Source organism: Haliotis rufescens, unplaced genomic scaffold, assembly GCF_023055435.1.
Source record: "Haliotis rufescens isolate VD_foot unplaced genomic scaffold, xgHalRufe1.0.p SCAF_23, whole genome shotgun sequence".
In the NCBI taxonomy this organism is placed as follows: Eukaryota; Metazoa; Mollusca; class Gastropoda; order Lepetellida; family Haliotidae; genus Haliotis; species Haliotis rufescens.
In genome coordinates this window covers 1,668,621-1,794,121 of record NW_025963924.1, presented here as the reverse complement: position 1 = coordinate 1,794,121, position 125,501 = coordinate 1,668,621, and the positions used below count along the sequence as shown (strand labels likewise).

At 41.3% G+C, this 125,501-nt stretch overlaps 2 protein-coding genes across 3 annotated transcripts; one reads left to right on the top strand and one right to left on the bottom strand.

Annotated features, from left to right (window-relative positions):
- The first annotated feature begins 19,688 nt into the window (after positions 1–19,688).
- On the top strand, positions 19,689–45,194 carry LOC124140154 (glycine receptor subunit alpha-4-like). The gene is made up of 9 exons (XM_046507565.2): positions 19,689–19,876; positions 22,003–22,070; positions 22,967–23,187; positions 24,516–24,598; positions 25,342–25,479; positions 27,216–27,571; positions 40,376–40,610; positions 41,295–41,405; positions 44,151–45,194. The coding sequence occupies exons 1-9, from the start codon at positions 19,726–19,728 to the stop codon at positions 44,582–44,584; spliced, it is 1,797 nt and encodes a 598-aa protein (XP_046363521.2). The 5' UTR covers positions 19,689–19,725; the 3' UTR covers positions 44,585–45,194.
- A 2,733-nt stretch (positions 45,195–47,927) lies between these two features.
- Positions 47,928–116,402, bottom strand: LOC124140152. Of its 2 annotated transcripts, XM_046507563.2 has the most exons (5): positions 116,041–116,402; positions 55,386–55,397; positions 54,333–54,512; positions 53,225–53,332; positions 47,928–51,865 (listed from the first exon to the last, which is right to left on the bottom strand). In XM_046507563.2, exons 1-5 carry the CDS (start codon positions 116,315–116,317, stop codon positions 51,723–51,725), a joined length of 720 nt encoding a protein of 239 aa, XP_046363519.1. In that variant the 5' UTR covers positions 116,318–116,402; the 3' UTR covers positions 47,928–51,722. The 2 variants fall into 2 exon arrangements, with proteins under 2 accessions (XP_046363519.1, XP_046363520.1); XM_046507564.2 differs by lacking the exon at positions 55,386–55,397.
- Positions 116,403–125,501: the final 9,099 nt, after the last annotated feature.

Sequence of the window (125,501 nt, the reverse complement as noted above, 5' to 3'; positions counted from 1 at the left end):
GGGTGTTCATTAAAGATTTCCCCTAAACCACTTAGGGTTATCATAGTTGGTTGAAATTTCACATGTGTAATGATACATGTATCTAAGGGTTATGTCTGAATTTGCAGCACCGAACTATTAATCTTACCACTTTTACAGGTGTTATGATCGAGTAGGGTGTGACAATGGAGCCAGTAGAATACCGAGCAGTGATTAGGTTTTTATATTTGAAAGGTCGCACACCAAAAGAAACTTTCGATGAAATTAAAGCAACTTATGGGGAAGATGCCCCATCATATGACGTTGTTAAACACTGGAATCGCCAGTTCAAGTGTGGTCGGACATCTGTGTAAACAGCTGCCATTCCTGGTCGCCCCCATTCAGCCATTGATGAGGACACTATCCATCAAGTGGAGACCGCCATTTTGTCAGACCGACGTATAACTGTTCGCCAAGATCAGTGTAGGGTCTGTGGAAAAATCCATGACAATTTAAAGATGCATAAGGTGTCTGCACGATGGATTCCCAGGTTGCTCACACCTTTCCAAAAGCAGGAACGAGTAAATTGCTCAAAGGATCTTTTGGATATGTGCCAAAAAAACCAGGCAAACTTTTTTGACAGACTTATCACACAGGATAAAACATGGGTCCATCACTATGATCCTGAGACTAAAGTTCAGTCGATGCAATGGAAGCATGTGGAGTCACCACCCCCAAAGAAGGCACGTGTCCAACCCTCTGCAGGCAAGGTCATGCTCACGGTGTTTTGGGACCAGCACGGAGTAGTGATGATGGATTTCTTGGCAAAGGGTACCACAATTAAAAGGAGCTTATTATCCTTCACTGATGCGGAAATTGCGGGACGCTATCAAGCTTAAGAGGCGTGGCATGCTGACCAAGGTTGTCCGTCTCCTGCAAGACAATGCTCCAGTACACAACTCTCATTTGCCCAGACAGAAGCGCGGTCCTGTGGCTATGAAATCCTTCCACATCCTCCTTACTCTCCTGACCTTGCACCATCTGACTTCCACCTCTTTCCAACCATGAAGTCATTTTTGAAGGGAAAACGTTTCACAGATGATGAAAGTCCTGGTTTGAGACGCAAAATGAGGGCTTTTACAAGCGAGGTCTCCATAGTTGCATAAAACGATGGGAGAAGTGTGTAACTCTTGGTGGTTCCTATGTGGAGAAAGACTATAACCTATGCCAAGTTTCATTCCACTAGGTCCATCGGAAGTGGGTCAGGGGAAATCTTTAATGAACACCCCTCGTAGCTTTCATTGGGGTATTTAAAACATGTCTTGTAGATGAATTTCGTCAAAACTGGATGTCAACACTCAACAATAGTACCCGATATGTGATGTATAAAGATTATAAAACACTGTTTGAACCTGAAAGATATTTGAGTATTTACAATAGCAAACATGTACGCAGTGTTTTTATTAAATTAAGATGTACTGTTTTACCTTTACGACAGAACGTATGTGTCCTGTTTGCAATATGTCTGTTCAAGATGAATATCATTTCGTATTGATCTGTAAACATTACACTGAACTGCGTAAAGTTTATTTGCCAGAATTGTATTGGAAATTTCCAACTATATATAAATCCAAACGTTTATTGTGTACAACTCAGGATGAGTTATTAAAACGTCTGCAATATTATGTATATTATGCATACACAAAAAGACACGAAGTCGTAAAATCCATGTAATGTGCTTTACATTGTATTATTGGCATTGCATTTCTTGCATATGGGCCAAAAGCCTACACACAAATAAACTAATTTTGACTCTGACAATAACCATCAAATAGCCAATTCCCTTCAACTGATTTACCCACCTGAACTAGAAATAAAGGAGACCAGTGAGACCGCTTCATCTGTTTCATATTTAGATCTATGCATAAAGATTAAGAGTAACAAAACACTCTCCTCAAGACTGTATGACAAGAGGGATGACTTCAACTTTCCAAAAGTCATCTTTCACTTTATGTCGAGAAATATTCCAGCAGCTCCAGCCCTTGGTGTCTACATTTCACAACTTTTGAGGTAGAGTCGAGCATGCTCTTTCTACAAAGATTTCAAAGCGCGTCATACAGCTCTTGCTCTTGCTCTTGCTCTTGCTCTTGCTCAGTTTTACGGTAGACACGTTGAGGACATTCCAAATTTGACGCATAAGTGACGCTTTGATGTCCATTGCAAATCTCTGACTTGTACCATGTACTCTCGTGTTTTTTCTGGTGACTTGCCTTTGCATGTGTTTGTGACGGGTGCTACTGGTGGGGCAGGATAACACCTGTTATTATCACTATTTGATAGTGATCCATAAATGCTCATGATATAGTTGGAATCGTAAAATCGACTGGCAGAGTATGTAAGGCTCTGGTCGTTTTTTATGAGAAATTGAAGATGAGCTTGGACAGAAAGTGACAGGAGCAATGCTTGTTCTAATCATGCAACCTCTAAAAGGTTAACGCTCAGTATTCCGAACGACTGATTCTGTCAAAATCATCGTCTATGCTCTCAATGGGATAAACATTTGAAACGGAAGAAATTTTCCATAGCCCATGATATGCACTGCCACACAAGCTCAGCCATCCATCAGACATTCAGAAATGTTCTTTTGTTCAGTTCAGAATCGAGAACTTTGTTAAAATATTTTTCAAAAGCGTAGTCTGAAATTGAGGTTGTCAGTTTGAATTTAGTCCTGTATTGCCCGAGATTGGCTAATGATGACTTCTTCTTAGGACCCATGAAGATCCGGGGTAGAATAAGTCTTCAGCAACCCATGCTTGCCGCAAAAGGCGACTATGCAATATTCCAGCTATATCAATCTCTGGATAGTCAGGTCCAGACTCGATTATTTACAGACCGCCGTCATATAGCTGGAATAGTGCTATCCAACAACAACAACAGTGCTAACAAACAACAACAACACAGTAGAGAAACAGCGGTAACAGTAACACATTTTCAGGCCAACTTGACACTATGACATTCCCTTTCAAGGTAATTTAAATATAACACGCAGCTAGAGTTACCTTCTCGTACACGCATATTTCGAATCCCCCCTAATCCAACCAACAAGTGTTTAAAATGTGTCAAAAAGCAAGAAATGTTCAGCGTGAAAATGGTTAAAGAATATATCTCTTTGGAAATATTAACATATGCCTGATCACATTTTATACATGTTTGAGATACCACACTACCCGTGAAGATCCGGGGTAGAATAGGTCTTCAGCAACCCATGCTTGCCGTAAAAGGCGACTATGTTTGGCGTTAGGGGCGACTAACTGGTTTGGGTGGTCAGGCTCGCTGACTTTTTGATGCACGTCATCGTATCCCAATTGCGATTATTTACAGACCGCCGTCATATAGCTGGAATATTGTTGAGGGCGGCGTTAAACAACAAACAAACAAACAAAGATACCACAGATATAAACTGAAACGTTGGTACAAGAACACTGAATAAGTCCAACCATGTGATGCAGACCCGTGGAGATACCGGATTAGAAAATGTCACCAGCAACCAACGATGTTCGGCGACATCATGAATTGGGTGATCAGACTTGATTGAATGTGTTCATTATATCAGTCACTGGTTTGTATATATGTACAATCAATGTTTAAAATGTGATTCACTTTGGCAATTTACAAAATGCCTAAATACTTCAGTTAATTTGTCGATTTATTTGCCATATTTCCTAAAATTAATAAAACGTTCAAGAGGGCTTAAAAAACCCATAACAATGGGCTGATTATGCTCGGATAAGAAGCCCACAAAATAAATCCTATCATTTTAGTCACTGGGTGATGAAACTTTTCATCAAAATGTTTGGAATTCGTTAAATGTTTCAGTAAATTTGTAAAATGACTTAAATATTGAGGCGTTTTGTGAGTTACCTTAGTGAACAATTCTCTCATCTTTACACATTAACTTTAGATTCTGGTAAATGTCTTGTTTATTGATGAGTGGCGTTAAACAACAAACAAACGATGCAAAGAAGCAAATGGAACGGTAATCAAATAACCATTGCCACGGAACAGTCAACATACACGCCAATAGATGATCGATTTCAGTTTCTGTATTTTAATGTTTCACTTGTCAAATACAAACAAACGTGACGCCAGAAAAAGAAAGTTGAGCATTGTTTCGAATTTCAGTGGAGGATCGATGTCACTTAGCCAGCTTTAAGCTATGCTAGGCAAATGAGTTAATCTGTTTGGCAAACACTTTACCACGGGACCACAGGCGCTATCGCAAGTAATTAGTGCTCCGCACCCGACTATTTACCTTTCTGAGCATGCATTGTAGCCATGTTTTCCGCAAAGACTGGGTAAGAATTGACGCGTGGCCCACTGGTATGAATAAGTGAATATATAAGCAAAAAGATGACCCCTCTGAACCAAACAATTACAATCCTATCACAATAATGAGTTGCCTTGGTAAGCTCCTTACTGGTATGCTAAACTTAGAAACCAATTACTTCGATATTACTAATATACTATCTCCTGCTCAAGCCGATTTCTGCAATTGGTTTTCAACAACCGATGATGTTTTTGTAATAAACATGCTTCTGAATATATTAAAATATTATAAACAAAAACTTTACTGTGTTTTCATTGATTTTGCCAAGGCGTTTGACAGTGTCTGGAGGGTTGGGCTTTGGTCAAAAGTTCTACAATATGGAATCACTGGTACATTTCTCACGCTGGTACAAAATATGTACACTAATATTCAATCTTTTATCCCCATAGGTAACTCTATCTCCAGCTTCTTCCCAAGCCATTCAGGTGTCCGGCAAGGCGAACGTTTATCCCCCCTTTTATTTTCAATTTTTCTTAACGATTTGGAGACCTGACCAAAAAAACCATGGTGTTGAATGTGTGAACTTGTTTTATTCTGGTGAAACATGTTCATTATGTATATTATTGTATTACTTGTATACGCGGACGACATTGTTCTACTCAGCAAGAATCCAAGATCCCTACAAAAGTCTTTAAACTCGTATAGTTACTGCGAAAAGTGGAAGCTTAGTGTTAACATTTCTAAAACTAAAATTATTATCTTTGGCAGCAGAAAGCCGAAAACAAACAAAATACAATTTTACCTCGGTAATAGTCAGCTTGAAATTGTTGATTACTATAATTACTTAGGCATAAAATTCCATTTAAGAAAATGTATTTGGCATAGAGCCCGTGATAGAGAATGTCACTAAGTGCATGTATAATCTTCTGAGAAAAGCACGACATATTAATCTTCCACTTGACTTCACTTTAAAAACATTTGATGTTAAGATTTTACCTATCCTGTTGTATGGCTCTTAAGTATGGGCAATCGAAAACATAAATCAGGTCGAAAAGGTACACCTAAAATGTTTTAAATTAGCTGCCTGATTAAAAACGTCTACACCAAATTACGTGGTTTACGGCGAACTAGGAAGAGCACCCCTCAGTATAAAAGTAGCCAAAAGAGATATAGGCTGCTGGCATAGAAGTGTAACGAATACTGAAAAGTTAAATAAACAAAACCAGTTAGTGATTTTATTAAAATGGACGCCAATATTAGAACTTATCAGTGTAACTGGTTTAACTCTGTAGAATGTTTACTTAACTCATGCGAAGTGTTAAGCATACCTGGGGACTTTAATACAAAGTGGCTAGTTTCAACAGTAGATAGAGTACTGGCAGATCAATTCTTCCAGACACTGATAAGCTTTATAACTATAAGCTCGAGAGGATTCTACAGTAAATATCTCAAAGAAAAGCCGTAGTTTGAAAACTATCTTCTCTTACCCAAATCTATAGCATATCCGCTTTTAAAATTTCAGACAACAAATCACAGCCTATCCGTTGAGACTGGCCGATGGAATACTATCCCTAGAGATCAATGTTTAAGTACACTTGGTAATTTTCCAACAGTTGCTGACGAGTTCCATTACATGTTCCGTTGTGAAACCTTTGATGACAAAATATTGTCACTTATACCTGAGAAAAATCTTGTATGGTCTTAGGAACATTCATTTAAAGATTTGATAACTACTAAGTTAAAAGAATTGAAATGTATGTCTGAATTTGTATCGACTGTTTTTAATGCCTTGAAATCAAAACACAAATCTACCCAGCCATCTTGTACATATATTATTTATTTGCACTTTGTTGTGCTCTGGTATCACCGTTGGTGGTTTATGGAGAAATAAATTAATCTGAATCTGAATCTACATCTGGAAAGATACGTAAGATCTCTAAAGCGAGGGCACACACCAGAGTCAATGAGCGCTTTTTAAGCTCCGAGGTCTACTATACGGAAACTTATAGTATTAAAGAGTGTTTCACCAAATGTAAGTATACTCGGCCTGTTTCACTCTCTGCCTTCCTGTCCCATTTAGCTGCCGCGCTTTAACATAACTGAAGTATTAACAAAAGCTGCTTTTAACACAACTCACTCAATCGGGGAAATAATGTGGTATTATTAAGTCGATGGTGATTGCACGTTGTCTAGCGTGCGCTGTTGGTAATCCCTTCGTGAAAAGTTCATGTAGGATTCTACAAATAAGCAATGTTAAATATGATATTGTTCTGAATGTGTTATAGAAACACAATGACAGCTTGACATATTGACATATTTGGACATACGGTGTACATAGAGACTAATTGCGAAGCCATTGATTGTAAACCAAGGCCCTGGGATAAATATATTGATTAATGCTACATGTATGACATATGCAGGGCAGGACGTCTCATTATTGTCACAAACACCTGGTGTCATCATTGTAATGTTACTATCAGTATACTCTCAGAATCGATTATGTTTGACAACTCCCATGCTCGTGGGTTTCATCAAAACTGAAACTGTGGGATGGAGCAACAATGAAACAGAAGGAATGGGGGATGGGGGGTGGTGTGGGGGATGGGAGGTGGTGTGGGGGGTGGGAGGTGGGGAGTGGACGGGGGCATATCCTACACCACGAGATTTGAATTGGTTGTTGTTCAGGGAAATGAATAAAATTCTTCAACCTCACCTTCTTCCAATCATTGACCGCAAGAGGGAGCTGTTTCAACACCACAACGCTCCACCGCACACAGCTCGTGTGCCAACATCAACATCAACGACCTGCCCTGGCTCGACCGACGTGTACATAAACGTCAGAACACGCCGCAGACGCCCCCACAACTGGCCAACGCGTTACAAGCAGAATGGCGCAGAATTCCGCAGGACAGAATTCGTACACTTATCCAGTCAGTGCCGAGGAGATGCAGAGCCGTCACGGTGATTGCTGCCCGGGGCGGTCACACAAGATACTGAGTTCAGCGCAACCTTGTGGGCTTATGTGACATGACAATGAACAGTTTTCAATGCCTTTGTACAAGGACAACATGTGACTATCTAGCTCCAAAACTTTCATATTTGTATCTATGATATCAAATTAAATATATCGACCTTTTTTTGAAGAATGTATATTTCGCCCACACACGGAAGGTTTTTTAGACCGCAATGTATTTCTGATTGTAGGCCAGACAACCCCCATCTCATTTATTCACTTGCAACACTGTAAGGGATGTCACGATTTTGTATGCAACGTTTCTTAAAGAATATGAATAATTCTTGCTTCATTGGGACATATCTAACAAAGTGTATACGTTGCATGTGAAACTCTATCTGACAAAATCTTTTATTTATGCTTTATGTATTTGCTAAAGGAATCTTCATTAAGATTTTGTATCCAATTTCAAATATCTTCTATTCTTGCAATGAGCTTTCTTCCGTTGTTAACAAAAATATCATGTTTTGTCACGGTTCCACAAAAAAAGAATCGATAAATAATCAATACTGGCGAATAAAACATCGACACGTACATAGTAGCTTCCATTAGCTTACGTATGAAATGTATAAAACCCTACTGTGTGAAATCGATGTAAGGCTCTAATTCATACTTTTGGAGAACATGTGTATATTCTGCCAATAAAGGGATATTTGTTTATCTACTATCTAATATATTTGCTGGAATGAAATAAAACAATATTAGCAATATTGATTTGATGATGTTATGTGTTGATAAAGGATTGATGGCTTCAGTAAACCCATGTCTCCAGACTTTCCACTTTGAGGTGTAATGATCGACGTCCACGAAATTTAGGGTCACCATTGATTTTGGCGTCACCGAAGACGGTTTTGTTTGTTTGTTTGTTTGTTTGTTTGTTGTTTAACGCCGCACTCAGCAATATTACAGCTATATGACGGCGGTCTGTAAATACTCGAGTCTGGACCAGACAATCCAGTGATTGACATCATGAGCATCGATCCACGCAATTGGGATACGTCAACGCAGATGGATCCATTTGCATCAAAATGTTTAAGGAGGTATTTGGGGACGTGTCTAGGTTTGAGACAGTGACACAAATGATGTCCGTTCAAATCCCGTATATTGACTTGTACCAAATTGTCCCGTGTTTTTTTAGGTGAACAATTGACTTGCCTTTGCATGCGTTTGAGTCGAGTGCCTCCGGTGGTGCAGGATACGCACACCTTTCGCGAACGCCTGGTGTCATTGTTATTTTATAGTGTTTCATAAACGTAAGCTGATAATATAGTCGTACAGTCGACTCTGCTTTCTACAGAGATGGGGGGCACGGGTGGCCCAGTCGTCTAAGGCGCCGCGATTTGCGCAGAGTTGCGTCCCTTGGGCATGCCAGAAACCTATGATTGTGGGTTCGAATCCCGGTTCGCCCCGATTATGTTTCTAGGTTTTTCAGCACCATACCCGTGCTCGTGGGTTTCACCGAAGTGGTAAACGTCTGAGACCTGCCTCTTTTCGGGCTTTCCTCCCACATTTAGCTGGCACGCCGTGATATGACTGGAATACTGTTAAAAGCGGCGTTAAACCCAACTCACTCACTCTACAGAGATGTCATATGAATATGGATAAGGGTTTGTTTTGACGTCACTATTTTAGAACGTGTAATAGTCAACCTCGACTACAGATACACATGACAGATTGTTTGGAAACTAACAGTTCTGTGTACAATCCATAAAAGCCTACTAATATACGTATAATTTGATGTTATATTATGTTACCTATAACGATGCTCACATTGAAATACTTAGATAAACGCCCGAAGAGCCTAATGATCATCAACACGTTTCGTGCAGAAAAAGCAAGGGCGACACACGCACTGTAGTTTCAGACTACAAGGAGTTTTGGCATATTTTCAAATATTTACCACGAATGATTGTTTTGTCGAAGTGTAAAGGATGGGATGTACGAGTATTTTAAGGTTAAGAAAGTAGGGATTTTGTTTTAATATTCTGCGGAGCTCGGCGATCGTATTCACGACCCAAAGTTATTCGTAACGATTCTACAGTGCATTAATCATAAATGAAAATATGTTTCTATTTATTTACACAAAACGGTTAATAGAAAGCGTACATGCAGAGATGATGCACCCCTTTGGGGGGAATAATGCCCCGGGTGGTTACGGGTGTTTGGACATAAGGTAATTCAAACGAATTTAACGGAATGGATGCTTTGCCTTTATTGCCAATACTACTGAACATTTTGTAACGACACCCAGGGTGTTAAATTGTTTGCTGCACACACTTAACATGCACGAGCTCATACACGTTCTTGCAGTCAGTGGTATGTGTGTCTTCGGTGTAGTTTACAGACAGCAATATGCACAATAAACATGGCTAGTGATGTGTTAGACCGCATCCTTTGTTCCTGATGGAAGAGAGTATTTACCTTGCTCTACATCCACCAATGGTTATCTATGTGGAAGTTTTTCTATAGGGTAATATCACGTAGATTCTTTTGAATCATCATCCTGTCCCCTTAACCATTACTTTGTCAAATAAATCAGCCCATTATGAATTCAATATTACGGGTTGGCTGCGCGGAGTAAATCGATGTTGTAAATGTTGAGCCCTGGCGATGGATGTACATCCCTTAATGATATATACATAATCGGGTATCACACAGTTGTTAGGTTTAACATCTCTCGGCCTGGACAAGACAGGGTAAGTGTTCATTGATGTTTCGTGTTGTCTGTCCGCTGTTTTGCGAGGAGAGTGCTCTACATATGTACAGAGGACGATGTGACAATTTGAGACACTGTATCATTTAGGCCAACTGTGTGAACAGTGTCAGCTCAGACCTGTGATCTACACCCGCACATAGTTTCCAAAACACATCACATATGGATTGTCTGCAGTGTCAGAGACATCAAGTATGGGCTGCCTGTAAAATCGCACACATTATAGATGGGTTACCTGCACCATCAGCCACATTACACATAGGTTGCCCGCACCATCAGGCTCATCACAGATGGGTTGCCTGCACCATCAGACAAATTACACATAGGTTGCCCGCACCATTAGGCACATCACACATAGGTTGCCCGCACCATCAGGCACATCACAGATAGGTTGCCCGCGCCATCAGACACATTACACATAGGTTGCCCGCACCATCAGGCACATCACACATAGGTTGCCCGCACCATCAGGCACATCACACATAGGTTGCCTGCACCATCAGACACATTACACAAAGGTTGCCCGCACCATCAGACACATTACACATAGGCTGCCCGCACCATCAGGCACATCACAGATGGGTTGCCCGCACCATCAGAGACATTACACATAGGTTGCCCGCACCATCAGACACATCACACATAGGTTGCCTGCACCATCACACACATTACACATAGGTTGCCCGCACCTTAGACACATTACACATAGGTTGCCCGCACCATCAGGCACATCACAGATGGGTTGCCTGCACCATCAGACACATTACACATAGGTTGCCCGCACCGTCAGACACGTCACAAATGGGTGGCCCGCACCATCAGACACATCGCGTATGGGTTGCCTGCACCATCAGACACATCGCGTATGGGTTTCTATACCATTAGACACATTCTCACATCGCTTGCCTCTACCATCAGATACATCATATATGGGTTACCTGCATATATCCTACACATCACATATTGGTTGCCAGCACCATAAAATACATCACGTCTGGGTTGTCTGCACTAACATGCACATCATGAACGGGATTCCTGCACACTTATGCACAACGTTTCCGGGTTGCCTGCGCCATTAGGCACATCACTTATCGTTTGCCTCCACCATCAGGCACAAAATACCCTGGTTGTGTGCACAATCGGACACAAAATACCCTGGTTGTCTGCACCCTTGGACACAAAATACCCTGGTTGTCTGCACCATCAGGCACAAAATACCCTGGTTGTGTGTACCATCAGACACAAAATTCCCTGGTTGTCTGTACCATCAGACACAAAATACCCTGGTTGTCTGTACCATCGGACACAAAATACCCTGGTTGTAAGCACCATCGGACACAAAATACCCTGGTTGTAAGCACCATCAGACACAAAATACCCTGGTTGTCTGTACCATCAGACACAAAATTCCCTGGTTGTCTGTACCATCGGACACAAAATACCCTGGTTGTCTGTACCATCGGACACAAAATTCCCCTGGTTGTAAGCACCATCAGACACAAAATACCCTGGTTGTCTGTACCATCGAACACAAAAAAACCTGGTTGTGTGTACCATCAGACACAAAATTCCCTGGTTGTCTGTACCATCGGACACAAAATACCCTGGTTGTCTGTACCATCGGACACAAAATACCCTGGTTGTGTGTACCATCAGACACAAAATACCCTGGTTGTCTGTACCATCAGACACAAAATACCCTGGTTGTCTGCACCATCAGGCACAAAATACCCTGGTTCTCTGCACCATCAGGCACAAAATACCCTGGTTGTGTGTACCATCAGACACAAAATTCCCTGGTTGTCTGTACCATCGGACACAAAATACCATTGTTGTTTCCACCATCAGACACAAAATACCCTGGTTGTAAGCACCATCAGACACAAAATACCCTGGTTGTAAGCACCATCGGACACAAAATACCCTGGTTGTCTGTACCATCGGACACAAAATACCCTGGTTGTAAGCACCATCAGACACAAAATACCCTGGTTGTCTGTACCATCGGACACAAAATACCCTGGTTGTCTGTACCATCGGACACAAAATACCCTGGTTGTAAGCACCATCAGACACAAAATACCCTGGTTGTGTGTACCATCAGACACAAAATACCCTGGTTGTCTGTACCATCGGACACAAAATACCCTGGTTGTCTGTACCATCGGACACAAAATACCCTGGTTGTAAGCACCATCAGACACAAAATACCCTGGTTGTCTGTACCATCAGACACAAAATACCCTGGTTGTCTGTACCATCGGACACAAAATACCCTTGCTGTTTGCACCATCAGACACAAAATACCCTGGTTGTCTGTACCATCGGACACAAAATACCCTGGTTGTCTGTACCATCGGACACAAAATACCCTGGTTGTAAGCACCATCAGACACAAAATACCCTGGTTGTCTGTACCATCAGACACCAAATACCCTGGTTGTCTGTACCATCGGACACAAAATACCCTTGCTGTTTGCACCATCAGACACAAAATACCCTGGTTGTCTGTACCATCAGACACAAAATACCCTGGTTGTCTGTACCATCGGACACAAAATACCCTGGTTGTAAGCACCATCAGACACAATATACCCTGGTTGTCTGTACCATCAGACACAAAATACCCTGGTTGTCTGTACCATCGGACACAAAATACCCTGGTTGTTTGGACCATCGGACACAAAATAACCTGGTTGTCTGTACCATCGGACATAAATTACCCTGGTTGTCTGTACCATCAGACACAAAATAACCTGGTTGTAAGCACCATCAGACACAAAATACCCTGGTTGTCTGTACCATCAGACATAAAATACCCTGGTTGTCTGTACCATCAGACACAAAATACCCTGGTTGTCTGTACCATCGGACACAAAATACCATTGTTGTTTCCACCATCAGACACAAAATACCCTGGTTGTCTGCACCATCGGACACAAAATACCCTGGTTGTCTGTACCATCGGACACAAAATACCCTGGTTGTCTGTACCATCGGACACAAAATACCCTGGTTGTAAGCACCATCAGACACAAAATACCCTGGTTGTCTGTACCATCGGACACAAAATACCCTGGTTGTCTGTACCATCGGACACAAAATACCCTGGTTGTCTGTACCATCGGACACAAAATACCCTGGTTGTCTGTACCATCAGACACAAAATACCCTGGTTGTCTGTACCATCAGACACAAAATACCCTGGTTGTCTGTACCATCGGACACAAAATACCATTGTTGTTTCCACCATCGGACACAAAATACCCTGGTTGTCTGTACCATCAGACACAAAATACCCTGGTTGTCTGTAACATCGGACACAAAATACCATTGTTGTTTCCACCATCGGACACAAAATACCCTGGTTGTTTGCATCATCGGACACAAAATACCCTGGTTGTTTGCATCATCGGACACAAAATACCCTGGTTGTCTGTACCATCAGATACAAAATACCCTGGTTGTCTGCACCATCAGACACATCACGTTAGGGTTATCTGCACCATCAGATACATCATGAATGGGTTGTCTGCAACATCAGACACATCACAGGTCGGTTGCCTCCATCATCGGACACATCACGTATGGGTTGTCTGTACCATTAGATATATCACGTATGGGGTGCCTGTAATATCAGACACTTAACGTTTTGGTCGCCTGTGCCATCAAACACATCACACATGGGTTTCCCGCTTCCTCAGACACTCCAAATATAAGTTACATGCACCGTCAGACATCACACATGGTTTCCCTGCTCAACCAGACACATCACGTATGTAGTGCCAGCACTATCAGACACTTTTGACTTTCATGTTGCCTGCACCATCATACACGTCACACATGGATTTCCTTTACCATCAGACACATCACGTATGGGTTGCCTGCACTATCAGACACGTCCCACATTGGATGACTGTACCGTCATACATTCCCATTTGATACGTATGGCTGACTTCCACCATCAGACACTTTCACGTATGGCTTGCATTCGCCACCAGACACATCACGTATGGCTTACTTGCACAACCAGACACATCCCGTAAGGCCTGCATGTACCATCAGACACATCACGAATGGCTTACTTGCACCATCACACACATCGGGTATGGCTTACTTGCACCATCAGACACATTACGTGTGACTTACTTGCACCATCAGACACATCGCGTATGGCTTACTTCCACCATCACACACATCGCGCATGGCTTGCATTCACCACCAGACACATCACGTATGGCTGGCCTGCACCATCAGATACATCACGTATGGCTTACTTTCACCATCAGACACATCAAGTATGGCTTACGTGCACCATCAGACACATCACGTATGACCTGCATGTACAACCAGACACATCACGTTAAGGTTACCTGCACCATCAGACACATCGCATTAGGGTTACCTGCACCATCAGACACATCACGTTAGGGTTACCTGCACCATCAGACACATCACGTAAGGGTTACCTGCACCATCAGACACATCACGTTAGGGTTACCTGCACCATCAGACACATCACACATGGGTTGCCTGCACCTTCAGACACATCACGTTAGGGTTACCTGCACCATCAGACACATCACGTTAGGGTTACCTGCACCATCAGACACATCACGTTAGGGTTACCTGCACCATCAGACACATCACGTTAGGGTTACCTGCACTATCAGACACATCACACATGGGTTGCCTGCACCTTCAGACACATCACGTTAGGGTTACCTGCACCATCAGATACATCACACATGGGTTGCCTGCACCTTCAGACACATCACGTTAGGGTTACCTGCACCATCAGATACATCACACATGGGTTGCCTGCACCTTCAGACACATCACGTTAGGGTTACCTGCACCATCAGACACATCACACATGGGTTGCCTGCACCTTCAGACACATCACGTTAGGGTTACCTGCACCATCAGATACATCACACATGGGTTGCCTGCATCATCAGACACATCACGTTAGGGTTACCTGCACCATCAGACACATCACGTTAGGGTTACCTGCACCATCAGACACATCACGTTAGGGTTACCTGCACCATCAGACACATCACACATGGGTTGCCTGCACCTTCAGATACATCACGTTAGGGTTACCTGCACCATAAGACACATCACGTTAGGGTTACCTGCACCTTCAGACACATCACGTTAGGGTTACCTGCACCATCAGACACATCACGTTAGGGTTACCTGCACCATCAGACATATCATATATGGTTTGCAAACCTTGAAGATCCGGATAAGATTTAGTCTTCCGCAACCCATGCTTGTCATGATAGGAGACTAACGGGATCGGCTGGTCAGGTTCGCTGACTTGGTTGATGCATGTCATCGTATCCAAATTTCGTAGATCGATGCTCATGATATCAGTCACTGGATTGTCTGGTCCAAATATTGACAGACCCCCGTCATATAGCTGGGATATTGCTGAGTGCGACGTTAAACAACAAACAAACGTATGGTTTACCTGCACCAACATGCGTATGACGTATGGGTTGCCTGGACCATTAGACACTTCAGGTATTGGTTGCCTGCTGCATCAGACGCATCACATATGGGTGTCAGAAACATCAAACACATCACATATTGATGACCAGCACCATCAGACACATATATGGAGTGCCTGCACCATCATACACATCATATAAGGAGTGCCTGCACCATCAGACACGTCACATTTGGGTGCCTGTACCATCAGACAAATCACATATGGGTTGCCTGCACCATCTGACACATCACATATGGGTTGCCTGCACCATCAGACACATCACATATGGGTGCCTGTACCATCAGACACATCACATATGGGTGCCTGTACCATCAGACACATCACATATGGATCGCCTGCACCATTTAGACACATCACATATGGGTTGCCTGCACCATCAGACACATCACATATGGATCGCCTGCACCATCAGACACATCACATATGGGTTGCCTGCACCATCAGACACATCACATATGGGTTGCCTGCACCATCAGACACATCACATATGGGTTGCCTGCATCATCAGATACATCACATATGGGTTGCCTGCACCATCAGACACATCACATATGGGTTGCCTGCATCATCAGACACATCACATATGGGTTGCCTGCACCATCAGACAAATCACATATGGGTTGCCTGCACCATCAGACACATCACATATGGGTTGCCTGCATCATCAGATACATCACATATGGGTTGCCTGCACCATCAGACACATCACATATCGGTTGCCTGCACCAAAAGACACATCACATATGGGTTGCCTGCATCATCAGACACATCACGTATGGGTTGCCTGTACCATCAGACACATCGCATATGGGTTGCCTGCACCATCAGACACATCACATATGGATCGCCTGCACCATCAGACACATCACATATGGATCGCCTGCACCATCAGACACATCACGTATGGGTGCCTGTATCATCAGACACATCACATATGGATCGCCTGCACCTTCAGACACATCACATATGGATCGCCTGCACCATCAGACACATCACATATGGGTGCCTGTACCATCAGACACATCACATATGGGTTGCCTGCACCATCAGACAAATAACATATGGGTTGCCTGCACCATCAGACACATCACATATGGGTGCCTGCACCATCAGACACATCACATATGGGTTGCCTGCACCATCAGACACATCACATATGGGTCGCCTGTACCATCAGACACATCACATATGGATCGCCTGCACCATCAGACACAGCACATATGGATCGCCTGCACCATCAGACACATCACATATGGGTGCCTGCACCATCAGACACATCACATATGGGTTGCCTGCACCATCAGACACATCACATATGGATCGCCTGCACCATCAGACACATCACATATGGATCGCCTGCACCATCAGACACATCACATATGGATCGCCTGCACCATCAGACACATCACATATTGGTTGCCTTCACATATCGGATACATGAAATACTATTTTCCTTACACACCAACACATCACATATTGGTTTCACACACATCAATGGTTTTAATCTGTACTTTCAGACACATCACATATTGCTATACCATCACCTTTAGACACATCACATATTGATATATGCACCTTCAAACAAATCACTGACTCCAAGCTGTACTTTCAGATAAGTATATAAATCTTCAGACCCATTATACATGAACATTTCTTATCTGCACCTTCAGACAGATATATGTAACAGACTCTTATCTGTACCCTCGGATACGCCATAGTTTGATTTCGGACTCATCACAGTGTTGTTATCTGTACACTTCATTCATTGTTATCTGTACACTTCATAGACTGTTATCTGTACACTTCATAGACTGTTATCTGTACACTTCATAGACTGTTATCTGTAAACTTCATAGGCTGTTATCTGTACATTTCACAGACTGTTATCTGTACACTTCATAGACTGTTATCTGTACACTTCATAGACTGTTATCTGTACACTTCATAGACTGTTATCTGTACACTTCATAGGCTGTTATCTGTACATTTCATAGGCTGTTATCTGTACACTTCACAGACTGTTATCTGTACACTTTACAGACTGTTATCTGTACACTTCATAGACTGTTATCTGTACACTTAATAGACTGTTATCTGTACACTTCACAGACTGTTATCTGTACACTTCACAGACTGTTATATGTACACTTCATAGACTGTTATATGTACACTTCATAGACTGTTATCTGTACACTTCATAACCTGTTATCTGTACACTTCATAGACTGTTATCTGTACACTTCATAGACTGTTATATGTACACTTCATAGACTGTTGTCTGTACACTTCATAGGCTGTTATCTGTACACTTCATAGACTGTTATCTGTACACTTCATAGACTGTTATCTTTACACTTCATAGGCTGTTATCTGGACACTTCATAGACTGTTATTTGTACACTTCATAGACTTTTATCTGCACCTTCAGAGACATCACACATTATCTGTACCATAAAACTCGCCCGTGAAGATCCGGGTTAGAATTGTTCTACAGCAACCCATGCTTGCCGTAATTGGCGACTAACGGGATCGGGTGGTCAGGCTCCCTGACTTGGTTGATGCATGTCGTATCCCAATTGCGTGGATCGATGCTCATGATGTCAATCACTGGATTGTCTGGCCCAGACTCGATTATTTACAGACCGCCGTCATATAGCTGGCATATTGCAGAGTGCGGCATTAAACAATGAAACAAACATCATTGACTGGTATTTTTAACAACCGACAAGGCAGCAACAACAGTCCTTAATTGCGACGTCAGATCTCTGTACTAAGTTGCACATAAACACGTCAAATGGCAGTTCAACAAGACCTAAAGAGCAGCTTTCAGGAACCAGTACAAAGCATATTTGCTTATTCAGGGACGCGCAAGGAAAGAACATTGACATAAGTTGTCTTCATAGAAAGGTTCACGCATATATATGTTCGAAGAAAAGACATTTAAAAATTAAAGTGTATTAATCATTTTTTTCCATTTTATAAAAGTTTTTAACGTGAACATGAAAACGATATGTTCTCGTGTTAACATTTCAAAGGGTAAAGAACTGGGCAACACAAACATGTCTGAACGTAAAGAGACGTCTCTCAAACAGAACGGTTTTGCAGCGGAAATACAGTTAGGAAAAAACGTAAATACATTCGTAAGGCTTTTGGTAGGGAAAGAATTTCGAAGAAATCGAGTTCTGGCGTCGGGTTAAGTGGAGCGCTTTGGCGAATGAGGGTGATACATTACCTTTATATTAAACATACATTGTAGTATAAATAGACGAAGAACATTAGCACGTAGATTAAAAGAAATATTTCTGAACAAGCAGTTTCAAAACATATTCCACAGAAACAATATTATTCACATTCAAATCTTGAACCTTTACTATTTTGAAACGATAGCTGATGGGTACTATAACGAAAGAACAACGCTATGACACGCTAGATAATAGTGTCTGTGAGAGCATTGGTAATACAGGTGAACCTGGCGTAAAACACTTCTTGGTTGGTTTGTTGTTGAACGCCGCACTCAGCAATATTCCAGCTATATGACGGCGGTCTGTAAATAATCGAGTCTGGACCAGACAATCCAGTGGTTAATATTATGAGCATCAATCCACGCAACTGGGATCGATGACATGCATCAACCAAGTCAGCGAGCCTGACCACCCGATCCCGTTAGTCGCCTTTTACGACAAGCATAGTCACCTTTTACAGCAAGCATGGGTTGCTGAAGACCTATTCTACCCCGGAATCTTCACGGGTCAAAAAACGCTTCTAAGTGGGGCGACAGAAGAAAGTCAATTATACATAAATGATGGGTATTCGATACCAGCAATAGAAGTAAATTATTTATGCCGTTTCTCAAGCATGACCAGGACTTTGAAGAAAACCATATTGACAATATATGACCTTAATCCGCGCTCATAGAATCTGGCATATTTCGGGATCATTTGTGTGTATGGGATATACAACATGCAGATGTGTTGACTTTACAGTTGTTGATTATGATATAATGCATAGCAACATCGATCGCCTGAATGAGCATTAATGCTTTAACTAAATGCTTCACGTAACGGTGGTGATGCGGCCTTGTGTTATTTTGTTCTTGATGTTGAAGGGACCAGACGACCATAGGTGCCGCAGTTGAGAACTTGCTCTGGACTGCACGTGTACGGCAACTGACGCTTGTGCTGACGACCGCAATGCGTTGTCGTGTTCTTCACGTGTTTTTCATGAGTCTCGTGTTTTATCTCCCGTGGGCAAAAGGTGGGGACCCCTCAAGAGAACGGGCAATCTTGAATCGTCTCCTTAACTCAACGTATGATGCGACGATTAGACCCGAGGCAGCGGAAGGTGAGATAAAATGTTATCGTCATTTTGCCAAAAATATAGATGAATTATCAAATATTGTAGAGTGGTCAATTTTAAACTTTGTTATCCGAGTACTTTGTGTAGAAATAGACATTTTTTGTTAGTTGAGTAAACTTTGTGCGTTTGGTGCGTTCAGCTTTTAACAGTATTTCAGTTATAATTACATAACGGCGAATAGACTTGAGGAATGATAATTGTTTTTAGTAAAGCAAATTTGGCGGAGGCCGTACTGTTTAAAAAACACAATAAGAACAATTTGATGATGCTGACAAACCAAAGGTCATATTCAAGGGTTATTTTAGCACATGGTCATAGTATCCCAACACGACTAAAGGAGGTAACTCTGCATACGGAATGGAAGAACAAACGGCCCACTTTTTGTACCAGGGTACATGGCGTAGTGGGTCTTTCACCCATCGACTATACTTGTAAATTAGATTTTGACTAAATTTATCACTTTGACTTCCTACACTGATGGTTTACATCCAATATTTATCTCTCAAGGGAGTGCCATGATAATTTACTCAACACGTTACTTTTCAGAATGTCCAGTGAACGACATTTTAATGATTGGTGCTTTACAATTATAACTGTCAAGTAGACCATGTGCCCATATCCTTGCAGACCTTATCAGTGCAACAATTTTCGCATTCATTTATAGTCGAGTAGGAATATAGGGTCCCCATGCATCCGAAAGATATATTTTTTTAACTTACGTTTTTTAATCGTTATAGTTGTTACTGAATGATTTTTGATGTTCCCAAGGCGAAATATTGTCCCATAGTGTCCATTGGTAGCCATATTGGATTTCCGGCGAAAATCTTTAATCGGTATAAATTTTTAACTGTGCATGGTACATAAATATAAAAGACTACTTTTTTGGTGTAATTTGAGCATGAAGAAGCGATTGAAAGGGATATTGTCATATTTTAATAAAATATGAAGTTTGGTATATTAAATCACGAAAAACCTGAAAAGCTCAAAGACTTGCAAATATTTATCTCCACGCAGAGCAAATTCATTTCATTTGCATGAAATCTTGAAGGAATAGTATTTCATTTACTTAAATTGATAGCTCTTCGCCAAAAAGTAACAAAGTATCAGTTTCAATAAGTCACAGAAACCAAGAAATAATAAAACTGCTTGTGCGAAAGAATGAGCTACACAAGCTGCATCCAGTTCTGTGATGGTAAGACCAAACGTGAGAGTTTTATTTGTCTATTAGAACTTTAAAGTTGAGTCAATACACACAGCCATGATATTTCGAAGTTCAATGTGGGCAGCATATTTTTGTTCTGATTCCCACGACTTGCATAACTGATCACTCGCTTCTCTCCGAGTTGGATTTCGTCCATCTTCCCGAGGCAAGGGAGTTAACCGAAGACCACAGGGCCGACCCTCTGTGCAAGACGCTCTACCTTTTCTTGCAATATTACTTGGGGTTACGTTTCTTTTGCGGTTCAGTATATTACTAGAAACTAATATCTCTTACAATTTAGAAAATTTAAAGTTAATTCCGAGTTTTTAAGAGTATATTTGCTTAACCCTCTCATTGGAGCGGCATATGACTTTGCGTGATAAGCTCTATACAAAATCATCCATGCCTGCTGTTAACCCAAGAAATGTGTTGCAATCGAGACCCTTTTTTTCAAAAGCGCCCTCGTGTTTGAGAAAATACTAATGTAAAACTTTTAAACACCAGAAAAAAAGTTAAATATATTTTATGATATATTCACCATTAGGACCTTAGCCAGATATAGTTGAGCAATATCATATTTGTTTATATGAATCCGAGGATGACGAGTGTGTTTGATCTTGTATGTCAGGGATTGACGACATATACAATGTCTGTTTGTTTTTGTATATCCGAGGTGAACGATATATACAATGTATTTGTTTTTGTTATCCGAAGTTTACTTTCTATTAAATATATGCATGATTCTATATATTTCTAGGTTTGGCAATATACAATGTCTACTTCTTATACATGTATATTGGTTATATATTTAATGTTTGATTGTCTATATCCGTAGTTTACTGTTTATATAATGTTTGTGTCAGTCTTCCCAGGGCTGACAAGATAATAATTCAGTGTATGTTTCTACAAGGCAAAGCAACACAGGTGCTGGTGGACATGACCTTGACCTCGCTTGGACCTGTGAATGACATTCATATGGTGAATATTATCCCATTAAACAATATAATGATATGCTCATTATCTTGTCCAGGTTTATAAAGTAAGTCAATTAATAAAAAGCTAAAATAATTGTCAATCATAAGAAATCTGTACTAAAATTGAACGATACCGACTAAATTATAAGCATACGTTTATTAATCACTATCAAATAGTGATGATACCTGGTGTTCGCGAAGTCTTCGGATCCTGCCCGATCAGGGGGCACACATCACAAACACCGTCTCCCCGAGGCAAGAGAGTTAACTGACTGAAAAAGTCCAGTTTCCACCCTTCCCGAACTAGGCTGGTATTATGGAGATAGATTTTGGCTGGATTGACGTGTCTATGCATAGTCCAAACAAAATCGCGCAACGAAATCGAAATCCGGTTCGTAAACTGCAGATTTCGGTCGATTGCAGGATTTGCAAATCATGTGCACCGCCAACGCGTTGTCAACAGATATTTTTCAAATCTTTTCATGTTTTTAAATGAAGGTGTTCACGTGATTGGATGCACTTCGCGATGTAAGACTAGTTTTATCACAATATACATCTTGATTATCGTCTGTACTGGGCGCCGCCATTTTGTTTGATACAAAGGCAAGTGATACGAGAAGTGGAATCTGATTGGTCCATAGGAGAGGCACAGAAGGGATATAACTCGTAATAGCCACTGGTGGCGCTACGTTCGAGCCCAGGAATTCCAGCCTTGTTCGGCAAATTGTTCACTTGAAAAGGCTGGTGCTGCTGCAATGACGAATGATTTCTTACAATGCAAACTTACGACATGTCTCACGAAACAAAGATAGCAATGTCACACACATTTCATAAATGTTTTTTTTTTTTTGGCCATTATGAAAGAATATATCAATAAGTTGTATTTCCTTTTCATTGTAGGAATTCAGCGCCAGTTTCCTCCTCCGTCAGGAGTGGCGAGATCCACGCTTAAAATATGACGATCTAAATAAAAGTATCGTTATCAGTGAGAAACGTCTGGACTCGCTGTGGGTGCCTGACCTGTATTTCCCCAATTCCAAACGAGCAAGCAGACATGAAATCACAATCCCAAATATCTTGATTCTCCTGTCTCCTGACGGAACCATTTTGTACTCGCAAAGGTCAGTGTAGCTGTAGTGTTTGATTCTTAATAATGACGAACAGACTCTGGATGGTCCAGATATGTTTAATGTATAAAACAAGCATGGTCAATCGCCATATTACATCCCGAAGTTGCATAGCGCTCGGGAGCGTTTATTGACATCCGCTCTAGGGAGCAAACATTATAATGGAATAAATGGAGGCAGATAAATGAATACCACAGTAGCCCAATTAGATTTTATTTAGTATTTCATTATACCCAAAGGATGAGGGGCAAATGAAAGATAGAGGCCCATTTTGGCCCTATGGAAATGTCAAATTTTAAAGATGTGGAAAACTTTCAAATATTGACAATTTTCCTTCCCACACTTGCAACTTTTGGACTTTTGACATTACCAAATACGCAAATAATGCTAAAGAGAGTGAATACGGCAGATTTGTCGCCAAAGGCGCCGCAATTCGCTGTGTAGATTTGCGTCCCTTGGGCACGCCAGAAACCCATGATTGTGGGTTCGAATCCCGGTTCACCCCGATTATGTTTCTAGGTTTGTCAGCACCATACCTGTGCTCGTGGGTTTCACCGAAGTGGTAAACGTCTGAGACCTGCATCATATCGGGCTTTCCTTCCACATTAAGCTGACACGCCGCGATATAACTGTAATACTGTTAAAAGCGGCGTTAAACCCAACTCACTCACTCACTTATGTCCCGCGGGCTGACAAGGACAATTGTCATACCTTTTCTTTTCATGAGCATCAAGGCACACACAAACATATAGAGGTCATATCATAACCGAGTGTCATCGAGCATTGGACCCAACATAATTTATTCCAAAGATACTGTTTTTCATGTGTATGAAGGGGCCGATAATGTATTTGCGTTAGCCATTTGACATTTGACATTAGGCGCGGGTGTCTTGGAACTCTCACTTGTGACGGAACCTGTTTTAATGACAATGTTTTAAAACTTGTCTCGGTGTATAGAACGTTTTTTTCCACAACACATTCTTTAAGAACACCTATATGTTGCGCAAACAAAATCCAGACATGCATTCAGAAATGAAATGGTCAGTCCCTTACACCCGCATTCAAACTTCCACCGGTTCTATGATAATAATTTACGACTCTGCCACAATTGTGTTTGCCTAGAAACCTGGCGATGGGAAAATGTGTTTGTATTTGTCGACGATTTACCATTTTGATTTATGTTAGAGACGTAATTTTTCTTCCGCATCTGCTGCAAGACAATAATCTGTTTTGGAACACCACAACACATTTGTAAATCCTGGAGCAAATGATTAAACAATCGCAGAGGGGGGGAAATAACGACCACTTGTATCTTGTTTCAGGTTGTCTGTGACTTTAGAATGTCCAATGAACCTCATCAACTTCCCCATGGATAAGCAAACCTGTCACATCGACATGGAAAGTTGTGAGTAAAACTAAAGAAATTATATTTTGAAAAGTTTGGGGACATTCATCTTAAGGTACAATGGTTCTACAAGAGCGCGTCAGATGAACCATTGCCCGAACACTGATCCACCAGTATAACTGAAGGATGTGTGGGTACTTAAGTCAGTCAGATATCAGCTTTCTGAAACCATTTGGCTGAATTTCTTCACCACCAGGATTCGGAAATTTCGATCTTAGCACAAGAAACTCACACAGAACACATACATATCCTCAATAAAACACCCCTTTCGGTGCAGATGACATGGTCCTCAGATATACAATTTCACAAAAATATAATAGCTTTTATTCTTTTTGCATTGGGAACTTCCCGATTTCCTTCATTTTCGAGATACAGAAATAAGATGTGGTCTGTACGCTATGCTTACTCATACCGAGAATTTAGAAGCCTTAAGAATGATTGGCTGATTAAAAGATTCACCTGACGCGATCTCATATGGTGATGTCATTCACGCAGAGAGGTATCCCGTCAGAGACAAATATCTGAATATAATGAAAGTGTTTAACGATGCTGTATTTAGTTACAGACGAGGGAAAGTCGGGTAGGGTAGTGATTTCTCTCGTCACATCGAGACCCGGGTTCGATTCCAAACATGGGAACAATGTGTGAAGGCCATTGTTGGTGTCCCGAGCCGTAACATTTCGGGAATTTTGCCGGAAGTAAACTAACGCAATACTCACCTTACTTCTACTTTCTCGTTACAGACAGCTACACGTCAACAGATCTCTACTACGAATTTTCGACTGAACGGGATGCTGTAGAAAGACGCCCTGGGTTACAGATTCCGGACTTTCTAATAACCGGTGTGACACTGGGGACTTGTCAAAACAAATACGTTACCGGTAAGAAGGGGATAGGTGGAATGAGTGGGTAAGCTGGGTTTAATGCCGCTTTTAACAGTATACCAGTCATATCACGGCGTGTCAACTTAATGTGGGAAGAAAGCCGGAAGTGATGCAGGTCTCAGACGTTTACCATTTCGGTGAAACCCAGGGGCACGGGTATGGTGCTGACAAACCTAGAAACATAATTGGGGCGAACCGGGATTCGAACCCACAATCATAGGTTTCTGACGTGTTCAAGGGACGCAACTCTGCACAGCGAATTGCGGCGCCTAAGACGACTGGGCCACCCTCAGACCTTACATGTAGTTCACGCTTCCGCCAAACAAACTGAAGACATCCCATTACGGGTCACGTCGGAACGACCTTTCATCCGACCAATCAGAACGTCGCTTACCCGAATAGGAATGTGAGTGTCGAATGTGTTTTCTAATCATGCCACCTCGATAAGGTTAACACGGGGTATTCCAAACGACTGATGACGTCAAAAACGTCATCTATCTCTCAATGAGGTAAACATTTGAACGGAAGAGACTTTGCATAGCCCGTGGCACCTCTGCCCGTGGGAAGTACTACCATACAATCTCGGTCATCTATTGTACATTCTAGAATGTTCTTTTGTTCATTTTTGAAATTCTGAATCCTGACTTTGTCAAAATGTATTTCTAAGCCTAATCTGGAATTGGAGCCAGTTTTAAACAAGTATAGCTTGAGAAAGTCGATTTCTGATTTTTAACTCCTTAATCCGTCCATCTTCCCGAGGCAAGAGAGTTAACTGACTATTAAAGTCCAGTTTCCACCCTTGCCGAACTAGGCTGGTATTATGGAGTTAGATTTTGGCTGGACTAACGAGTCTATGCATAGTCAAATCAAAATCGCACAATGAAATCGAAATCCGATTCGTAAACTGTCATTCAGATTTCGGTCGAATGCAGGATTTGCAAAGCAATGTGCACCGCCAACTCGGTGTCAAGAGATATTTACCAAATCTTTTCATGTTTTTAATCAAGGTGCTCACGTGATTTGATGTACTTCGCGATGTAAGATCCGTTTGATCACAATATAGATCTTGATTATCTATCAGATGGTCTTGACTGGGCGTCGCCATTTTGTTTGAAGCAAATGCAAGTGATACGAGAGGTGGAATCTGATTGGTCAATAGGAGATGCACAGAAGGGACAGAACTCGTTATAGCCACTGGTGGCGCTACGATCGAGCCCAGGAATTCCAGCCTAGTTCGGTTGGTTGGTTGGTTAACGCCGCACTCAGCAATATTCCAGCTATATGACGGCGGTCTGTAAATAATCGAGTCTGGACCAGACAATCCAGTGATTATCGGCGACGTTTCGGAATTATAATTGGTGGTTTGATGCAAAAACAGATACCCGTGATCACTAATATGCTATTTTTTATATTCAATTCTTCGAGTACATATCCCCTATTCAGATTTCTAAACGCACAGTACATAACGCCGTGAAAGGTGATTTAGTAATGTATAACAAATGGCAAGACTTCCGATATCTACCTAATTTTCAGAGGTCATTTGCCTAAAATGACTGTGGACGATATCGCAGAACATGAAATTAAAAACTGTGAAGTGTATGCGTGAAGTAATTTTACAAACCTCACTTTAATTTCGAAGTGAGGGTTGAAGAGAAGAGACATATACACGCCTAATGATAATACGTACATCACCCACTCAAATTATGAATAACCCATATTTGCTTATTTCGTAGGAGCGTACACGTGTCTCAGGGCTGACGTCAGTATAGAACGAGAGATCGGCTTCTACGCTACACAGACCTACGTCCCCAGCATCCTCATCGTCGTGTTGTCCTGGGCCTCGTTCTGGATCGACCACGAGGCAGTTCCCGCCAGAATCTCCGTGGGGCTCCTAACAGTGCTCACCATCACCACCCAGAGCTCAGGTGCGCGCGCACAACTTCCCAGGGTTCCTTACGTGAAGGCCATCGACGTGTGGATGTCGGCGTGCCTGGTGTTTGTGTTTGCCGCCTACATGGAGTATGCTGTCGTCACGGTGATGTTCCGACGACACAAGAAGGTGCTGAAACAGGACGATTCATTATATAAGGTAAATATTATCAACACGAAACTTCACTTTCATGAACTTTCAGCTCCCGATGAAACTAAATACAATTTATTTACGGTTAAGCTTGAAGCGACCCTTAAATCTTTCCAGTAACCCAAGCAAATTTGATTAAAGTCGCGCAAACACAATTTCTTGTCTGCTGACTACTGTTATGATAAAAGAGAAACGATGAACACCCAGAGCTCCAGCCACATCCCAAACACGTGGAATGAAAACGGACAACAGTTTATGAAGCATAATCACGTTTTAATCTTCATTTTTTATATGACGCTGTCGTATCTCACTTTGGGACCCACCATTTTTTTACAGAGGGCTGGGAAGGGGCTCATATTTTTCACTGCTGCGAAACACACAATAGATTTCAATAGGAGGAGACCCGTGAAGATCCGGGGTAGAATAGGTCTTCAGCAACCCATGCTTGCTGTAAAAGGTGACTATGCTTGTCGTAAAAGCGACTAACGGATCGATGCTCATGATGTCAATCACTGGATTTTCTGGTCCAGACTCGATTATCTGCAGACCGCCGTCATATAGCTGGAATATTGCGTTAAACAACAAACAAACAATAGGAGCCGAACAAATTATTTTTTATCCACAACACGTTTCTCTTTTGGTCACGTCCAGCAAGCCCAGGTAACAATTTCTTCTGTGATAAAACCTGACGACAAATTATGTGATTTTCCTGAAACCGATTATTTTGTATCTGTTGTGAATTTAATAACGCTTTGATCAGTAATTATGTCACATCATGGTGTGTGTCTTAATGTCTGAAGAAAGCCCGAAGTAATGTAGGTCTTAAACACAGTAGGGTGCTGAGAAACCAAGAATCATAACCATGGCAAATCTTGGTTCGGAATCATTGCGATCGTTGATTCTTGCATAAGGGACTAGATTTATATTCAAGAAACATATGCAAGTGATAATTTTTTAACCTGTGCTTCATCGTTGCCCTACTTCATATAGATAACATGTGTTTTTTACACACATTCTCACATTAGCAGAGTATAAATCATGAAATGGTGACCCCACCAGGAGTCCGAAGTAAGAAGAGTCCCATTCTTATGGCATAATATGAATAGTTTCTGTTCACATAAATTTAGTTTCCTTCTTAACACAATCTCATTAAAATCAGATCTTAGTTTTCGCAACCGCTTAACAAAGATCTGAGTACATCCCATTACGGGTCACGTCAGAACGACCTTTCGCGAATTTTGACCGACCAATGAAATAACTGAAAAGAAAGCGACATTAGCCAATCAGAAGGCCACTTTCTCGAGCTTTACAACACTAGCTCAAACTGGCGACTACGCTTCGAAACTTATTTTGACGCATTCTCGATTAAAAAAAAACTGACAAGAAGAACATTCTTGAATGGCTTATAGATGGCCTAGATTGTATGGATATAATCATAAAACCCGTAACTGTCGTTCGGAATACCCCGTGTTAAATATTTCGTGGTTGCATGATTAGAAAACACATTCCAACTGTCACTTTCATGATCTGGTAAGCGACGCTCTGATTGGTTGGATGAAAGGTCGTTCTGAATTGACCCTTAATGGGATGTCCTCAGATCTTTGTTTAGCGATAGCGAGAACAAAGATCTGATTTTAATGAGATTGCTTCTTAACAATACAATACAGTGTGAGCAGGTGAGCTACAGAGCTCTTACATATTTTGAAATAAAGCTGACTGAGGGACAAGATTACAAGTAGAAACGATATTTTCCCCGGAGTCTCAATTATTGAGGTCACTACAGATTGTATACAGTCAGCTATGCGTTATTTATATCTTCCCAGCTTAAGCAGTTAACCAAAGAACCATCACGAGATGAGGTGAAGACCGGAAATGGTCAACCGGAAATGCGCAATGCTGACTACTCCAAAGACGCAAGCAGACTAGTCGATAACATTTCCAAATTCGGATTTCCGATTTCCTTCCTTGTATTCAACATCGTGTATTGGGTGTATTACTTACACCTCGCCTGACTGGACCCACGCAAGGCCATCTGTCATTTGGTTGAATGGGTTGACAGCAATGACACACTAAGACTGCAGCACTGTCACGTTCCCGACGAGGCCACAGGCTCAGAGTTTGTATCGAGATTAGATTGGATTTTGGATTTTGAACCGAGTTTACATTTTACAGCTAAAGCTACGAAACCAGATGTTTTAAAGCTATGAGATTGAATGCTGCTTTAGGAAATACGCCATGCAAATATGTGATTTTGTGGAAGGCATTTTGTTTTAACAGTCTGACGCATAAATATATTTTTAAGATTCTCCTGGGACAGTTTTTTTTTTCGGATAAAATTACAGATTTTCTATGGAGGCTAAAATGAAACAAACAATAAATCTGCTTTCGATGATGTTTTTTATATGAATATTAATAGTTTTTTTTTGGCGCCTGGTCTCAGACGAGTACCGTTTTGATAACGTCACACCTTTGAGGCAAAAATCCCATTTGAAAGTGAATAATACTTTTTTTCAGCTTGTTCAGAACAATTCATATATATTTTTTTTATCTTGTCAATCTTCCTCCGTGCAGGAACAACAGTAATATAATGTTCCCTGCTACAAGTAACACGTTCCAAAAAGTGGAATTGTTTTTTAAATCCACCAACATAATTTGTCAATAGGAAAATCATGTATTAATATACATATTACTTGTATTAATTATCAGAAAAGTCTTTAATAAGGTTGTTGTTGAAATCCTAGTGTGTACTTAAACTTATATTGTTTGTTGTTTCTAAAGTTATTATTGTCTGGTTTAGTACCGACACAGTTAGTTTGAGCAAATAAAGTACCTGCGTTTCTCAACCCAGCGTGTCCTATACAACGACAGTAGTGTTCCTGAATCTTATTGTTGCCTGGATATTGCATCGGGATGCTCAATCACCCAGATGTTTCAGTTGTAGTAGGTCTTCAGCAACCCATGTTTGCCGTAAAAGGCGACTATACTTGTCGTAAAAGGCGACTAACGGGATCGGGTGGTCAGGCTCGCTGACTTGGTTGATGCATGTCATCGATCCCAACTGCGTGGATCGATGCTCATGATGTCAATCACTGGATTGTCTGGTCCAGACTCGAATATTTACAGACCGCCTTCATATAGCTGGAATATTGCTGCGTGGCGTTAAACAACAAACAAACAAACAAAGTTGTAGTCATAACAATTACAATGTACTCAGATCTATGGTTATAGTATCAGGATCGATACCCATGAGGTTCCTCTCATAGACTATCTACACCCCCGGGTGATTGACATCATGAGCATCGATCCACGCAATTGGGATCGATGACATGCATCAACCAAGTCAGCGAGCCTGACCACCCGATTCCGTTAGTCGCCTTTTACGACAAGCATAGTCGCCTTTTACGGCAAGAATGGGTTGCTGAAGACCTATTCTAACCCGGCACCTTGATATAGCTGGAATACTGGTGACTATGAGAATAAATAACACTCACTCACTCCAAATAGGATGGGCTGTGCATATCCAATCTTTGTCTTAATTTTGCACTGTAAGAAAAATAACTTCCATTACAAATATACATATTATTTTTGATATTGGTTTCCCAAAAGCAGCCTTCCAGATTTGGGAAAATACACCGAACCATTTTGCACAAAAACAGTTTCTTTAACGTACAAACTTCATCCTTTCTTCCTTTGATATTATGGCATATGTACCCAAATCTTTATTACGGTCAATACAACCTTATGTACACTTGTTTGTCACTGGTCTACGAACAGCCATCTGCCGTGCGTAGATTTTCTGTTTGACAGTCGGCGTTCGAGCATATTGCAAACTTTCAAACTAATTATGAAGATAGATTTTCCGTCATGGGTATAGTGATTTCTGAGTGACAAATAGACATGTCTGTTGTATTGCCTATATTGACATCATATAAAGTTGAACAAAATCAATGATGCAATATGTATGTGCTATTGAAAAATGCCGTTTTCGTTTGGAAAGAAATTGATGACGTGATTCTTGTGGCAGGAAGGCAAGGAATGAGACACTGGTTAAACACGAAGATCGAAGGATACTGTTTTGAAAGAGCTGCAGGAAAGATGAACTTAAAGAAATCGAAGTTAATGGGAGGTCACATGAAGGTGATGATTAAAGAATTTCGACATCCCTCGTTATCGTATCACAACCACTACAGCAGAACATCACGTCAGTGGTTTCACATTGTAAACACGCATGAACGCTGTGCAGGAAATCAGGTTGGTTGGTTTGTTGTTTAACGCCACTCACCAATATTCCAGCTATATGACGGCGGTCTGGACCAGACAGTCCATTGATTAATATCATGAGCATCAATCCACGCAATTGGGATCGATGTCATACATCAACCAAGTCAGCGAGCCTGACCACCCGATCCCGTTAGTCGCCTCTTACGACAAGCATAGTCACCTTTTATGGCAAGCATGGGTTGCTGAAGACCTAGTCTATCCCGGAATCTTCACCGGTCACAGGAAAGCAGGTCGATTGTTGATGTGACTGAATTCTCTTGAAAACCGATGCATTATGCTTATATTATTTCCTGTACACACTTCATATGGAAATAGTACATCGTTATTGGCAATTCCCAAATTGTAACAATGTTAACCCAGAAATCTTTACGTAAAATTACTTAGTGTGAAACCAATAAACAACCAACAATTGGTATCTAATCAACAATTGTATACACAATTAACTAGGTTTAAAAATCAATACAAATTACTGAACAGCAATTACAATAACAGTATGCAATAATCAAACTGCAGTATCAAATACAAAATATGATTGCAGTGGTGATGTCAAAATGATCAGTGATAATGATATTCACCTATCAAAATATCTTTCAAAATAGGCCAAGGCTGGACACCAGAGTGAAAGGTGATCATCTCATGAAAGCTGGTCTTGAAGTAATGTCAGATGAAATGAGATAACACGCACGCGCCCGCTCCACTTATAATAAGTTTAACTAGCTTCCAGCACTATCCACACAGTGCTTGACAAGTCCAGTGTGACCAGAACATCACAGAATATTCAACATGTTTGTATACTACGATCATCTAAATATAATAACTTCCTCATCACTGCTTACGAAAAGGGAGACCCATGAAGATCCGGGGTAGGATATGCTACCGGGATTGGGTGGTCAGGCTCGCTGACTTGGTTGATGCATGTAATCGTATCCCAATTGCGTGGATCGATGCTCATGATGTCAATCACTGGATTGTCTGGTCCAGACTCGATTATTTACAGACAGCCGTCATATAGCTGGAATATTTCTGAGTGCGGCGATCAATGCAGCTATCAATCCCTATGACGAACCTTCAGAGGTTTTTCAACAAGGTTGTATTTTACAAAGGCCAATAGGTCATTATTCCAAACATAATGACAGAAAAACTAAAACCTGACAATTTCAGGAATGTTCCTGATTCTATGCAACTTTTTTCAGATTAAATGCTATTGGAGACATAGCATTCCTAAGTCCTCTGATAAATATTGTAAACAAGCTAAAAAAATAGGAAGGAAGCTGAGAAACTTTCCCGTGGACATCCCACTTCCACAACTTGAATAATGTTAAAATCACGGGCGCCAAAGGAAGACATACCTTTAAATATGGAGAAACTACTCCAAAATCAATTCCCGCATATCAATGTCCAAAGGTGTGGAACATGGTACAAAAGATTAAGGGCATAGGATCAAAATCTGGAGTTCACCATCTCAAAGATGGTGATACACTCTCAACAACTAAATCTGAACTTGGCAACAAACTTGGTGAAACTTTGGCTCATCATCCAATTATAAGCCTCGGTTTCAGAGGTTTCAGAAGTAGCAGGAAAAGAAAAAGGTCAATTTTAATTCTGATAATGTTGAGGACTACAACGAAACATTTTCACTCCATGAATTGCATACTGCCCTAGGGCAAGCTCATGACACTGCAGTAGGAGCCGACAATATTCATTATCAGCTCCTGGAACACTTATATACACTATATTGTTGATGAAATATGGACAACCGGAAATTTCCCTCCTTCGTGGCACAATGCTATTATCATTCCTATACCAAAGCCTCGACGGGACCATACAGATCCATCCAATTACCATCCAATATCATTAACTAGCTGTGTTTGTAAAACAATTGAGCGTATGGTCATAAATCAATTTGTCTGGTACTTGGAAACCAATAACCTCTTTTGTCACATCCAGTGTGGGTTCCGGAAAAAGCAGAAGTACCATTGACCATTTGGTGCGTTAAGAAATCATTTATTAAAAATTCCATTGTCAACAAACAACGTATTGTATTAATGTTTTCCGACCAAGAGAGGCATATGATACAACGTGGAGACTTGGTATTTTAAAAGATTTGCATGAGTTTGGATTGAGGGGCAGATTACCTCAGTTCATATCTCAATTTTTAAACAGACAGTTTCAAGTACGAGTAGACTCTACTTTGTCTGATCATTTCGATGAAGATCAGGGCGTCTCTCAAGGAAACATCCTATCTGTCACACCTTTTAGCATCAAAACTAATAGTCTCTCTAAAGCATTTAACAATAGCGATGATGGTTCACTTTTTGTGGGTGACTTCAACATATCCTGCCGCAGAAAGAAAAGGAATACATTATAAAGACACAGCTACAGCTCTGTCTTCACAAAATTCCAAAATGAGCTAACAAAAATGGCTTCAAATTTTCTAAATCCGAAACAAACTGCATTCATGTTAATCGTAAATGCAAACCGCATAAGGATCCAGTTACATTTAAGATGGTATTCCTATCACAGTCCTGGGCCTCATATTTGACTGTCATCTCATATTCTTACCACACATCAAATATCTATAGGAAAAGTGCCTGAAAGCTCTCGACTTGTTAAAAGTCGTTTTAAATTCCGAGTGGGGAGGGGATCGGACAACCTTCCTTCACTTTTACAGATCGTTAAAATGGACTATGGTGGACTATGACAAACCGTTATCTCTACAACTTATCCCGTGCAGCGATTTCAAACCAACCATCAAACGTTACACATTGGATATAAAGTAAAAGAAGTGGGACACTCAGGTAGGAATCGATTAACTTCACGAATTTGAACCAAAAATCGGTCAAACCTACTTGGGTTGTCAGTTAAGACGTGATGAGGTCGTTTTACGATGATGTCGTACTGGCCACAGTCGGTTTACCCACGAATATCTGCTTAAAACAGATGAAGACGAATCTTCTAGGTGTATCCCTTGTGATTAAAGGTTCACCGTCAAGCATATATTGCTTGACTGTGTGGACTTTGCAATCGCAAGGGGTTCACATTACCGTAAATCTGAAAGATCTCTTTTCCCGTGTAAGCGGACATCTCATTCTCAGATACTTGAAAGAAATTGGTCTGTTTAATAAATTTCAAATATGCATGTTGGTTGGTTGGTTTGTTGTTTAACGCCGCACTCAGCAATATTCAAGCTATATGACGGCGGTCTGTCAGTAATCGAGTCTGGACCAGTCTCGATCCACGCCATTCGGATCGATGACATGCATCAACCAAGTCACCGAGCCCGACCACCCGATCCTGTTAGTCGCCTCCTACGACAAGCATAGTCGCCTTTAACGGAAAGCATGGGTTGCTGAAGACCTATTCCATCCCGGATCCGCTTCAAGATAGATTTTCGCCAGTGCTCTGTCCAATTCATTAACTGAAAAGACATTAACTCAACCGAGTCTCCTATCTGTCTAAAGACCTTCACCACTGTCAAAGTAGATAGTTTGGTATGTTTTCGCATCCACATGTTCCTATATAACGCCAAGTTCTTCGACAGATGCATCAGCGAAACGGTTGGATTTACTGTCGGACGCGGACGCCATGTTTTCGTTGTTGGGAACGTCGCGTGTTGGGTTCTCTGGGAAAGGAGACAGCTGATTGGCTGAAAATCGTGGATAACTTAGTCCTGGGGTTTTCTTCAGTTGTTATTTGTAGTAACTCATGTCCATATCGTAAATTATCGGACATGGGATGGAGTCAGTATGCATTTCTATGGACTGTCAAGTGGTCGCTTTTCGGCCAATGAAAACGGAAAGGTTCTCCATTACATCATAAAATACATATTTCGACATGAATGTCACTTCACTTCTGCGGAGATCAGGTCTAGAATTGGTCGATTTATCTCATGCTTGCCCTGAGAGACTCGCTTACTTGGTTGATGCACGTCATCGTATCCAAAATGCGAAGATCGCTGCTCATGATGTCAGTCACTGGATTGCCTGGACCAAACTCGATTATTTTCACACTGTCATCATATAGCTGCTATATTGCTGGGTCACACACACACACACACACACACACACACACACACACACACACCGCTAATTAAGTGCAATAATCTTGGACGCGACGGTAAATCCCATTTCACTTCACGTTAATGCCGAGCGGGACCAGGCAGGGTACCAACAAGTACCATCTTTTAACGATTTTGATCTGACGCGATCGGGCATCGAACCAACGACCAATATTTTTATGACTACTCAAAAGAAGTATAGAAAAACTGATTTTGTCATATGACCATAGTTAATCTGGCATTGTTCTGACAGATCAACTAAAGTAAATTAATAAAAGTATCGGATGTCCTTTAACTTCTTTTGAGTAGTATATAGCTTGTAGATTCGCGGTTAGGGCAGCAGATTTATATTTATATTCATGAATTTCATGATGGATGAAATCAAAATCGTTCTTCATGTCTGCGGAAGAGGAAAGCTCAGCCCATGAACTGGGACAAATATGAACATGCCCACACCCTAAATTGGTCAAGGTCGAAAAGCTACTTCAGTAACAGGTTTGTCTCCTGTATAGATTTTATATTTGCCTTGACGTTGCTGCATATGCATACATAAAAATAACTGGTCTCTACATTGATACCTGGGGGTATTCTTAGACGCGTCAATGTCCCACTGGACCGCCTCCGTGGTTTAGTGGTAGAGCGTCCGCCCGGAGAGAGGAAGGTCCGGGGTTTGATCCCCGGCCGCGTCATACCAAAAGACGTTAAAAGATGGTACTTGTTGTTACCCTGGCTGGCGCTCAACATAAGGGGCTAAAATAAGGACTGGTCAGCTCGGAGTCAGTATACTGTTTCTAAGTGGGGTATTCATGTTAAACTGCGGCATGGTATCTAACACTACAGTAATTAAGTGCACGCGACGGTAAACCCAATTTCACCTCTCGTTAAAGCCGAACGCCACCAGTCAGGGTAACAACAAGTTGCATCTTTTAATGTTTTAAATATGACTTTATCAGGCATCGAACCACCGACCTTCCTCTCTCCAAGCAGACGCTCTACCACAACATCACGAGAACACCATACAAGGAAATCTGTGAAATGACGAATTAAATATTTACTAACATCAATAATTTATTGTACTATTCTATTCATTTAACGTGCATGTGTTTGGTAGGTTTTGGTTAAAACTAGCGAATATATAGAAAAGAGATTGCTGTGTTCATCGGATCTTAATCAGGGCTGTTTTCTCATGGATAAGTAATATTTACGTGATTGATAAATGTGTGAGCTGGTCCTGTGTGAATTGTATGCTTGCCCAGGGACAAGCATTTAATGACCCGTGTCGCCAAAGAGCTAGGTTCACGTGCTGCTTGTGAACTGAATGTTCAATTCAATTGCAACAATTTTCAGGACATGCTTCATGGAATAGCTATAGTAAAGCATGCGAGCCTTATACAATGCCAATAAATAATAACTCACTCATCCGTGAACAATGCGTACCGGGTATGCCTATTAATAACACGGCGCTTGACGTGTAATTAACGTGTCGCTTAGTTGCGACAATTTCTGAAAAGAAATCACACGTTTCTGTGGCTATCCTTCCTGCATGGACCTAGCAACATGCAAACAAACCAGTTCACGACCTTGACGCGTAGTTCCGCTTGACCTACTTAGCGGTCAGATTGGTTTCGGTCACTTAACATAATCTCCGCCATTAGGGAATGTGGATGTGCCGTATACATTCGTCGTCGGTTGAGCATCCGTGTCGTCTGCTTGTGTGGTACGTCCGGTTGAGTGAAACACCGTCATTACTCATTCCTCCGTGGCGATAAAGACACACGATTGTCGGACACTGAGCAGTAACTCAACCCCGTGTTTGTATACACCCTGCATACCTTATCACCAAGCCGTGTTTCGTGTCCGAGGACTGGTTATTGACGTTTGATACACAGTGACAGTTCCGACTCCAGGACAATGTGTTCCAAGGAACACTGGAGGGAACAGTTCCGGTGTTCCAGCTGGGGACTCCAGCATCCGCAACCACATCGTTTTACCAACTTCGAGGTAAGAATATACAGATTGGGTTGAGCCAGCTGATTTACTAAATACATCCTTTCTGACCCTCCCCAACCTGTGTGTTTTCATTGTAGGCATGTTGAGTGCATGGGTAATATAAACAAAAAACAACTCTTACCCTGTTTTTCATTTGTAACACCTCATACACGTATGACTGACACAACTTTAAAAAACGAGTACGTTCGTTGATTACAGAGATGTACGTTTAAAATATGGGATAGGAACATACACGTGTTAATGGATAGACTGGACATATGGGTTGTGTTGTGTGAGACATAGGCCGAAATTAAGGCTGAATGCTTGAATTGGTAGGTGTTACAAGGCAGTCGGTTGGAGGTCATTAAGTGTAGTGTCGACCAGCTTACCTTCACCTCGTAATGCTTATCTCCAGTGTCCGAAATACACAGCATATATCAGTCAGGCTACGCGTATACATATCCCCTTTGTGATAAGATATATACACGTTTTCATGGGACAGGAACACTAAGCTACAAAGGTATGCGTACTTTAAATTTAAGAAGTACGTCAAGCCGCCACCGGCGCAAGCTAAGGGCTTGTTAGGTCACTCGTGTGGAACGATCATTCGCATGTTATGAATGAATGCATAACATGAGTCACACATGCTTTTATCACACTCGATAATAGGAGAACATGTATGGTGTACTGAGAAAAAAGTTTATTACTGTATGGCTGTAGATGGCAGTCCTGTGGTACATAATTATTGTTAACAGGGAACGATAAGGTGATTTACTTTAAGTGAGTGAGTGAGTGAGTTTTGGTTTTACGCCGCTTTTAGCAATATTCCAGCAATATCACGGCGGGGGACACCAGAAATGGGCTTCACACATTGTACCCATGTCGGGATTCGAACCCGGGTCTACGGCGTGACGAGCGAACGCTTTAACCACTAGGCTACCCGACCGCCCCGATTTACTTTAAGATGGGTGTCGACTATATATTTTGTCAGCACAACAACTCATCAGTATCGCACAAGTTACTGGACATTCCTTACAAAATTATGTATGGACACGCGAAGGTGGCAAGTATCATTATTGTAACGAATGTGCAGTAACTAATACAGCCTGATAGTTGTATCTGAGAATACATCAATAAATAATGAAAATAAATACAACACAAATATGTTGCATGAATATTACATGCAATGCATTCGTAATACACGAAGGGCCGGTCGGGTAGCCTAGAGGTTAAAGCCTTCGCTCGTCACGCCGAAGACCTGGGTTCGATCCCCGACATGGGTACAATGTGTGAAGCCCATTGCTTGTGTCACCCGCCGTGATATTGCTGGAATATTGCTAAAAGCGGCGTTAAACCATACTCACTCACTCAATCAATCAATCAATACACGCAACTTTCTGCTTCGATATCCGGGCTGCATTTGAATTAGCCTGTTGAATTAGCATTTTGGGCGATTTGATCGTTTGAGCCAGTTCATTCGTTTTGCATGTGCTGTTAATTGATGCATGAGCTTAAAATGTGCACTGCAGAAATTATGTCATTAAACTGCAAATTCGTCACAAGATATCTTCAGTTGAAACAATGGAGTGACGTCATAGTTGTGTTTTAACAAACTGAAAAAAACCGTTTTACGTTTTTGTGGGGGTGGCGCGTGGGAAGGGGAGTATTAAAAAGTGCATGGTTAAACCCTTAATAGGAACAAAAACGGATAAAGACGAATACTGCAAGTCACTGTTTGATGTGTGTATAAAAAACCGCACTGAGTAGGAGTTGGGTTACCTCATTGCGTCTCCGCTCAATGAAGGAGAAAAACCGCGTGACGCACTTCCGAGTTGTCACTTATGGTGACTCTAGTTCAGGGAATATATGGCGAATCAATAAATATAAAACACGCTGACTGACCATAACATGTATGATCACTTTTGGATTATAATGTATCACTTGCATGTACCACCTTGTGTTTGCAGTGTTATAGGATGGCGAAGATGACTTTAAAAGTCTCAATTGGAATATTTTTTAAAGAATTTGTTCCTCAGGTTCTTTACACGTAAACCCTGAGGCAAAATATTTGGTTCGCAATATTCTTCAGTTACAAATACTGCTCCTAATACCTGTCTATATATTACCAATACACCTCATAATGTTACCCCGTCTATATTGGCAGACCATTTAGTTATGTACCGTGAATATCTGGGTTAGAATAGATTTGTCTTCAGAAATCCATGCTTGCCGAAAAAGGCGACAATGCTTGTCGTAAGAGGCGACTAACGTAATCGGGTGGTCAGGCTCAGTGACTTGGTTGATGCATGTCATCGATCTCAACTGCGTGGATCGATGCTCATGATGTCAATCACTGGATTGTCTGGTCAAGACTCGACTATTTACAGACCGCCGTCATATAGCTTGAATATTGCTGAAAGTGGCGTTAAACAACAAACAAACCTTTGTTTATGTTACCAACACAACTCACAATGTTACCCTTCCAGTGGGGCTGGCCGAAAGTGTACTTGTGTTGGCGCGGTGTGGTTGCTGTCTATCACGTCGCTATGATCATCCTGTCGGGGCTGACGGACAGGTACAACTGGACGAGGACCGAGGAGGACAATGTCAAGTGGTTCATCTACCTCACCAACTGGATGTTCTTCCTCCTCACGTTGTGCACTATCATTGAATTTGTGGCTGTGGGATATTGCTACCTAATGAGAAAAGACATCATTAATTGTGCGTACAGGATTTAGTATGAAATAAAACACATTTCGGTAAACTCAGCTATAACTGAATGCTCATGTATGCATATAAATATACAGTAAACTACGTTTATAACGAACACCCTTATAACGAACTGACGGATATAACGAACTGTGTTGGTGTCCCGTCCCTTTGCTGTATATATGCTTATGTTTGCTTATAGCGAAATACGGTTATAACGAATTTAAGTAAGTGATCCCTTTGTGTTCGTTATAACCGTAGTTTACTGTACTACGTTTTACATGAAGATTAATAAAGTTATGGCTCATATGGTCGTAAGGAAGGGCATCATCAATGGTTGGTGCGAGAAATATGCTGAATTTACACATTTCACTTAGTCTGTCTCACAGTCCTTGAACCATATTATTTTACCTTCCGCCCCAAGCTCATTACAATCATATCTTAGTTCTCGCTACCGTTTAACAAAGATCTCAGAACATCCCATAACGGGTCACGTCAGAACGCCCATACCAATATCGTAACAGGCATTTCAATACGTGACACAGATGTAAGGAGAAACAAATTGCTAGGAATATTAGAAAACCTTGCATATACATTTATTCCAACACATTTCTAACGGCCGGAATTTAACCTGTTCTACCTGTGTGAACAGATGCCGCACGGACTGTATTCCTGACGATGTCGTTTATTTAACAGGTGAAGTCAATCGGATGCCGTTGTTTCTCAAAGTGACCTGGGTTTGGCAAAACCTCAGCAACACCGTCAGTGTGTTGGTGTCAATACTGTTCTGGGGGCTACTATATACCCGTAAGTACACCTTCAGTGTTTTGGTGACAATATTGCTCTGGGGCTACTATATACCCGTAAGTACACCTTCAGTGTTTTGGTGACAATATTGCTCTGGGGCTACTATATTCCCGTAAGTACACCTTCAGTATTTTGGTGACAATATTGTTCTGGGGCTACTATATTCCCGTAAGTACACCTTCAGTGTTTTGGTGACAATATTGTTCTGGGGCTACTATATTCCCGTAAGTACACCTTCAGTCTTTTGGTGACAATATTGCTCTGGGGCTACTATATTCCCGTAAGTACACCTTCAGTATTTTGGTGACAATATTGTTCTGGGGCTACTATATTCCCGTAAGTACACCTTCAGTGTTTTGGTGACAATATTGTTCTGGGGCTACTATATTCCCGTAAGTACACCTTCAGTCTTTTGGTGACAATATTGCTCTGGGGCTACTATATTCCCGTAAGTACACCTTCAGTATTTTGGTGACAATATTATTCTGGGGCTACTATATTCCCGTAAGTACACCTTCAGTGTTTTGGTGACAATATTGTTCTGGGGCTACTATATTCCCGTAAGTACACCTTCAGTCTTTTGGTGACAATATTGCTCTGGGGCTACTATATTCCCGTAAGTACACCTTCAGTATTTTGGTGACAATATTGTTCTGGGGCTACTATATTCCCGTAAGTACACCTTCAGTGTTTTGGTGACAATATTGTTCTGGGGCTACTATATTCCCGTAAGTACACCTTCAGTATTTTGGTGACAATATTGTTCTAGGGGCTACTATATTCCCGTAAGTACACCTTCAGTATTTTGGTGACAATATTGTTCTGGGGCTACTATATTCCCGTAAGTACACCTTCAGTATTTTGGTGACAATATTGCTCTGGGGCTACTATATTCCCGTAAGTACACATTCAGTCTTTTGGTGATAGTATCGTTCTGGGGGCTACTATATTCCCGTAAGTACACCTTCAGTATTTTGGTGACAATATTGTTCTGGGGCTACTATATTCCCGTAAGTACACCTTCAGTCTTTTGGTGACAATATTGTTCTGGGGCTACTATATTCCCGTAAGTACACCTTCAGTATTTTGGTGACAATATTGTTCTGGGGCTACTATATTCCCGTAAGTACACCTTCAGTGTTTTGGTGACAATATTGTTCTGGGGCTACTATATTCCCGTAAGTACACCTTCAGTATTTTGGTGACAATATTGTTCTAGGGGCTACTATATTCCCGTAAGTACACCTTCAGTATTTTGGTGACAATATTGTTCTGGGGCTACTATATTCCCGTAAGTACACCTTCAGTATTTTGGTGACAATATTGTTCTGGGGCTACTATATTCCCGTAAGTACACCTTCAGCGTTTTGGTGACAAAGTTCGCATTTGATTACCGAAATGGCACTTTTTCTCGACGAACTAAAGAAAATGTCTGCTCGGCTTTGCAACTGGAGACACCTTTCAAATCCGTGGAAGAGAAACTTGACAATCATCTCGTTCTACCCGGTTGAGAGGAAGATATCTTTCCTTAATTTATGAGATGGGCGATTATGGAGACGATTATATCGAACTGTGTACTGACGCCGGGGACATGATTACTGAGCAGACCCATTTGAGAAGATGTGCTCCACATCACAGGGTGCGAGTACTCCACGAGAGAAGGATGAGTTCTACTTTTGACAAAGCCTCGGACTTACCGAGGGACATTCTGAGCCAACTGACCATAAGTTGGCAGACATCTTCAAAACTTAGTTTGATTTGAAAACATCTCGCGACAGCAACAACTTCATTGAAGAACGAATAAAAACGTACCGCAAGCCCCAGACCTGTGATGTGCTTAACGTTCTGGCGTTAAATAAGATTTTGTGGGATAACATCCCTGGTTACGCACAGGGTGTTGACAAATGGCTTTACAAAATGTCACTGGGGCCGTTACAAGTGTGACGGCAGTTTCCCGTGTTTTCGTCATGATCCTATTTCTGTAGAAGACCGACCTGGATAAACAACCTTTCAGTAATACCCGGAAACTCTTGGGCGACGCGCTTGGATTGCTGGGAACGACAAACAGTGAGTTAGTTCACAGGCTCAAAGAAGCCTTGTGAATTGAATATATTTCCGAAGTTCGAGCTTTGTGTTCCTCATCATCGGAATCAACGCCTAATCAGCTTTTTTGCCGAAGATGTTATGGAAATCTTTGTGATTTTGGGACTATCACCAGAATCGGCCACAGAGCGTCAACAGGCTAGTACAGGCGATCGTGGGGTCCCAGACACCATCCGTACTTTGGCAAGTCACGGATTCAGAGGCGGACCTACTACAGACAGCGTTTTTGTTCAGAAAAACACCCAGCAAGATTCCAGGGGGAAAATCAGCCTGTGAGAGGCAGAAAAGAAATAGCCACAGACCACAAGGTCGGTGAGCAGGTAATTTGAAACAACACTGCACTGATGCTTGGAAAATGATCACTACACATTTTGAGAAATGTTGCCGGATTAAACAGAGAACTTACAGAAGGACTGCCTCCGCCTAGGTTTCACTCCCTTGCTTCATAGCGTATTGCCAATCAGTCGAAACGTCCCTCAAAATCTGGCCTACAGTTTTCAGGAGTGGTTACAATAGTTTGCAATCTCATGCTACCCCTCATCACTCCTGACTGGCTGGTAGAATTCTATAAAACTTCAACTTACAGGTAAGTCTCGGTTAATTTACTAATTAAAAAATGTATATAAATATTTTTTATTCCAGCGGGAAGTGACATATCGAATGTTGACTACATCACCCACGCCGGCAACACCATATACGTCATCATCAACCTATGTATCACAGCATCTCCAGTCAGGTTTCTCCACTTCTTCCATCCCTTCATCGTGGCGGTCACCTTCGTCATCTTCTCCGCGGTATACCAGGCTGCAGGCGGAACCAATGGCTTGGGCTACAGTGCTATATACTCTGTGCTAGACTGGTCCAGTGATCCAGGCAGTGCTGCCATGTATGCATGTATCTGTAGCTTTATTGGGGTGCCTTTTATTCAGTTTGTGATTTTGTTGATCTCCATGCTAAGGGGGACTTTGTTTGACATTATCCTGGGAAGATCTAGACACTCTGGTGCCGATCCAGTTGGGATGGAAAACGGTATAGATTTGACCAAAAGATCACACAACAATCAAGACGTTGTGTAGGCAAAAGGTTTATGTGGAGATATGTAATTATCCGACAGGTATCTTGAGGGTGTGGATGAAACATTTGCTAAAAATGTTTGTTTTTTTAAATAATGACACCTTAATTGTTAATGTTGTTTTTTCAATATGAAATCCATAACTCAATCTTGTACTTAACTATACTGCGGCTCATTATGTCAATCACTGGATTGTCTGGTCGAAATTATTTACAGACCGCCGCCACAGAGCTCGGATATTGCTGAGTGCGGTGTTAAACAACAAACAAAGTATACTGTGGCTTCTACGTGCTACTTAAAGAGCCGCTGTGCGTGCAATTAAACCAAAGTGTTAAGAACTTGATGAAAGGGTCAGAAGCAGGCGAATAAATTCAGTTGTACATTAAGATCTTTTTGGTGCATTTATTAAAGAAATGAAACAAAAAAGTGTACTATATATGTGAAACACCAGGAGAAAAGACGTTTGACGTCAACTTGTGCCATGTGAGGGGACTGTACAAAAATTATCAATTTTTTCTGTCGATAGTTCGTAATGTAATAGACCGACTCCGTGGTCTAGTGGTAGAGCGTCCGCCCGGAGAGCGGAAGATGCAAGGTTCGATCCCCGACCGCGTCATACCAAAAGACGTTAAAAGATGGTACTTGTTGTTACCCTCTCTCGTGCTCGGCATTAAGGGGCTAAAACAAGGACTGGTTGGCTCGGAGTCAGTATACTGTGTCTGAGTGGGGTTTTCATGTTAAACTGCGGCATGGTATCTCAGTGAGCTAGCACTATAAATCGGCATCAGTCCGGACTAGTACAAGCAGCCACACACACACACCTGCATTCACGTCGCTATATAAGTGCAATAATCTTTGACGCGACGTTAAACCCCATTTCACGTCGTAATGTAACAAAAACATTGTTTCAAAACGTTTCAGCATACATGTCTACTTTCAATTTATCAGATATTATTTCTGAAAACTGCAATTATTACATAAACAGTTATAATTATAATGTGATTGGTCACATCTCATGGTTGTTTAAGTTCATAGTCAAGGTGATATTCATTCCGACTGACTTTCATCGCTACAAAGTTAACTTGGATATGGGTAACTTGTGAAAGTCATTCTCGAGTCATCTCCCTTTCTTTGCTAAAGGCTTTAATATTTACATGTTTCGAGTGAGTGAGTAAGTTGGTTTCAACGTAGCTTTGAACAGTTCTCCAGTTAGATCACGGCGTGTCAGTTTGATGTGGGGAAAAGCCCGAAGTGATGCAGGTCTTAGACGTTTACCACTTTGTTGAAACTCACAAGTATGGTATGGTGCTGACAAACCCAGAACGGGGGCGAACCGTGATTCGAACCCACCATCATATGTTTCTGGCGTGCCCAAAGGACACTATAGGTGTTGGAATGTTAACATTGTAATTACTTTGTATGGTAATGGCCAACTTGTTATGAGTGGCCCATTGTTCATGAGGCGATGGGCCAGTTCGCCTTCTTAATGCAAATCCTAGATGCAGCACTGCCATCAGCCATCTTCTTTTATAAAATATAGTCCGCGTGGTCTGTTGCCAGTGGTCAGGAGCCTGAACAATCTAGGAATGAGAGAGTTTGGTTTTCGCCGCTACAGCACTATTTCAGCAATATCACGGCGGGGGACACCAGAAATGGGCTTCTCATATTGTACCCATGTCGGGAATCGAACCCGGGGCCGAATGAATGAGATTTGTTTGTTTGTTTGTTTGTTTGTTTGTTTGTTTGTTTGTTTGTTTGTTGTTTAACGACGCACACATCAATATTCCAGCTATATGACGGCGGTCTGTAAATAATCGAGTCTGGACCAGACAATCCAGTGACTGACGTCATGAGCATCAATCTATACAAATGGGATACGATGACATACATCAACCGAAGTCAGCGAGCCTGACCACCCGATCCCGTTAGTCGCCTGTTACGACAAGCATAGCCGCCTTTTACGGCAAGAATCGGTTGCTGAAGACCTATTCTATCCCGGATCTTCGCGGGTCTTATGAAGGAGAAAAGGGATATATACCCCTGGGAAAAAACTAAACACCACAGGATTGTCCAAGATGCCAAGAACACAACAAATGTTGCTTTTTTTATATGAACAATTTCCAGGTGTATACTGTTTTCAATTTAGAGCTGACAGGTTCTTTTTCCATTGTAATCGACTTAATTTGATTAATCTTTTTAATCTTTTAAATCTTTTCTATGCGCATTTGTTAAACCCATGTTTGTTTGTGTGTTTGTTTGTTTGTTTGTTTGAATATAGGTCCGAGTAACTATGAATACTCCCCAGAACCCGTGAAGATCCGGGGTAGAATAGGTGCTGGGTGTTACCAGTAACCCGATCCGGGCTGTGATCGTTCAACACTGACAAACCTGGCGGCGCCGACAATCATGATTCACGATGGCGTCGACACAGACTGTGTGACTTATGCTGTCAGTGGACCCGTGAAGATCCGGGTTAGAATAGGTCTTCAGCAACCCATGCTGGATGTGTGGATCGGTGCTTATGATGTCAGTCACTGGATTGTCTGGTCCAGACTCGCTTATTTACAGACCGCCGTCATATTGCTGGAATATTGCTGAGTGCGGCGTTAAACATCAAACAAACAAACAGTCAGGCGGAACAAGCTAGGCCAGGGACATGGTATTATAATTTGTCCAGCGCCAAGAAAGGGGGCCCCAAATTCGTAATTACCCAGTCCCTAGTCTAGTGTGTATGTGGTGCCGTATTCTAACGATAATATGTGAGTGCGGCGTTAAACAACAAACAAACAAACGAAAAAATCTCTATTGTCTCTATCGTTCTAATGTAATGTGTGTAGCTGAGATAAGCTGTTATGTAATGTGACATTGAAACGTCTAGGAATACATCTAATGTATCAATGTAGAGTCCAGTTATTTGTTTGCATGGGTAAGCAGCGACCTAAAGGCAAATATAAAATCTATATAGGAGACAAACCTGTTACTTAAGTAGCTTTTCGACCTTGACCAATTTAAGGTGTGGGCATGTCCATATTTGTTCCTGATCATGGGCTAAACTTTTCTCTTCTGCAGACACATGTACAGAGACCGATGCAGGTCTCAGACGTTTACCACTTCGGTGAAACCAACGAGCACGGGTATGGTGCTGACAAACCTGGAAACATAATCGGGGCGAACCGGGATTCGAACCCACAATCATAGGTTTCTGGCGTGCCCAAGGACCATCACTCTGCACAGCGAATCGCGCGTCTTAGACGACTGGGCCTACCGTGCCCCCCTTTGTGACATAGGTGTGATCTTGCCGTTTTGTGACAACAGACAAAAGAAACTGTAAACACAAACACAAATGATTTTGTTTGTTTACATTTATTTACCGACTAGCTCTAGGATGAGATAACCGGCATTGGGTGATGCCACAGCAACGAAATACAGTACTGTACAGAAATAAGTACACACAATTGGAACACCGCTCTATCAGTGCATCGATAAATAAATAACTTTTATCTGGCGTCAGATATTTTATTTGCCGTTAAAGCTAAACACCCCCATCGAAAGCCATTACAAACACACGTCGTTTGAACTGAGAATGTGTGTATGGTAAGCTAATATTGAATCCAATTAATTTCGGCGTTACACTCCGCCATTTTCCATACACCGTATTTCAATAACGTCACAGGGGCGTGACAAAGATACTTAAGTCTGGATCAGCAAGAAATTATTTTTGAAATTCTTTAAAAAAAAAAAGAAGCAATGGTCAAACGATATTTACAATGGAAAATGGTATCGAAAAACGTTGCATTCGGTTAAGAAAGGCACCAGCATGATTGAAATAGTTAATTCAAAACGTAGTCTTTAACTAGCATAGTGCAAAAAGGTAATACGCGCGAACAGACACAATGATTGCGTGAATACACACGTGACAACCGCGTCATGCGCACATATGCAGATTTTGTCATGATTTATATGAACCAGTATTGGCAAAATGAATAGACCGTAACGTTCTTTTATTAATACGTCTGAACAATCTTGTTTTAACAAGTCAAACAACAATAAACAATGGTCATGCCATTATGCTAACATAAACACCTTTTCAAACTGATTTCTTTTAATTGATGGCAAAATGTTCGCGGATCAAAACAGGTCTTCTAATATATTAAAGGTTTTGTAAATGAATATATGACAGTCATTCATGATTGAGTTATCTAACAGTTAATTAAGGTTCATAATGTAGACACATAAATTAGATGATAAACAACATTGTATTTGGTACATATATTAATGCACAAAACATACACAACAGGCGAATACGATCACGTGACGAAGATTTACATACAAAAACCTCAGTTATGCGTAGATTTGTGCACTCTCACAACAAAACTACTGGGTACACCTACATGTCTTATAAATACACACAGCAAAAGCGAAAATATTTTCTATAGCGATATATGTACACATTTGTAACAGGAAGTCAAGAAGAAAATAGTGGATTCGATAGAGAGTAAATCGCAACAGGAAGTGACGTAGTACACACACTCGAGCAACGTGTTGCTAAGAACGACTATATAAGGGAACGTTGACTACAATTTACACTCGGGGTTTTAATGAAATAAAATAGGCGACTGCAGCCATCTAAAATATCGTTGGTATTGTTTTCTCTGCTGAAGTTACCCTTGCTCCATGCACATTGACTATGAAATAGAATAATACCCCAAATTCACCGGAAAACTGCTTGATTTAAACAGTATATTCCTCTGTTGTATGTTAAGGTCATCATTACAAATTACCATATTTATTTATCAAAATAAACTGACTGTCACAGAGCTGGAACACAGAGAGAGAGAGGAACTTCGGACTGGAAATCGTGAGCGAGTGAGTATATGTTACGAGTGGCCTCAGTAGCCTCAGAAATGCGGTCACACGTTCTTCCGATGTGGGAATGTGTGACACAATCATCGGTTATCTCCCTTGCAATACCGAACTCATCCAAGTTTCTTTTGATTTGTACAATTCTTGCTCGTCGCGGATGTAAAACTGCAAATGACTGCTTTGGTGTTGAATTGGATAAATTTCCTTAGAAATAAGAGCAGTCGACATTAAGAACAGTTCCATTCCTCTCTCTGTGTTTCTTAAAGGAACATCTGATGTGTACTTTTTTATGGTTATTTAACATTTTTACAAAACAAAATAACAAAACTCTAAAACCCCTAATTTGCATAACGGACAAAATGGAGAACCAACTTTAAAGCACCATTGCTGATATTTCAAATGTTGACAATAGTCTTGTTAGTATTTACAAACATCGGAAGCGGAAGTACACAAAATATCCTTGCGACACGACTTCAAACATGAATCCGTAACCACTCACAATAATTTACTATCGATTACGTCATAATATCAAAGAGGAAAATATTAAGGATAATTAGGTCGTATGTGGATTATGATATATAGTGAAAACTAAAACAATTAATTAAAAAGAGAAATTTCGCAATTTCAATAGTAATATGTGAGTACAATAACAAATTAACGTACTCGTATTCTGTAACATTTTTCGACTATTTGAGTGCTGTTTGGTGCATGTCGTATATGAATTAATATTTGAGATATTGCCTCTTTTGCTTACTGATACGTCATGCGTAATCTGGACGCATGGGTCACGTGGATGAGTCGCACCAATTGTGCGTCTCGTAATATAACCAGTACGGCCAATTGCAACAACAATCTGGTTTGATTAAACGTGTTGTGATATACAAATGAAATCTTCGATTACTGTGAGAGAGAAGAGGAAAACATACCGAAATATACTATGATTAATATCATAATGTCATATCGTTATGAAAGATATATCGAGTTGACTGAGTTCGGATTAACGAGTTTCCTCTTATCCGAATGTCCTCATTATATCTGAGAGCTGGAGGTGTGCGAGGCAAAGAACAAATTATTTGATTTTCGGCTGTTTAGAAAGATTTATCTATCTAAAGATTCTAGGGGAAGAATCCCTGAGACAAACTGCCGGTACTGTTTCAATGCAACCAATCAGAAACGGACGGACAGGAGCTATAAATAGTCCACATTCGCAATACTCCCGCCTCGTCATTGCGCATTCCGCTGCAAGGTAACCAGTTTGGACTGGGTGCGGTCTCCTCTTAACGAAATCTTGGCTTTAAGAACTCATAATTTGACTACATACCCTTTAAGAACATAAACGGGTATCAAATTCGAATTAATAGGTACTTTGAAAAAGGTTCTATAAAGTACAACTCGTTTACACAAAGAATTGAGACACTCTCTGAAGATTTCTTGCTCTTTATCTACAATGTCCAAACCGTCACGGGCTTGTTTAAACATATGGTATATTGGTGTTGCTGAATAGTTCGGTGACATTTCCTGTAAAACAACACCTAAAACAACAACCTGTAACAACAGTTTTGTTGTTAGGAACCGACCATTTAATATCCATGGCGGGGTCTGGGATATTTAAAGATGTAATGTTTCAGGAAACAGAATTGCCTCAGGTTTATTACAAACAAAAAGAAAACAATTCGATAAGTAAGATGTTTAGACAAAAAAGTAGTTAATTTGATTACTCGGCTTCCGCAATGAACAGTGTGGTTAGTGGGTTTAACGTAGTTTTAAATAGTATATAACAGTTATATCACGGGGTGTCAGATAAATTTTGAAGAAAGCCCTAAGTGATGCATGTCTCGGACCTTTACCACTTTGGTGAAACCCACGAGCACGTAAGGGTGCTCACAAACCTAGAAACATGATCGAGGCGAACCAGGATTAGAACCAACAATCATAGAATTCTGGTGCGTTCAAGATACACAACTCTGCACAGCGAATTGCGGCGCCTTAGACGACTAGGCCAGCCGTGACCCCCTCCCCGCCCCCGCCATGGCCGAAAAAAGTCCCAAACCGCAACAACACCCTCGAATATTGAATGGTCGGAGTTTAACTTGTACGTGAGTCACGAAGTATGCTGATCAATGTTTTACGGGGAATGCCAGCAAACACTTAATACCATATCAGTGATATTTGAGGGGCACCCACGCTCGTGTAGAACATCGCTTGACAGGAATGCTTAAAAGTACCACATCATCAGTGATGATATAACCGTACTGCAGTCGAACACAGCATGATGGAATCTAAAGAATAGAAATCAGAACACAAAGCACCGTGGCTCCGACGGACAAGAGGACACGACTTCCGGAGTTTTCTTTATCAATGGAAACCACCTCCCCAGTCTCAGACTTTCCATCTTCAACTGACAGACCAGCAGAATCTGTATCTGAAAACAGAAAATAGTGCCATTATCTTACATGATAATGTTTTGTTTGTTGTTGAGCAGTACTGAGCAGTATTCAAGCCACACTATAAAGCAAAAGTCTTTTACCTTATTTCGCAAAGTTATCCAGAATGTTAGTAAAACTTTTGCGTAGCTACGCGGGGACTACGCAGAATGTTTGTAACAATTTTGCGTAGCTACGCGGGGACTACGCAGAATGTTTGTAAAACTTTTGCATAGCTACGCGGGGACTACGCAGAATGTTTGTAAAACTTTTGCATAGCTACGCAGGGACTTCGCAGAATGTTTGTAAAACTTTTGCGTAGCTACGCGGGGACTTCGCAGAATGTTTGTAAAACGTTATATCACAATGACACTGAGCATATGTTACGCACAGAAAGATCCATATATTATAGTTTTGTATTTAAAGAACATGGGAATTGAAATGTATGTGTCTAATTCGTACATAATAATCGGTTTTGTAGAAGTATATTCATATAAACGTTAACTGTGTGGGCACACTAATCAGGACGTCCCTCCATACATGTACATGGTATGTGTTTAACCCAATCAGTGTACATACATCAACTGTGATATAACCATGGTCAAAGTGGTGAGGTGAGGTGAAATGGGGTTTAATAAGATTATTGCACTTATATAGCGACGTGTGTGTGTGACTGCTTGTACTGGTCCGGACTGATGCCGATTTATAGTGCTAGCCCACTGAGATTCCATGCCGCAGTTTAACATGAATTAATCCGAGCACCAGGCAGGATAACAACAAGTACCATCTATAACGTCTTTTTGGTATGACGCGGTCGGGGATCGAACCCATGACCTTCCGCTCTCCGGGCGGACGCTCTACCATTAGACCACGGAGGCGGTCGTCAAAGTGGCATTCATCAAACAACTACGTAAGTATATGCTCGTTCATAAATGTATACATGTACGATGCAAGTTGATCATGAATCAAATAATCGTATCAATAAGATTATTTAATGACAGCATTATCATAGCAGGAATGTATTATATGCATTTATCAACCATTAGATGTACCTGCAATCCATTCACAGAGAGGCATCATACTAGTAAACTATACATTGTATGTATGGGGATTATTGCCATTGCCCGCCACGCGTGGATTATTCGCGAATAATTTGCAAATTATTGTAGATTGGGAAGGTTCAGTTGGTCGGGTAGGTTAAGTTATTCAGACATCTTGGAGATGAGGGTTGAGGAGACTGGGCGAGTCAGGTAGTGTGGGAGTTGAGAAGATTGCGGAATTTGCGGAGAAGTTGAAAAAATTGGAATGTAAGACATATAAAAACATTTAAAAATGACTACACCGGGTGTCCAGCTAACCTTTAGGTGGCATGGGAGTGGCGACGACTGGCTCCACGTATTTGATGCAGTTAGGGTAGTCGGGGTAGGGCTCGGGACACGCCTTGACCGCCTCGGCCTCGTTCACGCCTGAAACACAACCCGTCAATTAGTTCTTTCATTCACACCACGAACTGCCGTCTCAGTTCGTAATGACATCGCAAAGCAATGAAGGTCATGAGCTCAAAAACCAGTTCGGGAAAACCCACGAGTACAGGTTTGGTACAGACAAACCAAGGATCAAACTCAGGTAACCACAATCAGCGGATCCTGATAACTAAATGACGAAACTTTGGCCATATCTGGGTCATTCTTGACCAACACTTTGACCAGTAAATATTATTAAGCACTGCAGAACATGCTTTCGATTGCTTATATGTACATGAAATATGTATTCAATGAAGATCAAGATGGTTACATGCTTTAATAGGTGATTTAGACACTTTAACGTAATAATGTCTTCAGATGTACAATGAATCTGAACAGATGTTTCGAAGTGGATATATTTTTAGATGACAACGTCTTACATAGTTTACACATATTTTGCCAGATGTAACAATTCTTTGGGATATAAAGAACCACGACGTTGAAATAGAGACCCAGACAAATAGTTCACGGGTGAGCGACATTCGGTGCTAGGTTAGCGATAAGAGCACTGGAGATAGTAAAGTTACTTTAAAAAATTGATGGCAAAGGGGTCCGTGGTATTTATCGTAATATACAGTGGACATAAAAAACGGATAATCGAGGATAAATTTCTTTTCGTTAAAAAATGTTCATAACAAAGGCTTCTGATAACCTATAAGACCTGTCGTTATAGTCCCTGACTTTTGACATTTCACCTTTGTCTTTAGAAATTTGTTTTTATTTGGTAGCATTTTTCACAATAGGCCCATTGCTTTTAAATTCCCAATCAAGCAGTGTCATTTCACGACAAACAAATATTTATCTAAACAATTTGAATAATTTTCTAAAAACAATTCCGCACAACCGACTCATTTTTTCACCGAAAACATATATTTGTTTATTCTCAACAATATAAGTCTTATCACATAAGTATAATGATATAAGTATGGCCAGAAGCATTTACCAATTGGGTAATTGATTTCATGTTCACAGTATATCTGGATATCGTCGATTTCCGGTGCGTCAGCACTCAGAAGGACCTCGTTGTAGGAAGGTCGAAGTTTGTCGCCGACTCGATCCAAGAATATGAAGTATTCTCCTCCAACTGAGAAGTTGTTCGAAACACATAGGCCTGGCTCGTAACCTGAAATATTAAAGTGGAGATCAATGTCATGTTTCATCCGATGTAGTACGGTCAATACGTGTATTACTCGAATATTACATTACATACCTGATCACGTAAAGAAAACGCTGTTTGCAAACCACGGTACACAGGGAAGCCTAACGGCTGATCGCATTACAGTAACTGTTCTATATATTGAACTAGCATATCCGTTGCATGTCATTGTAAACATGATTACCGTGTATTGACCACACATGCAAATGTACTGTGTAGAAATTACACATGCATATACTCGCGATCTCTTTTTTCATTCAGAATGCAGTGTCAATTTGTAAATATATTTTCCACGTTTTGTGATTTTACTGATGCTTCAGTGAGAAACATTTGCCGATACATACACAGATGTATTCATAACAATAAAACATAATGCATGCTACGTTAGTAATTTCACATCAAGATAAGTCAGTGAAGCTTCATAGGAATTGGGAAAAAGAAACTTGGGTTTAAGTATAAGAATTTCTGATCAAACATGGGGAAAGGCAGGCGGAATTAGAGAGTTATCTCCCCTACATCGTTACCATGCATTTTCCATCACGAAGTTTGAAAAAAATAATATTAATTTACGACGCTGAGTGGAAAACATGCACAAACACTAATGAATTTGTGTATTAATAAGACTAAGAAACGTTTTGTTGGGAATGACAGTAAGGATGCCAAAAGTAACTGCATACTACCAAACATTAATTAGCGCAAACATAACTCAATCACGCTATACTAATTAGGCAAAGAAAAATAAAATAAATAAACATTAATAGATGGTAAGGTTGAAAAAGTTGAAGTATTTAAACACATGGTGTCTAGAGAGTCAGGAATTATCATGCGGCGTAAACTTACTCTTTGAATGTCCTTGTAGACGTAAGATGGAAAAAAAGTAAAAAAAACCAGATATATAACTAGTGAATATTAAGAACAGTAACAATATATTTTATCTTATATTTTTAAAAAAAACACATGACGCATTCATAATTGAATCTGAAACGCAACAATATTATGTAATGTACATATACATTTTGTAAATGGCGCATGGTACATGGATATGTATCTTATTATCAAACCACATCAAACACATCAAACCATTCCGTGATGCCGTTTCATATCATTCCCTTTGGCTTATTATGAAGGACATTTTAAAGCCAGTTTAAAGAATTTTCGTTATAAGTAAGGAATACGCATATTAAACAAACTTTGTTGTAGAAAATAAAGTATGATAGTAAATCGATATTAGCAATACAAATTATCTGATGGACATACTTCACATCATGATAATTATCATATCAAACATTTGATAAACGCTGAAAGGATTTATAGTCCAATGTTATAATCGCGAATTGTTTTGTCGTGGACATAAAATATACGTTCATTTTGTTGATTTAATTCCATTTGAGGAATAATTGTAGAGTGAGATCGATGTATAACCATAGAATTGGTAGCCGCCATTTTGCCAGAATGGAAAATATGTTGATCAAATAAACGATGCTTACTAGCCGTGATGGCGTGATGGTCGGGAGTTACTTTCAACCCCACTAGGACTACATGACACACATACGGGAGAAAGGGCTAAGGAAGACGGAATCAATAACAATCGATACCAACTGATTGATATCGAGAAGACAAAGTTGATTGGTTAATTTATCTGAAACGCCAAACCAGTAACCGGAAGTTACACAGCGCCCACTAGCGGTCAATAAAGACAAGCCGGTTTAGAGTCACATGATTTGGGACACGGTCGAAGGATATATAATATGCAATAAATGTATAAATAATATGGGAAGACGAATCTCGGATGGTTGGGTTCGGAAAAATCAATATTGTCAGCGAATATGTTCCACCATACACTGATGCGTGTTCCCGAGGCAAGGGAGTTAACTGACTTTTAAAGTCCCGTTTCCACTCTTGCCGAACGATTTCTTGGCTCGATTGTAGAGCCACCAGTGGCTTAACGAGTTATGTCCCTTCTATGTCCCCACTACTTAACAAGATCGCGGCGCCCAGACAAGACAATCTCATCGATAGCAAAGATTTTTATTGTAATAAAAAAAAGGGTTTTATCTCGCGAAGTTCATCAAATTACTTGAGCATCTGGATTAAAATCATGAAAAGATCAGGAAAATATTTGTCGACGCCCAGTGGACGGTACACATCATTCGCCAATCCTGCAATCGAACGAATTCGTCAGTTGCCATTTTCTTTATGAACCGGATGTCCATTTCGTTACGTGATTTTGAGTGGACTATGAAAAGACTCGTTAGTCCAGACAAAATGTAACTCCGGAATTCCAGCAAGCTATCTTAGTGCTACGTTGATCGTAAGCCTATGTTAAAGTATGGGACTTACGATCACCTTAGAGCTAAGATCGCTTTCAGGAACGGGGCCCTGGACTTTTAAAGTCCGTTTACTCCCTTGCCTCAACATATGGGACGGTTTAGTTTGGCGAAGTTGCACTGCGTGTCGGCTTATCCCCTGTGAAAACCATTACGAAAAGCGGCTGTTATTATGGACAGAGTGCTTTTTTAGCAAATTAATCTCTTTGGTATTTCTTCCGGAATGAAAAGTGCTTATTCATCAACATGTTTGCATAATCAAACTCGACGTGGATAGCCAACTCTTTCTATAGTTCTACAATCATAACAATATCGTACTTGGCCTTTCATTAAACATGGTGGATTGGGGATAAAAACGTTTATTACAAATCAGACTTTTAAGAAGGTTCTACCTCGGATTCCAATGAGTAAACGATTGAAAGCGGATTGGGTGGTCATGTTAACAGGGAGGATTGGATGGCCATACTGTTCCACCCGCCTGATAGTGTCTTCGTGCTCCGACAGGGTATGCATGGTTTGTTTCTCGTGAATAATTAAAGCTGTTTGATCAATACATTATTTTCACAGGCCTGCGTGACATAACCACAAAATTGCTGTCTGTGACATAAAACGCCATTTATTCACTTCTGTGTCGCAACATTAAACAGGTTACCCGATGCTATCTGATACAGCCCTGACAACACTGCGCTGTTACGTGATTGTGGATTGTATAAGCTCACTGCTAATTATTGATCGATATATGCGTCTGGGATCTGGTAAATATTGTGTCTCTAATGTGAATGTTTGATGAGGCAACAGAACAAACATGGTCAAACCGTGTCAAAAGTGTCTGAAAACAAACACTTTGTATCAAGATAATCCCAGAACTTCAGCTATTGGGCTTAATCAGAGCGGTTGGGAATTAAACCTCGTACACAGTCAGCGAACTCTACATTCGTCTCATTTTATAGTTCAGTTTGACAAATGTGTAGAGAACTCATTAGATTAAGTTTAGCTCCGTTTGTTAGTAAAGAGAAAGTGTTTATGCACGTGTATAAATGAATAAACGCATTGAAGAGCGAAGTGAACACGGAGAGCTTAACGCTGCTTTAAACACTACCCAAGCACCAGAACGGCCGTAGGATATCCGAAATAGTCACATTCCATACCATTGCGGGGAATCGAACCCGGGTCGTCGTCGTGATGAGCCAACGCTTTAACCACTAGGCTACTCTACAGCCCCATGCGCCTAGAGACGCTCTTACGACTATTTGAGTGAGTGAGTGAGTGAGTGAGTGAGTGAGTATGATTTTACGCCGCTTTTAGCAATATTCCAGCAATATCACGGCGGGGGACACCACAAATGGGCTTGACACATTTTACCCATGTCGGGAATCGAACCCGGGTCTTCGGCGTGACGAGCGAACGCTTTAACCACTAGGCTACCCGACCGCCCCCTACGACTATTTGAACCAACTATTCGTTATTACTGATTATTATTTACAACAGACGCCCCGTGAAGATCCGGGGTAGAATAGGTCTTCAGCAGTCCATGCTTTCCGTAAATGGCGACTATACTTGTCGTAAGAGGCGACTAACGGGATCTGGTGGTCAGGCTCGCTGACCTGGTTGATGCATGTCATCGATCCCAATTGCGTGGATCGATGTTCAAGATATCAATCACTGGATTGTCTGGTCCAGACAAAACAAACCAACCAACCAACTTTTCAACAAACAATTCGTTACTGCTGACTGTTTGTTATTAGCAACTTTGTCGTTCTATTCGTTATAACAAACTATTCGTTATTACCGACTAACGGTCATAACCAACTATTTATTATCACATATTATTCGTTATAACGAACTTCGTTATATCCGAAATTGACTGTACATGTTTCACTGATGTTATGAACAGACAACGTCAACCTTGCCAGGCACAGTACACAGCAGCATATGTGGAGTATTTGGACGCGTACCAAACCAACACGCTAACGTTGAAGACTTGTTCAAGGTTTACAACGGTTGGCAGTGTTGGCAAGTTGTTTGCCAGAAGCAGACTGGAAGTGTTGTCACAGCGTAATTCGCTCGAGGTCTTGGTGGCGGTTTTGGGATCGCATCTGGAGATTACAGCATAATGTAATCATCTTCACAAACTGATGTGTAAAGTAATTAAATTTCTTGCCAAAAAATGTGAACAGACTATTAAGATTAGCGCATCGTGTTAAAATGTATTTCTGTTTCGACGCAATGTTTTGCAAAACATAAATATTTTAATGGTTTTACCATTATAGTTGACACTTAATGACACCCCTTCCTACGTGTGTCACGTTAAGTGACATTTGTCAGTGTAAGTACTAATTAGAAAAGAAAACATAGTTTATAATTAAATCTAAGCAACGTTTTAAAGTACTCGAAATGGGGTTCTTGATGAGACCGTGGTAGGATATCCCCCCCCCCCCCCGAAATCGTACAAGAATACAATCCACAGTGTTACCTTCACAGACTGTATCCCCTGGTGTATCTACCGCCCGTACTTTAATACAGGTAAATAGAGAATCTCACCCGAGTGTCTTTTGATATGAAATATATCAACACGAGTTGATAAAAGTGGAAAAATTCCGGAGCTTGCCGAGGATTTTTGCCACTTTTATCAACGAGTGCAATTGGATTTGACTAACAAAGTATAAACGTTATCACAACTTTATGGGGGGCACGGGTGGCCCAGTCGTCTGAGCCGCAGCGATTCGCTGTCCAGAGTTGCGTCCCTTGGGCACGCCAGAAACCTATGATTGTGGGTTCGAATCCCGGTTCGCCCCGATTATGTTTCTAGGTTTGTCACCCGTGATCGTGGGTTTCACCGAAATGGTAAATGTCTGAGACCTGCATCACTTCGGGCTTTCCTCCCGCATTAAGCTGACACGCCGTGATATAACTGGAATACTGTTAAAGGCGGCGTTAAACACAACTCACTCACTCACTCAAAACTGTATTAGTCTAAAAGCACTGAAATCTTACATCACCATCGAATAACCATTTCTTACTATTTTGATTGTTTTATTTTTTAGTCAACAACTTACTTTTGCTCGGCAGTTTAGCATATGACTATGACAAATACTAAACACAGTTCTCCCATCGAAAAGTCCATCTGGCAGCCAGGCAACAGTGTTACCAAACCCCTCCCACACGGGTTATATATTACCTCAAGACAATCACCAGTTCGCTACAAGTTGGGATTGTGAGACGGCTCCAATTATACACAGAGGTCCACATAATGCGACCTCTTGACCATAAATCGTTCAATTGCAGGAGTATCGCCTACAGCGTGTCCAAGACAAGGAGCGATGCAGTGTATACCTTAGCGTGTTTTATCACCCTATTTCATGGGTCGTTTGCGTTTGAACTTCAAAAATTTCAACTTCTGGTTCGTCGTGGTGTTTAGCGTATTCGATTGGAGTAAAGTATGCGTTTGTTTGAAAGGTTCGAATGGCTGACAGTGACAGTGCCGTATGTGAAGTATCGTTACGTTGATTTATTCGCGTTGTAACTACAAACAAAATGATTAAAGAATTTGGGGAAAAGTTTATGACTGAATTTGTGGCACTTATCAACATACACCAGTCACTTTAAAAACCTTTATATTTCACACGTAACGTCTGGTGTTGGCAGTCCATATAATTTATCCCCGTCCCCCATGACGTTGTGTACATGACCTGGAGCCAGCAACGTGAGTCATATATAGCTGGTGGGTAGAGACTGATGGGAGGATGAGGATGGGGAGGGAGGGAGGGAGGGCGCAAGGCAGACAATGGTCTCAGATAAAATCCATCGTTCTGTTTATCATGACTTTAACGACTTGCCATTTTGACAGAATTGGCCATATATGAAAACCTCTAGCTTCGGATCGATAACGAAATTTCGTGAATATTTTCTAGACATATATTTGCAATGCATATGATCACTCATAATCAAGCGAGATTGCATCACTGATATTGAAATAAATTCAATTCCAATCTTTCAAAAACATCCCTTCGGAGTGCCTCCATTACGGACGTGTTGTACAGTACCGTGTAGATAACGAGAGGCAATTGTTTGCATCATAACGCTGATGGAGAGCAATATGAAAATAAAATTTATCGAATTTGCCGAAAGTAAGCTATGTGTGAAATGTTATATTTCACGGCTTTAACTTGAATCCAACTTTAGGAATTACGCTGTAGTAATAATCACTTACTGCGTTGTGGTAGCTTAGTGGTTAAAGTTTTCGCTCGTCACGCCGACAGCCGGTGGGTTCGATTCCCACCAAAAGTATGACGTATAAAATTCACTTCTCGTGTTCCCCACTGTAATATTGCAGAATAATCACTCCATATAAATCTTTTAACTCTTATAGTATAGGAGACATTGCGTTAGTTTAAACGCCTCTGCTGATAGGGAGTACAAATAGTATTGGCTTACCAAACTTTGGCGAACATCACCCATTTATAAATCCTTCACGCTATCGTTCTACTTTTGGACGATAGTTAACATTTAATTTTAAAAAAATGAATTCAAAACTTTCAAATATTTTTTTCAGTCTATTTTCCACGTTGTCCGTGTAGCTGCCCAATAGATTCATTATTCAGGTGATCTCATAAACTAAACAGAGCAATAATGTTCTAGGTCTCAGCTTACAGTGTCATGTCATCTGATTTCTGATTGGCTGATTCATGGTCCTGTCATAATACGTTTGCTCTGATTGGCTGATTCCATGTTGGGACCATGCACGCATCCGGGACCGTATCCACACTGGGGTTAATTTATCTATATTAGAAGCCTGTGTTATCAACTGGCCGTACATTATCCCTTAAGGTACCAGTGTTATTTGTTATGATAAAATATGAAAGGACCAGAGGGTCATCTCGTTCAGAAAAAGGTCCGGGTCAATGCCCTGGTCAATATAATCTCTTAATGATCGCCCATGGGAGATGTGTATTTCAAAATAGGAAACTGTTGTCATTGATTTCGTTATTTTCACATTTCATTTTGTTAAACGACTAAAACATTATTCATTCTTAATTCCGATGAAATGATCAAATTTTGTCAACAATCGTAATAGCCTTTCACTGTTTGATATCAAGAAGATATCAGCGGTACATCACGGGGTAAATGCGGTACATCACGGGGTAAATTCAACTTTGGCATGAATTTGATGATCGTGAATAGTAAACACTACACATAATAGTGTTCTATTTTAGATGAAATCCATTAGAATGTGATTTAAACCTATTGTAGTTTTAAAATGGGTATGAGCAATACAAAGACTGGTTCCAGATATCGGAATGATGATTGCCGATGAGAACAGGCTATGAGTTATTTCGCTAATGAGTCTCTCCTGTTCGTCCCTCGCATACATCAATCGTGTCATCAATTAAACATCACACAGAGAAAGTTGACACTCCCATAATTACAAAGATGCAGATCAAACATTAGGCTCTCCCAGTCCAGTTACCGGACTTGTTTCCAAGTTGCAACGTTCCATCACAAGGTAAAGCTCGGGACGTTCGTATTAGTGGTTAGGGGATGATAAGATTCCGGTTTTGCTGGTCAGATGGTGAAGTTCAGAAGATCCCACTCTATATTGCTGTAGGGATGATCCCATTGCCGGTTAGAGGTCGGGAAGATCCGGTTTCTGGTTAGATGTAGCGAAGATCTGATTTGCTGGTTAGAGGGCGGAAGTTGAGAAAATACGATTCTGGAGAGATGTTGGGAAGATCCGATTGCTAGTTAGAAGTTGAGAAGATCCGATTGCTAGTTAGAGGTTGAGAAGATCTGATTGCTAGTTAGAGGTTGAGAAGATCCGATTGCTAGTTTGAGGTTGAGACGATCCGATTGCTAGTTGGAGGTTGAGAAGATCCGATTGCTAGTTGGACATTAGGAGATGGGGGTTTTGGGCGTGGGTAGGAGGTTTAAGTGCGAACGTTGAAGATGGATGAATGAAACTACTATTTGGGTTGTGGAGTGTTGATTTGGGGAGGTTTAAAATCTTAACTGGGGTGTGGGAAATGGAAGGTTTCGGAATTGGGGTTTATGAGGTTGCCTCAACTTACGAGGGACGTGTGTGAGTCATCGTAAGTGTCTCGGTCGTGTGACTTTCATAAGGGAAGTCTGGCACTAAGAACGAATTGAAAGTTAATTACGACAAACGCGTCATCTACCACGGAGCTTCCGATGCGTCATCCATCTGTCCATAAGATGTTTCACGATTATCAGCTGTTTCACGATAAATCGTGACCAGATTGCACGGGTCGCGTGTTGGGCAGTGACGAAATTGGAGGTTTAGTGTGGACAATAAGGAAATCTGCTTTCAGGAGCAGCATATCTGTCGAATTAAAAAATGTCAATTTAACTGATATCTCTGATTGGAGAGCGCCATCAAGTAATCATATTACGCAACTTTCAACAATCAGCACCAGAACCCGTACGAAAACACGAAATATTCCAATAAAAATAAAGGTAAACAAGTTGATCTGGGATTTGATGTAATATCCCTGATTATAACAAACATTACCATCGCCTCCCGCCAAATCCCGATCGATACCAATACATATCAATTACATAGCAGTATGACTTACGAGGGTAGCCTCGAAGCCACTCCTGACATCAAAGCGAGGCTGAGACAGCCATCGGAAAATTGGTTTGGCTTCGGTTTGGGCCATATCCTGGCAACAGGCAGAGAAGCTCTTGAAGTTACTCTGACATTTCTGGAGTTTTTGGCAGAAAAACCTCATTGCATCACGAACATTTACAAAAATAGACAAGCAGAAATACCTTATTAACGTAGTCACTTAGAGAAATGTGCAGAAACGCGTGGTGAAGCACATCCATGTTTTTAGAAGCCTCCTCAAACGAAATTGATCAGGATTACACCTTAGTCAGTTTGCAGTTTATTCTACATTAAGAAGGCTTTTGAGAAACGTCAGTTCAAGTTTCTAATAGATTTATAGCAAGAGTTGGGTAGTTTTGTTACAGACATACTTAACACTGCGGTTAAACGACGAGGCAACAAGCCTGGGCGAAGCCGTGTTGAGAGTTCTATCAAGGAATATGTTATGTCAGAAAGAGATAAATCTGTTATGATCATTAAAATAAGGAGCCAGGATGAGCCTGATTAACTCCATGCATCGTACATAGGATGCGGCACGTGTATACGAGATGATGAAGAACGTTATCCCTGTTCGTGTTGATTTAACCGACTCGAATGAAAACAAATATGTATATCAAAATTTTTGGTACACATTATGAAAAAAAACAAAACGTATATCACTGGGCCGTGTAAGCACGTGATAGTTATGATTGACTTCCTTCACAAACTAGGCCCATAATCAACGTCAAACATATAAGATAAAGGGTATTAAATATCATCGAATTAAACTAAAAAAAGTCATTATGTAATATAAAACCTGCCTCTATTTCATACATACTTCCCTTTTATAAATAGACCGCCTCCGTGGTCTAGAGGTAGAGCGTCCGCTCGGAGAGCGTAAGGGGTTCGATACCCGGCCGCGTCATACCAATAGACGTTAAAAGAAGGTACTTGTTGTAACCCTGTCTGGCGCTCGGCATTTAGGGGCTAAAAAAGGACTGGTTGGCTCGGAGTCAGCAATTGTGTCTGAGTGGGGTATTCGTGTTAAACCGCGGTATGGTATCTCAGTGAGCTAGCACTGTAAATCGGCATCAGTCTGGACTAGTACAAGCAGCCACACACAAACGTGCATGCACGTCGCTATATAAGTGCAATAATCTTTGAGGCGACGTTAAACCCAATTTCACCTCACCTCAACTTGTATATAAATACATAGTGAGTAGAGCGAGCGTTGTTTGACGTCGCTTTTAGCAATATTTCATCAATATCAGGGCAGAAATAATACATAAGAGAGAGTGTGGTGCTGACAAACCTAGAAAAACGATCGGGGTGAACCGGGATTCGAACCTAAAGTGATAGGTTTCTGGCGTGGCCAAGGGACCCAAATCTGCACAAAGATTGCGGCGCCATACTACGTTAAGTGGATTAAAAATAAGTCATGCAGTCTATCTGTTAACATATTTGGAATCACGTTCGCCATTGACAGAAGGCTGTATGAGTACACATCCTCTCTACCGGTTGCTGACGATAAGACTGGTGCCATCTGGTTTTCTGCACGTGCGTGTGCTATGTCTATATACACACAAGCAGGATTCAAGTCGAGGCAGTATATTAGCACGGCTGTTTCCAATATAACCCATGTCATTGTTTTTCAAGCGTGTCATTTCGGTATCGCTGCATGTCTTGTCAATTCGAAATAGTTGCAAATCCTGCTCTTTCTTTAGGTGCTGCTTGTTTGAAAAAAGTCAGATGTCTGTTTTTCCAAATGGTTTGTTTCTGTGAACCCTGGATCACCGTGGAACATGCTAGCTTCATCCCTGCAAGGTCTTCATCAAGGGCAGCTGTTCATCGTTCATCTTCAGGGTGGGAAGGCTGCGGTTGGGGGTGGCAGGGCGTTGGGGGTAGGGGTGAGGGTGGGAGTGGCATTCGGGCGGGGTGGATTTTGTGGGGTTGGGGTCGGGATTCGGGTTGGGGTGGGGTTGGGAATGGAGGTGGGGTCAGGGGTGGGGTTGGGGCTAGAGGTGGGGTTAGGGGTGGGGTTGGGCCTGGAGTAGGAGTGGGGGTTGGGGCTGGAGTAGGGGGTGGGATTTGGGTTGGGGGTGGCATTCGGGGTTGGGGTTGGGGTTGATATCATTCTTCATCAGGGTAGGACGTTCCATGTGACAATATATATTCCATCACCCTTTTAACACAACCAGTTTTTCACTTAGCACAAATGTTATTGTGTACATCAATTATTTTACATTAAATAGTAAGAATGTTTTATCGAACACGAGATTAAAAATCAACTAAACAACACATTTCAATATTCTAGTGGGACATACTCATTTTAAAATAACATGACCAGTCCCCAAATGAATTTCCAAATGAAAAAGACCCTCATATAGATCACTTCCGCATAATTTATCACGAGGGCGTGGCCTGAATTGAATAATCATAAATATTATGAATAATCAGTATTTTTGTCCGACATCCGTTAGTGATGCAGTCAGCTGTTTCATGTTTACACATGTGCCTGTTGATCTTTGCCAGGGCAAATAGCAGATGATGCAACACATGAACATGTCATGTCCTTTAGTATTTCATTCAGAAGAGCTAGTGACGTCATTTCCTGATGATGCACGTGCATGGTATGTCAAGGCGTGGCTCCGAGGGGAAGTGGGTTGTCAGGAAGAGCATATCACCTGTTCCGCAACCGATCAATCGAGAAATGTGTTGACCGTATGCTGCTATTTCTGTCGGTCAGCGTTTGAGTGGTAGAATTTTATTTCAAGTCAATATTAGAGCTATCGCGGCGATATCAATTACAGTAAACTACAGTTATAACGAACACGCTTATATCGATCTGACGGATATAACGAAATGTATATTTTACTCCCGTCCATTTGTTAAATATACGCTGTATATATCCCCAAAACGAACTACGGTTATAACGAACTAAAAGAAGTGGCCCCTTTGAGTTCGTTATAACCGTAGTTTACTGTAAGTCGAATTTGGGTCCAGCAATTCAGTGGTTGAAAGCATATGCAACAAGCTACATCCTTGGGGCACAGTTAATTAATAGACCATCCGATCCTCATTTTAGACAGATCGACATCTTACTACGAATATATATCCACTATGTTTGTTTGTTTGTTTGTTGTTTAACCCAGCAATATATGCCAGCTACTAGACTAGAGAATCCAGTGGTTGATATAATGAGCAACGACCCAGGCTGTAGGGGTACGATGACACGCTATCAACCAGGTCATTGAGCCTGACATCCATTAAATTGCCTCGTAGGGCAAGCATATGTTACTAGGGCCTGTTCTAACCCGGAAGGGGGCACGGGTGGCCCAATCGTTCAAGGCGCCGCGGTTCGCTGTTCAGAGTTGCGTCCCTTGGGCACGCCAGAAACCTATGAAAGTTGGTTCAAATCCCGGTTCTCCCCAATTATGATTCTAGGTTTGTCAGCACCATACCCGTGCTCGTGGGTTTCACGGAAGTGGTAAACGTCTGAGACCTGCATCACTTCGGGCTTTCCTCCCACATTAAGCTGACACGCCGTGATATAACTGAAATACTGTTAAAAGCGGTGTTAAAAGCGGCGTTAAACCCAACACACTCACTCACTCTAACCCGGAAGCCACGGGTCCAGAAACAGTTACATCGGAGAGTCTGACATGCGATCCTCATTTTAGTCAGGTCTCAGTCGGCACAGGGTACTCGTTATCTGCACATGGTGGGCCCGCAACGAGTATGACTAATTTCTGAAATATTTGAGTGCTGCTTCAAAGCAACTGTGTATGGAAATGAATAGACTAAAATCTAGTCTCTGAAATGAACATATCGTACATAAAAAAAACACTTGTTCAGTTATCTTAATAAAAATATAATAAAAAGGAGCCCAGTGACTCTTTTCATTTTCAGATACTGCAGTGATCTAGACTTGCCAAACATTATAGACTTGCATGGGCTGTATTTGATATATATTTGTATCAGGGTCTGTAAGACAGACTAGGAAATGAATAGATATACATGTACGGCGGCCTCGAGAAGCGTCATGGCTATATCTGGAAACGATCTACGCGCGCAGAACACGCGAGCAGAACATCTCAGTCTTCAGCAGGAGGTCGGTTTAACTGTTAACATAACACTGTGCATTGCCTACTCGGCTGATTAGGTAATTTACTCCAAACAACGAATTACTGACATGAAAAACTAAACGCCATTCATACTCTGAAACGTACTATGTTAATTAGCCCCCCCCCCCCCCCCCCCCCCCCCGCACAGCATCAACGACGACAGAGTACACCTTCATGACAGCATCATCATCGTCATCTGACGGGGCAATAATTTCACCCCCATCCTCGACCCCACCCCGGCCCTACGCCATGCACCTAAACCTTCCTTATTAGAAACATAATTGCTAACACTTGCTCATCCTGCGCCTAATCAAATACAAAATTCATCAGTGCAGTTTAAATTTTCGAAATATCAAAGGTCCCACACTGTACAGTAACTTGCGTCATGGCCATACCTCCAAATAAGGCGATGCTGGGCGACATCCTTCTATAGCGCCTACTGTATGACAATTACCAGCGTGTGGTTCATACATAGTTTATAAATATCAAGACAGATAACTCGGCTATTATATCAATTAAGGGCAGATAACTCGGCTATTATGTCAATTAAAGGCGGATACCGACCCTGGTGGTATTACTCATAATTTGGTTGTCAAGGCGGAGTGATATATTGTTGGATATTAAATCTCGAGGCACGAATACACATTTAACTAAAGTATTTCAGAATTAAATAAAGATGAAACTATATTATGATAAATCGAAGTCAGTCTGGACTTCGTCACCATGGTTACAAAGAAATGTGATAGGTTTGTTTTATTTTCTAGCATTTTGATGCTACAAAAAGAGCAAAAGCTTGAGTTTGAGATTGGTGTTACCCGAATCGAACTGTGGTATTCGAGGTGGGTGAAACCGCTACCCTCTAAGCCACTCTACCCCAACATCTTAGCATTTATATATAGATGAATGTGACAGCTACTTTTATTATCAATGATTCTTTAATAATATGTTGATGTTTATTCATTATCACCGTGGAAGATGTTTCAATATGTCAGCCATCTTATTCATCGTTTATATATGGGTGTTCCGAGAATAAATTTGGTTTAATCGGACTTATTTCTGAAAAATGTCACACATCCTTTGTTTACCTAACCATAGTTGTAAATAATCAGTTTCATTCCACGCTGGCGATACTTCCGGTGGAACAGATACGGGCGATGTTCCCAGCCGGTGTTAAGTATAATTGTTCCCTGTATAATTTGGCCACCTTGTGATTCAGCAGATAGGGGTCTATTTACCCCCAAATGTCAAAGGTGACTTGTGCGGCATCAGAGGCATAAATTATGACAAGATATTAAAGTTGTGACCACACACGAGTTATGTGGGTGAATGGGGGACCAAGCGAGGGTGTGTGACTATTTCACGACCAAATTATGTCTCGAAAGTTGTTTTGCGCTGCAGCCGTAAATTTTAGCCATATCACGACGGCGAGTTAATACCAAACCTTAGACTAGACAAACCAATGGTAGACAGCATGAGCACTGATTCAAGAAGTCGGGGCACGAGGAAACACAATCATCCATTGTAACCTACCGATTCACAGAAGTCAGCCCTTAGAACAAAGGTGCGTTCTACGGACATATTCTTCCCTTTGAAACCATATCAGGAATCGAACCCTCAACTACCGTTTGAAGGACAAATGCATTTATCATTGGACTAACCAACAGACCCATCAATAACGCGTTATTTGTAGCCACCATGTTCACCGGAGCTTTTAAATCTTCAATTATATCAACAATTCCAAAACGGGCGCCGTTATTCTGAAAATCAATGTCATTATCTGCCATCATCTCCCAATATATCAAATTAAATCGCCCATTTTATAGGTGCATGTTCTGTTTAGTTGTATATTTCTCTTTATAAGAATAAATAATTATCCTAATTATCCAAAGTCAAACAGAAGACTCTTAAATAATTCTTTATCTTCCCATTCAAAATAATCACTTTCCTTATCGCGTAAAAACACACGTGCTAGTTCCTTAACACGTGTTGCAAGTGCAAGATGGGCTAACTTGACCACGTGGTCACAGAGGTAGTATGTCCTTATCATTCCCTTTGACTGATATCACCAAAACATCTGGCGATGTTCTTGTTTTCTATCGCAAATGATAAACTAGTTATGCGCTCCTTGTGCCTACTACAACCCAGGAATGTTGAGTGATTTATCTCCCTTGGAATAAGGTCACGCTCATAGCCGTGCCTCTTCTGAGTGAATTATTATTACCAGCGTGTGATGATAACAACGTGTATGAAGTTAATAGTTGACTCCCGCTCTAATTTCATTTCTGACCCAGATTACTTGATTAGCAGGCAACAGGCCTAAGTATGCCTTGTGAGTTTTTACATTCACCTTAAATCCTTGAATCCTTCAATGCCTTTTTTCAGTGATCCATTCGTATTATATTTTCATCACTAGATCCATTCGCATTCTTTTCATCACTATTTTGCCTTTTACGTCCAGTGGAATCCGTTTCGGTAAATGGCGTTAACGTTACATATTTAATAAATGAAAATGAACATATGCATTCCTTGAAAAGGTCCTGCCTTGAAGAAACACCTGTCAATTTTTTTTTACTTTACAACTTGTCAAACACGGAGAAGGGACATTTCAATAAACATTAAAAAATATTACAACAAAAGCCTTTCTGAAAAAAGTAAACTACTGCCCCTAAGGGACATTGTCCCAGGGCTTATTTAAGGATTCGCGGTATGGTCCAAATCCATGCACTTTGAACTTTAACAAAGGTTAAATAGACCGAGCCTAGTTTCAATCTCTTCCGCAACAGATACTGGTGCCGTGTTTAAGTGTGTCATTGCCAGAGATGCGTGCCAAAGTAATATAACCACACTCAATTATTCAGAACGACTCAAGCGCTGCGTATCAATTATGACAATTATCTTTCCAAAATATGATTAACAAATAATGCAATCATCTTCCATGGTCAATTACACTGTCTAGGTTCATATATACGAGTAATTGTCCTTTGTGGAATCCCTCAGCCAAATGTGACGTCAGCACCCTGCAGCTAGGAGTTGTCAATGGTATATATACAGGGGTGGGGTCGGGTGTGTGATGTGATCACCAGACATTGTATTCACATGCTTTACCCATGTGGGGCAGTGGGTAGCCCCGTGGATAAAGCGTTCGCTCGTCACGCCGAGGACCCGGGTTTGATTCCCTACTATGTGTGAAGCTCATTTCTGGCGTCATTCTGGCCATTCATTTAAATTGAGGCTGATATCAACTGGCCTACATTATAACATTTAAAAAACACGCCAACATGTTCCTCGTCCCAGTAATATATCCGCCAAAATCATCAATAAAAAACAGTTTAAGATTCAAAACACGAATGCCAACGTAATGGAGTGACGTAAATCCCATGGGAAGCCCGCCTGCGTGTCCATCTGGAGCACAGTGTCACGACCTGTCACAACACCATCCGATCCCAGGATACGTCCCCAATGCTTTACTATTGGAAAACAAACATTTCCGCTAACCTTTCATGCGAGGTCTGCGAACCATTGAACCACTGTTATCAAAACAAGTTATCGCAAGTGGGAAGCAAGTGGTCGGCCATCGCAAGGCTGATGAGACAAGATCTCGGAGTTGGAGAAGTTGTAAACTTCAAGATGGCAACCTCGTTGGTATCCCAAACCACATCTTCCCGCTTTGTTGCACTTCGGGGTTTCCAATTTATTGCATGGACGCGCAATTAGGTTCGAACACAGTAAAAATTTCAGACCAGGCGCTTGATAATGGTTTCAACAGTCCACTTCAAATGAAGGTTTCATACAGCTTTGATTATCACAGCGAATCATTGGGAGCTTCATCAGTGGGAATTGCATCTCTTCAACAGATGTGTACGGGCATCAGAGGAACCTTGACTTTCATCTCCGTGATATTTCTTCCAATAAATAAGTAGACATACTGGACTTAACATATCTGCTAAATCTGCAGTTTTTTTAAGAAACAAAGGAAAAGTGATGTCTCTCTTTCCCAAAAAGCAAATACAGTGTCTTCTTTGTTAACGAAATTCGTTTCCTTTGGGAAATCGTGTTTTAACGTCAGTTACCTTGAAGCATCGTTCAACAGGACCGCGCTACCAGTCCTGTCGTATTGAAATTATCAGAATGACAATTTGATGACTAATGCATATGGTATAATGAGTAATTTGTAATTATAATGAGTATAAGTGCATGCATGTATCATGAAACTGGTTTTATGAAAACGTTACATCGCAAAATTAAAAATATATCAAGCATCAACCTGCGTCAAATTTTCATTATAAAATATAATAAAAGGAAACATTTTTCTCAAGTATCGAATTCGCAGTCTTTTGCCAACTTTCATTGCCATGATTTCATGTCAAAACAACTTTAGCTTTCCTGAAAGATATAGGTCACGCGGTTTGTTCCAGACATATTTGGGTCAGATGTATTAGAGATGTAGCAACCGAACTCTGACCCACTGGCCGGATTCCGTTATGTGAAGGATTTGCCAATGTTGTAGTTTCTAAATCCCCCAGGCAGACATTACAGCCTCCACGCATCTCAAATAACACGTAAACATTCTTTGACTGGGCTCCTGTCTATAATACCTCTGTATCTGTTCAACGCGCATGGATACCTGCGCGTATCAAGTGCAGAACCAGTTAAGTACAGACCTAGTTTCGTAATAGCCCCCTGGTGGTAAAATAATACTTTCACGAGAGTTATCTCCGCTTCATCTAACGATCATGTTAATACAGGGGTTGAATTTCGACGAACTTTATAGTTAGATTTCTATCTTAAATGGTACCTCGAAGCTGAACACATGTTTTTAGAAAATGGGTTATTTCGGCGACACAGGAACATCATCGCGTGGGTTAAAATGTCTTGAATGGGCCAAAAATGTTCCGATGTAAGTCTGTGTTTTGACGTTGAATTATTGCACCATTTATCCCCGCGGAGAGAGTGGTTACCATGCTGTATTAATAATCATTAGCGGCAGGAGGGGATATGTCGAGAATGCACCAAGGGTTCAACATGGATGGCAGTGTGCAGGAAGAGTGTCTGTGCAACCCGTTACGACTTGCGCCGCTTGAGGAACTCTCGATAGTCTTTTAATAAGCAATCAAGTCTGGCTTCAAGAAGAGCCTGTTGCATCCGTTGCCAAATCTGGTACTCAATTGCAGTCGAGATAACTTCAGTGCAAATGTTGCAAATACTTAATTAATCAATTATTATTTCAGTTTTTCATAGTGTTACACACTGCCAAGTTTAAACTCATGTTTATATTACAGAAACACAAATTCCATTAACCAATACCACAATACTAGTCTGTCTTACAGACCCTGATACATTTATATCAACTACAGCCCATGCAAGTCTATAATGTTTGGCAAGTCTAGATTACTGCAGTATCAGGAAAATGAAGAGAATCACTGGGCTCCCTTTTTATTAGATTTTTATTAAGATAACTGAACAACTGTTTTTTCTGTATGATATGTTCATTTCAGAGACTATATGTTAGTCTACCACAATACCAATACCAAATATTATGTAAAATGTGGAATATTTTAAAAAGGTACTATTGTTTTCTGGATGGGGATAATCTGGATATTCTGGTTGGGTTCGGTTCCTTTATTCACCCCGACTACAACTCCCAGTCCGTCAATCCCATTCTATGCTCATGGGTTTCACAAAATCTGTAAACCTCTAAGACCTGCGTCTCTTTTAGCTTCCACCAACACTCACAGCCGCGATAACACCGAATGCAGTTAACACACTCACTCCAACTTCACTGACTATCGTTGTCCATAGTATATTGTCCAACGCCGCCCTCAGCAATAGTCCAGGTATGAGACGGCGGTTTGTCAATAAACCAATCTGGACTAGACAATCCAGTGATCGATATCATGAACATCGATCCACGCAATGGGATACGAAGACATGCATCAACCAAGTCAGCGAACCTGACCACCCGATCCCGTTAGTCGCCTCTTACGACAAGCATAGTCGCCTTTTAGGGCAGGCACGGGTTGCTGAAGACCTATTCTACCCCGGGTCTTCACAGGTCCACTGACAGCATACATCAAGTCACACAGTCTGTGTCGACGCCACCATGGATCATGATTGTCGGCGCCGTCAGGTTTGTCAGTGTTGAACAATCACAGCCCGGATCAGGTTACTAATAACACCCAGCACCAATGACAGCAGATATTATCTCCCCGGTGTGATGGAGATACCCGATACGGGGACGTCAAGTGGTACTTTCATCTCATCGCCAGGAAAAGGATTACAGATGGCATATCGACAGCAGAAACATGGTTACGTGAATACGTGAATAGCTTCTGTCAGTGAATAGCTTCTTTCTGTGAGTCTTCTTTGTAACAAGCACTGGTCATCGCATTAAGTTGTCGGTCATCTCGGAAGATTCACCAACGTAACCACAAGGCGAATCTCACGGAGCATAACGTCAGAGGATATAACTTCAGAATATAAATTGTTCAATGCATACAAACAGCAAATGAAATATCAAACTGCAACAGGTAAATACGGTGAATACAATATCCTAACTGCATCCAACAGTCAAGGATTCACGGTAAATATTAATTGCAACCATCGATGTTTCATGGGAAACACTTTACTGGCTATTCACCAAAATAATCACATTTACACACATGGCAAACACAAAACACGCACAGTCAAAGATTAACGGGAAGTTTAAACTGTTACCGGGGCATTCCTTGGAAATAACCCAACTGTAACCACCCACCGCTGATTCATGAGAAGTATCCAAACTGTAACCGGGGCATTCCAGGGAAATAACCTAACTGTAACCACCCACCACTGATTAACGGGAAGTATCCAAACTGCAACAGACATTCACGGTAAATAACTGCAACCAACCCCCATAGGTTTACGGGAAAAATTGCAGCCATCAGTGATCAAAGAGGAAAACCGAATGTGGCATATTCCAAGATTCACCAAACAACCAAAAGTCTACCCTCACGTGCAGGAAAATACCACGATGTGCATCATCATCAACGCCATCACATATTCACGGTAAATACCCCAAATGACATCGTCACCGGTTCATAGTATATACAGACAACCTGCAAATACCTGACATACCTAAATTGACGGGGTATACATAAAACTTCAGGTAAAAAGAGTATCGACATGTGTTGCTGGCTCAGCAACATGCCTTCTGTGTTGCATGCACTCAACTAGACTAACAGTTGTCTGAAAATAATTTATATAATTTGATAGAAACAAATAACTCCATTCAAATTGAAAAGGAGTCCCGGTGAGAGGGGAGATTCAGAACTTGAGAAAAACCTAGACTTGCTTTATTTAGAGCTTTTGCATTACATACAGGGCTGGGTGGAAGGGGAAATAATATGGTTCAGAGACTGTGAGACAGGCTAGCGTTCAATATGTTATCCCTGGCACCGTTCTCCCTCAACCGCTGACATTTCTGAAAGTGTACCATCCTCTGGAATCCTGGTCCATAAAGACAAAACAATCCTAAATATTTATTTTCTCACCTACTGTCAATCCATTAAGTACATTCAGACGTGTTGGAATGAAGGAAGAACGGCAACACTAACACAATGTCGGGGCTGGTGGTATTTGGACGATTCTTCAACCGGAGCGAGCCCTACATCTTTATACAGTCTGACCCTTTTCGTCGCCATCTGGTAGCCAAAGGGTGGGTGTGGCCCCTAAGACGATGCACTACTCAGACGATTGTGATTTTAATATTATTTCTTATAGATAGTTTATATAAAAGAATGTTTTTCTTGGTTTATGAAATGAAAAGACGTACTGAAACGCTGGCACATTGGACTGTTCCTGACTTAACAAAATACCGCCCAAACATACATGTTTAAACATCTTTGCTTGATGTGGAATATCTGGTTTATGTAAGGCTGGAAAATACTTTTGAAGCGAATGATATAAATTCGCGATGTTCCCAGTTACGACCCGAACTTTGATGCCAGATACGACCACATGCTGTCAAGGACGACGTGAGTCCGCCATTATGATGGCGGATGCGGGGAAAGGAAACATATTCAAATTAATCAATTCCTATAAAATCCCTGCTTTCTATTTTCTGGAAGTGCCAATGTTGCCCTAAACTCGAGGTCAGCCCGTCAAAACATCATTAAGCATCCATCTCCGCATCCGCGCAATTGTACCAACTGCCAGCCTTGACCTTCACTTCCGGACATTGCCCACATCGTCTGCAGTTACTTGTGTCGTCAGTTCAAATCCCTGACGACAGCTGTCCTATGCAATTACCCTGACCTCGACCCCACATAGAAGGCAAATGCTGATCGGTGAGCGCTCACGCAAGTCAAGGCCTATGTTTCAACCCTTCATAACACTAAAGTGCGGAACAAAGATGGCTGTCAACAGCAATATATGACCATAATGGAAACTGTGCAGGGAGTTTGTGTAATGAGATGAGAATCCATCAGTTGTCAGGATCTCGCAAGTATCAATCAACTCGATCTGGTAATGCAAGGGTCAAGCACGACTCTTGCCGGACTACCATTGACAGTGTTATGTCCAGTCTGCAATTGGTGACGGTCAGATGTTTATGAACAAACTCAGTTCAATAATAACTATGCAAGACACAATTGTGTCGCGTCGCGTCGCGTCCTCTCTCCGGATGATTCATCGTCACGAAAAACACATAACTACTTGATGAAGATATTTCCAAGGTAAAAAAAAGTGAGTAAGAAAATTATAGATAACATAACATTTCATAACCGATGCAATAATATCAATATAATATAGGTGTAATAAGCAGCGTAATGGGTGAGTGAGTTGGATTTAACGCCTCTTTTAACAGTATTCTGTTTTTATCACGGCGTGTGAGCTTAATGTGGGAAGAAAGCCCGAAGTGATGCAGGTCTCAGACGTTTACCACTTCGGTGAAACCCACGTGCACGGGTATGGTGCTGACAAACCTAGAAACATAATCGGGGCGAACCGGGATTCGAACCCACAATCATAGGTTTCTGGCGTGCCAAAGGGACGCAACTCTGCACGGCGAATCGCGGCGCCTTAGACGACTGGGCCACCCGTGCCGACAGCAAGTGATGAACACTTACATGGCATTTGGAAGCAACCCTGTGAGACGCCGAGTTATAGTCGGTCCCCAGCAGCCTATGCTTGTCGTAAGAGGCAACTTAATGGATCTGGTGGTCAAGCTCAGTGACCTGGTTAACTGCGCGTCATGGTACCCCGATGGTGTGGCTCGTTGTTCATTATATCAGTCACTGGTATGTTTCGTTAGACTCCAATACTTACAGGCTGACGTCACATCACTGGAATAGTATGTAATATAAGGGAGGCATTAAACAACAAATGGTACTTGGAGGCATATGTTACCAACAATATCTGTGACTTTGAGTCACAAACAAGTTCAGTTCAAATGTTACACATGTCTGTCTGCGGGGATTCATGTTGAATTGACCTTCTATACTTCCATATATGTCTGTTCATAAGGTATTGATAGGGAATTAACCAGACAGCATGTTTTATAGACTAACACTTAGTCAATGAAAACATGTATATAAAATAATAAAAATATTTTTCGAAAGAACCTTTCCTCTTTTGCTGTTTTGTGGAATCAAGCAAACTGGACTTGGTTAGTTTGATATAGACCTGCCTTGGCTTTTAATAAAACAAAATACCTAAAAATATAAATTCCACAGTCATGGTGCAGGACTACATGTGTTACAGACATCTTTAGTTTTATTTTTCAAATAACCCCTACCATACTCTATCAGTGGTCCTTTAAGACGATCGCCCTATTTAATGGGGTTTAAATGTCAAGTTTTAAAGAAAGACATTGTATGTCAGACTCGCATCAACTACAGCAGACAATTATATATATATTGCCATTCCGACCCAATGACTTGTAGAGAGAAACACAAAATCACTCATTCCTTTCCTTCCAACATGTTTATGCTATCCTCCAGACGTGCAAAAACCAAACCCTTACAACCTGCTCTTACTGTTTACATCTAGAAACTCAGAAAGAATCAGTGTGTTAGTTTAAAAGAAGTAAATGCTTTTATTCCAAATAAGCAATTCCTTTCATCGGACATGTGTTTAGATCCTACACAACGTATCAACCAATGCTATCAGATATACACCAAGCGTTAACAACATCGTGACTCGTTAAGACAGTAAACACACTATTAATGTCATTAGTTACAAATAATTAATGGTTTTATACCAACTCCAGCCCTTCCTTTCATCCAACAAGTGCGCGATCCACACGAGAAAGAACCAACTGTTTTACACCATAACAGACACACGTGTGCCGTATCCATACGAAGTATATTAACCAATCCCCACACCTTCACACCTAGCGTTTACAACACAGCAACTCTTTAAAGCAGTGTTGACTGAAACACGTGTAGCAAGCAGCTAATGGATGCGCCCGATAAAGAAGAGTGAAACCGATGTCAGACTGGCTGTTTCGCCTGTCTATCTGGTCTAGTGCAATTCCAGACATTCTTCGCGGTGGAGTGCAACAGGGGGCTTGTCTGTTCCCTGTATCGTTATAAGACACCAGATACATAGTTTTAGTGTTCTGTGTAGGTGTGCTACACGCGCCATATTAACACATCCTTTATGGAACTCACAGCCGAATAAACAGTGGAAAGGTTTATGGGTGGTATAAAGATGCTCTAACAGCTCTGACCTACTTCCCCGAACGGAAGCCGATATGATTGGATAAAGTTCGTGACCTGTCATGTTATCATTGTAGTGAAACAAACTGAATTAATACAGTCGTCCACAAAGTTAATTCCAACGTTCATTCACACAGATGGATTGATACACAGGATGTATCCGTATATTTAAGGTGTGAGTGAGTGTGCAGTATTCCAGCAATAGCACGGCAGATATATACAGCGAAACACCGTTAATCCGGTTCCATTTACAGTTAAATCGTCCGAGTTTAACAAACTTCCAAACTAACAAATCAGTGTCATGGAATAAAGTCCTTTGCATAACATTTTCTTAATGAGTTCTTCTGGACTAATTGAGTTGTACTGTAAACCTTTTCAGAATAGTACGTTGTTAACTTAAAACATAAACATTCACACAATATTCTATCATACAATTTTCCTATTGTTTAATCCAAAAGCATTAACACAGAGAAAAACAACATGGACTTCATCAGCATTACTGTTGTCTGCAAAAACATACAGGCCACTGACCCGTACATGCATTGCACAGTGAAATCAATATCAAGGGCAAACGTTTCAGATGTTAGGATGCAAACTTATCGTTATAGAACCCGATAGATACTCACGTAGCAGTGTATCGTCATGACTCCATGTTTTATTATCTATGATTTCATCTATGACATTATCAATATTCATAAAGACCACCACCACAGCTTGGCATCAATCAGCCTGGCATGAAGCTATATGTACTTATGCCTCAATAGATGCTATTTGATGTGAGTGTTCCCCTTATATTATCGATCCATGCAATGTCAAGGTCGTCGGATTTCTTTGTAATAAACTAGTGACGTCATCCGTCACGTGGCATCTGTAATGACATGTCACTCAAACAGAAATGTTTCTACAATGTTAAAAGGTGTTTTGCCAATACCTTCGAATGTGTCAGTGGAACGACCCTTCCGATGTCAGAAAACACGTTACTATATTCCCCACTTGCAGAAGAAGTTTAGATAAACTGGCAAACACTCCTGACAAACGTCAGGAAAAGTATTGCCACAGAGAAGAAGGGTGCTCCAGATCGTAATGATATTGGAATAGAGCTAAAGATACAGCACATAATGTCTTTCTCTAAGAGTGAACAAGGAGAGTTATAATAAGTAATAGCGGTGCAAAACCATAATCACTCCAAGCATGTTCAGGGGAACACAGACCTTGAAGATCCGGGTCAGAACAGGTCTTCAGCAACCTATGCTTGCCGTAAAAGGCGACGACTATGCTTGTCGGAAGAAGCGACTAATTGGATCGGGTGGTCAGACTCGTTGACTTGGTTGATGCATGTCACCGTATCCCAATTGCGTGGATCGATGCTCATGATGTCAAACACTGGATTGTCTGGTCCAACCTGGATTATTTACAGACCGCCGTCATATAGCTGGAATAAGGCTGAGTGCGGCGTCAAACAACAAACAAACAAACAATCACGCGGAACAAGCTAGGCAAGGGACATGGCCTTATAATTTGTCCAGCACCAAGAAAGGGTGCCCCAAATTAGTAATTACTCAGTCCCTAGTCCAGTGTGTATGTGGTGCCGTATTCTAACGGTACGATGTGAGTTCGTCCGTCCGTCAACACCGGTAAAGCAACATGCATTGGATGTTCCGATACTCTCAAAGATAACGGTGTGTAATTTGTCCAAGTCAATTAGTAAAGCCTTGGTATCAACATGGCGGCTTGTGCCTCACTCCCCAGGCCTCATGCCGCTCAGATGGGCTTTTAATTGACAGGACTATCATCACCATGAGAACATGGCATCAGACACCAATAGGTATCAGGTGTCTTCTATCAGGTGTCTGTTGACCAGAACCGATGAGATCTACCATTAGTCATCTGTGGTGCATGCTTTATACCTCCCCGTGGAACACGATTAGGTTGTTCTTGGCCGCAGGTGGATGGTCTGCCAATCTTGGCAAATTGCCCATGTGAAGAGTGAGTGAGTGAGTGAGTGAGTGAGAAAGTGAGTGAATTACATGTTTCGTGTCGCTTTGAACAGTATTTCGGTTATACCATGGCGTGTCAGGTTCATGTGGGAGGAAAGCCCGAAGTGATGCAGGTCTCAGACTAAGTAAGGATAAGAATTTATGGATGAAATGCCTATCAAAGAAGAAGGTCTCAGACTAGACTAACATTTAGTCTCTGAAATCTTATATTACACAATATCCTTCTTGACTCTAAAAATAAAAAAAGATTCACTATGCTGTGGAATAGAGTGGAATATAGCTAGCTTGAGCTGGCTAGACTTGCTTTTGTATGAATTTCTAGATTATTTTTTTTCATTAAAATAAATATATTCCACGGTCATGGTGCAGGACTAGTCTCAGACGTTTAGCACTTTTTATGGAAACCCACGAGCAAGCAGGCTCTGGACCTAAATGAGGTTGAATTGGGATCAGGACAAAGATTCGAACGCGCTTCATAATGGCATTCACGGCTTAGGGCGCAGTCTGTCTGACAGTCACTGAATCATAATATTTTCCCTTCGTCCCAGCCCTTTCTTTAATGCAAGTCTGATCTCACCGGGGCTCTTTTCCAATTTAAATGCAGTTGGTTTCTGTCAAAATTATATATTATCAGAGACTAAACATTACTACTTAGTGCGCAACCAAAATCGGCGCCATAGACGACTGGACCACCCGAGCATCCCCCAGACGAGGTGGATTCTTCAACTTTTGAATCATGATGACAAATATTCTTTGTGAACTTTGATACTGTGACCGATGCAGGTTTACAGGGCGAGGAGCTGGCATCATTCCGAAACACACTGAGTAAACATGCTTACCTTGATATGGTTTAAGAGGATGTTTGGCTGAATGTCAAATACACAGTTATATAAGATACCTTTGTTAGTCGTGACGTCGTTACCGAAACATCGCTTTCTGTCTGTTCTCTCCATGTTTCGCTATTCGGTACACTCGTCAATCAGGACGATTAAGGTTGAAGTGATTGAGTTGGTTTTACGCCAGTATTATAGTAATCTCACGACATGAAAACTCGGTGGAGGAGGAAAGACTGAACTCTTTTTAATGAATGTATTGTTGTGTCAGAATATATCAGATAAACCTGATATCGACAACCTTTTCTTTATATTCATTGATGCAAGTGTGAGTTTTATACTTGCCAAAGTCTGCTTTTTAATTTTTATCCGATAAAGCATATTTTATATGGAAAACGTTTTTCTATATCATCATTATAGCATATCTGTACGAATTTGATGATAATTTGTCTCTCATAATTCTATTGAATAGTTATGTACATTCTATCAATGTTTATTTGTACAAAGTTGTTTTATGTATGTACAGAAGTGAGACATAAATAACTATTGCCTGTCTGTCTGTCTGTCTATCTGTCTGTCTCTCTGTCTATCTGTCTTGAACCCTTTAGCTGAAGCTCATGAGTACGTGGATTGGAACGTGTGATTCAGATTATTGAGGGTTCGTTTGAGGTAGGATTATTCTAAACAGGCATCAGCATCGTCTTACACATCAGCACTTATATATGGTATAGTAGTGATGGGTCATAAATCAAAACCACATTTGAAGGATTTCGCCGGGTCTGCGTCGGGGTACGGTTTGTGAACGTAACATTAATAGCCTGACGTCACTACCACTTGGCTATGAGGCAATTTAGAGTTCTCGGTGTTGACATAAGGGAGGGGGCAGACATGGTACAAGAACGCCCGAGATCATCTTTCCTTGGCCCCGCCCGCCAGCGATGAGAAAAAACAATGGCTGACACAATCTGGCGAAACAGGGCTATTTCATAATGTTAGACATTAGAGTGGGTGGGGCACAATGGGGCCATTATCTTTTACCATTATACCGTAACATCTGCAACATACGTACCGTGACAACAGCCCTGACAAACATCTGCCTGAAGGATTTACCGTTGTTTAACGGTTTAATACAATTTAAACATAACGAGGTTGCGAATAAATCCTGTTTATCTCACCATAGCCAGAGGTAATATCTATTTGGTTTATAGTGTATTGATTACCTTTTCACAATAACATTTTATTGTATATTGTTTCAGTCAATGGTGTCTGTTTTTCATAACAGAGTTACTCATTGTTAGTGCAAAATTTGTTGTTTGTTGTTTAATGGACAACCCAGTGATTGACATCACTAATCGCCTCTTACTACAAAAATAGTCACCTCTTACGGCAAGCATGGGTTGCTGAAGACCTATTCTAACCAAGATCTTCACGGGGCTGCATTTGAGAGGTGACTAAATAGGTCGGGTGGTCAGGCACGGTGGCTTGGTTAATGGCATGCCATCGTGCCCCCAAATTGCGAAGATCGATGACCATGACATCAATCACTGGATTATGTGGCCCAGACTCCATTATTTACAAACCGCCGTCATATAGCTGGACTATTGCTGAGTGCGGTGAACAACAAAGAAACAAACACACTTAAAAGCATAGGTTGCTGGGTTCAGGCCTATATTCATTCCCGGAATAAACACGAGGTGGTGCTAAAATTGTTTACGCTTAACCTACAAATCACATAACCAACTTATGAGGTCTCCTTCATATTGATTTCTGTGAAGCATTGAGATACCGACACTTTATCAAATAATCCCTCGGGGCCAGGGAGCAAGTCACCCTGGTTCCAGCAGGATATTCATGGTGTGTGCATGATGACGTGTTATCTGGGTTAACAATTGACCACGTGTCATTCACCAGAGACCCTTACCCTCATACAGATTGCATAATACACTGGGGGCCACACAAACAGGATTGGGCTCGGATAACGTGTCACATGGAGAATAGTGTATATGGTTAAAACGAGACCCGCCTGTTTTCATAAAAGTCCAACTTTGTCCAACTTTCGTTCTTCTTCTAAAAGGGTAATAAACATGTTCGATGGTATAAATGAATGACAAAGCTTCATATATGAAGAAAAGCGTGATGCTGATGGATTATAAGAAAGTCCAACACTTTGGTTGATGAAGCCAATACCATCAACGCCACTCCCATGCACCAGGAACACTATTTGCAGTTCTTGGCAATCAAATATCAGCATGCGTTTACATGTGCAATGGCTGGTTATTATTGATGGTGGAGTGAGATTGAACGTATGGCCGCATGCATTAAATCTAAAAGCAATCAAGAAGTGACATTGCACAATAGCAAAGGCGTCTTTTGGATGTAAACACCTAAAGATGGCCGATGTTGCCTGCCAAATCTCGATTTCTGTTTCATTGTCCAGGTGTAAATATGCTTCAAGGGAACATAGAACAGCAGACGGTCCTGGCACCCCATGCTAGCTACGCGTGGGCATAAAACACTAGGATTGTGGGTACGGACGCCTCAAACTGACACCGGGAGATATACTGGTCCGTTAATGAAGAGCAGATCTGGCTTGGCCGTGTGTTCGTATCTCCTCACGAGTGCGGAACAAATTGGAGATCACGCCAAACTACAATTAAGATATGGGGAGGCTGTCCTTTTGAATTGCTGCACGGCAGGGTATCTTGGACTCTTTGAAACGACTCGAGATACACGCATGCAGGATTTGGGAAATATCCTAATTACTATTGTTATCAAAGTACGTATAAATGATAAGGAGGGTCATAGAATATGAAGAATGAGACATTATGGGGCAGTTTCCATCGAGTTTAAAGGAGATGGTCGATAACGGAGTTAAGAGGCCACTTATGGCTGGAGGTGTATCAAGTATCAACGTCCCCGTTGTATTGCAGAGGTTGCAAGAGTTGTAAGAATGTTTTAAGCGGGACTTTTCATCTCCTTCTTCATCATGGCCGAGCGTGCGCTATGGCAATCTTCTCGGGGGTCCTCCTGTCGGTGAGCCAAAATATTCCCAAATCTTTGATCGGTGCAGTAAGACAGATCCCTGGTATAATATTGTGGCCCAAAAGATCTGGATCAAGTGTTTAAATCCATAAAGACCTCGATCTTGGTCCGACATATACTCATGTTTTGGCCAAGTATCCAAAGCAATGAGACACGTACGTGATCTTTGATCTACTTAGGCCCAAAGAAGCCAAATTTTCAATACATTATTCAGAACCTAATATGCCAATACGTCTCTTTTATCTGGCTGTAGAATCTAAATAGACACTATTCCAAAGCTCACATTGAGAACCCATCCAAAGCAACCTCGAGCAACCAAAAGTAAGCGAAACAGCCCGAAGCAGCCCGAAGCAAACCGAAGCAACCAAAATCGACGCGAATTTTCCCGAAGCAGACCAAATAACCTCAAGGTACTTATGCCATCGGGTGCACCAGAACCAACTCGTCTCAAAACCATCCTAAGCTTTACCTTACAGAAACAAAATGGATTGTTGCCTTCCCTTTGTGGCAGGAAACTTTATCCAATGCACTCAGTCCGAACAAACAGTAAAGCCTCTCTCCATAACGGCATATGTACTGTGAAAGAGCAAAGCCAGTCAGCCAACACGCACAGCGTAATAACGGTACCGGTACAGTCTCCTCAAGGTCATGGCGGCGTGTATATATGTATGAAACATGACGGCAGCCTCCACATCCCGCAGTATCAGTTACCACACATGCATGAATATAAACTCAAGAATCCCAGAAGCACTCAGTGCTGTCGCTGTGAAGAAGATGAGCACGTTGACAGTGGTATTGCTCGCCCGGGCGGAAGACGGAGTGACCTTAGGGGATCCGCAGCGGTGATTTGTAGTCATTAGCATGCAATTATTCATCAAAGAGCGTTTAGTGGTCACAAAGGCAACTTGGGACGCGGTGTACATTTTTCCATGATAACAGATAGATAAGAAACACGAGTAGGAACCATGTCCAGAGGAGAAGTAGTTTGACTATTTATAAAGGTAATTCGTACTAACAAGAATATTGGCACGAGAACAATGGCATTTTCTCATTGGCCTCAGGAATCGGGGGTGGGGGTTGAGATCAAAGCTTGCGTTCATGCCGCTTCCATGCACCTCCTTCCAGTGAAAAAAGTCAGTGAACCTTAGACTCAGGACGGGATATGATAATTATCGGTTTACTGTGTAACCTCGTTAGACCGAACCACGTTAATCTGGAAACTTTTCCTATCGACCCAGAACTGGTGAGAAAACCTCCATATCCCAATGGTCATCATAATGTGACCATGATTCGTGAATCCGAAGATGTGTTAATCCGATTAAACTTTTCTGAATCTTATTGTCCTGATTAACGGGACGATGCTGTAAAACAATTTTCGATAAGATCAATACACACAAAAAAAATTTTTTTTATTGCAATCAAAGATACTTTAAGGCAAAGGTTTCACGATAAACACATGGTTTATTGACAAAAAGAGAGGGGTGTTTGATAGTAAAAAGGGCCTACAATTTCAATAGTTTAATCCGCATTTCAGATTCCAGTGCCGTCAACACAATATGATACATTGCTTTCAACATGTGTCCTATTTCACACTGGATGAAATCAACATGCATGGATACATGTCCAGCTAGTGACCAACAGTTCTCATTTCTAGCTATAAACATCATTGATTTCCCGGGCGTCGTGCGTATGGTACCTAAAGTCAATAACAACCCCGCTGGGCTTAATTATACTTAGAGATAATTAAGCAAAGCCCCGTGGCAAGTACTGTCGTGTGACGATAAAAACAAGAGAATTGTCTAAACTGAAATAGCGCCAACAACACAAGACTTGTTTTGCGGGGTAAATACCAATTGTATGAATAGGTCATGGACAGAATTATGAAATATGATCATTTAGATTTGATTTCTGGTGGATCTATATTTTGTGTCATTTCAAACAGGTAAAGCTAAGACAATGGATGGGCCAAACCTTGTCGCCCATTTGTACTGTCTTGATATTGCCGGAGTATTGCTAAACAGAAATACATCAATACTCACTAACTCTTGGGTTGTTCCAATAGTTAATACGCAATATGAAGTAATGGTGCTAAGATCAAACCGCTGAAATATTATTTCTATCACAACCACGCAGGTTTGAAATAGTTTTTCAATAGCCCCACGACATCTTGGATAAAAGGTGACATATACTATATTAATTACGTTAATAAACGTTAATTCGAAGTCCCAAGGCCATCGTTAATACATCGAGTTAACCGTTGTTCGAGACAAACGAAGTACCAATAAAAGAACATTGCGTCAATGAGGATTCTGTCGGGACCAATAACTCTTCTTAAACGATATATCGAGAGTTCGATTTAATAAGATTGCATTTTCAGGTTTTTATCTAGACTAACATTTAGTCTCTGAAATCTTATATTACACAATATCCTTCTTGGCTCTAAAAATAATAAAAAATCCCTCTGCTGATTTCATAGAATAGAGCCAGCTAGAGCTGGCTAGACTTGCTTTTGTATGCATTTCTAGATTATTATTTTTTCATAAAATAAGTATATTCCACAGTCATGGTGCAGGACTAGTTTTTATCCACATTATCAGTTATGCCTATTTCTCATACAGGCCCTGAAACGAAAAAAATATATCCAATACAGCCCTTGTCAGTCTATAATATTTGGCAAGTCTAGATTACTGCAGTATCTCTTGGCACCTTTTTATTTTATTTTATTTTATTTTATAACTATAATTTAACAACTGCTTTTTTCTGTAAAATATGTTCATTTCAGAGACTAGATGTTTGTCTACAACTAGGCATATTGTCATTCTCACCGAACATCACCTCAGAACAATTGGGAGTTGAATAAACAGGTTGTGTTGGCTCATCTCATCTCCTCACTGACAATTGCTGACGAGTGTTAAACTGTTGACATATGAGCCATGGAAAACAAACATTATATACACCCTCGGGACATCTTGCTGAGAGATGCGATGTGTGTGCTAAACATGGCAGTGTTTGTAAACCCTTGATTAGAGACTGGAGCACGCCGATCTTCAGTCCAGCAGCGAGCTGACAGCGCTCTGTGGTTCTGGTCAACAGAACCACGTGCACCCAGCACGGACTGAACGTGCTCGGGGACGTTAGTGTTACTATGGCAACGGAAGTATCGGTGATTCGCTTCGACGGTTGTACGGTGATTTGGAGATAATCTATGGAATTGACAGTGAACATAGGATTGTTTACAGAAACGCACAAGAACTCGGTGCGCATTTGGTTTTGAACTGGGTTGTGTTGGGCATATAGCCTTGCTCCAAGGCTGTACTGAAAGATAGGTCCATGGATGTTGAGCAATTCTGTACTCCTAATAGGCAAGTCTGGATACATTGACAATAATGACACGAGTCTCTTTGTGGGAAAACTTGTTCTTATTATTTACATCATCTAGAAATTATGATTTAAATAAATAATGACTGCCTTAGATACTTGTGCCAGTCTAGGCCACATGTGAAAATCGTGCGTATCATCACCGATAGATTTTGAAAACCGACCCGACCCTTTTGTTTTTTTAAATCGTTTGAAAGCTAAATTCGGTTCCGATTCCGATTTTTAAAAATTATTTCCCTTTCCAAAACTGAACTTTGTACCTAACCCGTTCTCACGACCGGCAATGTCGTTCGTTATTTGCAAATCAGACAGTTATTTCCAATATTGCTTTCATTTAGCACAATTGGGGTTATATTGAGTGATTGAAAATCGAAATAATGTTTTTTTTAATTAAAATACGACATACCTGCTCCGTATATTTAAAAAAAATATTGGTTTTTGTGGCCTTTACAAAACGTCTAGAAGATCATAACTTTAAAAAATGGTGTAATTATTCTAAAACTTTCAACGATAAGAAGTAATATTCAGTAAGCATGCCAGTAATATACATAAGTGAACGTGATTCACGAACAGGGTAAGAGCAGCCACTGAAACATCCCTTATAATGAGATATTTACACACGATATAAAAATTCTTGCGTCGCCTGTGAGTGAATACACATCTCGCATTATCTTCTGAGTAGCATCTACAATCAAATTATGCCCTATCACCCAATTAAACATGCGTAATCGTCTCCAAGTCTCGAGGGATCGCTAGAACCAACACGGGTATAGATTCAGAGCTCCTATCGAGCTAGGCCAGTGGCGTTACTCAGTGGGAAGAACGATTTGTGATTTACTGAGTGTACGAATGTCAATTGATGGTTATGTCGTATTCTGCGATTCAATTTACGATCGATTCTTTTCATATGGAATAGGCATAAATGAAGTGATATCGTTTAATCCTAAACGCGTGCGCACGGGTGGCCCAGTCGTCTAAGGCGCCACGATTCGCTGTGCAGAGTTGTGTCCCTTGGGCACGCCAGAAACCTATGATTGTGGGTTCGAATCCCGGTTCGCCCCAGTTATGTTTCAAGGTTTGTCAGCACCATACCCGTGCTCGTGGGTTTCACCGAAGTGGAAAACGTCTGAGACCTGCATTACTTCGGGCTTTCCTCCCACATTAAGCTGACACGCCGCGATATAACTGGTATATTGTTAAACTCACTCACACACACTCACTATTCCCAAACGCCATTATCTACAATAGATTTACTTGTGTATGTCCGTGATGGAGTGGGTTTTTGTGTGTTTTATTTAACGCTGCTGGCAACAATTTCTTAGCTGAGTCAAGATTGCATGTGAATGATAGAAACTGGCCCAATGGTTGATAGCATGAGTGCCGATTAACCTCACTCGGAGCACGACGATGCCCTACCAGTCAGATCCCACACTGTAACAAACTTGGCCTAAAACGACTTTAGAAGAATGGGGTAATGGAGACATTGACTAACATTGTTGTGCAGAGTGGCGTCCCTTGGGCACGCCAGAAACCTATGTTCGTGGGTTCGAATCCCGTTTCGCCCAGATCGTGTTTCTAGGTTTGTCAGCACCATACCCGTGCTCGTGGGTTTCACCAAAGTGGTTAACGTTTGAGACCTGCATTACTTCGGGCTTTCCTCCCACATTAAGCTGACAATCAGTGATCTTACTGGAATACTGTTAAAAGCGGCGTTAAACCTCACTCACTCACTAACATATAATCTGTAAGACCTTAGAGATTGAATTTCTCCGTTTTAAACAATCTAATGCTGATTTTCTGACAGATCGCTAGACTTTCCTTTTTGTATCATCAAAACTCTTTTTGATTAAATTGACTGTAGATATTCCGCAACCTTGGTACTGGACTAATTATTTGCTTATAATCACCTGTTTTAGTAAACACGGACAAAGACAGTTTAATAGCAGCCTCCTGTTAACCTCAGTCCGCGAGGGGGTCACTCCGTCCAACACAATCAGCTGATAACCCCTTCTCTTGTCAATTTCATGTCAATGTCTCAACTCAAACAGATCGTGATGGCCGCTGGCAACACAGCAGGTGGCACGTGGTCTACCGCTGGGGAACTTGTGTTAGAATAAAGGTTGTTCCGTGGCTGCAGTTCGCCGTATACTGATAAAAGTCAACGGAATATTTATTGAATGTAACCTCGGGGAAACTCAAAGCCTCGAAGCCATGAGAAGAAAAACTAGAGGGTGATATTATGACCAACGGTCACGATGACACGCAATCAACCACATCACTGAGCCTAGCCACTGATCCAAATCAAATTAGAAAGTAAACGGTTTAAATTGATAATTTGAACTTCCACCTAAAGATAATGCAAAGCTTTAGCCTAGAAAGTAAATAAATTGATTGAACAGGGTCGAATCCAGCATGTTCAGGGGGGGGGGGGGGGGGGGGGGGGAGAGGAGATATTACCTCAAGTGGCATAAGACACTACTCACTCATACATTATAATACGGTATCAAAACCGTTCCTTAAGCAAAATGGTTCAATGTCGTTCTTCTTCGTCATAAACATCATCATAGACATAACTAGATTTCATTAACATCATGATCAACATCATAATTATCATCATCAACATCATAATCAGTAACAACCTCACACAAATGTCAGAATGACATACAGTTCTTATCAAAATCCAGGAACAGTTTTAATGACGTGAAAAAGAGGCCCCGTTATCAATAAGGCCATCCGTCCCTACGCAGATGAAAAGCACCTCAACACGTTATTTCAGTTTAAATGTTTAAACACTGACTTGCACAGATTAAGTGCCTTAAAAACGCCACCTCGCTACACCGGTGTCATCTAGTTCATCGTGATGTTGGCAATAATGCCATGCAAACAACCGTTATATTTTACACGGTTGTGGTCGACTACAAGATGCATTACTCCCCTTTGAGGGACAATTACTGGATTTTAATTAACTCCAAGACCAGCGATATCTTTATGAGGTTGCGCATCAACAAGGGTCGAGTTATCTCTCGAAACTTCTGGTATCGCTTTAAACTGTAGGTAGGCTTTAAACCCTGGTGTATAGCATACGTTGTATATGTTACATTACAATTTTACTCGCCACACCTACACGCAATGAGATTGTGTTTAGGAGAAGGTAATCATTATTTGTGCAAGGAAGATATGGGACATGTCTCTTCCGACAGTCTTCGGATCGCCGGAATTGTACGATTAAACAAGGCGGAGTCCAAGTCAATTCAAGGAAGGATGGGGTGGGGGTGGTGATAGGAGTTGTATTGGGGTTGGGACAGGGATTGGAGTGGATAAGGGTGGTGGTGGTTTTGGGAGTAGGAGTAGGGGTGGGGGTGGTTGGGTGATGATGGTGGTTGGGATATGGGACGGCTGTGGGCGCGGGGTGGTGATGGGAGTGAGGAAGGTGATGATGGGATTGGGGGTGGGATGGGAATGATGTAGGTGATGGGTGTGTGAGAGAGGGGTGATGGGGGTAGGGGTGATCGGTGTGGGGAAAGAGATGGGAGGGGAGGGGGGGGGGGGGGTATAGTATCAATACAATAATAATGGTACAATATTGAAGTGAAAGGCATCTTCATGATTGTGGCGTCGACACCAACTCATCAAACGAAGAATATTCTCAGGGCGGGGATGGTCACTTTCGTTGGCGACCTTCGCAACACATCACGAAATACATGTGGCAATTTATTATTCAACTAACCCTCCACAACCCCACAACCATTCCCTGCAATAAAATGCCCGGTCCCTCTGGAATACAGAGGTTGCAAACCTGATTTGTCCTCTTTCATCCCTAATTGAACGTCCGCCTTTAACAGCTAATAAATTGTTTTTGTTTGCTTATATACGTTTGCTAATCAAACAGTACAATGTTTGACAGCAGAGAAACATCAACATCATCATACGGCGGGCATGTTTGATTAAATGACGGTCAATGTGTTTCACATTCGCATAACGGCCCCGGGTCTACACAGACAAAAGCCAGTGAAACCCCGTATATTTAAAGTCGGCTTCTTAGAAAAAAACACCCACAATGTAAAAACGACCTTGTTGGAAAACTAGAGGAAATGGATAACAGATCGGACGCCCAATCAAATTCCAGAAAACACAAACCATGTGAAAATACTTTCACGCTTATCAATAAACTAATCAGAACATGTGTTACTTTCCGCTGATAAATGGCGTCCGTGTTTGGCAGGAAATTGTTGCAGACATAACAGTGTAAGGTCAAGGCCATCTTGAATAAACGGAAGTGACCTTTTCAGAATTATTTAAAAAACGTTCTTGCGCATATCGCGATTCAGGCAGATAGTTGTTTGGGGCTAAAAAAAGACAAGTGGCGATAAGAAATAAGAATTTGGCTCTGAAGGCATATCGAGGTGCCACAAACGAGGCGTTTAAGCAACGTATTTTTATTTATTTTATTTTTTTATTTTTTTTATTTATAAGGCGAACAGCGATTCGTTGAAAGAAGAAGAAATATAAAAAAAAAAGGATTTTTGAAGATATTAACACGACATTGTAATATTGCAAGATCTACATCAGCGGTTTTAAAAGATTCCATGGAAACCACTGTAAAGAGGTGTCGGATTAGCAGAAAGTACACTTGCCCTGTCCACTTTGTCGGGAGTCCAGTTAGAAAAGGTCCCCAGCAATCTATGCTTGTCGTATGAAGCGACGTGATGGATGAGGTGGTCTGGCAGGGTGACTTGGTTGATAGTGTATCACGGCATCCTAACGGCGTGGTTCGTTGCTCATAATATCAATCACCGGTTTGCCTGGCCCAGGTTAGAGTATTTACGGCCCGCTAACATATAGTTAGGTTGTTGAGAGAGGTTTTTGAACAACACACACAACAAATATAATTAACCTATACAATCCACCAACAAACCTGACCTCAATGATATGATTACAAAACCTAGACTTGCACAATTCTCTAAGGCAATAACTATCAGTTTATGTCATTGATTACATAGAAAATAAACACAAGTTGTCCCTATAAAACACTGGCGTCCTTGTTCTGTCCGCTTATCTAGACTTGATAATTATAAGGATCGAATTACTGCACATCCATTGACTTATCTTTCAGTACAGACTTGGAGCAAGGCTAAACAATGCCGTACATCAAGCAGAAGCAAATAGCCGCCATTATTGTTTTATTGAATAACAGAGAGGACGATATAATGACACCTACAATGTATGCATTATTCATATAATGACGGTTATCTGTCATAATTCGGAAGGCCTGACAGAAATTGTTTCAACAGGGGTCTAAAGAGGCAGACGCCATGATCTGCTGATTCTGTGAAGACGCCACACACGATCGGATCGGACGGAGAAAAGTTGAAAAGCTCGGATAAACACCGGCAATTGTGGAAGGGCATTCATGTCCGATAAATATATAAAACTGACCCTGAAAGAAGAAATCGATAACCATATTATGTCTGTAGATGAAGACGTAAAGTACTGGTGCGGCTGGTGGCGTTGAAGCAACGAGGGCGAATTTGGGACGCTGAGATATTAACAAATGTTTCAAGATGGACGATATGGGAAATATTGCGAGGTGGTAAAGGTTGCATGGAGAAGCTCCGAAGGTTACGGTGGTAGGCGGGGGTGAGGCGATTTAATACCAAATATGGACTTATAGTTGTAGATGGGACAAAAGTATGGAAGCACGTATCAGTGTTATCGATTCTGAAATGAGCCAATGCGAGAGTGGGGCAAGTATATTGATTATATATGCTGGTTGGTCCTCATCGGTAATGGTGGATTTATATCCCAGTTGGGAAGAGCTGTCACGCTCCGTTTCCATGGCGGACATTACCGGAACATCGCGATCAGAGGGTCGGGGCCCGTGCATATACTGGGCAGACAAACTCATGCTAATTGAGCCTAACGTCTGGAACATTACACGCGTAACACATCGTTTAATAGTTGAAGCTTTTCAATTATTGAAAATATCAAAGGGGTTTGTTAAACGCCATTGAACAATTCCTTTATTGAAATATAGAGCTGTCACTTTTAGTCGCCCAGCTTGGAAGTCAGGCATATATTCAGTATGAGATCGAGACAAGATATCTAAAATGTCTATATGACCCCATATGTATATGTAGATATTAATAAGTCAATATCCATTAATACATAATTATGTAATTATCCCCGAGGGGGGTCCTATGCATACATTTATAGCTTTGTAAGGTCGGGTTGGATAAATATGCAGCCGGAAAAAGGTCAAGCCGTCTTTAAGTTTATAGATTACGAACTTTCATGACTTTAATTTGGAATATCTATATACCCCAGCCATCTCGCTAATATAAATACAAGGCGCCATCGATGCAGTTGGTCCACGAACGCCATATATTCCGCAAGATCGTCGAAAGTACTGGATAAGATCATATGACATAAGGATGCAGAGGAATCAAGGACAGCCAAATCAACCACGCTGTGAAGCAATTCCGAAACATTTAGTTTTCTGTAGTTCCTTATCAATATGTCACTTTGTAAGTTAAATAATTGTATTTTACCCTAAGATTAAAAACATATACCATTTCATGAAAGAGGTATTTTCTGTGGGAACATAAGCGGTGTTGAAGAGACAGATCATCTAAGACCGCCCACAGTTACAAACCAGATATCGTATTCCCATAGCCAAGTCAGACATACAGTATTATGCAAGCGTTTCATAAATATCATTGACAACCCTACAGTTTCAGTGTAAAGCAGTTCTCTCCAAGGTCACGGAAGGAACGTGGTTTCATGCACGGCTAAAGCAGCTGGGAAATGTTCTTATCGTCACAAACACCTCTTGTTCTTCTGTTCCGGAGGCGTATACAGAACACTGTTCTGACCCAAACTGGCAGTGAATGGGATCAGTGACGGATACGTCAGTTTCTATGCCGTCCTTCTGTAAACACTTGGTATAGTTTATTCCTATTTCCCAGTCGCAACAACGACATGTTATAACAAGACCATGAGAACAAGGTCACTAGATTGTGGGCTTGTAAAGTGAGTGAGTGGGTGAGTTGGGTTTAATGCCGCTTTTAAAAGTATTCCAGTTATATCACGGCGTGTCTGCTTAATGTGGGAGGAAAGCCCGGAGTGATGCAGGTCTTATAAAACAGAAGTCAAGTACGTTGGTGTAGATTTATATAACTTAACCATATTTAACCATATTTAACCCAAATCCGTCCATCGTACGAAAACCAATGTTCCAAACATATACCCTGCTTTAAGCTAATAACCCGCCCGTTGGTATTTCATCTGAATTTTCTTATACGATTAAATGTGGCTGGTATGGTATCGATCTAAAATCCTAATCAACAGGTATATTTCCCTCAAAATATAGCAGTAGTCCCGCACCATGACTGTGGAATTTATATTTTTTAGGTATTTTCTTTTACTAAAAGCCTCAGCAAGTCTAGATCAAACTAACCAAGTCTGGTTTGCTTGATTCCATATGAAAACAGCAGAAGAGGAAAGGTTCTTTCGAAGAAAAAAAATATATTTTAAAGACATGTTTTAATTGACTAAGTGTTGGTCTAGTGCAGCACGAAAAGTTTAGAGTTTTTACTAAAGAGGAATTAAGTAATTTGAAATCTAAAGTTTAATTGTTACACGATGTAGTTCAGAGGTTCCCCATTGAAACCATAACGAGTACGTCCCTAGCCTTGCTTCAGTTTTAAACAAGCAACAACACCAGGGCCCACTTGCACAAAACGATCTTAGCACTACAACTATTGTAAGCCTATGTTAAAGTATGGGAGTTACGATCATCTTAGCGCTAAGATCGCTTTGTGCAAGTGGGCCCTGGTCACATAGTGGAACAAATGCATCATAATTTGCAGCTTCGCCCCGCGTCACAAAGCGATCTATGGGACACAACTGACGTAAGTCTACGTTATGGATAGCACAGGAGCAGCGGTGAGATCGCGTTGAGGAACGGACCCTGAGCAGTACATGATATATCCAACACGATATGATGTGTGCCTCTTTGTTCACGGAAGATGTAGTGCAAAAAGAAAAGAAAAACATTTTCCGGATTTGTACTGGCAAAGACAGGTAGTTCATACATTTCAATGGTATGGTAACATGAATGGATATGACAATAAACTGTAATTATATCAATTTTATGTTTGTTTCTTTGTTGTTTAACGCCACACTCAGCAAAATTCAAGCTATATGACGGCGTTCTGTAAAATAATCGAGTCTGGACCAGACAATTCAGTGACTAACAACATGAGTATCGATCCACGCAATTGGGATCGATGACTTTTATGTATTATTCGTCAATGAATCTCAATCATTTAAAAAACAATGTTGCGTTTCTTGGACAAGATAATAATTCCACCATTACCAAAGTAGTACATTTTTTCTATAATGTTCTGATTTCTGCAAAAAAAGCAACAAAAAAAACATTTTAAAAAAAACACGAGGCGAAAGTGATGGGATCTGGTCCTAATAGCGTGCTGAGATGGTTTATCCTCCTCATCAGCCACCCTATGGCTGCTGCTGTGTTATGACGTGACAATGACCTACTTGTCTCAGACAGGGGTCCTCTTGGGGAAGGTCATTTAAGGTCATGCCCTGCAAACGCACGTGCAGCGCGTTGGAAGCCCAGCTATTTCCCCTAAAAGGGTCCCACGGCCCTAGCGTGACTTGTCAAACGTTCCCAGGGTTCCGTCATGTAGCTGGGCTGAGCATGCACAGTTCGGTATTCAGTTACACTTTTCTGACTTTTACCCATGTAATGGGCGGCACCAGAATTGCACTGGAGGGTCTGGTCTGTGTTGAAAATAGTTCATTTATCAGACAAATACAAGTTTGGAGGTCTTGAGAATTCTTCTGTTTCATTTTCATTCAATAGTTTATTCAATGGATATTCATAAACCTACAACATCAATCGCTTCTTCCAAACACATCCATTACAAAATGGCATATCTGCTTCAACCATATTCACTGGATTGAAGTTATTTCTGTAAATATCCTTCTTCCTAGATTAGTTCGATGCCAGTCCCAGCAACCTAAGAGCATCTTCCTGTATTCCATTATGCAATGCCTAAAGACCAGCGCTATCAAAAACCATATAAATAAACATGTGGCTTCGAAACAGTATAAGGTTTCTGATATATCTGGCTTGTGTTTAAATCCAAGGTGCGGTAAGCCACATGAAAGTGAGGCTACGGGAATAATACAGAAATAGAAAGCGCTCAATGTTGTCCGAATGGTGGACAAAAACAGTCGACCAGAATGACAAGCTGGTAAATCATCTTCCATTAATAGTGTTCGTTCGTTAACCAAATGTGTTTTTACTTAACTGATGCATGAAAGAACTGGTTTTCTTGATTGTATCTGAAAGTTCGAGTCGAGGTAGACAGACAAAATGCATAAAAAAGACTTCCTCAGACTGAATTCCACCGGTCCCTAACCAACGTGAGCACGCGCCACGTGCATTCACAGCGCCATCTAGCGGCGGTAATGTCTCAACATGAACCAGGAACTAGCAGACGACACCAGACACCGTCCTATTAGAAAACCATGGCGCGAAGGACGGTTACAACATTTGACTGACGAGTGATCTATGAAGTTTGATGATTTATCCTGCAAAAAACAGATGTATATGTACTTTGAAGTTTCGCGTATACTCAGTTCAACGTCTGTACGTGTACACGTAAAAGGAGCAATGCTTGACTTTGATTCACCTCAGAGACTTGGCTTATATATGCTGTCGACCCATCAAACTAGAGAGCATAGACCCGTGAAGATCCGGGGTAGAATAAGTCTTCTGGAACCCATGCTTGCCGTAAAAGGCGACTAACGGGATGGGGTGGTCAGGCACGCTGCCAATTGCGTGGACCGATGCTCATGATGTCAATCACTGGATTGTCTGGTCCAGAATCGATTATCTACAGATCGCCGTCATATAGATGGAATATTGCTGAGTGCCGCGTTAAACAATAAACAAACAAACAAAGAGAGCATGGCCGCTATTGAACATACCCAGACTCCACGAGATTGACCGAAGCAATGTAACATTCGAATACATCCACAACGGTGGTTGTGAAAGTCCTGAACGACATTGATCAGTTTAAGATAGTATAATAGTTTTAATGGACAATTGACTAACGAACAAATGTCCGTCAATGCCAACGATAATGTTAATGCCAACGTCATCTTTAAAAGCCAAACGGAAATAAGTAATTATTGAAGACATAATTGTTATTCAACAGGGTGTTGCCGCTATTTAAATAACAGGATGCACTCAATCACACCTGTCTATAATTACTCATCACACTCGAGGTCATAGTTCGAAGTCTATGACCTTGACGTCCCCACACGGGTACAATACAATGTGGGAAGCCATTGTCTGGTGTCTCACGCCGTGATGTTGTTGGAATATTCTGACGATTGCCCGAAAAACCCAACACACTAAGTATACGTTGGAACTATGCATGAACGACGTTTCGTAGTCTGTCATGCAGACCCTGAATGAAATATATCCTATACAGACCTTTAAAGTCTTTAATAGTCGGGGTAAGTCTAGATTACTGCAGATTCTGAAAATGAAGAGAGTCTATGGGCTCCTTTTTTGTAAAATATGTTCATTTCAGAGACTAGATGTAAGTCTAGGCGTTTTGAGAAAGGTGGCGTCTTGTTTCTCAGTTTGGCTGAAAGGTTATCAAGTGTATTATATCCACTTTTGATTATAATATTTGTTTGTTTGTTGATTAACGCCGCACTCATAAATATTCCAGCTATATAATGGTGGTCTGTAAAAAATCGAGTATGGACCAGACAATCCAGCGATTGATGTCATGAGCATCGATCCACGCAATTGAAATACGATGATGTGCATCAACAAAGTCAGCGAGCCTGACCATCCGATCCCGTTAGTCGCCTCTTACAACAAACATAGTCGCCTTTTACGGCAAGCATGGGTTGCTGAAGACCTGTTCAACCCCGGATCTGCACGGGTCTTCTATTATAATAAATATCCCGACCCATTGCCTCCATAGCTTCGTTTTGAGCTCCATTTCAATTACAAGACAATTCTGTGCTGTATTAGAGTGACGTCACTTCCGAAACGGAACTATGGTGGCGAATGGGTTGCAGTGTATTTATCAAACTAGAATGTACAAGGGTGTACGGACTAACGAGGCTCCACTGTATTATGACCGCCCCTGAAGTCACCGTGTGGATTAATCAGGGCCGGTGATTACGTCCCACTGCACACAATGCATCATATTTGATTAATGAGGGGATGCTGTCATGTAGACACTATTTTCCTTTCAACTAATGTAAATGTACCAGTGGACGGCATCTGGATCGGCATGGCTTCTGCCTTAAGTAGATTGGAACTGATGCTCAGGAGATCACATGATGCATAGTCACTGTGATGACATCCCTACACGCACATCCCCGAATTACATGTCGGGGGGAATGGGGATGGGGGTGGGGGGTCACTGTGGCCCATAGGTCTAAGGCGGCGCAGAGGTGCGTCCAGTAGTTGTGCCAGAAACTACGATCGTGGGTTCGGATCCCAGATTGGTCCTGATTATGTTTTTAGTTTTGTCAGCGCCATCTTGTTCTCGTGTGTGTCACCAAAGGGGTAAACGTCTGAGACCCGCATCAATGTCTGGCTGTCCTCCTACATTAAGCTGACACGCCGTGATGTCACTGGAATACTGTTTATAGCGGCCATTAAAAAAACTCATTCACTCCCTCTCCAACATCAAACTGACACGCTGCGATATAACAGAAAAAAACTGTTAAAAGCGGCAATTAACAAAACTCACTCTCTCACTCACTCTCCCACATCTAGCTGGCGACATAACTAAAATATTGTTCAATGTTGATTTTACACTCACGGACTCATTCATGATAGTAACGAGGTAGTGGAGAGAAACATTCGGCTTTTAGTGTGTAGGTTTGAAATAATATAAATACAATTAGTTTTATTTAATATCATCGTCGAAGGAGATGATTTAAACACCGAAAGCATCAAGTGTCTGTGTCAATAATAACCTTTGTTAAATCAGCTGTATAATGACGAATGAATGTAGTACAGGTTTTAGGGGTTTAAACTCAAGAGGTCTGCGGCGGTTAATGGCTGTCCCGTGAGCTTTACATCCCCAACGATCCTCATTATACCGCGCAATTTCAACACCAGGGGCCCTTTCATCAGTTGCACAACCCGCAGTGAAATGAAATAATCCCCAAGTCAATTCAGCATGAAAAACTATGATTAGTTGTGCACCCGATATCATCTAAATAACAGGGTTCTCTCTCAGATCTCGAGCGTCATCACTGCCCGGGTTAATATAAAGTCTGGCTGATTCATCGATAATTTGAGAAAACAAATCTGGCTGAAGTGTTAAGACCTTCTTTATCAGTATAAGCCTGCTAGTGACTCACACGTCGGGAACAAAGCAGGGGACAGCTAATACCGCAGCTGGACATGCGCGGATTTAATACTATAATCCTAACAACTATTATTTGGATATTTAATCTTAATCAAGTCGTCCACTGGAACGAATTTTTTGCGTTATTTAATGAGACTATTTCTGTAATTGCAAACATGAAATAAATTTGGAGGTGCATTTCGTGATACCGAAACTCAAATACAAGATATAAATGGTTAAATGGTATCTTGTGACTGTAAATTTACACAACTGATCATAGAATAGTTAGATATCTGATGCATCTTTAAACTACGGAAGCCACAGTCATGATCTATGACAATTGGTGTCAAACTAAACTACCTGTAATAAACAGTCAACTATCACCCCCGAACAAAGCTTCAGACCACGACAGCAACAAAAGCATAAGCACACCACACTTGACAATGATTTGTCATCGCACTTAGAAATCCAGATCAGTCGCAACAATACACGGGCGCCTAGGGCACCAACAGGCGGACGAAATCAGGCCTTTGTTCTGGTATTGTCCCCACCCCCACACGTGTAGGGGCGCGTCCTGCGGGAAATGTGGGGGGTGGGGGGAGGAGTAGTGCGAGGGAGTAACAGCATCTGGCCACCAGAATCATTCACTTCAGACAATGGCTGTTCTTTTATACGGGGGATAATTCTTTAAATTTGACCCTTCAAGTTTTCATGTCATGACTGAGGACCGGTTTCAAATGTCCTTAAGGTCAGGGGTCAACTATTAAATGCTTTGAACAATCTGATTCGATGTCAGACGGAAGGGTATTTTTGGTTGTACAAATACGTACAAAGGAAAGGTACTTGGTTCGAATGTACGAATTGTAACCTTGGAGGCACTGCGTGGTTGAATCCTTACTTTGATCCTCAGTTGATATGTTTTGTCGTGAAGTTCAATAAATTGAACCTCTGCCGTAACAAACATCGATAGTGGATACATGTTTCCCAGTATTTACCGCTATATTCACTTTGACAAATATACCCCTCATATCTCGAACTCGGGTATACCGAAAAGTCGTCTAAAATGAACCCAATCTCGAGTGGGAATCAGTGTTATTGTTCACGTGAATATCAATGGACATAACGGACATCGGATATAACGAACACTGGACATGACGAACATCGGACATAACGACCTTCGGATGTAACGAACTTGTTCTGCTGGTCCACTTGAGTTCGGTAATACCCAAAGTTGATTTTAGCAAAGCTCTTAATGAAGCAAGTCTAACTGGGCTCTTTTTCAATTAAATATTATCGTTTCTATCAATATCATAATTTTCAGAGGCTAAGCGTTAGTCTACTAACGTAGATGTACTATGTCGGCACTTCGCCTCAGAAATAGAGAGTCCCCTTCACTTCCGTAACCCTAAAAACATAACTCATCGAAATGTTACGCGTTGTTGTTTGTATGCATGTCCAAATGTTAGCGTAAAGTAAGAGCAATGTGTTGTATGACTGACAGCTAACGCTTCCAGTAGCTCTGTGCATCTCTATGTGAAGCGTAACGCTTGACATATCACCACAGGAAATGTACACTTAAACACGTAATGATTGACATATGAGATACACAATGGGTGTTCAATCTAGAATGGCATTAAGGGCTCAACTCCAAGAATCTAGATGTAATTTTAAGTAAGGGAAATACGATGCACACTGCTTTGCCAGACATAATAAACAAATACCTTACTATAATACCTGACGTAATTTTGGTCTGAACAGGTCTCAGTGACAAGCTAAATATACAGCTAGCTTTGCTGCAGGTCTCTTAGATTATTGTCAAAAGGCTGAGAAAAATAACCTTTGTTTGTCCTCATGGAGAGTGAGTAAGGTTTCACGCCGCTTTTAGCAATATTCCAGCAATATCATGACGGGGGACACCAGAAATGGGCTTCACACATTGTACCCATGTGGGGAATCGAACCCGGGACTTCGGCGTGACGAGCGAACGCTTTAACCACTAGGCTACCCGACCGCCCTTATGGAGAGAAAAACGAATAACAATGATTGTTATTCTCGCCCAACCTCCTGAAACCGGAACCTTGCTATAAAGAGAGTCTGGCCGGGAATGTATGTTCCGTTAATAGAACAATGCCATCAATGATCATTAAAGGGAGGTTCCACTGTGTACAATTCTTCGAACTTCACTTGTAAATTGTTTCAGATAAATGTATCTCCGTATAATTTTCTAACTAAAACCTATTCGTAAACATGTAAAAGTATTTTACTTGATGGAAATAATTTCGACAGTATCCTCATGTTATCATCTCCACTTAAAGAAATTGTCATGCAATCTACTACTAATAATTATACTCTGAAATCATGTATGATTAATATAGACATATTTCATCTCTGTCGCATGAATGAAATTAGGGCCGACATCCCTGCCCCGTCTACATTACTATATTGAAATGTTTCGCCAGACTGGCTTTGATGTTCTGCGTTTCTTTTTCTGTTCAATGCCATTCCTTAGATTATCAAAATTATTGATTTGCGACAGAAAGTTTTAGACTGATTTAATTAACTTTCAACCCCGTAGCGATTTTAAAACCTAATAATTCTTCAAATATTTTCCTTGCTTGTCATTAGATTTGATTTGTTAGGCATGTGACATTGGACATTTTCTATCCTGTGTAGAGAATGTTTTCGAGCGCTTATGTTTCGCGAGATGGAGAGCGTACTAGCGTCTATTCTGTGTTTTCCTCTGTAACCAAGGAGCGTGGATCTGGTAGGCTCATCAGGAGAGCGTTTCTGCATCTGTCAGTATCTAACAGGAATGTACAAAATACCACGCACATCTTCCAGCTGTCAGAATTGGAGTTATCTCCCCGTTGATGTAGTTTTGATAGACCCGTCTTTTGAAGGGAGTGAATGTTTTAATCATCATCATCATCATCATCATCATCATCATCATCATCACAGCCAAAATTATCGTCATCACAGCCAACATCATCATCACAACCACCATCATCATCATCATCATCATCATCATCAACATCATAAGAACTACTATCGTCATCACAGCCATCATCGTCGTCATCATCATCACCATCATCATCGTCGTCGTCGTCATCATCACAACCGTCATCATCACAACCGTCATCATCACCATCAGGGAGGTGGGGTAGCCTAGTGGTCGTAATGAACAGGTATATTTCAAATTGTCGAACTGTTTTCAAATTGAGTAGAAGAATGAGAATTTGCTTAGTGGTTAAAGTGTTTGCTCTCTTCATCGAAGTGCCAGGTTAAGCTCTCCACATGGGTACAATGTGTGAAGCCCATTTCTGGTGTCCCCCGCCGTGTTTTTGCTGGAATATTGCTAAAAGCGGCGTAAAACCATACTCACTCACCCACTCATCATAATCTTCATCATCATCGTCGTCATCACAACCATCATCATCATCATCATCATCATCACAACCATCATTTTCTCTCTCTCTTAAAAAGGTACCATAAACAACTCCTCCTATACTAAAACTATCAAGTTATTCGCAAGGACGTATGTAAGTTAGGAAGTGAGCTGCTTGGTTCCGCCGGTGAACCAAAGTATGTAGTTCAGTTTACTATGAATGGGTTTTTTCAGTACTCGTGCTCTTGGGGCCGCAAGAGGGCGCTGCGACCTAGGTAATAGTACACAGCTGGTTTACAGGATGGTATGGCAACTGTTTTAAACATTCTCCCAACCTCGCCACACGACGAGCGTGTCTCATAAACCCCCGAATACGGTCTTCCCTTGACTGCGAGGTTCGTAAACCCAGCTAAATAATGCTTTGCTACAACTTAATCTTTGCTCAAAAGCGAAGCAGAATTCCCGAAATAGATTAGAAAACATTTGTGATACATATTTCTTAGTGCTTTGCTACAAAACATCCTACTGCACCATACGAACGTATTCATATTTTTAAATTTTTTTTTATCGTATTTATGGACATGTACAGTCAACTGTCTCGTTCTCATTTTTTGGCATTCTTCAGTGCCAGATACGAACTCCTTATTATAACGCGCATGGCTGTATACCGATGTGTAACGTCACTGTTCTGTTTTGAAATGGCCTCGAAATATCTCATGACAACACATGTGTAGTTCATAACCGAGACTTTACTTTGTGTGAAAATTTCAAATTAGCGTTATAAAGAGGTTTGGGTGTATAGATATGCATGATAAAAGAACCAGTAACAGTGTTTTAAGTTCGAAGATAAGTTCAAAATGTTATCCATAGAGACGAGAAGGAGTTCATGTCAAGAGCTTGCTATTTCAGAGCACTAGAAGAGCATTATGAAAGCATTATGAGAGCATTATATTCTATCGGCACATCTCATTTTGCTCATTGCAAAACAAGTTGTCAATACATCTAAATGCCACATAGTAATAACATACAATTCCCGGTGTGACCTTTCCACTTACTAGTTGTTAGCCAAATACCACCATGACGAGACAGATAGATACTACTAGACGCACAACTCATCAACACCACAATCATCATTCATCACAGGGCGGTATGCAGGGTTTTGTTCACTGGATTGAAATTATAAATTGATGTCCGAGCTCATTGATGTTCAATTTGAACCCATTGTTCCCAAAAGAATGTGGGTAAACTTAATACACCGAGTGACCTTATTTTTTGTAAATGTAAAAGGATGATGACAAAAAGTGGGCATGGTACAAAAATGGAAATTTATACTCCTGCTAAGGCCATTCACACGACATTTGGTTATTGTTACTTTAATAGGTAAAGTGAATATTAGGAACGCAGTGTATGTAATTTTGAAGCTGTTGGAAGAAGAAATATGAATTTTAGGCCACGCTTTTTTTTACTTGCTTCACGGATTTTTTAACAGGAAAATAGCTTTCGGCTGGCATAAAAGAGCTTTTTTACGTTTCGATACGATAATCTTGATGATGCATAATTATTTATAGTGGTTAGATTTTGTGTTATATGTTATCTGTTAATCGGCTGTATCAAACAATGGGCAAATTTAGAAAAAAGTGTAGCCTTTGGGTGAAGATATTCTAGATCTAGCGAATAGAGTGGGCACATGGGGAAAGAAAACATTTCCCGTCCATCGCTTGTCTTCCACTGGACAAGGTCGAAGACATATACCACGTAATACCAGTACGTAATAGCACCCACGACTAGCGATGGAGGTCAACAGGACCAGTGAAGATCCGGGGTAGAATAGGTCTTCACCAACCCATTCTTGCCGTAAGAGGCGACTATGCTTGTCGTAAGAGGCGACTAACGGGTACGGGTTGACAGACTCGCTGACATGGTTGATGCATCGAATCCCAATTGCTAGAATATAGCTGAGTGCGGCGTGAAACAACAAACACACAAAATGGACCTCGGTCGACAGGACCTGCCATTGCAGTCATCACTGTTCCACCAATATCTATCGAGTATGAACCAGGCAAACAAGTGGTTGATAACATGAGCATTTATTCACGACATCGCGACACACACTCAACAATATAACCATCAAGCCTTGTTTACTCGGCTCCTGCCACAATCACGGGGTACTAGGAACTTGTTCAGACGTGGACCCCATGAGTAAAATATACACATGTTCAAGACATTCGTGACCAACTCGTGTTATTCCGGGACAAGCCGAATAGCGACTCGTGTCCCTCTCGTGGCCATTTTTTGCGACTCTGTTCCGTCGAAATGCAAACGGGCATAACTAAAAACAATGTGAACTCGTTGCGTAATGATTCACGTACATTATGTCCCATATGTCATATATATTCCAGATGCTATAAAAGACACATCGGGACTTAAGGTATAATACAGTATGATTGAACATATTTAACTGTGTCTTGGGTATATTTTTAGATGCAAGACATATGTAAAATCAAAAAATATATCTGAGGGATTCTTTGACGAAGAACTTGAAATCATACGCGCATCCTGATTGGTTTGTCGTATTTTCGCACATAACATTCATCGATAGGGGGACGAGTCTTCTTGCAGGTTACGGAAAGGGGCGAGTGGTGACGAATGATGTTCAAGAGCTGGTAATGCTGCATTGCGAGAGTGTATACCCACAACATGTTGCAATGCGAGAGTGTGTACCCATTCCCTGCCAGCACCTGGAGTACCTGGCCAACGTCCAACTGAACACCTTGCAAATCCATCAACACAATTACAAGTATTTATAAGTATTTACAAGTATTTACAAGTATTTACAAGTATTTTGCAGAGGCAGTATGGTCCCTTTTCCTCGTGTTGATGGCACAGAAATTTGGTCGGTTCATGAGACGGCATGTTTAATTCAGCGATAAATACAACATTGAGCTGCTTTCCTCGAAAGAAGCCATGGAAAGAGTATTAAAGAATTATTGACGGTTGTATTTGTGAACAGACAGTAAAACGAAATTGCTCATCGTCCGGGAAACCGATCATTGATGTAACACTGCCAGGATAGGAATACAACCTGGAAACACTAAATTCTACAAACACGAAAAAAGGTAAGACAAATAGATCTCGGAGAAATTCCTTTCTACAAACATGCAGATGTATCGTGTAGCTTCCAGGGAATATCGCTTCTATATATAGACCAGTCCTCGCGGCGATGCCATTCAATTAAGTTGGTTTATCTTGCGTAATGCGCAAACGCAACACGTGCACTATCGTAATCCACAACTTAAGCGATGTATATTTTGTCAAGAGGAGCAAATAATTGCGGGATAAATCAGGTAAGTGATAGCAAACCTCTGTAGCTCCCGGGAATAACTGCCCCCAGATGGCGCCAAAGACCACACCAGAGGTCGCTGTGAACTAGTGGGTGATGGTTGATTGGATGACAGCGGTTGCTGATAAGTCTAGATAAGTATTTTATCGGGACAACGTGTTCTTATTACTTATATAATATAGAAATTATTATTTAATCTAATAATTATTGCCTTAGAGACTTGTGCAAGTATTACATGATGGTACTAATGTTGGGAATCGAACCCCGGTCCTCGATGAGTCATTACCTTAACCAAAAGGCATCCACAAGGCCACCCAAAATCATACACGAATGAATGCCCAACCTTACTCCATGAGTGACGTACAAGTGTTCGTTTACTTAACATATCATTCACACAAATGCCAATGGGAGGAAAGGTGTTGGGGAGTGTTGTTCATTTGAAAATCCTCTCACAGCCATAGCCGGATATCCATTGAAGGGGAACAGACACGCAAACCTAACGGTAGACTAAAATCTAGTCTATGAAATGAACATATCGTACATAAAAAAAACAGTTGTTCAGTTATCTTAATAAAAATATAATAAAAAGGAGCCCAGTGACTCTCTTCATTTTCAGAGACTAAACAAATCTGCAGAGCTATAATTTGATACTGCAGTGATCTAGACTTGCCAAACATTATAGACTTGCATGGGCTGTATTTGATATATATTTGTATCAGGGTCTGTAAGACAGACAAACCTAACGGCACTGAGGAGAAATGAAATACTTTCATTTCCTGTATTGCATCATTAAAGACTACCCATCTTCTACGAAATCCTGGATCCGCATCGTGGTACTGTCAGTGGAACAGATGTCGTACAAGAAAGATCACCACGCCTTCGTTTCCTCCCCCTACAGATGAAGCCACAGATTTGTACCTGGTACTGATGCTACTTCAAACACAATTTCCGAGAACGGTTGTTTTCAGAAGAAGCAGCACTTCCCAGCCATCGACTGAAATGACTGGGTGTGTTCTTTGGTGTCAGATATCGGGCCATCTACCTACCAAGTGTCTGTACAAGTGGATGGGGATGTGGAATGTGTTCAACAGATCATCTATTTACCGGATGAAGTAGAACGCTATTTCTGCCATCCGACCAATCTAGGTCTAAGGTCGCTGCTCTATCAAGGAGGCGGGGGAAGGTGTGTGATACTGTTCCCTGTTATCAGCTGCTTGTAGCAGAGCTACAGGCCTTGGATGCATTTTCTGTGTATTTCTGTTCACATGAATTTCATCCGGATTTTTGTGTGTCCATATAAAGGGAAATCGAATTATTCTAAAAACAACATTTGTTCCCAGATGAATTTGTCTGGTACTGTTTATAAAATTATGGTTTGGGGGTAAGACAAGATACCATGACAACAAGACCTGGCACTAGGTACCATGACAACATGACCAGGATTCATAATCTGTACAAATGGTACCATGGGCAAAAACTCATCCTGGACTTGACCTCCTGGACTGAAGACAACAAGACCTCATGAACACAAGATACCATGACGACATGACCTCATGAACACAAGATATCATGACCCCATGACCTCATGAACACAAGATACCATGACAACATGACCTCCTTGACACAAGATACCATGACCTCATGAACACAAGATACAATGACAACAGGATCTCATGAACACACGATTCCCTGACGACATGACCTCCTTAACACAAGATACCACGACAACATGACCTCCTGGACACAAGATACCATGATAACATGGCTCCCTGACACAAGTTACCATGACAATATGACCTCATGGACACAAGAAACCATGACGACATGACCTCCTTGACACAAGATACCATGACAACATGACCCCCTTGACACAAGATACCACGACAACATGACCTCTTGGACACAAGGCATCATCTGTACAATGGTCCTGTCATGACAATGGTCTCACTTTGGACTTGGTACCATGTAACGATGGCAACATGACCTCCTCCCACGACACAAGACCTTATACACATGAGATACAGAGGAAACGTGTCCTCCTCAACATGGTATCAATGCATGGACTGGCACCAATGGTTATCGCAGTATACCCATCCAACACGGAGCCACACGTACATCTCCAATTGAGTCTATCACTTTAACAAGGGTCGGGAAACAAGGGGAGGGAGAAATGCACCTTGCCTGCCACATGGCACCTCAGGTATGCTGCCAGTAATCCCGTTACTGCTCGGCGGGGGGTGAGAGTTCCAACATCTAATTACCACCAATAGACCCATCCAGTCTGTTGAGGATCACGCTGGTTGTTGCGTTAGGGTTTCGGGAATTGTGTGAGGATTTGGAATAAACAAACAGATACGCCAATTAAACAACGTTTATAGCTATGTCTTGACATCTGAGTCTGTTTCGTACACGTAAGTGTATATCCCCTGAAACAAACCAGGAGCGTGATGACCTAGGTAGAGTGAGTGAGTTGGGTTTTCAACGTTTTGAACAGTATTTAAGCTCGTGTGGGCTTAATTTGGGAGAAGGGCACATAGTGGTGGAGGTTTTTGTTATCCACTGCGTGAAACCACGATCACAATCAGAACCCACTTATAGCGGATCCTGGTACGACTAATGATCTAGGTAACATCGCAGTTATCAGTGTTCCAGCAACATCACGGCTAGTTGTCTAGACCAGGCCAAACAGTTGTTGATAACAAGAGCAGCGATCACGCCGTTGGGTATGATGGCAGCTGCCACACGCTGAATGTGTTTGTTGTTTGTCGCATTCAGCAATATTCCATCTATATGACGGCGGACTGTAAATAATCGAGTCTGGACCAGACAATCTAGTGATGATTGACATCATGAGCATCGATCCACGCAATTGGGATATGATGACATGCATCAACCAAGTCAGCAAGCCTGACCACCCGAACCCGTTAGTTCCTCTTGCAACAAGCATGGGTTGCTGAAGACCTATTTTAACCCGATCTTCACGGGTAGTCTATGAGCACCAGATCCTCCTTGGTCATCTCGACAAGAATTGGATATATGGATCTATGCGGTAGAATGCCAAATGGGGTGTAAGAAAATAAAACAATACTGTATCCGATCAACCGTACACGTTGTCGAGTTCGTGGCAGAAAACGGGATATGTTCATGCAGACTTAATCATTACCATACGGGTACTAAATATATTCGAGACAAGTAATGCAATACACGAACGAAAGCATTTAGACTGTCTAATTGTGTAGAGAAGACAAACAGAATTAATCTCCCTAATCTTCAGTTAGATCTATGAGGTTGAGGCTGTTCCGCTCTCAGCCTGTCCTCTGCGCTGTGAAGGTCTGCTGTTCTGTGATCTGTGATTGGTCCCCAACAGTGCTGTGACGCAAACCACATTAAGTTTACACAACTTGCAGTACGGGGAGTAGAGAGCCCCCATTAAACAGGTAATAACATGTTTCAGGTCAAGTGTTCAGCTGGCTGTTGGTTTAGTCGACACATTTAAGTCGGACTGCAATTACGAAATATTGAATACAAAGGACATAAAGTCGAGATTTCTTGATTGAGTGGTGGGATGTTAGATTGTTCGTCCTTGATTGCCATCTGCCATCTTGCTATTGCGTGTGAGGATGAATATTTCGTTTCATTCGGAAAATCAGAATGAAGTTAATTGCCATATCTCAAATGAAGAAAGACAGAAAGGTGCGCGTCAACAAAGTATACATTGACTTAAAACTTCTTGTAAATGGAACAAGTGAGCTTTCTCACAAACAGTTATTTTTTTAGCATTGTGTTTGTTTGTATGTTTGTTGTTTAACGCCGCACTCAGCAATATTCCAGCTATATGACAGCGGTCTGTAAATAATCGTGTTTGGACCAGACAATCCAGTGACAGACATCATGAGCATCGATCCACACAAATTGGATACGATGACATGCACCAACCAAGTCAGCGAGTTTAGCATTGTGGCTGCCGTAACTCCAATATATACTACTCAATCTTTGAAAGGAACATTTTGTATAATTATGAAGAAATATCAGAACTGTCCCCATCAAATGTCGAGCAATACACTTTTACCTACATTTACAACTTCGCACTGAGATAGCTTTGTGCAAGCAGCACCCCCCCCCCCCCCCCCCCCCCCCCCCCCCCTTCCGCCTTACGACTGTCGCAATGTTAAAGATGGTGGGTGACGACAATAGCCGCAAATTGCACCAAACACAACCACTGTATGATTATAGTAAATTCATTTATGATAGTGCTAGATTGCATTTCAAGAAGCGGATCGCCTGTGTGGTCTAGTGGTAGAGCGTCCTCCAATGAGAGCGGAATGTCCGGGGTTCGATCCCCGGCCGCGTTATACCAAAAGAAGTTAAAAGGCGGTACTTGTTGTTACCTTGCCTAGCGCTCGGCATTGTAAACTGCGGCATGTACCTCAGGGGGCTAGTACTATAAAATCGGCATTAGTCCGGACTAGTACAAGCACACACACACACACACACACACACACACACACACACACGTGCATGGACGTCGCTATATAAGTGCAATTATCTTAAACGCGACGTTAAACCCCACTTCACCTCCAAGAAGCGCCGCCATTGTCGAAACGTCCGTATATCATCATGCCAATGTCATACATTTCAGAGTGTCATTACAGGTCATAAATCATATTTAACACTCAGGTCATGCGCATGTCACCTGTCAGTCTTATCCGTCACATGTCACGAGACGAACTATTGTCACGATGAGGTAGGTACCCTCGGGCTGAAGCTAAGAAAAGAATGTCACAATGCATGCCTTTCAATAATGTCGTACTTGAAGAGGTATGTATGGTGATTAATGAGACTGGGGTCATATTTATATATATCTTACTTTAGCTGAACAAGATTGTAAACGACTGCATGACGGAGTTAATTCTATTGATTTTCTTCAATCGTGAATCAACAGGACACTCATACTAAGATATATGCCTAACGCACGTGAATACGTACGTTAATCAATTTACCATGATCATGGCACCAAGCGAAATGGGTTGAGAATGTCTCTAAAAATTTAAATGGAGGCATCGCAAAACACATGTTTGGTGACTAAACTACCCGACACATTGCTTTGGCTGTGTTCATACAGTGAACCCTCGATTATCTGAACGATGGCATTCCCAATGAAATCGTCCAGATTAACAAGTATTCGGATTAACGAATTATTGTTACGGAGTAATCTCGTTAATATATTTTAAGATGTCTGTAACAGTAATTGCCCGGATAGTGGAGTTTCTGGACTAATGAGGTTTCGCTGTATATAGCCAGCACATGTTTACAACACGAGGCTATAGTTTAAATAGAAATATGTAAGACGTCAGGCTAACACGTGCTTGACAACTGGCTCGCCAGGATATAATTTTCATAACAGTCAAATAAGAACCGCCAGCCATTGAAACTGTTTAGGCTGGCGATCATATTAGAGGTTAGATAGCCTGTGTTTAGGAAGATAGTACAATTCAGTGCAACAAGTTATATATGAACACCGACAGCTTCTTCTGTTCTAGCCTCAGACCAAATACATCTGCTTATTTATATAGAGGGCGCACCATCTATATACTGTTCGCCGACGGCTAAGACAAGGCTCTCTCGTGTCGGGTTTAGCTGGAAACATCCAAACAATCAAACTACGGTAATAATTGTAAGTAAGATTCCGCCTCGCCCCTAAACACATCATTCAGTTACAGTAAACTACGGTTATAACGAACTCAAAGGGACTACTATTTTTAGTTCGTTATAACCGTAGGTCATTATAAGCATATATACAGCACAACTACAGCAAATAGTCGAGACTAAAAAGTTAGTTCGTTATATCCGTCAGTTTGTTATAAGCGTGTTCGTTATAACCGTAGTTTACTGTATATTGTCAGCGGTATTGTTGTGAGAACACGGATGTCGTTCGTGGGATGGAAGGACCCTGGCTTATCTGTTCCGTGCGGTCGCTGTAATTGTTCAGGTGGTTATCAGAAGGTGTTTGCGTTGAGAATGTATCATAATCTCTTGTTATTATCACGTGGAAGATTAGCATATCAGAAGAGGGTGGTTGAATAACCCTGAGGACGGGTCGATAGGAGCCAGCGGATAACGCCATCTTGGACGGTCAGAGGTTAAAGTACTTAGCGTATGTTTACATATCAAGTGAGATGGCTGGTTATAACGTTAGGAAATACGCGGCGTTCCTGTTAAATGATTCATGTGAGTTAATAAATACACCTGTAACCGAATCTCCGAATTGTTAACTGATTTAAATATCACGTGGGGTAAGAAGTAGTATTTGAAGCCAATAGCAAGATGTATTTTATTGCGCGTATGGATTCATCACATTGTCTTACGTGCAGGATAGCCAATAGATAGGTGATGCGTACTAAGCATGGGTCGCTTACGAATGTGAAGTAAGTTTTTATAAAGACCGTTATAAAGATCTTATTCAGTCTACTTTGTCAATTTACATGATTATCTCACCCGTGAAGATCCGTGAATAGGTCTTCAGCAACCCATGCTTGCCGTAAAAGGCGACTAAAGGGATCGGGTGGTCAGGCTCGCTGACTTGGTTGATGCATGTCATCGTATCCCAATTGCGTGGATCGATGCTCATGATGTCAATCACTGGATTGTCTGATCCAGACTCGGTTATTTACAGACCGCCGTTATGTAGCTTGAATATTGCAGAGTGCGGCGTTAAGCAACAAACAAACAAACAAACAAACAACATGATTATATCATCGGGTGAATGAGTAATATTTATATTTTAATGGCTACGTGTTTAAGAGATGAAATAACACAGGTTTTTTAAAGACGGTACGATTATTCCATTAATCGTATGCTCAGTTTTACTAAAAGGGTTCCCTAAATTTCCATGAGTAATTTCTATTTCCCTTAAATTGCCAACCCTATCACAGAGCTGGAACTGCCGAATATTATATCGCGTGACATGTTTTCGACAACTGGTGAGGACGAAGAAAATCATTATGAAATATAATTTCGCATCATATCTATCAGTTCTTTCATGATTCAACACGGTTTTGAACAGATAGAACACAAAATAAGTTTTAAGACATCATTGTCCGTAAGTCACATACGCGGGGACACTTATCAAGGCGAAATGAAATCTTCCCATTCGCCTGTAACGTAACTCTGAGTAACGTTTAACTTCATAACGTCAATTTTCAACAAAGTCTATACACAAGCCATACGACATGGCGTGGAGCTGGCTCCATCTGTCATGGTAAAGCTCCTCTCTAGTTTTGTCATGCTACACTGAATGGAAACTGGCCGAGCCCGGGGCGCCTCCTGCCGCCTACAGCAGCCTGACAGATGTACACACTAAACCCCGTGCCACTGACATGCTTACAGCCAACAATTAACGCAACGCCTACCACATTCTCAGAAATGTTGCTGCCCTATTTAGAACCATCTGTAAATACAACCTTGATTTGTATTTGATGTTTAAATAATTATGTATATGTATATGAATGTCAAAACATCTTGAAAGGAAATATTTGACGTTACTTACGTGGACGACTACGCTAGACTGCGATCCAACGTCACAACATTGAACGTACATTTCACTTAGTGGGTGAACGACGTGATTTTCCATCTTTTAGCTGACGTTAGGTTTGGGACGGTAACGTCATCGATCGTAGCCCTTGTATCATTCAATATTTACATCAATAGGTCACTTACTAGTGAGTGAGTGAGTTTGGTTTTACGCCGCTTTTAGCAATATTCCAGCAATATCACGGCGGGGGACACCAGGAATAGGCTTCACACATTGTACCCATGTCGGGATTCGAACCCGGGTCTTCGGCGTGACGAGCTAGTCTACCCGACCGCCCCTCACTTATTAAGGTGCACACTACGCAAAGCGCATAAGGGGTGGTGGGGTAGCTTAGTGGTTAAGGTGTTCGCTCGTCACGCCGAAGACCCAGGTTTGATTCCCCACATGGGTACAACATGTGAAGCCTATTTCTGGTGTCCCCCGCCGTGATATTGCTTGAATATTGCCAAAAGCGGCGTCAAAAAATATTCACTCACTCACTCAAAGCGCATACAATTACCCTAGTCAAGGAATGAGTCATTTCAACCCGTGTGACATTAATACCCCAGTCGGCGGATCAGAGTTCATTCAAATTCCATTCTCAGCTCCCTGGGGAGTGTACAATTCCCTTGCTTTGATTACAGTTGAAAATTACGCATGTATTACGTAGATGCGACCGCACGTGACTTTTTGTCGTCACGGAGAATTATTCTTTATCACGACACCTCAGGGAAAGGATACAGCGAGGACATGGCAGCACCCGCGAGTCTGCCTACACGCTGTATGGTCCTGCCCGCTTCAACACGCTGCATGCAGGCATGCGGGGATGATACCACATTCCTCGTAACAGCATCCCAGATAACCGGCATCAGCCATTTTGTTCAGCTCTGTTGCACAACACCGAACATTGATGCTCACCAACTCATAACTCAACGCTTTATTAATAATTTATATATTTTAGAACCCTTTGTTCCTTGTGATAATTTACACGTCCCAGTAACAAAGATGACTTCAAAACTGGATAGTATTACGCGATTTTAACATGCAAGGGCGGGACTGACTGTATAATTACATTTTGTTATTGGACATATACATAATACATATACTCTTCATCTTGTTAAGAGCGGTTTCTTGTTCCTTGTTCAGACACTTATAAACAAGGAAATGCTCACGTTATACCATGACAAGAATAATTTGCGGTAACATATAGAAAAGAAATATTCGTTTTTTTAAACTATCCGAATATCAGCGATGGAACTATACGAACATGAAATAGACAGACAGTATACACTGCTCATAGCGCGTGTCAAAAGTCTGCCATTGTGTAGCTAACCCCGAAGTTAGTTAGAGCTGGAGAATCAATTTCTAAGAGCACTAGAAAGTTGCTGTTTTCACCGCCCCGTTTCCAATCGATGGAACGCTGGCTCGTGCCACCATCAAGGGGGTCGGGGAGGGGGAGAGACTTACTGGCGGCCGGCGTCTGGATATGGGGGAGGGAGACTGGCGGGGGTTAAAAAAAACAATGCGACAAAGTCGCGCAACGTTATAAATCAATAACGACCCGTTTCAGCATTTATCAATCCTAATTCTCTGCTCTACTGGACTCGTTCCGGTGACTAATCTAGCACTGACCTAATATGAACAAACATTAACCAGTGTACCAAATAACTAAATTATTACCAACATCATTTTAAAAGCATTGGAACATGGAAATACTAAAATATATACATATATCTGAAAAAAATAACGTTAAAATTTAAAGATGGATAAAAAGCTTACCGGCTTCTGAAATGTTGATGCGCTGTGGAAGCGGTGATCCTTTAAAGGTACAATGTACTTCGACCTCGGCAGTGTACAATGTGTCATACATGTACCCACCCTTGTAAATTTTGATAACTTTTCCATAAACGAACGAATCCGAATAATACATTTTCTCTTCAATAGTAGGCTCGGTGTAGTTCCCTTCCGGGGGCGAGCATCCTAAACACATATATACATATGCGAACAAAAGTAGAGACACACTCCAGTAATGTGCGTTATTCCAAAGGCTAGCCATGCTTTCCTACTGCTGTTTCTATGAACGCGCGTTTTCACCTCCGAAGCTGTCGAGATACTTGCTTGATGTGAAGGCCGCTCGCTCTTCGGTTGTGCTGGAGGAGAGAACGCTTGGTCTATTTTTAGATGGCCAGCGGACTGAATCATATTTCAACGGAGCGCATCTGTGCCGGTATTGGGACAGCCGCGCCGATCTACGAATTATGTGGAAATTATTAAAAAAGAGTCTTTGAGCATGTTCACCCATGTCAATCTTATGGTCATTAAATATGTGTTTGAATGTCACATATGGCATATATATTTTTTTATTCAGTGTTTTTTTTTATAACTGTTTTGTTTTTTGTTTGAAGAGATGTTTTGTTGTTAACAGATTTTTTAAATCGTTGCTGATTCATGTGTATTTAATTGACGCTTGGCGTCAGTATTCTCGAGATGGATTTGATGAATGTTGATTGTACGGCGCTTCAAAGGGTACTTTCGTTTCTTGTTGCGTGATGATTGACTCAATCATTCATATACATACGAATAACACATGATGATTGCGTGATGATTGACTCAATCATTCATATACATACGAATAACACAATAGAATACGCGAATAAGAATGTGTTTTATTAAAATGATGATATCCAGAAGAAAAAAAACAAGCCATAAGTTTCCATATGTACAATTTTAATCAACATTTGAGTGAGTGAGTGAGTTGGGTTTAACGCCGCTTTTAACAGTATTCCAGTTATATCACGGCGTGTCAGCTTAATGTGGGAGGAAAGCCCGAAGTGATGCAGGTCTCAGACGTTTACCACTTCGGTGAAACCCACGAGCACGGGTATGGTGCTGACAAACCTAGAAACATAATCGGGGTGAACCGGGATTCGAACCCACAATCATAGGTTTCTGGCGTGTCAAGGGGACGCAACTCTGCACAGCGAATCGCGGCGCCTTAGACGACTGGGCCACCTGTGCCCCCCAACATTTGAGGAATAAATATGCATATGCTCTTGGGTAAAAGGTAAGCACCATTCCTTGTCTATTTTCGTTTTGGAAATATCAATACAGAAGATGAAGAAGAAGATGTATTGTACATAAACACCCACAGGGGGCAGGGTACAAAACATGCACATGACTAATTAAAAACATTGACATATACTCGTATGATATCGATTTCATTTTGATAATTGTCTGAGATGGCGAACAGTTCGAACGAGATCTTTTCAGGCACCCCTCGTGGTCCCCCAGAAGGTCGAAAGGACTGAGGTAGTAATTGAAAGAGTAATCTTGGTCCTGCGAGGGATTAATTCCATTCATTTGGCGTAAACTTGCGTTCATCGTAGAACTAAGATAGCTTTGAGAAATGGGTAACTGGCTCATCCACGAGACCCGTGAAGTTCCGGGATAGAATAAGTATTCAGCAACCCATGCTTGCCGTAATAGGCGACTATGCTTGTCGTAAGAGGCGACTAACGGGATCGGGTGGTCAGGCTCGCTGACTTGGTTGAAGCATGTCATCGATCCCAAATGCGTGGATTGATGCTCATGATATCAATCACTGGATTGTCTGGTCCAGGCAGGATTATTTACAGACCACCATCATATTGCTGGAATATTGCTGAGTGCGGCGTAAAACAACAAACCAAAACCAAAAACATAAAGCGAACTTAATGCCATGGCTAGTGTATGTCTACGTTGACATATTGGAATTGTTATAGTCATTCATCTGACGAGGGGCAGGACTTAAACCATAGAAGTCTTCTGGAGTTTAACGACCGCTTCAGATTATCCCTATTTCGCAGCAGTTTTTTCATGTTAAAAAATATCAGAGGTGCCACTGAAATATTATAGTACTCCGGCCACTTTGTGCAAGCAGGCCCGATCTTTCATAGTTTTTAGTGTATATATTTTCTAGCTGAATTGTAACCATTTAACTGAGTACGAGGCATCGATGTAGTAAATAGTGAGTGAGTATTGATTTACGCCGCATCAATAATTTCGCAGCTATTTGCGGCTTAAATGTGATTATTATGACTTCAAGACATCTTTTCGAATATTTATCGGAGGATGACACGCTTGTTTTGCAAATATCAATACATGTAGTGAGGTGAGGTGAAATGGGGTTTAACGTCGCGTCCAAGATTATTGCACTTATATAGCGACGTGCATGCACGTGTATGTGTGTGGCTGCTTGTACTAGTCCGGACTGATGCCGATTTATAGTGATAGCTCACTGAGATACCATGCCGCAGTTTAACATGAATATCCCACTCAGACACAGTATACACACATTTATATTATGGCCAGTTGCATCATGACTGGGCTTCACTAAATGTTACTACCCCGTTCTTCCGAAAAATTAACAATGATAAATGCTGGCAAAATTATGCTTGAGAATTACCTCAGCATTGTGGACACTACATTATACACACACATGACCAATGTGGGCAGTGAGTTATATATCCTAAGCCAAGTCAGCGAAAATATTTGGCCATACACCTTAACGTTTTAATATCAAGGGAAGTGATTCATTAGGACATTTAAATATCGAACACATTGTGTTTGTATGTGTAAGTTAATGAATAGCATCGTGTTTGGTCGTTGGTAATATCTCGAGAAACACGGGGTGTGAATTCAGTGTTCGAAATAAGCGCCTGCCCGTAGGTCCGTGGCAAGTAGAGCTCGAGTTGGGCCCGTAGATTCAAATTTGTATGGGTCCTTATGGCCAGCAATATGTCGATTTATTTGTCATAATAAGCTACAGTGTTTGTTGGGTTTTTTCTAAAAAATATAGCCTGAATAATTTAGTCAAGGCCTGCAGCTCCTAAAGTCTGTGGGTCCTGATGGCAGCTTGGCATTATTTTTTATGTCAAACACTGGGTGTGATATCATAGAACTCTGGTCAGGCAAACCAGTGATTAATACAGTGAGCAACGACACCGACCTCGAGGAACGATGACGCACAGCTAGTTCACAACAAGCGGTCCTCCTTCAAATGACAGCACTTAAGCAAGTATTATTCATCAAAATTTATGACCATCCGATTCCAATTTTGACTGCCTCTTGCGTCAAGCAGAGCACACCAAGAGCCAATTCTACTGCTGGGAAATACCCACTGGCGTTCACCACACCGGGTTCGAGTCCCCACGTGAGACCCACCCTTGGTGTCCCCTACAATGATATCGCTGGAAAAATGTTAAAAGCGTCGTAAAATCAAACTCACTCACTTAATCAATGACTCACTCACTGCATAAAGCCACATGTCACATATTCCTTTGTGAGACAGTATACATTGTTCAACTATTACGTATAATATTATTTAACAGTATAAAATATGTGTCCGTCAAATAAGCCCGTCAGTATATTTGTACGTTCGCGTCGCCTCGTGTCATCCTGATTGCGTGGCACCAACATCAAACAAAGCCTCATGGTACCTGTCGCTTACCTGTCTTCATTAGACAGCGTTTTCACCTGGGGGCAGGTGACCCAAACCTTGTTTCCCCTCCAGCTACACGCACCTGGAATTACCTGTCAACTCTGTTAATTGACAGGTATTTTCCCTGTGTTATGTACGTTACAGAGATTATTAAAACTGACACATGTTCAGAAAAATATTCTTCGGAAGACAAGTTGAAAGACTGCTTTGAGGTCACTTGAAAAATATTTTTGTCCTCAGACTGGCGCCCCGTGAACATCCGGGTTAAAAAAGGTCTTCAGCAACCCAATGGCATGCTTGTCGTGACTGGCGACTATAGGGACCGGGTGGTCAGGCTCGCTGACTTGGTTGATGCATGTCATCGTATCAGGGTGGATCACAACATGACGAAAGGATTCAACTTTATACGAATTGTGCAGATCGATGATCCGGATGTCAATCACTGGATTGTCTGATCCCGACTTGATTATTTAAAGACCGCCGTCATATAGCTGGAATATTGCTGAGTGCAAACACACAAACAAACAAACAAACAAATCCTCAGACAGGCAATGACTTTGGGTTTAACGCCGCTTTTAACATTATTCCAGTCAAATCATGGCGTGTCAGCTTAATGTGGAAGGAAAGCCCCAAGTGATGCAGGTCTCAGACGTGAACCACTTCGGTGAAACCCACGAGCACGGTATGGTGCTTACAAACATAGAAACATAATCGGGGCGAACTTGGATTCGAACCTACAATCATAGGTTTCTGGCGTGCCCAAGGGACGCAACTCTGCACAGCGAATCGCGGCGCCTTAGACGACTCGGCCACCCGTGGCCCCTGTTACGTTTTTAAGACATACACAAACACAAAGTATGATAACAAAATTGTATTGTCCGTGCAGGAATTGTTGGTACAGCACTGGAGAGAGAGTGCAAACAAACAACATGTTGTTAACAGCGGAAAGGTTAAAGAGTTGGTGGTAAAGGGCAGATCACAATGAAATAAACACTACATTTATGAAGGTGACTTTCAGTGTTATTGTGACCCGTCAACATCCGGGTTAGTATTGGTCTTCAGCAACCCATGCTTGCCGTAAGATGCGTCTAACGGGATCGGGTGGTCAGGCTCGCTGACTTTGCTGATGCATGTCATCGTGTCCCAATTGCGTGGATCGGTGCTCATGATATCAATCACTGGACTGTCTAGGTACAGACACAATTATTTACAGACCGCCGTCATATAGCTGGAATATTGCTGAGTGTGACGTTAAACAACAAACAAACAAACACTGTTTTTGTACATGGAGTGACTGTAACAACACTGACAACAAAACACCAACAAGAAACAAAAGCAAAACAACACGCCATTAGGATCAGTAACAGTGACTAAATTTTAAACTATATCAAACTCTTTTCTTAAAGAAACCTCCATTTCTCGACAACGCCCTTATACGGTAGCTCTTCAATTGCATTCGGTAACTTGGGCTAGAATCCCGTTCTATTACGCGAAACACATTTTCCAAAAGCTCCGAGAAGTCTCGAGTTCCAGTGGCAGAAGTCTACTTGGATGGGAGCTGTTCGGTCTTCCTTGGAGAGTGATCTATGATGTGTATACTTGCTCTTTGTGTGAAGTCGTGTTGTCTGAGTTAGATACTTGAAGGATAAGACGGTAAGATGTATGTTGTCACTTTAAGACTCTATTGAAACCAGATGGCATCTCGGATACAACGAAAGGCGTGGAGCGTACATGTATTATCAAATAACGTTAGACATGAAATACTTTGTCAAACAAGGTCAGACATGGAGCGTGTTGTAAAACAGCGTCAGACATGAAGCATGTTTTCAAACAACGTCAGACATGAAGCATGTCGTCAAATAACGTCAGACATGAAGCATATTGTCAGCCAACAACGTCAGTCCTGGAATATGTTGTCAAATAACGTCAGTCGTGGAATATGTTGTCAAATAACGTCAGTCGTGGAAAATGTTGTCAAATAACGTCTGTCGTAGAATATGTTGTCAAATAACGTCAGTCGTGGAACATGTTGTCAAATAACGTCAGTCGTGGAATATGTTGTCAAATAACGTCAGACATGAAACATATTGTCAAACAACGTCAGACATGAAGCATGTTGTCAAATAACGTCTGACTGGATGCATGTTGTCAAACAATGTCAGGCATGGGGCATATTGTCAAACAACGTCAGTCGTGGAGCATGTTGTCAAACAATGTCAGTAGTACAATATGATGTCAAACAACGTCAGTCGTGGAGCATGTTGTCAAACAACGTCAGTCGTGGAGCATGTTGTCAAACAACGTCAGACATGAAGTATATTGTCAAACAATGTTAGGAATGGAACATGCTGGCATGGAAGATGGATGTTGTCAAAGCAAAACAGGAAAAACGTCAAATGTCAGATGTTTTTTGTTATAGTTTGTGAATGTTGTTTAGGTCAATGCGAATGGAACATGGAATGCTGGTTGATAGTGTAAGCGTCTATCCCAACGTCTGAGTATGATAGCACACTGTTTGGTCACAATTGTGAGATGGCCTACGATGGTGGACACGTACATGTATCTAAGACTAGATCATTCCCAACAGCCATTTGGTCGTCCGATCTCAACTTTAGTCGTATTCTAACCTTGTCGGGGCCGTGCTAGAGATATTGGGGGAATATCACGGCTAGGAACATCAGAAATGACTTCACACCATGTAGGGAATCGAACCCGGGTTTTCAGCGAGACGAGCGAACGCTTTGACCACTAGGCTACCCGAGCGCTCCCCTAGTGCGATGGATACTTATCACCATGATGCTGATTTCGATGGTTTTCATGATTGTGTTTGTTTATTGTTATTATGATGGCGGTAGTTATATTATATGCATGTGATAAATCATTATTAATCAGATGCACATAAACTGCCCCGCAAAAGAAAGTACACACTCATGTTTGATGGTGGCTCAAAATGAAACAAACAAGAAATGGTTATCCGATGGTGATGTATGTGATGCAAGGGTATCTTTGTTGTTTTTTAGACCTACGTTTGCAGTGTTTCCGCGACCGTATACAGCCCATACAGACTTTTGTAATATTTTGGTCCAATCCAATTTTCAAGTCTATACTTTCTTTTGCCCGGCAGTTTATGCTGGTTGTTATTAGGATGCTCACATTTATTATTTCGAAATGACAGTTGTGGTGATGACAATGCCTTGTTCAGGGGACAGGCCTTGTATATATTGTTCTTGCTGTACGCCGAGACCTATGGGAACTAGTGCGATTATTGCCACTATGTAAACTACACCCTGTACAATCAACCACCTGTATAAACCGCAAAACCAGTGCCGAGTGAGCATACTGTTTATGCCTGTGCTCATTAGGCCGTATTCATCATCCCTCGGGAATGTGTTTAATGTTGTGTGGGTGGGAAAAACCACTGCGCTCTTCTTCATCTCACAGAGAGTGATAAGGATGTCGGACGACGCAAAATAATAGTCCTGTTTGTAGAACTCCCATACAGATCCCCAAACTGCACTTGTCAGTGAGTCATGCTACAGGCATACAGTAAGAATGTTGATGTTGATGTTGACGATGATGGGGATGTGATGGCGATGATGCTGATATTCATGCTGCTGCTGATGATGAAGATAATGATGATGATGGTGGTGATGGAGGTGGGTCGAAACTGATAAACAAAATGATGGTAATAATGACGATGATGATTGTGGTGGTGGTGGTGGTGGTGGTTGTGGTGATGATGATGATGATGAAGGTGCTGCTGCTGCTGCTGCTGATGATGATAGTGGTGGTGCTGGTGATGATGATGAAATTCACGATGATGATGATGATGATGATGGAACATTACCGAGTGCGGCGTTAAACAACAAACAAAAAATAATATGACGTTGTTGTTAGATTTCACACAGCAAGCTTGTCAATGTTTTTTCTAAGAGTTGGAACAAAGATAAGGGTTTAATAGACAAGAATTACCCTCGTAATTCAAACCATAATATATATAACCATTCGACATAGTTAAATGTCTAAATGTTCTAACGAACATCAGTGATATGACACAATGTTCACACGCAACACATTCCAGACTGAATTGGTGTACAGATTGTCCTTTGATTCTATATTCCTCTATTTCCTTGACGGTGGAAACCATGATCGTCACACATAACGGTATAATGTGACAGCCACTTCATGATTAACACGGAAAACACGGGATTCCTATCTGTCATACGTCCTTGTCCATTTCCCTGTCGTTCAATCCCCTTGGATAAGCCTTTAAGTTATTTCTTTCCCGCAAACAAAATTGAGTAAACGACTTGTAATAATTATTTTTTATCTTTTTCAGGTACATATAGCAATGACGTCAAAGCTGAGTGGGACAACGACCGTGTGGCCCATGACGGTCACTTAGGCTTTAGAATGCAGATGTCACTTCGTGACACATCAGTCAGCTGACTGCAATCAACACCATGCTGACATATCGCCGTGTATATTTCATTACTGTATGTCATCGACGAGATCAGTGAGTCAGCTTGGGTTTTCGTGTATGACTTAGTGAGTGTGGTTGAAAGCTGCGTGTCAGCATGATGCAGGTCTCAGACGTTTACCACTTTGGTGAAACCCACGAGCACAGAATGCTGACAAACCTAGACACATTTGCAGAGCGAATCTGGGAATCGAACCCGCGATCATAAGATCCTGGCATGCATAAGGGACGCAACTGCGCACAGCGAATTGCTGCGCCTTAACAGACTGCCACATCTGTCCCGTTCTTTGCCAAGGCAATTGCTATATTTTATGGTTTATGCCATAATTTTATGTTTCGAAAACGCTATGACTGTCACCAATACTTCGACAAACAGACTGAGTAATGCATGCGATTTAAAGTTTGCGTTAGAAAAAACACAAAATCATTATTTATATATAATAATTCCATCGACAGACTACATTTGAATTGAAGTGGGGTACATCAATAAATCATTTTTTTTAAATCTATGATAATTAAAACTATTTCTGTGTGATGTTTGAATGGTATGTCTGACATACGTGTTGACTTATTCATGGACTGGTCATGTATTGAAGGGAGAGGGGAACGATGAGATCGGATTTAGGACCCCACCCCTATTGTATTGTAACATATTCTCATGCTCCCCCCCCCCCCCCCCCCCCCCCCCCATAATAAATTAGCAATCCCTAAAAATGTTTAAATGAAAGTTTTTATATTTGAAAAAAAAAGTTACTGTGTAATACTAGTATTTAATATTTTCAAGGCCCATGCAGTTGTGATCAATCTTGGCGACACCTCCGCAAAAAGCTTGAATACGGTGAAGGAAAACAAATTCGAGTTGAAAATGTCGTTCAACAGTGGTTAAAAATAATAAGATAATAGGTGCTTGGGAAATGTTAGAAGTGGGAGGGTTATGAGAACAACTAAGTTTTATTACAAGATTTAGTTTAACAGTTATATTCGAGCCATGTCCCGGAGGTGTGTTAACAGTCATGTGTGAAGCTCATTTGTGTGTTCCCAGCTGTGGTATTGCTGGGATATGTTAAAAGCGATGTAAAACAATACTCACTCACTCTGTTTACAAGCGAGTCTATCAAAAGACAAACCAGTGATTGATATTGATTATAACTGCGCCGCCTCTTACAACGAACAATGGCGTGATTGGGACATTTTCTTAACAAGGCGTTTTAAAAAGTGAAACACATTTAGGAGATATTTGGGCTGTTTCAAGTTTTACGACAAAAAAAAGTTACAAGTTTT

Coding starts and splice junctions, on each gene's coding strand:
- LOC124140154 (XM_046507565.2), top strand. CDS start 19,726: ATGCGTTGTCGTGTTCTTCACGTGTTTTTCATGAGTCTCGTGTTTTAT. Junction 40,611..41,294: donor GAGAAAAGACATCATTAATT/GTGCGTACAGGA, acceptor TTTATTTAACAG/GTGAAGTCAATCGGATGCCG. Junction 41,406..44,150: donor CTGGGGGCTACTATATACCC/GTAAGTACACCT, acceptor TTTTTATTCCAG/CGGGAAGTGACATATCGAAT.
- LOC124140152 (XM_046507563.2), bottom strand. CDS start 116,317: ATGGCTAGCCTTTGGAATAACGCACATTACTGGAGTGTGTCTCTACTT. Junction 53,333..54,332: donor TGAAATCAATTACCCAATTG/GTAAATGCTTCT, acceptor GTTGTGTTTCAG/GCGTGAACGAGGCCGAGGCG. Junction 51,866..53,224: donor CACTCCCATGCCACCTAAAG/GTTAGCTGGACA, acceptor TTCTGTTTTCAG/ATACAGATTCTGCTGGTCTG.